Source organism: Apteryx mantelli, chromosome 3 (assembly GCF_036417845.1).
Source record: "Apteryx mantelli isolate bAptMan1 chromosome 3, bAptMan1.hap1, whole genome shotgun sequence".
Classification (NCBI taxonomy): Eukaryota; Metazoa; Chordata; class Aves; order Apterygiformes; family Apterygidae; genus Apteryx; species Apteryx mantelli.
Window position 1 is genome coordinate 73,570,095 of NC_089980.1, and position 119,871 is coordinate 73,689,965.

At 40.4% G+C, this 119,871-nt stretch overlaps 1 protein-coding gene and 1 non-coding gene across 2 annotated transcripts; one reads left to right on the top strand and one right to left on the bottom strand.

Moving 5' to 3' along the window:
• Positions 1 to 15,772: 15,772 nt before the first annotated feature.
• Positions 15,773 to 110,531, bottom strand: ARFGEF3 (ARFGEF family member 3). Its single transcript, XM_067294772.1, has 37 exons — positions 110,364 to 110,531; positions 109,323 to 109,374; positions 91,269 to 91,350; positions 87,740 to 87,871; positions 71,150 to 71,218; positions 68,451 to 68,582; positions 66,614 to 66,736; positions 65,001 to 65,043; positions 63,892 to 63,970; positions 60,379 to 60,483; positions 57,289 to 57,613; positions 55,766 to 55,878; positions 54,100 to 55,010; positions 50,270 to 50,353; positions 48,912 to 49,078; positions 47,477 to 47,642; positions 44,696 to 44,803; positions 44,274 to 44,489; positions 43,901 to 44,011; positions 42,328 to 42,478; positions 41,390 to 41,704; positions 39,702 to 39,835; positions 38,020 to 38,165; positions 36,300 to 36,479; positions 35,491 to 35,635; positions 34,202 to 34,324; positions 31,982 to 32,085; positions 30,591 to 30,735; positions 27,283 to 27,411; positions 26,545 to 26,721; positions 25,895 to 26,009; positions 24,520 to 24,622; positions 23,741 to 23,872; positions 21,926 to 22,056; positions 20,301 to 20,309; positions 17,077 to 18,307; positions 15,773 to 16,421 (listed from the first exon to the last, which is right to left on the bottom strand). The coding sequence occupies exons 1-37, from the start codon at positions 110,446 to 110,448 to the stop codon at positions 16,230 to 16,232; spliced, it is 6,765 nt and encodes a 2,254-aa protein (XP_067150873.1). The 5' UTR covers positions 110,449 to 110,531; the 3' UTR covers positions 15,773 to 16,229.
• LOC136991723 (U6 spliceosomal RNA) lies at positions 109,576 to 109,679 on the top strand. Its single transcript, XR_010883933.1, has one exon. It is a non-coding gene; the product is annotated as a U6 spliceosomal RNA (small nuclear RNA).
• Positions 110,532 to 119,871: the final 9,340 nt, after the last annotated feature.

The following is a 119,871-nucleotide window of genomic DNA, read 5'->3' on the forward strand; positions in this document are numbered from 1 at the left end:
AGATAGACCGCAAGAAGCTCGCTGGTATCATTTTGGATAACATCGAGGCACTGAAGTGCCCCCTTCCAATGAGCGAGCTATATGACTCGTTTCGGAGGAAGTGGGAAGAGGGATCCCCGTTTATTGGCTTGGGTGTCTTCCGGAGTGCTGGTGTGGCGGAAAATTCTGCATTCAAGAAGATGATCTCTCCAAAAGAGGTCTTGAAGAACATCGCGGAAATGAATAAGAACTCCGCTCCCGGACCAGACGGCCTGTCCCTGAGGGATGTTATTAAAAAGGACCCTCAGGGGAGCCAATTGGCTGAATTGTTCAATCTATGGCTGCTGGCTGGAAGGATCCCAGATGGGGTCAAAGAATGTAGAACGATTTTAATACCTAAATCCGCGGATCCGAAAAAGATCGAGGACATTAATAACTGGCGGCCCATTACCATCGGGTCGGTAATCTTAAGATTGTTCTCACGGATCCTGACAGCACGACTACGGCGAGCCTGCCCGATCAACAGCCGCCAACGAGGGTTTATTTCAGCCCCAGGCTGTGCGGAAAATCTGAAACTCCTGCAAGTGCTGATACGGCACGCGAAGAAAGATCATAAGACGCTGGCGGTCGTCTTTGTGGACCTGGCGAAAGCCTTTGATTCGGTCAGTCATCATCACATCCTCGAGGTCCTCCGACAGAAGGGCGTTGATGATCATATAATTGACATCATCGCCGATTCCTATAACAACTCTGCGACAAGGCTTGAGGTTGGGGAGTCCTGCTTGGAGAAGGTTAAGATCCTCACCGGGGTGAAGCAGGGAGATCCAATGTCCCCATTGTTGTTCAACCTAGCAGTAGATCCACTGCTATGTAGGTTGGAAGAGACCAAGGAAGGATTCAAATATGGTAACAGCCTGGTATCATCATTGGCGTTTGCGGATGATCTGGTTCTGCTGGGTGACTCATGGGAGGGCATGCAGAAGAGTTTGCAGGTGGTGGAGGAGTTTTGTCACGCTACAGGGCTGCGGGTGCAAGCTGGAAAATGCCATGGGTTCTTGATAAGGCCCACGAAAGACTCTTATACTGTCAACAATTGTGACCCATGGGAAATTGAAGGGGCTCAACTTCATCTAATTGAGCCCGGTAGCTCCGAGAAATATTTGGGCCTGGGAGTAGACCCTTGGGTCGGACTCTCGAAGCCGGAGCTGAAAGAAAAGCTTGACATATGGGTGAAGAACATCGGGGCAGACCCATTAAAGCCACTGCAGAAGGTAGAAATCTTGAAGAGGTATGCAGTCCCACGGGTGCTGTATGCAGCAGATCATGCGGGAGTAAACGCCTCATACCTCCAGGCCCTGGACCTTGCCATTAGATCGGCAGTGAAGAGCTGGCTTCACTTACCTCCCAGCACATGTGACGCCATCTTATATGCCAGCACAAGTGATGGCGGATTAGGAATTGCGCGGCTGGCGAGCCAGATTCCAAATATACAGGCTCGCCGGTTACACCGAGTTGCCCAGTCCTCCGATAACATCACGAGGACCATTGTTCTCGAAGAGGGGATCCAGATGGAATACAACAAGGTCTGGATCGCCGCTGGAGGAAGGGCGGATAAGATTCCATCCATCGGAGAAGAACTCCCGATGGCAATTCCGGCTGTATTGGGAGGCGGCGAGGCTTCATCCGAATGGGAAATGTCATCACCCAGGGCCATCTATCCGGTTCCTAGCAAGTGGAGGAAGAGAGAATTAGAAAATTGGGCCAATCTAAGATCACAAGGCCGTGGTATAAAAAATTTTGAAAATGATAACATCAGTAATGATTGGCTCGTTCATTACCGGGGTATTCCCCACAGGAAGTTATTAACAGCAATACAGCTGCGTGCCAATGTCTATCCCACAAGGGAGTATTTGGCGCGGGGGCTAGGAGAAGGGATTCCGAAGGGGTGCAGGCATTGTCCTGCAGAATGGGAAACTTGTTCTCATATTATCGGATACTGCCCGGCGGTTCAAGAAGCCCGAATTCGTAGGCATAACATCTTGTGTGGAATGCTGGCGGAAGAGGCTAAGAGACTGGGGTGGTTGGTGTATATGGAACCAAACCTCAGGGATAACAACAATGAACTCTTCAAGCCGGATTTAGTTGTAGTTAAGGAGAATCGGGCGAAAGTAGTGGATGTAACCGTTCGCTACGAAAGTGGTTTGTCATCTTTAGGTGACGCTGCGGCGGAGAAGGTCCGGAAGTATCAACATCTGGAAGAACAAGTGAAGGAGATGACGAATGTGGAAGAGGTGGAGTTTCTGGGTTTCCCGATTGGCACTAGAGGGAAGTGGTATAAGGGCAATGAGAGTTTCCTCGCCGACCTTGGACTCTCCACCAGCCGCTTGAAGAGGACAGCGAGGCTCTTTTCACAAAGGGCGCTCCTGTCCTCCGTGGATATTCTTCACATCTTTACCAGTAAAGGTAAGGATGTTTAAATTTTCTAATTGGCATATATATGTTGTGACTTTGTGTATACAAAGTCCTTCTTCGGAAGGCAATAGTAAAATTCTTCACACAGACGACATGGGGCTTGCTCTGTCTTCTGTACCATTGAATTTTGCTCTTGCCCGGCTCCCTTGTGGTTGAGCCTGGATAGTTGGGACATGGGATCTAGTCCCCAGATGACGCTTCACAAAATTTGACTCGGGCGGACGGGCCGCCTACCAAGCCCAACTCGGAAAAGGTGCCATGGAGTGTTCCATGGTTCAATAAAAGTAGGTGGGACAAAACAGTAGTAAATGTATTATAGAGCAAATTCTCCTCTGGGGCTCAGGAGGGTAGAATGGGTGACCCAAACAGTTCTCTGGCCTTTCATATGCACAGTCTGTCATGCCCTAAATCCAGAAGACTGATCATCATCATGTGAAAGGGCATTGCAGGGACCTTCTCCTGGATATTGCAGGAGTGAGAAGAACTGGCATTACTGTGCGTTCCAGTTCAGTCTGCATGTGTTCTGTTGGTGATACTATGCAAAATTTTGTTCTTGTGTGAAGCTCTATGGGAACAGATTTGTACAGTGGGGATGGTTTGGGTCCAGGCTGATTATATGTGGATTTTCTTTTTAAAGGATAATTAAATTTTGCTGTGGCCAGTGTTGCACAAACAGAATCAGCTGTGAACCAACCAGCTTAGGCAGTTATTTGATTTGATTTCTGCTACAATGTTGGGATCTTCTCATCTCATTTCCAGGGGTAGCCTCAATCTTTCAAGGTTGAGTCACTTGGTGTATTACAGCAGGAGGAACTGGGTGTCTGCTGTGGGGTAACGACGACGACTGCACAGGCAAGTTGCTGTAATGGGCCCAGGTTGTGGGAGCAGAACTAGGCCTGACTGATGAAAGGCATTTATTTGTGTTTTGCTGTTGCTGTTCAGATTTTCTTTTTCCTTTGTTTGGCTCTCAACAATGCTTTTCAAGCTGTGATGCCTTCTTGAAAAAGGATGCTTGCCCAGCCAAAACTGCTGATTTTGAAGGCTCGGGCTCAAGCATGATGTGATCTAAAAGAAAATGCTAAAAGTAGAGCTGAGTGACATAGTCTGGCATTCAGTATGTCCTGCTCTGTCCTCTTCTTTCTCACTCCGTCTTTTTAGCAGCCACTGCAGACCTGTCCTGTCTTCTAGGATGGTACAGCAGGGAGGGTTGGGAGATATTTTTCCTGTTTCAATACCCCTGCCACCCACTGAGGGACACTTAATGTTGGTCATCCTTCTTGTCCTACTCTCAGTACAGCTCTGCCTAAAAAATTCTGTGGCAAGCTGTTACACTGCAGTTCCTTTCCATTGGTCTTGCTGCTCCTGTTGTCCAAAAATGCAAGAGGAGATTTGATTGAGAACTTGTAAGAAAAAATTATGTGTAAACTAGATTTAAACCTATTTAAACCTTCACCACTTTTTTTTTTTTTTTTCATGGTTGGCTTTGCAAACTAATAATCTTTATTCTCTTGGGTTTGGGGCTGGTCACAAGAGCCTACATTGAGATATTCAATTATTTAGTGTCCTTTTTGAAAGAAAAGGTAATGTATGCAAGAGAGAGATAAGATCCACTCTGAACATCCCTGCAGCTGGGACTTTAAATTAACATTTTTATTGGAGCTCACAAACCTTCTTGCTCTTATAGTGCAACCATTGCAATTCTACCCAGAAGCTGATTCCCCTGTTTTCCCAAGGGAAGATTAATTCCTTTGTTGGTTTGAAACACTTACCTGCAAAAGAGCCTTGTCACCTTCCTCTCCTCTACGTGAGTTACTGTGATGTAAAACCATTTTTCATTTTCCCATTATGTTTGACATTCTTGTTTCTCAAGTGTGAAGATTTGTCCATTTTTGACCTCCTGGGCATATTTATAGGGTTAGTTTTCAATATAGCATCTTATCCAGTTTTATTTTGATCTGTTGAGTTTCTGGGACAAAGGAGAACTTGAAGAACAAAGCAATGTACCAGGAATGTAACATTGCATTTGAAAACACTGTAAAGAAAATAATGAAGAAATGCTATGCAGGAGAATAAGTTAAATTATTTTAATGTTAAGTCATTTTGTTAGATTGTGCTGAGGAATGAGGGTGATGAGAGAGACCCCCTGAAAAGTGGTCGTGCTAACCAGACCAAACAAAAATAAACAGTTTGGGCATACTTCCTTAGAGCTGGAAAACTAAAAGTATTGTCTCTGCTTTATGGTTGCAGATCTGGTAAATATAGGGTAGACAAAGGTGCAACTTATAAAAACCAATTAGATTTATAACCACAGATTTCTATCAGGAGTCAGAGATGTTTAAGCAACCAGACTAATGTTTTTTTTTTCAGTGTAAGATTAGGACTAAATTAGCAAATGCTTATATTTAACTTGATTTGGTTTATTGGGGACTCTGATCTGTTTTGAAACCTGCATGCTGAATGCGCTATTCTAGGACATTGTATCATGCATTCACTGAAGAGTTTAACTTGTGTTTGTTTACAGTGTTATTGGATGTAAGAGGTTTATCCTGATGCTGGCTTCTTTGCCACAAGCTCAGAAATTAGAGATCATCCTGTGTTTCACGTGGCTCAGCTGAACCCAAGCCTGATTCTGCCTTTTACTTGCACTTCTGTCATAGGCTCATCCAGTGGACCAAAAGAAAGGCTTCTCCACCTGTAAAATGTGGATAAAGCAACATCTGTCTTGAGAGAGCATGTTTTCAGTGAGATTGGTGAAAGTGTTTTCCCATTATTACCGTGGTGGTACTTTCCGAGTGTTTGGGTGTTTAGGTATGCTGGTGGCCTCCTATGCAACACTACAGTGTCTTAGCTGTTGCAGCCAAAGCCTGTTTCTGGAGTATCACTATTATGTAAGCAGTGCTGTACCTGGCTAGACTGCTTGGAGTATGTCTCCAGCCTTTCTCTTGAGGTTATAATTCACCCACTTCTTTGTTACCCCCCATCAACGTAAGATAATAGTCTCCGAAAAGTATTGTGATTTAAAAGGGCAGAATATCAGCCAAATTAGGAAACTCTGAATTTCCCTCAAGGGGGTTCAGGAGAGCAAAATGGTTAGTTTGACTTGCTATTATCCCTCCTATAAACTGTTTTTTTAATTGCTGGTTCCCCCCCCCCCCCCCCCACACTGGTCAAATTATCCTACAGGTCTACAGCCTTGGGATAAGTGTGGGGCCAGAGGATGCAGTGTAAATATTTCTGGCACTTTTGAGGTCAATGACAATTTTTTGGCTTGCTCAGTTTGTTGTCATCCCATGTGTAAAATGGGTGATACTAAGCCTTTGTGAGGCACAGTGAACTATGAAGATGAGCCATGTGCTGTACATGTTCCCTGGCTAAGTCAGAGAGCTTTCAGTTGAACCCAAGAGAGGATGCAGAGGGTCACAAACTTCTGTCCCACTCAGTCGGGGAAGGTTCAAGGTTTTGACTCTCATTTGCTTTATTCAGCTGCCCCTTCATGGTGAGAGGGAGTACTGACGGACATCACTCTCAAGACTGCTGGGCACTCTCTCAGCACCTTGTCAAAAGTTACCAATTAGGAAAGACAGTCTGGCTTGGTATTGGAGTAGCTTTTAACTCTTAGTTGACCACAGATGAGTACAGTACAGCCAGTGGTAAACCTACATCATAATAAATCTTCAGGTTCAGAATACTATTCACTATAAATAAATTTATATCATGGAGGGAGATTAGGGTAATTTGAGCTTCATACATCAATCTTTGACACTTCTTCCAACAGTTGTAATGGCAGAGAAAAGGAGAGCTTTACTGAGGCTGTTCAGAGAATCCGTGTGGGTTTGCGTGGCTTGGTAGTTATTTTTTTCCTCCTCTGAATCTCCTGAATGACTGTCTTTTGGTAGACTGTAGAGGGAGTTGAGCGAGCTGAGCTTCCTAGGCATGTGAATTAGACTTTATAAATTAAGCTGTGATCACTGTCTCCTGATAAACATGCTTGGTAACTTCTATGTGAAGTTTTCATCACTGATGGATTAATAAAAGTGTGTTATACATCTACAAAAGAATGTAGTCTTTGGAGTCTCCAGTTTTGTATCATCTCCTTCATATTCAGTGACTCTACTGAAGGGAGACAAGCTTGAGATTTAATGATTTGGCTTTCTTTTTTTTTGATGGCACCTATTTTCTTTGTCAAGTGTTCGTAGTTGAAACCAATAAATGGAAGAAGCGCAAACGTCCTCTGTAAACTACAATGAAATTTGACCACCACTGCCATCCTGTGTGGGCTTCTTCCTCTCACACTAGTGGCAGCAGAAGCCATGCTAGCCTCTGTTAAGTCAGAAGACAGTTGGGACCTTGTACATGTAAGGAATTATCACTGAAAACAGTGTATTTTCTGTATTTACCCGGTTGCTGTTTCATGCTAATCAATGCAGCTTTGGAGGAAATGAAAATCTTTCTAATGGAATCTAAATGAGAGTTGTAGAGCAGCAGAAGGTGGTTTCCTGCAATGGAAATAGATCTGACCACTGGGATTTAACACCCTCTGTTTTGCCAGAAGCACCATAAGATTATTAAAGCATCACAACCTCCTTTAGTTGCTTTGTAATCTGCTCTAATACATTTCTCTAAACCTTTGTGCTGATGAGGCTGTTGTGTAACAGACATTGAAGGCCAGACCTTGTGTTGCTTCAGTGCTTAAAACATTTTCTGGTGTCAACATGATGATGGGAATAGTCAAGGGAAATATCTTTTCAAAAGAATGAAGGTGAGGTGTTTGCATGAGCAGAGGTGCTCCTACTAGTTTTAATTTAGTTAGCATATCAGTTAGATATTTAGTTAGAATATCAGTAAAAACCTGGCAGTGCAGCTTGAAAGCCTGACTACCTGAGACTGTGCCCAGAGAGCCTGGTGAGCTTCTGCAGCCCGGATGGAAAGGCATTTTTCACTCCTGGGATTATGTAGAAAGCTTGCCTGAAGGAGCGTATGGCTGGCCAAGCTGCAGGCATAGCCATGAATGCATGGTGCCATGCCCTAAACGTTGCTGTATGCTGCTCTGTCTTGTTGCTGAAATAAACTCCTGCTTTCAGGGAGCGCTATAGCGTGAACACTTTAAAATACAAACAGAATTCAGATTTTTTTTTTTAAGTGTGTGCTAGTTGTGAGGGAGATGTTGACTATTTCCATGAAATGTTGAGTTTTTGCCCAACAGGAGAGATGATTGATCCAACTTTAATCAAAATGAGGGATTTTGCGGTGGGGTGCAGGGATCCCTTGCCTACCTTTTTAAAGGGATGAAACACTGCATCACCCTTGCTGTTTGCATGCATCTGTAGACTGGGAGTACTTTTTAGGTGCCAGCTAAACTCAGTGTGGTTGGCAAGTAAGGTTGAGGAATGCCTAGCTTAAAAACCCAACAAAAGTTTGGCCACAAAGTAGCCGGAACTCTGTGCTGGCTGCTTGGCTGCTTTTGTTTCTGGTGATGTTTACAAGCAGCTTGGATGCTGAGGAGCTGTGGGTGGGTGGTAGATAGATAGGCACTGGCTGGATTTCACTGACACTAAAGCAGGGTATTTCAGAGTGTAAGTGGAATTTTAGAATTCAATCCCTGAAGTTCCCTTTTAGGACAATTTTCAAAGTTATTTAGGTGACTGAATATAGGTGCCTTTCCTGCCATGGCATTTTCAAAAAAAATACAATCTCCAATGAAATCAAAGCCACAAGTATTTTGCTTATTTGGGGGAGGGGAAAGAAATGCTTTACCCGTTTAGATGCATCTGAAATTCTGCATACTCTGTTTGCACCTTTAGTCTTTTCAATAGCTTAATCCACCCCTCTCCCCTTCCAAAAAAAAAAAAAAAAAAAGCCCAAACTTGAGCTTGAAGTGATGTAGGGCTTATGCTTTTAAGCATTTTATTTCTGTTTCCACTGAAAAAAAAGCAGTTCAAGTGGCTAAACTCCACAGGTCATCTGTGGAAACTGTAGTCTGTGCTGGTACATAACAAGTATTTCAGACCACCTCAGTTCTGCTCCTTTGCTTACTCAATAACTGTGAAATAACTATCTTTAGACAAAACAAGAGCAAGATTTATTTTGCATTTGCCTCTTTATTCTACAACACAAGCAACATAAATAGTTTATAATTTTTTTGTTTTAAAATATTTCCATTTCAGAATTCAGTCTGAATAAAATATACACAAAATACAATTTGCAAGCCAGCTTACAGTGACTGCCTGAACAATGGACACCTAAGAACCAAACAAAGCTAGCAGCACAAAAAACCACAGCGGGTGTGGGAAGGTGCTTCTCTAAATAAGGACAGAAAGATGGAGGAAGTGAAAAAAACTGGGGAACTGCAGCTAGATATGAAATCTGTAGAAGGTAAACCCAGTGTATGAACTCTCTTGACAAAGGTTATTTACAGTCTTTCTTAAAAATATTAGTGGCTCCTCCTGAATATACAGCTATAGAGATGAAGTCCTGGGAATAATGTTTTGTAGTAAAATGCTTCTTATGGCAGCCTCATCATGGTAATACTGAAAATTTGATTTTCATTGGTCTTTGGCAAAATGGAGTGTCCACTCCCTTTGGCTCTTTTTTTTTTTCTTTCCCTTCAGCCAGAACTGAAAACTGAATCAGGGCCCAAGCAAGTATGTTTACAGTATCATAAATAATGACAAAATGGGGGGGAGGGAATGAGGAGAACTGAAGAAAGGTGCTTGCTGCTGTCATTGTATACTCTTAAATCTTTCACTCCCACCTGCTCCAGCAAATACTGTGCAGGTCATGGCTCTGGTACGACAGTGCTCTGCCCTTCCTGGCTGCTCTCCCTTTGGTATCGAATCCTGCTTTCCTCTGCAGAGCTGGGGTCTCAGGTGATTACAGAGGTGATTTGTCCCTTGCTGAACCTGTGTACCTGTGCCTTTCCCCTAGCTCAGCTCTCTCCTGTTTCAGCTTGCTTCTTGTGGAAGCACAGTTTCCTCATGCTGACACTCACAGCCCAGACTAACCAAATGTGAGAATAGGAAATTGGGCCCTAGTGCTTCATGGCATTTAGATGAAATTCATTGAAGTACATAACTACCTTTTGATGAGTGGGACCTTCGGGCAAAAAAAGTTGAAACAGATCCTATTATATTTTTTAACAAAAGGTGCTCTTTATAAGCTCAGTCCTGTGAATCAATGTGGCAGTGGAGAGTAAGCAAACCTCAACTTGTGAACTTGTCTAAAATAAAGAGGATTTGAGGAATCTGGCCCCACAGACAAGCTCATTATTGCACTAATCCAGGATCATACAGTGTAGCTCCACTGATATCCACAGAATTAGGGCATTTCCTCTTCCCTTTGCTTTTAGTTCTTAATTTGAACCTCTGAGCATTAAGTGAAAAGAATGATGCATATTTCTGCAGTGTTTTTATTTTCTTTTTAAATAACCAGCCCCACCATGTTTGGCTAAAGCTGCTTGTATAGTATGATATGATACAGTTAGGTTAAAGTGCATGTTTGGAGGGGGATTAATGGAAAAAAAAACAGAAAGAGGTGATATGACTTATTCCTTGCAGCTGTACAACTTCCTGGTATCCCAGGTGTGCTGCTGGTGAGGGCTGCTAATGGAGCCTTATGTTGTGTCCCTATAGAAGCATTACTCAAAACAGGGAGATTCAGAGAAGAGGGATCTCTAGCTGCGGGATGTTATATCTACATTGCATAAAATCCAACATTTGTGCTTCTGTGCTATGGTAACTTGGTCCTTTTATACGAAACAAGAAGACAAACTACTGTTTTTTTTAAAAGTTATGGTGTTGCATGATTTCTTCAAACTATTGTGGAATGATCAGAAATGGGAAAAAAAAAAACCAAACCCTACCTATTTCCTCTCACATGCCACAATCAGCACTATACATAGCTCTTCCCAGAAATGATTATAACCAGAATAATGATTAAATGGTTTGCTTAAGCATAATCTTATCATACCCACACAAAAATAAGGACTAGAGAAGAAAGGAATTTTCTTTTTAATTAAAAAGAATTAACCACTGAGTAATAGCATTTCTAGAATGCATTGCTAAAGGGGTAAACCATTAAACCACATGCTAAATTTTGGAAGAAGTTTCTACACAGAAGAGCTAGGTAGAAATAAATTACTTTGGCCTGCTATGGTCAGCCTCCTACACGTTAAAACTGGGCCTGTGCAAAAGTGAAGGTTCTAGTTTCAGGATAGTGGGATGCACAGGAATAAGTGCTGGTTCTTGTGGACTTTCAAGGGGGAGGTGTATAGGGGACAGCAACAGAGAGGGTGACATCAGGAACTGTATAGGACTCCCCCCTTCCTGAGAATTTGTGAACCTGTATATAGGGATTGAAGGATTCAAGGATTGTGTCCACAGAGTATTAAAGGTATCCAGGTACATAACTCTCATTGATTTCAACAGGCTTTGGCACTTTGAATGTGGGCCTAAGTTGCAGAGAGAGATACACACTGCAGGTAGTGTGCACAGCTGGATGTCGCTACTTGCTAGCTTCTCTGTTATTCAACTGCATACGGATCCTACGGATCCTGCACCTAGCTTCACAGTGGAGATAGATACCAACACGGAGATGCTACTGTATCAAGTGCAGATGGAGATTAGGGCTGTAGAAACACATGGCATTTACAGTTGTGCTAGTCTCCTTGGCAGGTGAGGACTTTCCAGTGAATTTTATGGTAGGGTTTAAGTTTTTAACCTTGACATGAAATTATATTGTGAGTCAGCTATACTCTAGAGGGCATGAATTTTTTAGCTGTGATGAGACACAGACTAAATGTGTTCCCTGTGTTTGGAGTTTTACAAAGAAAAAATTTACAAAGGGAAAACTTTCCCTAATAATTTTTTCGGTATATTGAAAAAAGTTAATTATGCTAAAGTGAGTGTTCATCTATCTCTGGGAGAGTACTGTATTTGTATCTTAATATCTCAGAAAAGTATACATGTTCACCAAAAAATGACATTGTTAATTCTACAGCTGCTGAATGCTCCTAAAAGACTACTGTAGTGAAGTTACCAGAAGAACTGTATTAACCATTGCTGATGTGATAAATATTCACAGAGAGCATGATAAACATATTACTAATGTAGATATCACTCTGTAAACATGCAGAGTGCTCAGAGTATGACAGTGACTGGAACCGCAGGAATCTACATATAAACAGATCAATCTTTTCATATATCTGCATATCATTGCACTACAAAATAACATGCAAACCTATATGCTGTACAAGCATACATGTATGTATGCTTTTTCTCTCTCTCTTTTTTTTTTTTAAGCTTTAATATTTTTATGGTAAAGAGCTATTTCATTTTTCATAAGAGTAAGGGTATGTGATTCTGGCATATAGCAATTTTCTGTCAGTGGCTGCCAGAAACATTTTTAAAAAGAAAGCATGTTGCATCTATTTTTGTAGTGACCCTCTGCCTGCAATGGCCTGATGGAGGCAGTGTGAAATAGTCCAAGGGCAGCATAGCTAAAATGCAGGCCTGTTACCTGAGTTTGATTCCTGATGGCCACTTTTTTTTTTTTTTAAGGCAGTAGCACTTAAAGCTTTAATGGGGACTTATGCATTTCTGATACCAGTTTACCATACCTAGGAATAGCCGCAATACATCTCTTCAAATTTCGTTTGTATAAATCAGCTTCTGTTAATGAACATATTATTAGTTTGGATGGGGTTATAGCCAGTGTCTAAATTATCACATTATAGGAATTGTTATACAATTACCAGTTTTACTGCTTAAGTTTTATTCTCTAATTTTAAAACCAGCATAATAAAACAAAGGTCAAAAATGATCATTTGATTTATTACATAATTTAGTGGCCTCTTATATAAACAGGTTATCTGGCTTGTATCCTTATTAAAGCAGAGGGTTTTGATTTATTTATCTAAAACTAATGGCCTACAAATCAAACTATTCTGAAACGTTAGAGTAAAAAGCTGCATTTGCAATTTCAAATTTGTTTCCCTAGCTAGAAAGGGCAGCAGAGAGAAAGAGGGATGCCAATTCCTCTATTTAAACAACAGGAGTAAATTTCAAAACTGACAAGGTAGAATTCCACAAACAAAATTCCAGTTAATAAATAATGCCCAAGAATGCTGTGCCAGTCCATCTTGGACTTAAAACACTACCTGTGCAATTTATAAAGAGTCCTCAAACAACAGAAGAGCGCAGGTGACACATTATAGCACAGGAGCAGTCCCTTTCACTGAAGATAAGAAGGAGAAAACATCTTAAAACTTACTGCAAAGTTATTTAGAAGGATTTGTAGAATCAGCAGAACTGGAACTGCTGTTAGTAAACTCTGTTTTCTGGCCAGTTACGTAAAAAACAAAACCAACTCATATAGAAGTTTGTGTGACACAAAGAAACAGAGGCGTGAGTAAAGAGAGACTGTAGCTATTAACCAGAGTGATGAGAAGAGCCAGGGCAAGCTCAGTCTATATTGCATAGACTGTGTTTTTCAAGGCTCAAACACATTTTTTAATTCAACAGTAGAGCTGTTAATATGCTGCTGGTACCTCATGCGTTACATTATACTGGGGCTGTAAGTAAGGAGTTGAATGGTTATGTGGGAAAGACTTACATGTGTGGAGACAAGGGCTACTTTGTGCTACTGTCTGAGGTACTCTCCACTCACAAGTGAGAAGCAGAAAGGCAGCTGTAGTGTGGTGCAGATAGACACGATCGGTGTGTGCAGAACTGGGGAGTCCCTTCTGCAAACTTGCGACTGGTTGGTGCAAGCACCCTCTCCTGGGACTATTTTGAGCAGGCTCCTTCTTTGGGCTAAAAGCTTGCTTTGTGAGACCTGAGCATAGCACATTGGCAGCCTTAAGCCAAGCAGGCCAAAGTATGCATGAAACAGATTGCACAGGTCTGAGATGGTGACTTCACTCATTTAGTATTTACCTGTTTGGGGCTCTCTGATGTTTATGGTTAAACTATCAAAAATGGGTGAGAATGTGACCAAGTCCATGTATTTTTAATTTCAGAAGTGTATCAGAAAAAATTCTGCATGTCAGATTAATGGGTCATGAAGTGGCCATGGCCTGCCCTCCCCATCTGCTTCCCATTATACATATAAAGAAAAGGAAGAGCAACATATACTAAACTGTGCTAGTTCAAAGATTCATTTTTCTCTTTTTCTCTCCTTTTACATGAGATTTCTGTAATTACTCAGAGTTACTCATGCTCTCTTATGGTTCTCTGGGGGAGGGATATTAATGAACAGAGGCACTGAGGGTGACAATGGGCACTTAGTGCATAATGTGGAGGGTTAAAATGCGGGCAAGAACAATACAGCAGATTTACTCCTAGTCGATTCCAGTGCGGGGGTTGTGGCATAAAAAGTGGAAATGAAGCATTATTTTGGGTAAAGAAGCTGGCTAAGCAAGTAGCATTAGGCTATGTTGTGTCCACGTCCATTTTTTTTGAGTATCGTCTCTCCTAGAGCTTTTCTTTCTGTAGCACTTTTGTATTGTAACTGCAATACATAACCATAGTGTTTCCTAGGTACTAGGCCTTCTTCTGGAATCTGATTGATTTTTATTGACACTGCTATAAATTTTCACTTCTCCAATACAATTCAAGGATTTACTTAAGTTTTAGATAAGCGCAGCCAGCATCTGAATCTAATCAATGCATGTATAATGAAAAACAGCAGAGTAGGATGTTTTGCATACAATTTGGTTATTCTGGTTTCTATTATTGCTCCTACTTAATCTACTGCTTTAAAAGCAGTTCTGTATATATGCCCAATAAAAACTTTCAGAACAAAAATATAATCATCCCTTTACTCTGCCTAAAGATGAGCAAGAAAGACACAGCAACAGAAATCAAACCACACCACTCTCCCACATACCAAGGGCTAATCTCACTTGTCCCCAAGGAATAAGTAAATCTATCAGGGAAATTTTATAATTGATACAATTGTTAAATTACTCATTTAAAAAGTCAAAATGGGTGGTGAGAAAGAGGTGTTTTTTAAGGAACAATTTGGCAATGGGAAGTTTTGAAAGAAAGGGAAACTGTGATTGACACTACAGAAAGTTATAGGACAAGGTATTCTTTGCACTAGTCTAGCAGTTGGCAAATGGGGAGTTGGGGATGGATGGAAGGGCAGAAATCTGGGCAGACTCTTAGTGGACACATCAACTAAGGTGATGGCTGTTCAGTGAATCCTCTTGGATTGACCCTCTTTCTCCAGTTTAAGATCCTAAAAACAGTTAGTTGTGCAGAGTCCAGGCCTGATATAATGAGATGCTATTTCTGAGGATGCTTTGGAGCAGGAACTGAAGCTGTATATTTAGTTGGTGTGCACATTTTAAAAAGCTTTGGGAGAACATCATTAAGGGGTCACCCAAGATTAAATTCAATTAGTAAATTGTTTAGTATGGGAGTATGAGATGGAATATCCTGGGGTTGGGGCTGTGACATAATTTGTGTGGCAAAGTAACCTTCACTCTATCTAGTGTGATTAGTGTCCCCTACATATTTGACAATATTAGTCAATCCTTCCCCTTCTCCCCCTCACATTTAAAAGCAGAGTGTCTACCAGCAAACTGTAGCAGCCCTCATCAAAGTGTTGCACAGAGGGAGATACACCTACATGACACCTACATGAGGATCCGCCCCCCTCTATTTACAGCAGCGGGCCAGAACTCAGAGAGAAACAGGAAAGATAGATACCTTCTTCTCAGACTGGTTTTAATCTTGACTCAGCTCAGTGTGGAGTGCTGGGCTAAGTTTAGTGTAGGTGATGAGGGGCCTCCTGGCTACAAAAGCCCTACATGGGCAAAAGTAAATGTTTCCAGTAAAAGCATAAGCCAACTTAGTGGTAGTGTTGCTTGAACTGGAACACTTAATTTCCCTTCTGTTTAGTTGAACTCTGGATATAGGCACGTGGCCTGGCTGTAGCTTTGCTCGCTGGTGTGCCTTTCCCTCAGCTTCACAGGGAACAGCAAAACAAAACTTCCCTGTTGCTCTCAGGTGGAATTATACACACATGGAAAGATGATCAGCTGTAAGCATAGCTGAACAGGCAGCCAGGGTAGTGTTGTAGAGAGGAAAGCTTGATAGTGCCATTTTTCTTCAAGCAATACTCCACAAGGGCAAAAAAAGGGTGAATAGCCTGTGCTTGGTTCACCAGTTTTAGACCTGGGATATTTCATTAGTAGCTCACTGGCCACCCTCTGTGTGACCAGACTTCAAAGGCTCTTCTCAGAGCAAAATGAATTTCCACTTTCTCTAGTGAGCAAGGCATATAGTTATTACAATAACCTTTATTTGGATTTCCTCTCTCATGCTAATTTCTGAGGGGAAAAATTTACCCTAGGCAAGTGTAATGTTTTTTACTTCTGCTATAGCCTCACCTTTATCTGGATGTCAAAAGGCAAGAAAACAGTTGCATCCACAGCTAAGTGCAAATGTGAAACTTCACCTGCAGTTTAATGTGGCTCCCACTATTACAAATTCAAATTAAAATGAAGGCTACTGAACTGTATTACATTAGGAACCAGCCTGTTTTACCTGCAGTTTCTGGGTTCTGGGGCCACCGCAAAACCCCATGAACAATCCTGCTTCACCTTCTGTGTTAGTGTGAGTGATGGACACAGTCTCACGTAGATAGAGGATATACGTTGACAAGCTCATTGTTTCATAATTTATCACCAACAACTAGGCAATTAATGAACCCCAGATACTTCTTTGCTGTATACTTTTGATGTCTTCTTCCCTTTGCAACAGAGCACAGCTAATTTAAATGATGATATCGTAAACCCGGCCCACTCTTCCCAGCCATTCCCGCACGGCCTGGCGGACGCGGATATCTGTCACATGGCAAGTCAGCTGACTGATACAGGGGAACACGGCTGGCTGGAGGGCTGTGAATGTTTGGTCTGGCAGGGCCTGAATCTGGTTGAGAACTGTCAACACCATGTTGGTCCATGCCTAAATAAAGATATTAAGACATCTTGTTGTTACAGACTCAGGACAGAGTAATGCTGGCATATTCATTTTATTTTTATTGCACCTTTCTAGTTCACATTCAGTACTTTAAGTCACTGTCTGACTTTATATTGCAGGTATCATGCTCATCTTCCTCTGTCTATTACTTATCCCACAGTGAACAAAGATTTCAAAGTTTGATGCTTTCACCGATTTGTTCACTTGGACATTCAAGTATCAAGTCTGTTTAGCAACAGAATCCAATATTTCTGCTATAGCATTAACAGAAAACTTAAATACAAGAGCATTGTGACAAGCACCCTCATGTTTTCAAAAGGCTTAAGTGGGATAGAGCCCTTAACAGTAAGCAATCAGTGTCACTGTAGGTTGTTAGTTCTTAGAAAAATGCAGCTTTGGCTCCAGTCACAGAAGCACTCTTCAAAGCTGTACTGGTATGTGCCTCATAACGCTTTGCTGAAGGCTGTTTTTTAATATGACAGACTTAGGCTTTTATCAGTGCCAGCTTCTGGAAATATTCAGTCTTGATCATGAGGGGAATGTTTTAACAAAGAGATTATAATCATTCTAATAAAAGAAATAGAAAAACATTTAGAAGTATCTTTTAAATTATTATTACTATTGTACAAGTGTGTCCTACCTGTATCTGGGCCTCAGCATCTCGAATAGATATATTCAGGGAACTGACTGTGGATCCAGAGCGTGGTCGCTTCTCTTGTCTCAGGATCTCTGGGCCAGCACTGAAGGAATGCCTCATTTGACCCTGGTCTATAAGATGTTGTGGCCGTTGGAGTATGGGTGAATCCTGCCCTCTTGAGCCCAGGAACTCCCCTTTCTTTTCCACTTTGCCCTCTTTGGTGAAGGATGTCATGGCCTGTTGCTGTTTTCTTTTCTTGTATTCAGTCATGAGCTTGGAGATAGTTTTGTCAGTGGCTATGGTGTAGATCTTGTTGCCAGCGCTTTCCCACCATTCTTTTTTCCTGGTTTGCTCTTTTTTCTCTGGTTTAGGACTTAGGGGTGGGGGTAGCAGCAGCATTTCTCCACTCCCTCTTCTGGGTGTCAGGATGTCTCCCAGCTGGTCCCTGATTTGACTCCTGTCATCTTCAGAGGGTGTGTCTTTCCCAGACTGCCCTCCTGTTGATGGGGTGGAGGCTTCTGAGTGAAAGGATGGTAAAATGAAGAAAGGGTCACCCTTGAACACTGGAGGCTCCTCTATATTATTCTCCAGATCCAGATGCATCTGGATGTAGTTGTTGCACAGTTCCACGCAGAGCTTATGAAGCCGCTTGATTAGCCAGCCCCAGTCCGCATTGCTGACAGGTTGTACACTCAGAGATGGTATTCGAGCCCTCCATTGTCTCTTCTCCTTCCCTCGGGGAGGACTAACTTGGGCAGTTTCTTCAAAAATGTCTTCATCTTCTGAAGAACACTGCTGTGAGGAGTCTGTGCTTCTCTCATCATCTTCAAACAGGATCTTCTTCACTTGGTCTGCAGTGATGTTCTCCTGATTCATCAGGATTGCACAAACCAAAGCATGGAAGTAGATGTTGAAGCTCATTGCTGACTGGCGATACAAGTTGGCAGCTCCACTAATGCCAGACACTTTTTTCAGCAAACATTTTAACCCAGGTCTGGTGTCAAACTCTCTGGCTGTTCGATATGAGTCCAGCAGTAAGTCAAAGATGACAGCCAAGTTTTGCATGGAGATGTACCTCAGAAAACCAGCCAACTTGTTTTCTGGTACTTGTATTGTCATTTTCTCCTCCAAGTGAGAGGGGCCTTTCGCAAATTCTTCCAGTAAGATGTCATATAAATTCTGGAGTAGTACTTGGTGGGACAGCAAGCTCACTACTATTGTTCTGAAAGGAATACTTGATAAACCAAGCATGGGAAGGAAAAAAAATGTTGTGATTATACCAGAAGTGTAAGAATACTTCATATTTTAGAATCTCACATGCAAGATAGCACAAGAAAGGCCCAATTTTTCCAGCCCTGTTTCAAAAAAGTAGAGGAAGACAAAGTCCTTGGGCTACTCCTTCAAATACTTTCCTATGTGGGAAGACACTTCTATGAGTTAAGAAAAGATAACTCTCCACAGCAAGCACACTAATGGAACTTGAGCAGAGGAGTTATGAAAACCAAGTTCTATAATAATTCTATTCCTCTTCTCCAGAGATGTCAGACATGGAGAGATTAAATATTCTTTCAGTTTCATGGCAGATGCATGCACTCTCAATATTTCAGACTGTTGTAATTGAGAAATTTGTTAACACACAAGTTATGCAGCACTTCTGCCATCGATCCCTGACTATATTTTCTTTTTTTGTTGCTAAACTTTGGCTGTGTTGAAACATCCCTGAAACTCCTCCAGTGCCTTTTCAGCAAACCTTAACCTTCCTATTGAGGTCTAAGCTGGTGTACCACTTGGTTTCCATTTCCAATAACATCAGTGGCATCTCTTAAAACTAAAATACAAAACTCCAATGAACCAACCAAATAAAATCCATGTACAAAAACACCAGCAATGCAATGGAGCATGCAAAGAAGCTAAAGTCTTGATGAAGGCATACTTCATTGTTTCTGTTGAGACTTGAGCTTGAAGACTGAGATCCTACTGTGGAAATACCTATTCCTAACACTGTTTCTCACATGTGATATTGGGTGATCTTAGCCCTGCTCCTGTTAAGAGATTTTTTGCTAATTGTTCTAGATCTCACTGACTTCTGATTTGTACACGGAACCCAGGAATGTCAAATTCCCCCAGCCAAGGTTTTAAGGCAATTCACTAGTAAGTAATATTGAGAGACTTACAGGCAGGGAGGCTAGGAAGGAGGAGTGGACAGGATTGTTATTAAAGCAAGACACTGGTATCTCATGGATTAAAAATTACAAACTGTGAAACTTATCTCTAGGCATTTAAAAAAAATCATAAAATTACAGTTGTGATAAGTGGAGCAGATGCTCTGGTACACATAGTAATACTTGTTTTGATTCTAGGGAACTATGATAGGTCACAGATTTTAATCAGCACTACTACCAAGTGAGGAAGAGACTTTTCAGCTTGCTTGCAATACTGAAGTTTTAGGTTTAAATGAAAGTAAACCTTCACGAACATGAGATGTTCAGTTGTAGGCATTTAATTTTTTTGTAGCAAAAATTCTACTTTTATTGAAAACACTTTTGAAAGTTGTTTAAAGTGCTAAAACAATGTTTAATTTTTTTTCTGGATTTCTTCTGAGAAATTCTGTTGAAAATCAATTTTGAGACTGCAACACTGATATTTACTAAAAAAAATCCAGAAGAAAAGGTATTTTTAGCTCACAATTTTGCCTTATGCTAACTGACTTCTAAAACCACACAAATGGTCCAGATTAAAAAAAAAAAAAAAAAAAAAGTCCTGCACTTATCTATGCCAGTTCACTTACCATGACACTAGCTGTCAGTGCCAATACATCAGTAAAACTTATAGTCTTAATTGCTGACAATGTTAAAAACTTGATGATTAATACTTATGCTGGAGCTTTTTACTGGGGATGTCTGATGTAAAAATCATTAGAGGCCGTGACTCAGAAAACCACTTAAGAGCATGCATAAAGTTAAATGAGTGCTTGCATTGATTTTAAGAGACTAATCCTGTTCCAAAAGCAGGATCACAATGGGTGAGATCTGCTTTCCTTGTAATAGCCATAAAGGCAATTTACAAAAACAGTTTAAAGTACTGCTCAATTCCAAAAGAAACTAGCAAGGAACTATAGGTGAAAATGCATGATGCTAGTGCTGGTTAAGGATAGTATTTTCTTATTTTGCCTGTAGTTTGAAACTGAAAATATGATTATGTTGTAGGAAGAAGAAAAGCTTCCTTACCCCAGCTTCCTGTGAAACGATGCAGCATTAAGGAAACAAAAGCAAAAAGGGAAAAGTGAAACACCACTAGCGTTAAAGCAAGCCCCTTTTAAAGGCTACAGTTATTAGCATGCAAGCCTGGCATGCAGTGCTGCACTGCTGTAGCAAATAATATTAAAAACAGTTGCACAGTCAAATTCTGAGCCTTGTTTCTGTAAAATATGAATGTTGTTGGGGAAACATTTCCCTATCAGCAAGTACACTTTTTTCAGTTGTTTAGACAAAGAGCAAGAACAGCACTGTTAGAGCATTCAGAGTTTCTATTAATTGCAAGCACGCTTTCTTCATTTGTTTAAAGAAAAACATGACCCATGCTACCTTTATAAATGCAGCCTGTTCAACTTCATGGCATATGTGCCATGGAGGAGAGTATTCCAGTCTTTTGCTTTGCATTCATTATAACAAAGGAGATCTGTGAACCTTTAGGACAGAGCAGATTTTTTCCCACCAAGAAGGAAAGGATGACACTGGGATCCCAGCCTTTCCTAGCCCCTGTTCAGGAGCCTGTTCTCTGAAAGCAGGACAACAGAGCACTTGCTCTTGGGGGAAACTTCTGCACAGCTGTATAAGAAGTGAGACTTCTTGCATGGTTTTTCTTCCTGTCCATCCAAAAAGGACCACAAAATTCTGGCTCCTTCTTGCATGCAATATTTAACTTTGAATGAGGAGACCTAAAGTGGTACAGAAGCAGGTTTGGTATCTAATAAAAGATCATTTAATGCCCTGTATTACATACCTTGCAATACAAAAACAAGCCCTGAATGCAGAACTCCAATTCTTGGCTCTGTTCATGTTGTTATCGTAGTTGGTCAAACAACCAAGTGTAAGCAAAAAGAAATGTCCTTTGACAGGATCAGATTAAGTGTCATGCAAACACATGGGCTTCTGAGGTGGTAACACAGAGAAGGATTTCCATAAAAATAAATAAATATCAAGCAAAAAGAAAGTTCCCTAGGTCAGTATCTTGACGATTTTATAGCTTTGGATGTGGCCTCTTCAATTTATACTGCTCTGTTTTACCTTTTAACTTTTCCTACCTTCTTAGTAATACCGAATTTAAAACACCATTATTGAAGCAGACATTATTTCATTTGCCAGATATCATTCCAAACGTAACAGTACTTCCAAAGCTTTCTTTAAAATGATATTTGTACTATACTTCTTAAAGAAAAGAATATCAATATTGGAAAGATTTTCCTGATATTTCCTATGAAAAATTGTTTTCTTAATTTCATCTGTATTTCCTTTACTCAAAGGCTTTGTGTGACCCTATGTATCCTTCAGGTATTTGTCCACATTATGGACCATGACACAGATAACAGTGTGTAGAAATGGCCTGTCTGTAACTGGAATAGCTCTTGAACATGCCTGTTCACCAGTGCATGATCATGGGAACATCTGGACAGCAGAGGGTAGGTAAACTGATGTCTCCTATGTCACAATTTTATTTGATCTGTATATTCCATTTTTATGGTGAAACCTGTAGAGAGACATGGTTTGCCATGCTCTGTTCGCATCTATGTCAGCCTAACAGTGTTTTTATCTTGCTTTTAACTACACAGCATTTTCCTGGGAAGATATTTTACCTTCTCTGGGTATGACCATTTGGTTTCTTATCTGGCGGCAGGTCAATGATGAGCACACAAGACTGGGCATGTTCAAACCCTTCCTTGTTGCTAGGAGTCTTTGGGGAGCACTGGGTTTCCAACATGAAGACCTGGAAAACATCACAGCACAGAGAACAATCAGGTTAGCACTTGCACCGAATCCTAAGCAGGGCCCAACAATAGGATTTCTGTGGAAAATCTGTTACGATGGCTTAATTTACAGTGCCAGAGGGAATTAAGGTATCTCCAGGCAAACCTTCCTGGGAGCATGCTGCTTTGGTAAACAGCCTCAGCACTCTGGACTACCTCCAGACACCCAATAGAACACAGCGGGAAGGACAGACATCTCTTTCTTTGAACTTGTATAAGTCATAATATCAAATGTCAAAACAAGCTTTCTGATGACTTTATGCTACTATCTGAAAATATCATGTATAGTGGAGACAAGGAGCTGTTAGCGTAGTTAGCCTGTTCTACCTAGAAAGGTTGGTTGTTGGAAGGATTATTTTCAGCCACAAAGAGACAGCAGATACCTAACTTGCAATTATTTGAGAGGCAAATGGGGAAACAACTCTCCGTTGCTACGGCTTTTTTTTTTTCTAACTTAGTAGTTGTGTCAAATCCCCACTGAGAAGGATTTCACTGAGGTGTTCACAAATCCTGGTTTGTATCTCTGGGATTTTCGAGCAGCATCAGGGTACGATTAATCAAGTCAGAAACTGACATCAAACATTTATTGGCTCTTTTAATCCAACCACTTTCCCATGCTGAAATGGTCACATAGTATTCACAGTTTTAAGGTATGCTGTGGGTCATCAGACTTGCTGGATTTCAAGGAATTTGTTTTATATAACCATTTTCATAAACTGACCAACCTCCACTGCAGTTCATAATACAGTGTCAAAAGAACCCTGAGAAAGTCATCTCAGGGCTTGCTTTGCTGATTAGGAGTTAGTGGTCAGTTTTATATCAGTTGTTCAATGCCAAGATTATCTTCTAGTTTTCAGTAACTCTTTTCCTTCTCTGCCATCTATACCCAAGTATTTACATAAGACTGCATTTCCCCTCAAACCCTGCTTTGATAGGCTGAGCAAACCTAGTCTTTCTAGTTTCCTACCAGTCTCTGTTCTAGTGCATTTTTTGCCCTTCAAATTTACCTTTCTTGAATAATCAGAAACGTATGATATTCTAGATGAGGACTCACAGTGACACTAATACTTCCCTTTCTCTATCAGAAATATCTCTGCTGATGTATGCTAGTGTTGCCTATTTCTTTTTAAGCTATATTACTCAATGGGCTTAAAATCAGTCTGATCAGGTAACACATTCGTATTTTCCCCCTCCCCCAGTCAGGCCTAATTCCAACTTTACAGGGTGGCACTTTTAAAGATTTTTCTAGTTTATTACTTTTTCTTACTACTACCATTAGACAAAAAAATGTTAGTCTGGTGACGAGGAAATCTGCTCAGACTTGCACATAGGGTTTGTGAGGAAGGCTGTGGGCAAGATGTACAGGTGTTGCCTTGTCAGCTAGAGGGCAAGGTACAAAAAAATATCAACCAGAAAGTGCTACTTTTTATTGAGCTGCACAAGGCCTCCATGGGGAAGTGGCAGGGGAGCAGTTTTCTTAGCTGCCAGTAACAATGTTGCTGTGGAAGGACACTTTCTTCAGACCCCTTATTTGTTATTCCCAAGAACTTTCATAAGGAGAAGCCCAAAGTTTGTTTAGCTCCTTGTATACAGTACTAACAAGGAGGGAAGCTGCTCTGGCCTTCCCCGAAAAGCAGTCAGTACCTGCTGTGCCATGGCTCTGATTCTCCAGTATTCAGCTTCAGCACTTGGTGAGAGGGAGGGGGCTGCCACCTTCACTTCACAGGCATCTCCACTAAAGCTTTCAGAACCACTGTGGAAATAGCCCAACAGGTTCTATAGAGAGACACAACATCAGACTTTCACTGTGCGTTAAATTAAGTCAGCAACTGTAGAGTTGTCCATCCTGTTCACATGTATTACAAGATTCAAAATGATCTGTCTCATTATCATCAGCCTGCCTCCAGCTATTTAGCATTTGATGCAAGTGCATTACAACTCTTAGATAGTCCAGCCTGTGATGAATTAACAGGATTTTTTATTATGAGAAAGATATGAGAAGAGTTGAGAGATAATCTATATAGAATATGCAGTAACATGATCAAGTAAGCAGCTGTTGATTTTCCATCTAGCTTTAGTCAATCCAGAGGGAGAACTGGATCAAAAGCTAAGTTTTCACCTACTTAACTCTCCTGATTTCATGCTGACAGGACAACTTGAAAGTCTGGACTGTTAGTGACTAGTGCTGTCTGTACATGTTTAGAAAAACAGATTTCAGTCTCTGTTGTTGATGCAACACCTTTCGTTGTAAGTGAATTGACAAAATAATAAAAAATACCACATATTCCTTAAGCTCTTTTTCCTGGCTGTGTAAACAAAGCTTGTCTTAAAAAAAAAAAAAAAAAAAAAGAGGCAACTTGTCAAATGTTAGTGAGTCTAATCAATGTGGTTACATTTTGAATCTCAGCAGAAAGGCAATTTACCTTTACTGGCTCCAGAGTGGCAGAGAATGCATCCTGCAAGGCACAACATGCAAGCCTCCACATCTCTTCAGTAAAAACAGGTCCTGCTGTCACTAACACATACCTGCAAGCAAGGATACAGAAAAACATTATCACATTCAAGAAAGAGCTAGACAGTTCTCATTTGTAATGGGAGAAGGTTGAAAACAGAAGAAGAAGAGGCCACTCAGTACCTATCTCCTGTCTCCTCAGATTTGCCAGTTGTTACTCTGACCCCTTTTCTGTAATTACACTATTTTTTGACAGATTTTTTTTCTTTTTCTAAGTATCATCTCTCCAGGAAAAGAGCCAAACATTGTAGAAGTATAATGCAGTACTTATTTTGACTGTGACTGTAAAAACAACCTGAAGACTGTGTGTGACGGAACGCAACTACCCCCCGCGCGCGCGCACACACACACACACATCTCAGGCCCAAAGTGTGGCAGAGTGCAACTACCCTCCCCATCTCAGGCCCAAAGTGTCGTGAAGCACAACTATCCCCCCCCCACACAAACACCTTATCTCAGGCCCCAGCTGACCGCAAATAACTGACTGTGTCCAGGGCTGACCAGGACGAACTAGGTGATACTGGTTGCAACTGGTGAGGCCAGAAATGGGCATGAGATCAGCAAAAAGGTATATTTTCCCCAACACAACATGAGATCAGCAAAAAGGGTATATCTCCACACCAAATATTATAGGACCATGAGTCAAACTCCGTGCCCATAAATAGCGCTGCAGCCTAGAGCCCATTGAGCTCTCCTGCACAGCAGCAGGCTGCGCGGTGGTGAATCTCCCCTTGAGCTGGGATGCCTCTCAAGGTTACTCCCCTGGAGTTAAGAGAACCTCTGACAAGAAACCGTTGGAGTGGTAAGAAACCGAGACTCGGGCACTAACAAATGGGCAGTAAGATTTGCTTGCTATGACTACACTGTATGACCATCTTCAATAAATCTGTTAACTAATAACCAATAACCTTCTCTCCCCCCACTTCACCCCCGTGACACTGTGAAAGGGATTAATTACAACTAAACACCTATGAATTCCAACAGAAAGCTCCTTGCTTATTTTTCCTAAGGATTAATTATTTGCTAACTGTATATAGGTAATGTACAAATGCTTTTTATGGGAATGATACACAGAGGAGTTCCTAAAATTACAGCTTCTAAAGCTGACAGAAAACAGCGAGAAAAGGCTGGTAAGTCTAAAATTCAGCATTCAAATAACAAGAGGCAGATATATTGCAGACTTCTTTTGAAATGTTAGACAACTTAATCAGTCCACAAGTTCTTCAAAGATTTGAGATGTAAAGACATCTGCTTTGAATATGCTAACAGAGTAAAGAGATTGTTACCTGATACAAGAGCAGCCAACTCTGGAAATTATTTCTGTTGGTTCTGCTACACAGGCCACCAGCAACTTGAAAAGATCTTTTAGCATAGTATTGATCATATTTTCATAACCAATATCTATAAGGAAAAGACAAGGACTGGTTTTAACATTATTGCCTTTGCATTAATATTTAGAGACAAACATTCTTGCTACACTTATTGCTATCCAGAGACTTTGCTAAAACAACTCTTTTTATGCAGCTATCGCTATGGGTCAGTTTTGAAATGTACATCAAACTGAAATGAGAACAGTCCTTTTGAGGTTAACATTATAAAATGTTTGCTCTTAAATGATACTGGAGAAGTTCTGTTCATTTCTGTTTCTGACTACTCTAGTTCTTTACCATCAAAGTCCTACTAACATTCTTTTGGAAAGTATAATATATATGAATAGGAGAATGGACTAAAAAACATTCATAGATCCTTTCCAAGCTACATTTTTTCATGATTTTAAACCCCTCTAAACCCAGTAAAAAAAGCACCAAATGAAAATTCTCAACCCTCCTCTTCAAATGCTTGAGCAACCAAAAAGCAGTGAAACCATCTCCCCTAGTAGCTATTCAGTAACATGCCACTGATGACTGTCATTAGAAGTGATAGTGAGATGACATACCTGAGTGTATGAAACTTTGAATGTGCTCCACTACTAGTTCACAGGAAAGGCCAATGGCATGCTTGAAATTAGCAGATGCCACATCCCAGTAAGAATGGTCACCATGACTGCGATGGAGCCAAAGGGACATTGTAGGAAGAAGAAGATGTACAACTGCATAAATGCCAAATCCTGGGCCTTAAAAAAAACAAAACAAAACAAAAAAACACAGTGAAGGTTGCATATCTTTGCCTATAAAGTCTACATGCAAAGTAAATTTGATAAGTTGTTCCAGGCTTGAGGCCAGGGGTATGTGATGCTAAAGAAAGCAGGTTTTGAGACTCTTTTTGCAGGATGAGAGAGGAGCAGTAGTTTTGGATTTACTTGATTATGAGCTAGTATATGAACATTTACCTAACTGTTTACCTGCTGTGTTGCCTAGGGGGACTACAGGACTATATCACTTTCTTTTAGGATTTCCTGGATACCATACAAACATTTTACGTGGCTAGGGCATTGATAGAGTACTGCACTTCTTTATTTGTGCATATAGGACTCCAACATACAAGGTGTCTTCTGTCAACATAAAAGAATGGGCTAACTGTAACCACAGACCACGCTCTGAGAGGATCTGTTTCTATCTGAGGATGTCTCTGTGCAGCTCCAGCATGGGTAATGCAGTTTACAGAAATGATTTTGGATTCTAAGAGGGTTGATCAGAGCTCTGCTAGCTCACATTTTATCAAGTCCTTTCATTACCAGGTGTCTTGGCAACATCCCTCAGCAATTCAAAGAGCAGATCCAGAGTGGGAGGCTGGTGCTGGCGGGGACAGTTGGATATAGCAGTTGTTAATTCTTCTAGCAGAATAATCCAGACATTGATAAGGCCTACAAGGAAGGAAACAAAGATTAAAAGGCACAGATGAGAATATTGCATTGACAACAGGTGGAACTTACCCTCAGAAAATGAGTGAGGCTAAGAAATTAATTGATTAAAGATCATGGGTTCTTGCTCTTAATTCATCCACATTCATTATTGCTGTGTAATGGTGGAGAGCAATACTAATTTTTGAAAGGATGGTCTCTTTTCTCTTTCCTAGTTTTCCAGTTGCATTAGTCCAGTCTGTTTAACCTTGCATGTCTGCCCTCTCTCTTTTTTTTTTTTTTTTTAAATGGGCATATTACGCATCTCACTAGTATTGCAAATTTTGCCCAGAATGGTTTGTACCTGCTTTGGTCATGCTCTTAGACAGCGATTTTAAGGTGACTAGCCATAATTCAACTGGCCATATTCAGCACCTAGAACTGAACAGTATTAATGACTCACAAGGTGGTCACAGAAAGAAGAGTGTTAAATATTAATACTGGCAGAGATGGACAACTATCAGAACAGCAATTTGGATAGAGGTGGTATTGAGAGTTTATAAATACATTAGCAACCCCCTAGAAGATTATGAGATACAGCTAATTTTCAAGACAATTTTGAAAGTAATTAGGAACTGCTGCCATCTGATTTTTTACAGATCACTACGCACTTGCTAGTTTCCCATGATATCATCAATGACTTACGACGATCTTGCATATTAAACTTGCAATACTCCTGCAATATATAGTGGTGTTCTTGAGATAAGTCTCCTTAGAAGGCTATGGGTAATAGACCCATATTAGGCTAAAAAGGATTTTACTTCAGTTCACTAATAAGGCCATTTTCTCTACCACTTGTAGGCATGCTAATGTAGTTTGTGTCTGCATGATGCTTGATGGTTAATTATGTTCCAAGAGCAATAAAAAAAGCTGTGAGGCAGCTTTGTTTAAGATGTACTGAGAGATAGAATTTGTCATCTGCAAGAGTCTTCCTGGAAACCACAGAAAACAGAGTGACTCACTGACTGGGTCGATGATTTCTTTATTCACACCACTTCCACAGGGTGTGCTCAGTAGGTATTGTACCATTGTTTAGAGCTATATAGACTTCAATTATCCTTTTAAATAAGGAAAAAATATTACCTACTCAGCACTAAATCTGGATATCTTCAAATCTGGAAGAACTGATTATCTTTTAGAAACATCTGTATGAATGGTGTGGCATGGAACCAAATACACTATGAAAATACACTGCACGCTGCATGGCAAAGTAGGGTAAAACATTTTGTCCCATCTTGATAGTGACTTTCAAGACTGGAGCGCCAGGGGAAACACTGTGTTTTGTCTCTGTAAAGTTAGTTTACCTAGCACTATTTTGTCATCTTTATCAGCTAAATAAGAATGGGGGGAAGTTTCAGTGGTTAGTTCTGATAAGAATCAGATCAGGAAAGTTTCTTTGCTGCAGGGTGGCATCTGTAGTTGCAACCAGAAACAGGCTGATAGAGCCACTCCAGAGCAGTAGGTGAGCAGAGCTCACCTCAAGTGAGGAGACCTTAGATCAAGTATCAAGCCTGATTCAAAGCAGAGACTTCAAGTCACTTGGGTCTCCCACATGCCAGACGAACATCCTAAAACTTCCAGACAGAGAAAAACAAACAAACAAAAACAAACAAACAAACAAAAAACAAAAAAAAAATCAAAAAAAGAAGAAAGTCAAACTTTGTTTTAAATTTTGTGAAACTGGCTAGTCCTAAAATGGGCTGAGAGGAAATGTGGTAGTCTGAAGATGATCAAGGTTACGTATCCAACATGTAAACATATTGTGACATATATATGTGTATAGGTATATATATTTGTGTGTGTGTGTGTGTGTGTGTGTGTGTTTATATAACAGACAGCTTAAAATATACAGCTTATCTTAAACTGTGGTGTAATACAGGGCTAGATGGTTACATTTTAATAAGCCAAAGGTAGTTTACTACTGGAATGTTTAATAGTGACAGTAACTTCATTTCTTGTAGTCTGGGGGAAGCAGTGGCAGGTATAATACTTCAGAGGCTCTGAGTAGATATTCAGCTTTTCAACTCTGCATATCATGTAGGATCCTTTTGAAAATAAAATGGAAAGTCTTCATATCAAAATGGTGTTCTCAAGCCCTGGCAGAGCAGAATAAATCTGAGGGTCCTAGGACCTGTAGTTTGCTTTTTTCAGAGAGCAGCTTTTACCTCCCTTATCTGGGGTAGCAGGATAATCAAGGTGATGGAAAAGCCTCGATGAAAGAGGTACCAAGAATTATGCTGGTGAGGCATCTGAATGACTCTGCATGGAGTCAGCCTGGTTTCTGTATAGTTGGAGCTGGTACTTCACAGAGGCAGCTGGGTCTAAACAGCTCAATAGTTCAGATGCTGTTCAAAAGCAACTGTACCACTTCCAAAAGCCATCATAGTCAAGAAGTAAGTAAGTCTGCATTCTTGCACTGGTTGGCTCCATGCAGAGCTAGTTCTGGGGTCCATCAAAGGCCTGTTTAATCCACAACCTGTATATGCCACACAAACAATTAGAAGACAAGTGCTGCTTGTTTTTCTGGAGGTTGTAGTGCTTTTGATGGACTTTGGAAATACAGCACCATTTAGCCCAATAAACCACAGGACATAAATTTAGAAACTTCCTTAAACAAACATTCAACACCGTACAACTCAACACTTTTTTTTTCTGTTAAATACAGGTCTGCCCATACCAAACTTAAAAGTTTTTCACTCCTTTAATGCTGCCATGGTCCAGAAAGTATTTTTGTGCTAGCTCTCAGAAATATATGCTGTTTATATTATGAAGGTCAGGATAATTAAAATATTATTACCTTTTCCCAAGAAAAGGGCTGTATTTTTCTCATATATGAGCTCCATCTTTCAACATAAAGGAGGTGAAATGACCTGAACACACATGCTCATATACTGCTAACTGGTTTATTTAAAGTTAGGCTGCAAACACTGTAACTGCTGCTGAGACAGGAAACACCTTACTATACCTAGCTTCCAAGCTGTGTATATTTGTAGAAAACAGAGACAATAAACTATAAAAAGTTTTTCCCCTCTTTGTTTGCTTTCAGTAACTGTCAAAATTTACAGTGACGTGTGGAAAAAGCAATTGATTAATTCCTCTGTGTCATCACATGTAGTCACAGTTACTGCTTTCAGTTCACTTACCAGTGTCATCATCAAAGTCAGAAAGGATGCACTCAATACCATCCTCACTGCTGGCTGATTGTTCCTGCACTCTTCGGGGCAAGTTAGCCAGCCGGCCACTGAGGAAGATGGGTTTCAAGGGCATTTTATAGATTTTGGCTAACAACTGAAAAAAAAGAGAAAAAAATGTGGGGAAAGTGTGCAAAGGCTGTAACATCCTACACAGATACATAAAATTAAATTAAATTAAAATAAAAGCTATGAAAGTAATATTACAGTCCTCATAGATTTTGGGAAAGGAGCAGTGCTCCCTCTGTCATTTGGGAAAGACAAATGCTACAAATAGAGATGAGCTCAGTACTTTATTTCTTAGGCAGGCCTTTTTAAAATAAACCATGTATTTGCCATATACAGATAAGATTTCTTTTTAAGTCATCTCTTTTCTTCTTCTACAGATAAATTAAAACATATAACAAGATAAAAATGGCTTCTTTTAGAAAGGAGAACATGTTCTCTTCCACTGGGTTTGTAAGGATGAGGAAGGGTAATGTAATACACATAGTGTATACATAGAATATACATCGTATATTCACTAAATGCTTTAAGGTGAGGATAGCAAGTACAGTGTGTTATGTCTTCTGTTTATTTTGCTGAGTGATACTGCCTTATTCTTTTCTTCTTTCCCAGTCCGTGTACCAAATCCACCTGTTATCTCTGTTTGAGATGGTAAGTCTTTCTGCTATGGGAACATCCTTGTTATGCATTTGTATAGTACCTAGAAAAAACATGGCCTGGATCCAACACAAAGACCTGCAGATACTGCAGAAATACAAAAAACATTATCATATAAGTCAGACAAAAAATGTCCTAATAACCCTGGATAATAATCTGTGCTGCGAGCATGGAGATTACAGGAAACATGTCAGCATTCTAATTGTCAGAGATTTGCCCTGTGCTTCAGATATATTTTTGTGGTACAGATAACTGCTGCTGTGTTTCAGAGGGTGTAACCCATTGCTCTCCTTAAAAAAAAAGAGAATTCTCAACCCTTTTTCTCTTTTCCTTCCAGAATTCCCAGCACTGTTTACAGCAACTGTTTAAGTAAGAATTAATTTAACTCTGAATCTGTAAGTATCAGGTTTTGAACATTTACATTCTTTATGGTCTGCTTTTCCCACATGCTCCTCAGGTCTGAGTGCTTTTATTTCCTGAGTTTTCCTACTGTTAGCTTGCCTGGAGAGTATGACAGTCCCTCAGACTGCCACTTTCCATCTGGCAGTGCAGGATATTACCATTAGGCTTACTGCACATTTGCTGTGATCACACAACTATCTAATCATCGATGCAAAGCCTGAAAGGTCAGCACTGTTTTCTAGGCCACGTTAGTATCTGTATGATATCATTCAGCGTACCTGAGAACATCTCCTGAGGTAATCAAGCGCGGGAAGGCACAAGTCTGTAGATGTGGATCCTGATCCTGGCACACAGTCACCCATCTCCTTACAATCTGCTTCCCCTGGGGATGGGAAAGGCAGCATCAGGAGGGACAGAAGAAAAGCAACACACACAGAATTAATAGCTCTTTTACATTCAGTTATGCCCTAATATCTGGACAGAGAGACCAGAAAACATCCTTTGTCTGATCTTATTAGATGGTAACTAGATGATGCTCATAAAAATGATACATTAATATGGGTCACAGTTTATATCCAGGCTTTTCTACTCATTTGCACTCCACTACCCTGGAAATTTATTCTAGCAGAAGTTCTTCCTTTTACTCCTTAAATATATGACTTTGTATTTTGTACTACAAAATCTCCTTTCGCTGTTTTTAATCCAGGCTTGGATCCATTTCGAGGATCACAGTTTCAACTGTAAGATACATCCTCAGGATTTAGTGTGTCAATACCATAGGTACTTCTAACCCTGTGGCATCAGCAAACTCCTACTTTTAGGTCAGCTTCAGTAGGCATATTAAATAAGCGGATCAGTTCCAAGACCTCCTGTTGCAGACCTCCTCCCTGGATAACTCCATTCACTCCGGTATTTTCCCCTTCAGCACAATCTGCTTTCCTCCCCTCTCAGCCAATGTTTTGCCCAACTGAGAATTCTTGGCTCATACCCATTTATCCAAGTTTAACCACATACTTCCCATTTAGTGCCAAATCTGAAGCTTTACTAAATGTCTTCATGCATTAAGATTTTACTGCCTCAATAATCTACTCTTCTCACAAGAAAAACAAGATTAATATGATCCACTGCTATTAAATCCCACTTTATTCTTCTTTTACTCCATTTCTTTGCATTTTCCATACCCTTAATTATTCCCTCCATAATGTATTTTATAGTCTTCTCTACTATTGAGATTGGCCAAATCAGCCACTATAGTTTGAATCCTTTTGTTTTTCCTTAAAATGCATGTAAACGGTAGTACATTTGCTATGTTTCAGTACTAAAGTCCTACAGTCCTAATACCTTTAACACAAAAAAGTCCTTGCTGTTGGACTTGTAACCACAAAGGGGACAGACTTATCTCATGAATAAGAAACCTAAACAAGAATAAGACTGGCTTTTAAGTCCCGTGAAGGGACATGAGTTCCCTCTACTGGTTCTGCACATGCAATTTTATTTCTTTCATTAAAGTAGTAATAATTACAATTCTGGTCTGTCATCACAAGTTGAATTCTGCCCCTGTTGAAATTAATGGTGAAATAATGTAATGGGACAGGATTAATGATAATGATCAAATCCCACTGCAGTTAGGTACTTCATTTAAATTAAAGGAAGTTGCTTGCAAATCTAAATATCTCTGTGGATCTTCAGCCTACGTTGTAATAATATACACACAAGGAAAAAAAAGTCTCATTTTACTGCCCATTAGAAATTTTGCAATTTACATAAACTGTGGCATCAATTTTCTCCTTAAGAAAAAGTGTCAAATTCCAATGATCAAGGCAGGCAAGGGAATGTGAACAAGGGGCAGAAAGACCCAACAGCATTCGCCTTTGTTCTGAAGTTTGGCGAAGCACCACAATTCCTTTTGCCGGGTCACCTTGACTTGACACTCCTGATCTCTACTGCCCTCAGTAAGACGATGGAAAGATTAATCATGGCGATAGACTGTTGTTATCTGCGATGCTCATGATCTCACTGAAGGTTCAGCAGGTTTTTGGCACTGCCTGTACCAAACACTACTGCTGCTGAAGTGGGTAAGAGCAGGAAGGAGCCATGTGGCTTTGATCATTGAACGCAAAACAGTCTCTGTTCTGTTGCAGACAATCTATGCTGCTAACGCACAACTCTGGACCCTTTCTGCAACATTCTGCAGTTTTGTGGGTTTTTTTTTTAAATGAATATAATCAAGTCCTGGTGCAAGTAAGACCAAATGAAGCAGATGTTTAATAATGAGATGAATCTTTGCTGATATGGCAACTTGAAAACTTGATAGCATTAGAAGTGTTTCTGAAATAATCCCTTGATCTTGATTTTTTTAAAGCATTCTGGGCTCAAAGTCTTCACAGTCTCTCCTCCCTGCTGTGCTCTGTACTATGTAGCAGGATTCTTTTCTTCTGTAGAATCAAGTTTGACATACCATAGCTTAACAGAATAAAAGGAAAAATAAAAATATTTACCCAGTCCTTTGACAAACTTCATAAGGCACATAATGTAACTGGTGGCAGCATTGGCAAAGACCTGGATGCTGTCTGTATTTAAAAATGCTTCAAAGACATCAAACACCGGAGCCTGGCGTTTCCCTGTGGAAATAACAAGGTGAGAATTTTTCTCCATTCCCAACAGATATGGTTTTCCCACAGTTTCTCAACAATTTAACTGAATCTATAGGATCTCTTCTATTCTGGGCAAACAGAGACAGAAATGTTCTAATGATCTCAGCAGCAAAGCCTAATATGCTTTCTCTCTTAGCTTCTGAAGGAACTCATGTAACCCTTCATAGGAAGTATGTATTACAGACTGCCTTCTTTGCCTCATCTATGCAAAGTATCAGCTTATCCCCACCCAAACGGTAACAGTTGGCTTGGGCTCTTGAACTCAGGTCATTAGCTGTTACACTTCTGGTAAGGTTTATGGTTTAGTTCTTGAGAACTGTCAAGATGACAGCAGTCTCATGGAAAACCCTGACTCTTCTGACACAGTGGCAAAATAGCCTTATTTTTCCTAAGTAGATTATCAGTCTTTAAAAGCTGTATACACTTGCATTTTGCCACCAAACGTAAGAGATCTGATGGACAAACTTTTAGGAGGCAAACCATATCTCTCATATATGACTTCAAACATTTAAAAAAAAACATTCAACTGTGGCAAATGAACAACCATACAAACAACCATCTCTTTCTGGGAGAGATGTAGAATTGTTCATATGGCAAACACAATTTGTATGAGCAATAGCAATTTGACTCCTCATGACTAAGGGCCTGGACAAGCACCTGCCTGGACTATCACACTAACTCACCTTAATGTATAAGACTAATATGTTTCACATAATGAGAAAATATACAGGAGAGTCCCTATTAGAAGTGGCAGCCATATGCAGCATGCTTTGTTTTCTCAAGCAGGGCAATGCTGATGGCCCAGCCAACCCCAGTGCTTCTGCACTACTGTTTTGCTCAAAAATACTCATATAAGTTTGAAGGATTTCTGTCTCATTCTACTCATCTGCCAGGGTCTAGAGGACAAAATGTCAGAACATTACCTCTGCTCTCCCCCGGCCCCAACCAATAAACTAGCTACTTCAGTACAATCCTAGAATATTGCAGTGCCACTGCAAGTTGTGAGTTGTACTGTTTCAGAGCAACTGTTCAGGTAGGGTATTTAAAATGTATTGAGTTATTTTCTATGTCCCAAAGAAATGGGACAGGGAAACAAATGCACATATGAAACAGAGAGTGCAGTAAGTCCTTACCCATGGAGTATTCTCCTACAAGGTACTCTTTAACCTCTGACTTGCTGCTGCTGTGCACTGTTTCCAGGGCGCTGAACAGGGGTCTCCATCCTGATTGGATCTGGGTAGAACACATTTCCACCAACTCTCCTATAGAGGTGATGACCTGCAGACAACATAGGAAAGCTTAAAAAAACAACCCCCAAAAAACAGACCTCACACCTTGCTGGACCACAGAAGGAATGAGGATGGCTCTGAACACATTTCTAGATTTCAATCCGTTTTATCTAGATTTTTAAAATCTAAATTAATTTTTTTTTAACATAGCTAACACAAAAGTTTTATTAAATTACTTTAAGAGCAGGTCTAAAGAAGAGCAGGTAAATGATCAGGGAGAGGGTTCTGAAAGCATGATGCTTCCGCAACTGGATGTTATCAGCTCTTTGAAGGTATGGTTCTAATGCCTGGTACATTAGAACCTAAAAAAAGAAATAATTCAGTAGGTAAAAATATCACTTTTGGGTATGTTTCTGAGGAAAGACCTAACAAAAGAACAGGGTCACTTATGCACCATTCAGTCATTCTACATAACAGAAAATCCATCAGGTTACACTGCACTGGAACAATGTGTCTGCACTCTTTTGCATTAGACACAGACAACTGCTTACCACAGCCTGTGTTGCTCACTTTGGCAGAAAGAGGCCTCCTGATTCCTTGAAGATGATTAAGAGGCACCATTTGAAGGGAACTAGTGAAACACTCAAGTGACTAAGTACACTCTGGAGATCATCCTTCTTATGGTACAGACCCCCTAATCAGGGTTGACTTGCCTGGTCTTGGACATCCTCATCACACAGCTCTAGCTGCATGATACGCTCAAAGGGGCGGAACAGCGCCTCGTTAAAGTGAAAATGAGAAGGTTCGTTCCAGTCTGTCAGCACTTCGGTGAGGATGTCATGGATGAAGGAGACAGCCTTCCGAGACACATGCCTCTCCTTATGACAGGCGGCCTGCAGGGAGAGGAGGAGCATGAGAGTTTGCCCAAGCAAAAAAATTGCTTTTTACTGAGACAATTTTAAGGGCAGCAGGCACTTGATGGTGCTGAACCCTAAAAATTGCTTCATCAGTAATGTGACTAAGGACCCCATTACAACAAAAAGGGGAGACTACTGGTATGGAAATGGGTCACTGAGACTCTGAGCTGCCTGGAGTCCCAGAGCTGCATGAAGGTTTACTGAAAATTCAAAAAGCATGGAGCTAAAAATAAATTTAACGATAGATCCCACAGAACAGATCTCATGGGAGGTGTTTATTACTGTCTTTGTTTTTACTGTGTGACCATTTTTCCCTTGAAAAGGGTAGTTTCTGCATATATACAACATACTTGATATTTGCATGACCAAATTTGCTTTTCATTTGGCTTTTTACAGAATTGAAAAGTGATGAGTATCTGTTTATTCTGGAAGAGCTATTTAAAAGAAATGCCAGTGCATCTGGATATAAAGTTACCCTGTTTTGAGCAACTATGTAGGTTATGCTGAATTCAGTCCTTTCCCTGATGTTGCTCCTTCCCAGTAATGCCCTCATCTGCACTGAAGTCAATCAAAAAGTCAGACCAGTCTGTCATTCTAAAAACACGGAAAGGATTCGAGGAGTCCAAACTGGCTTGTGATCTTAAAAGGTTTAAAAGTATTCAAAAAATGAAAGATATTTAAAGTGGTCTCAAGCTGGCATCCAAAACCAAATAAGACTTCAGTTTTCAAGATAAAAGGCTGTTAAAACATACAAATAAACTATCCTCTGTTATTTTTACTTCACTTAATGGTTTTCCACTGAGCCTTCCCAACAGCTGAACTCTGTTTTAAGGTATTTCAGACATTTTCATAAGTCAGTGAAACAAACTGCTGTGGCAATTTACTTAATTACTCATTTTAAACTGCAGAGAAACATGTTCCCAGTACACCTGGGCACATGACACCACATACCTCACTAGCAGAAAGAAAGCAAGTACTATACATTTACTCATACAAATGATACAAATCAAAAAGCTGTGAGAAGTCAAGACACCAGCATTTCACCAGACAACCTTTTCTCAGCCAAACTTCCTGTCTGATTTCATATGATCTATCTGTCACGTTATGTGGCTATCACTGGTATGCCACTGACTACGGTTCACAAGGAAGAAGGAATGGGAAAAAATGTTACCGTCTTCCCAGTCATGCTGGTTTTGTGTGGGAAAATGAAGTCTGTACCCTTTCATCAGAAAACTTGCTGCACAGACACAGAACTTCTTGACTGGGAAAGTGGATAGATGACGGAGTTACTTGTATCATAGATGGTTTCAGTTATTTAATGGTGCACTTCTCAGTGGCAGTACCACAATATGAGACACTGCACACAGTGTGTACAATACCCAAACAGGAGACTGCTTGTGACCAAATCTGACTGAGTATGGAAGACTGACATATATTTTAAGAGCCATCAAGTCTTCTCCAGTCATTCAGCTTCCCCATCTCTTGCCGACGTTCCTGTCTTCTCCCCATCTCCTACCTCTACGAGGTGAGGTGCCACCAGGCTCCAGCAGCGCATGAGGTGGAGCAACGGGCGCGATTTACTCCGAACAATTCTGAGCATGGCATCACCAAGTCGGAACAAATGAAGTGCACTTCTCCTGTCCTGCGTAGATTTTACTTCACCTACAAAAAAATAAAAGAAAATACATGGAAGCTAAGCAACAACAGCTCCTCCATCTCTAGATGTCTAAATTAAATCAGGTTAGAAATTATTGGTACGAATCCAGGAAGAAATCAGTGTAAGACAGTCTGCTTTTGGAGGCAAAAGAAGAGGAGATGGCTCTGAGTTTTAAGAAGAACTTATTAAATGCATTTCATTTTGATTTAAGTGATCCATTTTTTCAAACATTTTTATGACAAAAAACTTGGGGAAAATAACACATTATAATTCAGTTATGATATCCAGTACAGATAAGTGCAGGCAAGTAAAGCAAAGAGTTACGATAATTCACACTGAGAACCAAAGAGGTAGCTGCAAAAACCTTTGGTGGCATCTACAGGAAAGGATATGAATTGCAGATTATTTCATTCTGGTCTGTCCTGTATTTTTTTACCAAGGCAAAAGACGCAAAGCAGAGAATTTGGGAAAATGATCTTCTGCTCCCCATCCAGTAATATTTTTAATTTCCCATTGAAAAGAATTCATCTTCCTTTGCTCTTACAACGTTTGGAATTCCACTTCACTGACTCATTTAAAATATACTGGTGCTTTTATCTCTAATGAAAGACCTAATCAGCGAGCATACTACTTTTAATATAAAAATATCTATGCAATTATTTGCTCTATGCTAATTTTAATATTATTACTAACCACTGTTGATTGACTATTATATACAAAAAACATTTATTAAAAATGAAGTGATGAATGTTGAGACCTAGAGACACAGTCAGCAGGGGGAAAAAAGCAACAAACTGAAGTGTCACATTGAGAAAATGACAAGTAGCACTTCATGGAAGGGGAAAACCCATTAAATTTGAGACATACACCAGATAAAATTCACCTCTGCTACAGAACAGCATTAAACCTGTGCAGTTGAAATAACTGCTAAAGGCACAGTTCAAATTTAAGTGGAATATCTTCCTTTGGGTCTGGTCCTTCTGCTTTGTTTGAGACTGTCATGGAAACTACATTTCATGGGCTTTGTATTGTACAGGATATGTTCTACTTTGCTGGGGAAGAGCATGCAGGTCAGATCCCACTGCTTTATTTTACATTCTTCAGTTGTATGCTTTGTTTGCTACTGCTCGCTCAGTGAACACTTTTGAGGTTTTTTCCACTTTTCAAATGTCTAAACTAAATTCTACTATCTTAGGTCAACATTCAACCTGAGTTTCCTTACCAGATCAGACTCCAAAATGAAGCTGTAATTAAGTATCTGTGGATAACTAACACCTCCAAAGTCCAAGAATCAAATGAATACCCACTGATGTGTTTCATGACAGATGTGGATGTGGTTCCTGTCCAAAAAATCTTTCAACCTTTTCTAAAGGCTTTGAATTTTTCCTACAGAGAGTTCTTATTAGAGTAAATGTGTTTTACTGATATCCTTGAGACTTTCATTGGAAAAATTAAAACTATATGAATACAAAGCAAATTCTCTAAGCAATACAGTTGCATATGAAACACAGAACTTTGTAATAGATCTTCAGGTGATTTACCTGGCATTGCTAGGGAGTAATCAACTGTATCTGTGACTGAATGGAAAAGCTGGGATTGAGAAGCCTTCTTGAGCTGGTAAAGGAAGCCTGCCAGGGCCATCAAGTTTAACTTGTCAGTAGCATCTTCAAAGAGCCTGTAAGCAAAACAGCAGAGTCTAACTGAAAAATTCATGATATGGTAGCTTAAATATGTATGTAGGAGGAGAAGCCTTAGCTGTATACAGCTGATACGTGTTGCCTTTGGCAACAAACTGGTTTATTGAAGACTTTTTCATTTATATAGTGCTATAGAAGACTTTGATCCAGCAGCTTTATTATTTGGAAGGTGGGAAGCAGTGTTCAACAGCCAGCCAGAGCTCTTCCAAGATTCAAATGTAGCACCAAAGCAAAAAGTAATTTTTTCAATGAACCACGCCTTCACATTTACAGTACCTTAACGCCACAAGCAGTTCCTGAACTTGTAATGCAAAAAACAGTGAGGATATGTTCAGTCCTCATGATATAGATCATCATGGCTTCACTGACTTTACAGTTACAGCAGTTTGCCCCATCTGAAGTTTGAGCAAAATGAAATTTACTTGTACAAGGAATTAACTTAAATCTCAGACCTTAAGTTTTTGCACCTGAATTGCTATTCAGGAATATAAAGAAGAGGTGTTATTTTCAGCTGCAATGAGGCCTTAAAATGTAGAAGTTAAGATCTGTACCCTTAAAGCAGTAAATTCATGCTTATGTAAAGAGTAGATTTCCACAGAGACCATGATGAAATTTCACATGGTGTAGTCACAAGTTGACACAACTACAACTTCCTGGCATTCTGATTCATGAACAACTTTCTATTGTCCTGAACAATTGGTGATTGAGTCCTAACGAAGTCCATACTGAAGTAACACTGCAGAAGTCAAACCTGCATCCCTAAAACTACAGTACCATTATTATTCTTTAATGCTCAGAACTGTGCTGTATCACGAGCTTACTGAATAAACGTACTGTTCAAGCATAGAATCACACTCTTATAAACAGAGTCAGTATGCACTACTTTTTCTGCTGAATTTTATTTATAAATCCCTCCTATGGGCAGAGCGCAAGATGTCAGGTTGAGAAAAAAGGTATTAGAAGGATGCAAAACCAGGAAGTTTTCAACTGTAGCCTGGACTGCCAAATAAATAGCACAAATAGTGAGAAAGTCTGTGACACATCAGTCTGCAGACTGTGCTGTAGGGATGTTCAGCCCAGCCAGTGACTGTGCCTGGTAGCCCTTCCTCCTCCAGACACCTTGGGGCAGGCTGAGAGCAGCTGCTTTCTAACTGACACTGGCCTTGTCACTCAGTCCCCTCCTGTCAGGACATGACACCCACTTATTTTGCCTGCCTTAATGAACAAACACAATAGTTAAATTATGTTAATTTATGTGTGAGCAGGACACATGTCATTTAGTTGGCATATGCACGGTTGTACATAGACACAAAGAGCCCAGTGCTTCCAAAAAGCAGGGCAGGCACTGCAGAGGTGCAAAAACCCACCTCTTTTAGGAACCACTGTTTGTGTTGTACATGTAGCTCTCTTGTGAAACTCAACTGAAGCAAGTGGCTGCAACAGCCATAAAGATCAAGCCCCACCGCACAGGAGAAAGGTCAATTAGAGGTTTTGGGAACAGGGACTCTGCTTCCAGACAGCACTGCTCCTACCTGTCAGCTTGTGTGGAGAGTGTGAGAACAGCCTTAGCAGCACTGGTTCCACACAGCAGGCTGCCTCCACGGAAGTCAAAAGCTCTGCCCTTGCTGCCCTCCTTGATGAGTTCCTGGATGGAAACCGGCTGAATGACAGGATTGCTGCTGAGGGTAGTCTCCTGCTCAGGGGTCAGTTCCTGGGGAGAGTCCCCAGGCTCAGAGTCCAGGTGCAGGCCACTGGGGGCCTGCTGGGACTGGGTGATGGTCAGAGGGGGCTGGGAAGTGCCATCGCTGAAGTGAGTGTGCTCCAGCGTGCTGATGTACTCACACACCCTGAGAACAAACAGGAGAAGCAAAAGATGAGAAAAAAAAACCAAAAAAAAACCAACCCACAAACAACTCCTCCTCCCCTGAATCACAGGGCTTGCTAAAAAAATGCTTGGGTCTGTACTCCACACTCTTACTTAGGGACGAGTCAGAAGCACAGTGTAAGTAAAACTCTCAGCTACTTCAAAGTTACATCACTGTAAGAAGCCAGGTTACGTGGAAAGCCACTGTCAATTCACAGACGCCATTTTCTACATCTGAACCAGATACAACACACGACATTTTTTTCAGACTGCAGAACAGATGATCTCTGACTTTCAGACTGCATACAAATAATCTGTGTTCTTACATCCTTCGGCCTCCCATGTGCCTAGATAGCAAATATTTTAGGCACCAGCCCAGCAGCCTGAAAGACCCATCTAGGTTCCTGGTTCTGCCACAGTCTTCTGGTAACTTTGAGGTAACAGTGGTAACAGCACTGTCTTTTCTCTTATAGATACTGACAGTTTATTCACTCTGCTACTTTTTATACAGCATGCTCCCAGAGTACATAAAGCCCTTAGTCTCAGTCTGTCCCTTTCAGGCAACAGGGTATAAATTCTTTTCTGTTTTGGGAAAACCGCAAGTACCTGAACACGTGAGGCCAACAGTCCTGATTGTGGCTCCCCATCTCCAGGCCCACATTGAGGACTGCATCCATACACAAAACATGAGCGGTGTGTAGGCAGACTCCTTGCACTTTCCCTATCTGCTCCAGTTTCTGCTCGACTCTCTGTTTCACTGCAGCATGAAAAATAAAAAGAACATTACCTTCTCGAGCTTTTAAACAAACATTTTTTTGGTATATATTGTTGTAGCAAAGGTGTACAGTCTGAAAGACAGCTATAAAGGAATGGGGATTTTAGTCAAAAAACAAAACAAAACAAAAAAAAAAACCAGAGAACCCCATTTCTTCCTCATAAAGTTGTTGAAAAATAAAAATCCCTTCTGCTTAATTAGATGTGCATAAATAAATCAATGTCAGATTGACACCCCCCCCCCCCCAGATTCATATCTTGTTGCCCACAGAACAGACACAGCATTCCCAGTGATATTACAAGCTTCTCTCTGGAGCTGGCTAGATTTTTTTTTTTTTTAAACAAAATCTTCTTTGCTAAGAAGAAAAGGTTTTGTGGGTTTCATATCTATTTCAATAAAAAGATTCATCAAAAAACTTTTGATAATAGATACTTTTGTCAAAGCAAAACTAATCCTGATCTTAACTACAAGCATTTGGACATCGTTCTTTTTCATAAGAATCTCTGAAAAGCTTCATTTTCATGCTGTGTTAGAATGGAAACAAATCCTGAAGCTTTGCAAGCTTTCATAAAACAGACCTGTTGGCCTCTGGCCACCACTACTACCTCCTCTTTGCCTCAGCGTGGCCTGGCCAACATGCTTCAGTCATATGTAGCAGAATGGTCAAAAGCTAGCTCATGCTTAGGCCTGTTCAGTTTTGTTTTCTCTATAGAGACACTGAATAAAAGTACCAAGGAGGGCCATTTGTGAAACGCTATGTTTTGTTATGGGTTTCTTCCTATTAGAAACCAGATGTTATCAGCCTTACTTTACGTACATCTCCAACTAGCCATCAGAGATGACAACAGATTTTACTGACTTCCACAGGGTTTGAAGTAGTGTTACAGAGAAGTAGAACTTTTTGGCTGATACACAGGTAACTTTTTTTTTTTAAATATTCCAGCTTCATTTAGCACAGTTCAGAAACAGTTTTAAGTATCTGATGATGACAAAAGACAACCAAGGATGCATACACAAGCCACGAATAGGGACAGAAGCGCAGTTTATAATATTGTCACACAAAACATATTTAAAAAAGTATTATTTCTCTGATGCTCTCTGGTTGCATTACCAGATGCAACCAGATGCAAAAAATGCACATTTTGAAAATGCAGTTGGCCTTATCTGTTGTTCAACTGATTTCAGTTCCATATAGAATATAATTACAGTGTGACATAATGCTAAGAACTGAGGACAGCAGGACCTGTACTGAAGCCTCTAGACATACACCCCATATGCCTACAAGTGAGTGATACACAGAAGTGACATTTCCCTCCCTCCTTCTCCTGTGTGTGGCTAGATACCTTCCAGTCGCACCTCTGCTGGCATGATGAGATAAGGCAGACCATTTAACCACACAATTACCTTGAGCTATAGCATCACTGGGGTCTTGGATTTCTTTTTCCTCTTTCTCTTCTTGGACGCAGGAGGCAGCAGCCATTTGGGCAAGAGCAGATGCACAGTTGGCAGCAACCCCTGTGAAGCAGCAACACAACTACTGTTTAACCAGCATTTCTTCCCGAACCTCATGCAATCTCAGCAATAGGTGGTGTCAAGTGAAAGATGGCTGGATGCGTCTATGCTGTGGGGTAGGTGTGCTCCATGGGAAGTCCTGCCATCCTGGTTCTTTGATCACCCAGGACCAGCCCAGGATGCTTTTTTTCTTTCGCAAATTCCCTCAAGGAAAGTTACCACTGTATCCTATGAGCCTGCCATGACATCCCATGTGCAGCAGTACCTAGAGCGCAGCTCAATCGGGCTGCCTTCCTCAGTCCATCCAGGCTCAGGCAGATGGAGTCCTTCTCCTTCTGGTTCTGCTCCTTGGCTCCTTCTGCTCCCAGGATGAATGCCAGCCCCTTGGAGCTGCCTGCCATGCGGCCAGTCAGCGGTGTGGACAAGGTGTCAATCATGTTTTTCCAACAGCCAATTAAAAGGTATCGGGCAAAAGCAACTCCTGCATTGAGAAATGTGTTACTACTTCTGGAAAATGACACAACAGCAACTTTATCATCAGTGGAAAAAAAACAAGTCCTTTTCATCCTCTGCATGCTGGACCATCCGATTCATGCATAGAATGCACTGACATATTCCCTCAACCCTTAAATTGCTGTTCTAAAACCCAATCTATCTAAATATATTTACGGTATATAACTGCAATACCTGCAACAACAGAATCATCTGTCTTCCGGTTTTGGGAAAGAGGGGATTGTGCTGAAGCAGACGCCATCAATTGGCCACCAATTGCACTGCTTCCCAAGCCATCAATGTCTGTCGGAACAAACCCCCCCCCCAAAAAACAGCAGATTACTATTCAACATACAGCATAAGGAAAGTGTCTCCTACTGGCTCCTTGTTTAAGTTCTAGTGCTCCTGACTTCTCTGGTACACTTTTTAGTTATCTTTTCTGGCAGCCTTGGGAAACCTTGGTACAGACATGAGCTGTGGCATCACATGCTTTGCCCAGTATAACCAACTTTTCTTGAAGAGGGAAAAAGCCCACTCCCCCATACCCTTGAACTTGCACAGTCAGCAGAACTCTTGGCAAAGATTTCCTGGTATTTCTTACAGTTCAGGACTTTCTGCACCTTCGAATCTCCAGGTTTCTGAGTACAGCCTTTCATATCTTGCCAAATCCTGTATCTGGATGTTCCCAGATCTCAGTCTGAGTCCCCCAGATGCAACAGCATCTTATGTCCAAACTGCAATTTTTTAGTAAGCCTATGTGGGTTCAGCCTCAACAAAAGAAATGCAACCTTTTCTCCAACACAAAAGATTCTCATGTAGGTCTTTTGTTACTGGTAAGACTTAAATAGCCCTAGCTTCTCACAGACATTTTAATGTTGGCAACACCAGGTTGATTTCTGCAGCTACTTTCTAGCAGCTGCTGTCAGTCTCTCTCTTCTCCAAATACTTCAGGGCTGTTGTTTTTTCAAAGTTTTTCTCTCAGCTTCCCAACTGACTATTTATCACTCCATCACTAAGAGCAACACTGAGCTCAACACAATCAGCAAAAAAATTTCAGAACAGTGCCTTTTGATTACCAGTTAATGCCTTAGCTGCAGCTAGTGTTCTCCATGCATACACTGCTTTAATTACCTCCTTGTAATCATACAGTATATGACATTCGGGCAGGCAGACCATTTCGAATCAATATAATACCACAGGCATCCATCTGCCTTTCAGCAGATCCCATCTGATTTCTCCCTAAAAGGAAGGTAAGGATTGTTTCAAAGCATTTCTCAGGGATGCTCCAGGCTTTCAGGTTTTCACTAGCACTGTTTGGCATATCCTGTGCATAGCACAAATCTGAACCAAGGGGAATCCAATCAGTGGAAGGTTTCCAGGATCAGCCTCCACTATTTATATTTGTATTGCACCACAGGCATAGTGAAATGGTTTTGCTATGATATCAAGAAAGCAGCAGCTTAACCACTGTCACTAACAGATACCACATTTGCTAGAACTGAAGCTGAGAGAATTAAATGATGTTTTGGTTCAGTGACCAAAAGCACTCCTCCCTCCCACCACCCAGGCCCTCAGAGAGGAAAAAAAAAATCTGTATTTTTTTTTTTAATCTTACCGCTCCTTTACCAATGGTATCATGTCAGATATTCATGTGAAAGAAATCTCTTGCCAAATTGAAAAAGGAAAAAAATCTACTTCATGTTATATGAAACATTTTGTTTTGAAGTATTTTTTCCCTGTTGTAAATAAGTTACGTTGTAGGTACACCTCTCAAGTGTCAATTTGAAACAGAGGTCAAAGCTTTATTTTTTTTATTTCAGACAATTTGCTGGTCAACACAATACTGTGAGCATTACTGATCTATGCCAAACCACATTTTTCAAAAGAATACATTATTTAAATGAAGAATTTTATCTGATCTACTGGAATGCACTTCCCTCTTCAAAATATGCTCCCCAACAGGCATGCGGTGACAAAAAACTGATGAAAGAACCATGCTTTTAGAAGTCAAACAAATACTGGCCAGCTTTCTTCTGTAGTCATCTGACCAGAATATGTAAAATTCCCCTGCACACATACATTTTAATATACTTCTGGGCAGCTTTTAAAAATTGCATCTTTCTGAAAGATAGCAGCACCGCTGAGGGCATGCTGTGGAACTCAAAAGCTGCAGACCACATCTTCATTTTGTGTAAACTGCAATAGTTCAGCTGAGTTCAGTGAGTCACTTAACATATAGATGACTGGAGAGGGAAGCACTGGCCTAGCAGCAGTGCGCTTCAACCATATCCATTATGTATTCCCTATAAACATCAGGGTCCTACATTGCAAATCATTTAAAATACAGTGTGTCTAAAGGCAACTAAAATTTGTATTTTTACAGATAGGCTTTTAGGAGTAGAGATAAGTTAATGCATCCAAAAGCATCAGAGGAGGTATATTTCTTCCTGAAACGCCTGAAGTCCATCTGTACCTTCCAAGGTTTGGGGCAGCAGCCTCTCTGATTTAGTGACAGAGCTATTTTGGCCATACCCTGATCATTCACCTCAATTAGCAAGCATTCCTCCATGGGGGATAAGGAGGGAGTTCCACTCATTTGGACCCTGATAATAATTGTGACTTTAGGACTCTGCCATAACACAGATACAAACATATGCATCATGCAAACAGAATATTCCAGTCTATTCAGCTTTTGGCCACATTGGCCATAGAGAATCAAGACTACTATTAAGTTTCAGGGATTTTGTCTGTTGTTAAATCCAGGCTTCAAAAGGTTTCTGTCTGATCCAGAACAAACACTTAAATACCTGCCACAGTTAAGTCTGATTCCTTCTTCACTGGTACTTTAGTGAAACACCACACATAGCATGATGTCATGCTTTTCTGTATGTAATGGAGTCAAGCAGCATGTTATCATAGCTTGTTTTAGATGCGTGCCTTTGGAAGTTAGCCTTGCCACTACAACGTGGTACTGACCAGTCAGCATGGTTATAAGTGGAAGGCTGTGCTCTTCAGGGCTTCCCCAGTATCCAGCTTCCCCCAGCATGTTTCTTTCCAGTACCTGGTGGTACAGTTCTTCAACCCAGGTCTGGGAAAATACCATCAACACTCCACTGGACTGGACCTGCTTCATGAACTCCTTCTGCAGAGAAGCATAAAAGCCAGATATAAGACGACAGTAAGTCCTACAGCATAAGCCTCGGCCACCAGATCCACTCCTGAGCCTAAGGGAGAGCAACAGTGCAAATGAAGCAAGAACAAGAATTAGCTTAGGATCACAATGTGCCTATATGGTGGAGAATGACATGAACAAAGGAGCTTTCCCTTCTCTTTTCAGAGCTCATGCAAGATGCTAATCTTAATGGCAGTTTTTGCACAGTGACAATGGGACATGCTGATCTCTATTTCCAGAAGCTGGGGGTAGGATCTCAGCTCCAATAAAAAGATGTGGTGGCACCTAACTGTTTCCTGTTTGGCAATTAAGCCCTCTGCACAGAACGGTCACCACAGATGAACTGGGATCCAGTGAAATATCTGAACTATTTTCAGCTATAGTTAGTTTGCTCAGACCTGTTCTTCACACACCCTTAGAGAAGATTTTAAGTTACAGATTTGCTCTTACAGCTGCTAAGGAGCATGCTGGAACTGATGATGATGTTAAAAACCAGTTGTTTTTGGTATCTTCTAGAAACTGAATTCTTTTATATGAGAAGCTCAGCAGTGATGATACATTTTGACAGACTTTTTTCTTATGTTTCTGATTTTTTTGTTCCACGGTGTATCACCAATTTTTTATTTCTAGGAAAACTTTGAAATTACTCATCTTGGGCAACTTAGTTGATGAGCACAGCTTCAATTTTTGTAACTCCTGTAGCCTTCAAAAAACTCTTTTAAAAGCCCAAGAAGTTGAGAAATCTTAGGTGCTACAAAATTCATCAGTTCATATGACTAAATCTTAATTATTTTTCATTCAGATTCTACGCAAACTTCACATGTCTTCATCTGTATAAAGAGAAACCGAGTATTAAGCAAGGAATTTGTCATTATGCTCCAAAGTCATTGCAAGATGAAGGTATGTCGCTTTGGTAACATGTGCCCTAAGAATACTTCCTGCATCAACTGATGCTAATGAAGATTTGTTCTGAAGATGCAGTACCCATCTAAATGACTATTACCTTACTGATAATCAGTAAGCAGCATTCATTCCTCCCTGAACTACAGGAGAGCTATGTAATTCAGATGCATGACATTATTATGCAAGATTCATAAGCAGCTTGGAGAATGCTTCATTTGCAATTATTATTTCTCCACTTAACAAGGAGCATGAAGAACATACACGTGTGGGCTGTTTTATGCGAAAGGAAGCAAAACAATTTTTTTAAAAACAGTTTTCCTGTATTCCCCATCTCACCAGCAACACAGGGGCTTGGGCAGGCTTCTTTCTGTAGTAATCCGAGTTAGACAATTTTAGGTTGAGCAGCAGAGTGCAATGTGAGACCATGTAGAGACTGTCTGCATTCATCAGAGTCTGGAAGCTGAAATTTGGGTTTCCCTCAAATCCTGGTGAGTGCATCATACCTAACAAAAACACAGTGTGAGCTTTCACATTTTACACAGATATCGCCTGAAAAAAAAAAAACAACAGAAACTAACCCTAGCATTTCAGCAGCAACAGATTGCTAGAATGGTTAACATATCGTTAGTCGAAGTGACTTTATTAAAGTTATTGGAATAGAGAGTAGAAAAATAAATAGTCCATCTAGAATGCAGTGCTGCCAGGCAGAATGAACACTCCATCCACAGTCCAGCAAAACAACATGATTAATTTTAAATACACATGGAGTCGCAGGATTCAGTGGGATGACTGCCAGGCTTAAAGCAATGGGCAGGATACATCTGTGATGCTAACTGGGAAGGTGAGAATAGGCAGAGGCAAAGCCTGTGTACTTATGTGAAGCAGAGCATATAGTGCACCAGATGGTGCTAAAGAGGGACACAGGCCTTTTAACCTCCCAGTAAATCTGTTCCAGCTGAGTGAATTGCTGGATAGGGACCGGAGGGCTCAGCAACTTGCAGGATCAGGCTCTGACCACCATTAGGTGATGGCCTAGAGTTATGTGGATGAATATTTGGGGTCAAACTGCCTGGAACTTTTTACAAGTTCAAGCCCTGTTTAGTTCATGCAAGACCTGCTTTGTAGATACGCTGAGCACTCGCAGCTATGGCAGACCCATATTGCCATCTGTAAGTGCTCAGTACTCCTAAAAACAGTTTCTATGAAACTACCCCCTGTAGCCATGCTCAGTGGCATGGTCCCTTCTTCCCAGGTGGACTGAACTGCACATACAATTCTCCTCTGAGTTAGCTGACCTACTGGTAGAAACACACAAATCAAGTAGGAGCAATATTGAATCCCTGTAGTTTGAGCCATAAAAAAATAGAAAAACCCAGAAATATTCGAAAACCCCCATGACCCACAATATTTCAGGGTTGTCACATCAATTGTGAAATAAATTTATAGAACACCAATTAAGGAAGAATAAGGAGTAAGATTTATCCTAGAGGAACATTTGAAATAAACAAAAAACAGCTTCTAAGATTAGTTACATGATAAAGTAAAGCTGTGTCAATTGTTAACTGCTGAAGTGGTTTCTTGCGAATATATTCCTCCCACCATAAAGCTCATGCCTGTTCTTAGACAAAATACAGCAAACCATTAACATTAAAAAAAAAAGCCACACACAGAAAAAAAACAAATGTTTTTCTTGCCTCGTGAGGGTTTGAAAGCTCTGGGCTGCTGCCTTCTCGGACTTTCCACTGACGTCACTTTGGGGGCGTGGATAAGGTGAACAACTGTTTGAGGGTGGATTTAGAAAGAGAATAACTGTTCCAGGGTGGGTCTAAAAAATGCATAACTGTTCAAGGGAGCTACCTGTGTGGAAGAGGGGTGATAGGGCTGGCCACACACTATATCCACACGGATTTCCATGTGTTTGTGGTAGATTTTCTTGTGGTGAATGGTAGCAGAAAATCTTCACCTAGTTTTAAAACCATAACTATGTGCTTAAATGTAAGCCTATGAGTACATCTAGTGACTCCTTCATCACTGAAGGTAAAGACATAACATTTTGCTGTATGGAGATCATGACACTGAGAATATCTGATATCTAGAACATACTGATTTGAGGCCTGATATCTCTTAAATAAGTACCTCAGGAACTAGAATGGGCTAGAGGAATAAAAAATCCAGGGCAGAGAGATATTTAAGGAAATATGGACCAATTGCTTAAAAAAAAAAAGCAAAGCACTTAGTTTTGCATTTAAAACATAAGAAAATTGTGCAACACCCTGTACAATACTATTGCAATTAAAAAGAAAGTCTTACAATTGCATGTAATAGTGGCTACTAGCATATGCAAATTGAGTATGCATTTGAACACTCAAAAGTGTTTGGAAAAACCTGGTCCCTAATTTCCTCTAAAATATGGGGAAAAAACAATTTCCTCCAAGTACATTTGACAGATGCTCAGCTCTCAAAAAGCAGAAGAGTAGCTGATGTATAAACTTGCATTAATGCTTAACAACATAAAAGCCTTAACAACACAGCCACCAAAGGCTAAGGAGAAAAAACTGAAAAGATGTACTAAAAATGTTTGCTTTGACTATTCACACAAAGGCAGGCAATTGTTAGAATTAACTCCTTGGTACTGTAATTCATGAGAATAGCTATGCCTGCATTAAGTGAATACTGGTTACCAACTTTAATTATAAAAATCTGTCAACTGTAATGAAAAATGAGGTTAGCACACTGTCTTAATGGAGACAACAGTTCATTTAAATTGGCAAGGTCAAAGGAGATGTACGTAAACTGCAAACAATGTTTGGTACAAGTCAAGATAAAATTGAGAATTTTTAGATAACTCAATAATTTTTAGATAAAACATCACATTCCAGTGTCACTAAGGATTTTTTTGGCATTGTTTTTATCTAGCAACAAGTAAGGAGGAACTTTCTGAGGAAAAAATGAAACTTTAGTTAGGAAGATTTTTTTTTTTTTTTAATCAACTGACTGCAAAATCTTACTTTCCTGTAACTCTAGGTAGCTGACTTTGCTTTTTTTTTTTCTCTCCAAATTTCATCTGAGAACCATGCTGATATTCTTGTGCCAGGGCCTCAAATTCCTGCCTCCTTTCACTGTTTTTCAATCCTATGAATACATAATAGTATTACAACACTATTTAAGGAACTTTATAAGGAAGATTGTAGGAAAGACTATGAAATTGTATGCTAATGCATTTCCGCCCCAAAAAAATGCAAGAAAAATTGTCAAAACAAAGCAGTTACATGAGGAATCTCAGCAGAAACACAAAAATACTGTTTCTATATTGGCTAGTCTCAGAACTCCACTTGTTTCTTTTCTTAACTTGGTTCTTAACTGATATTCATATTTCCAAATGTATTTTTCAGGAATGATGCATGAATAGATGTTATAGATACTAGGAGTAGGCCCAGTTCCTTTAAAATAGTCATCTAATTTGTATCCTGAATTTCTGGTGTTAATGAAGCAGTCCTGAAGTAAGCACTCAATGTTCCCTACACCAGCAAAACATACCGGTGTCTCAGAAGGTCTCCAGGGAAAGTTCCTACCCTCAGACACATGTATTTCAACTTTATCAAGTGTCTCTCTACAAGTCTTCAGACTCAGCCGTCTCTCACCTATGCAGGAACACAAGTTCTTACCTCAGGAGGACTCATGAACTTTTGTTTAAGATCTGAGGTACAAGTTAAGTGACAGTTTTGGCTGGACTGGGTCCCATCGCAGGTGCCCAGATCTTGGGAGGATACAAAATCACATCTCTGTAAGAGCCACATCTCTAGGAAAATACCAGGACACATCCTCCAGACTATTGTAATACAGTAAGTTGCTACCATATTTTTGCATGATTTCTTACTGATGGACATTTTCTAAAAATATTTGATCAAATCAGACTGGAAACATAGCGTATTTTCTCAAGTACAGAGCTAACCACAGAAATGGCTTTCTTAGGAATGTAAAGGCTCCTCCTCAACTCAGCAGTTTAAGTCCAAGACTGTGTGCTTTTTAAAAAGAGATGTAAAATCAGAAATTATGTACTTGTGGAGAAATTGAGTGATATACTTCCATCTTTCTCACTGTATTAGTCATATTGAATTATCATAACAGCCACTTTTAGCCTTAAGATCTAGAAGCCCAACACTTTAAAACATGCTAAGGAGACGTGACAGGCAAAAGGCTAAGATAGAAGAAGTGGTATGTTTATTTACGTATGAGGGAACAGGCACATAAAAATTAGACCTAGAATTCTAGTCCTAGTCTTTTGCCACAACCTCAAGATCATTCATTCTTTTTCAGGAAAAAGAAATCCTCTGTGAGAGGTAGGATGCTTTTGAGCACCTAATTTAGGAATGTAATTAATATTAATATCCCCTTTAAGATATGTCCTTTCTGTGATATAGAAAGGCCACTATGTTTCTTAAGAACACCATCTAACATTTTCCTGAATTAGGGCTTATTTGGGCAGCATTTAACTACAAATATTAGAAGAACCAGCTTATTTGTGTGGTGTTAATAAGACATTCACCCCACTTCATATCTAAATTATGCTGTATGATGACAGGAGGCATCCCTTCTGACTCTGTATGAGTTTAATATGTGTGACGAGAGAGCACAAATGAATGAAGCAATGAAAAGGAGCGATGGGAAAGGCAATTGTGGTGAATTAAGTTAAAGAAACAGAGAAATATATTTCAATGAGCATTTTCACGTTGGACATTGTCAGGAAAACAAAGCCCTTCTATAAATATATATATATACTTGTACACATTTTAAATATGCTATCAACAGGACAAACTAGCCTTCAAATAGCCAATTTTTTGCTCAGCTGACCAAGTCAAGATCCCAAAGATTCTCACCCTGAGAGAACTGCAAGTATTTAATCTCTTAAAAATGTGGGATCATTAACTATTTTTCACTTGGTCTGAGTCTTGAACTTGAGATTTCCTGTCATGATTGCTGGCAATATAGAAATGAATGAAAAGGAGGGGAGTCCCTCCTCTTTTTTTTTATCCTTTCAAGAGTTTACAGCTGTGGGATTCTTTTTTGTCATCTTTGCAAGGCTTGGCATTACTAATAGTAATGCACTAAGCTACTTGAATCTCTTTTAAAACTGGTGATGCCAACCACTCCCCAATCTTCATGCTAGGAGGTGACCCCAACCTCTCCTTAATGACAGGACATGCAAAACTTCTCAAAAGATCTTCACAAACCTGTGAAGAGGTACCTCACTACAGAAAATTTGCCTTCTCTCTCCAGGACATGTCTCTGAGGACATAATCCAGAGTCTGAGTCAATGGATTGACATCCCTTTGGATGAGGGCCTGCATGTTCATTTTGCTTCATCCGAAACAAAATGGGTACTGCTGTAGTGGAACGTGCTTTGTAGAGCACAAAACTCCTTATCCTGGATGTGTTCTCTGAGGATTAACTCCTACAAGAGAGGCTGTGTACAGTGCTACTACAGTGTGCATTTTGGTTAGACAGTAAATATCTGCTTGCAAACCTGAGCAGAAGGTTGAAGAGAAGCTCTGCAGTGCTTCATCCACCTCCTCTATGCTGGGGAGAGCTATAAGCCGAGGAAGAAGAGCTTCAAGTGACTGAATAAACAGCTGTGCACTGTGCTGATCTGCTTCCTGGTTTTTCAGCAATTTCAGAGAGAGAGCAGCAGTGCGTAAGGACCTGTGACCTGGACAGTCCCGTGGTGTCTGCTCCTCATCAGCCAAAGAACAATTGTCAGAGCCTATGTCTGAGACATCTGATCTGCCAGAGTCTTTCTCTGCTGCCATGGAATATTGGTCACATGAATCAAACTCAGTCCTAGAGAGGTCCTGGTCATCTACACTGAAGTTACTTTCACTGTATCTGGATCCATAGGACCGGGTCTTGCAGTCAACTGATAAGAAGTTTGTTATGTCCGGATAGACTATGGTGTGGCTTCTCTGAACAACATCTGGCTGGTCAATGGTTTCTGACTCTGCTTCTCTGTAATGAATCTCTTTGCTTTCATGTCCAGCTGGAGATGGCAGCGAGTTTTTTTGACTTTCCAGATTATCCTCTGGAGTTGTCTGTCCCATATCCCCCTCTAAAGTGGTCTGACCGGTGTCTGTGGTAACACTAATGCTAATATCAGGACTCTTCTCATTTCCTGATTCCCAGGCAGGATGTTCTGAGGACAGGATGCGCCTCTGCCACCTGAAGTCAGCATCGTTGATCTCCATAGAATCCCTGCTCGTCTCAGTCCCATCCTTCAATTCTTCCAGGCGCCAGAGCAGCAGGTGTATCTGCTCCTCACTAAGACCCCTCCCTCGGCTTAGCTCATCTAATGCTCCAAGCAGGGCAAAGACGCAGGACACTGAAGCATAACATGCTTCAATACCACCTTTTATGCAAGCTTCTGTCATCCCATCCATGATACTACAATTAAAACAAACAGTTTATTCTAAGTTATGCAGCCTCTTCCAACAGTGAGCCCATGTGGCTATCATCCAACACCATCCCTCCATAACCAAGAAAAAAAAAAAACAGAAGAGAAATTATCCAGTAAGAGTACTCCTGAGAAAAACAACTAGAATTAGAACAAAGGATTACACCTCCCATGTGGATGTGGCCATTCTGTAAGGGGAGTGGCAACCAGGGAAGTAGCCACCATGCATTTGTAACAGCATATACCACATCTCCCTCTATAGAGGAGCACTTGCACTGAAAAAAACAGCAACTCTGAAGCTAAAGTTAAAGCCCTCTGTGTCCCGAAAATCATCTTACCTATTAGATCTGAAATTTTTAAGAACTAAAAATACTACTTGTCCAATCTGTCAATGTTTACGTTCTGGAGTAGCTCCTTTGACTTCATCTGGGAAACGTATCTCCAAATAAGTACACAGTTACCTGGTTGCAAGGTTAGGACCCAAAAGCAAGAATTTGCAGCTATAAACTAACACATTTGGGTATTTTGGTAAACTTCACTAGGCGGTTATCTACATCTTTAAAAACAAGCCCAGACTGACTACAAACCAGTAACAGCTTTTACCCCTCTTCCATTTTCACAGCTTATTTAACCAGGTAGGTACCCTGGCTCTTAATTTGGGTATGGTTCTGAAGGTACAGCTGTTTAAGTGTCATGTGGGCACTGGTTTAAGTGAGAAAAGGCTAAAGGAGAAAACAAAGCGTACAGTTTGAGAAGATCTAGATGGGATTTCCTTTTAGAAATTGACCTCTTCCTGGATTCTGACTCAGAGGAGCAGGGCCCTGCCAAATCACAAAGCCTCTGAGGACTTCCAAGTATCTGAAAGAAAAGGAAACAGAAGTTCAGCTGGAGAGTGATCTAAGCATTGTTCAAACACATTAAATGAGTCATAGGTTTGTCAAGTCCTGGAACCTGAGGTACCAGCATGGTAAATTCTCACAGGAAAGGAAAACAGTACACTAATGATCTACGCAATGCATTAAAGCTATCTTACCTCTTTTTAAAAGCAGAAAGGAAGACAGAAAGAAACCCCTGCATATACAACATAAATTACATGCAGAATGTTCTCTACTTTCTCCAACATTTTTGACTGAAATGTGTTTCAACTGATCCTACATGCAAGACAATCTTAGTGCCTGAATATAGGGCAAGTATTTTGCATTACATTATATACCAAAGGGGGTCCTTCTGTTGAGTCACCCAGCTACAAAATGCTAGAATTGGACACAGAGATGCAAAGTGATTCCTTCCAACTCAGCCTGCTGGGTGGCAAGTCCTGTTAACGCCCAGCAGGAAATACAAGGAGAAAGAAGAGGGTTAATGAGCAGAAGGCAACAGATACATCCTGCAGGAAACAACCTTAGTCTGAACTTTGCCTAAAACTTAAACTGTTACAAAGGTTGTCATCTTGCTACTGTTTAAAATCAGAGAAAGGTAAGCCGTAAGATGACTGTGAGTTCAGGCAGCAACCCAGTGAGTGGCTGTGTGCTGTTAAGAGAGATCTTCAGACATTCAACAACCTGTGCATGTACAAGATAAAACAAAAATCCTCTAAAAGAGACCACTGTTCCTACAAACAATGTGAACTGCCTTGCATTACACAACATGAGAATAAAGCTGCACACGTGAAACGGAAGACTCCATGATGTCAGCTGCTGCTCAGAGAAGTCCCACAGTTCTAGTGCTGTCACTGGGACTGGGCAAGAGGCCAGAGCAGACTGGACTTGGCTGTTCAAGACATTGGCACCTTCCTTGTGGCTATTCTAATAAACCTTAAGGAAACTGTATTTCAAAAACCTGGCACACAATCAAAGCATATATTGAGCTTAATGTCCAGAATACTACACTGTGAAGATGAGTGACTCCTTCTAGCAAGAGCAGGGAGTAGGGAAAGACGCCAAAGTAGTTGAGAACAGGATCACTATACTGTATGTCACCCAAAAAAGCAGTCATGACCTAGTGGTAAGATCTGCTCCATGCAGTACCACTGCATGAACACTAACAGAGTTGCCATAGCAGCTGGCATGATGGAGACAAATATAGCTATTATGACTTTGTAAAACTATTTGTCAGAGTGGCTTTGATGTAACAGCTGTGCTCAGAAAGGGGGATTTCAACATCCCTAGTGCTAAGGTACATAAATGGACTGCTATGCACATCTCAGCAACATTTACTGTTAAGTGAACATTTTGCTTTACTTGCGTAGATTTGCACCTGTGATTATCCTACCTCTTTCATAATCTTGATGGCTTCTACTCGGTGCTGAGGTGGTGGATAAAGCAGTATCCGGTGATAGAGAGACTGCAGCACAGGCTTCATGGATTCCACTGACCCCACCAGTCGAACCAGTTCTGCTGCAATGTAATATATGGTCCGTGCAACGGGCCCACTAAGGGCAGGTGCTGTGGATGAACACCCAGAACCCCGGCCATGATCAGAGACCCCCAAGGAAGGTGAATCAGCCTCAAGACAGACGCTGCTGTGGGCAGAAGTGATAGTTTTGTCATGGATTGGATTTCCCAAGATTACTACTAGGGCTGGACACAGTTGCTTCCTGAGAAAAAGAGAAAAAGGAGCAGATGGTAACTGGAAAGAAACATCTCACAGGAACAGCTTGAAAATAGCCCGCAGTTAAATGAGATACAAGCTTCTTGTTTTAATGATCAGTCAACAGCAGTAGCTATATAGAGCAACACACTATGCCAGGCTTTTTCAAACTCCCAAGCATCAGCATACTAGTATGTATGGCAATACTTTTGGAAGCTTTTTAAACATGGTACTGATACGCAAGCACTGTGCTGCCCTCTACTCTACAGGATAGCATGTCTACTTCTTTCATTGGCTGCAAGCTATCACAAAGTAGAAACTCTGGGTTTACTGCCAGGTGTTTCTTCTTCTATCCAACTTGTGAGTTTTAAAGAAATGATCAAATAAAAGACAATCTCTACTGACTAGAAGGCCTGATGTTCCATCATTCAACTGCACATAGCATATATTTCAGTAAGCACCCTTGGTTGTGAGCCTCAGTTTTGCTGGCTTTCGAGAACATAATTAAAGCCCTTGACAGTAACTCAAAGTGTGTAGTGTAACTCCTCATACGCCACTGTGCACTAAACACACTGTGCTTTCTTAAACTGTCATTGAACAGGAGCATTCCAGTTAAATGATTCCACTCCAGCTCCTCACTCCTCCTCCTCACCAGTATGGTGCAAGCAGAGCCAAAACCAACTCAGCACTTTGCTCCATTAGCTGTTATTTCATCTTTGCCCTCTGGTACTTGCCATCTTATTTTAGCCCACAAGACTCTAATTTAAAAAGCCAAGTGCTGCATGGTAATGCAATCCCAACTTTGATCCTCACCCATATGTCTCAGACTTTCAGTTGGCACCTAGAGCAAGCGCCCAAAGACAAATAATGCCTCAGTAGAAAAAGCAACGCATCCTCATAGGTAAGCACCTCTTATTTTCTCAAGATTTTCATGTCAACCCAGAATTTTCATTGTTTCTTTTAAAGTGCTTGCCAAAACAGGTAGGCATCCTGAAGTCACATTAAGTAAGACAGCTTCTAATCTGACATCAGATAATGACTGAGTCTGTTTATTTCCCCAGTCAGGTACATTTGAAAACATATGAATTCGCTTCTTAAGAAAGGTGCCTGCCTGGTTACACTGAAATCGAGGGTTTTTATCAGAACAGGCATAAACACAGGTTGCAACAACACATTCCCCACGCACCTTCGTCCCATCAAAATGCCTCAGTACCCAACTAGGGAGAACACACAGCCAGAAAACACAGAGCTGATTTTCTCTGTCTGCTCCCTTCTTTATCTTCTGCTGAGGACTGACTACAGAGTTGTGTGCATGTAGGCAACAGCCCCTTAAAGAACAAAGACGATTATCAGTCTGTTTTACAACATCATCAGACAGCTAATAGATTAGTGTGTACTTATACATGCTATAAACTAAAAATGTAATTTTGAATGTAAGCTGTTTCATGTCTTCCTTGTGGTTTTTCACCTTCATCTTATGCATGTAGCTTGAGGAAGTACATTCTTTGGCAGCCACGCTTGTTTAAGCCTGCCTCTAATGGCTTGCCCCCATGATACACTTGTACCAGTACAAACATCTGTAGATTTACAGCGTAAGCTGAACCATCAAACTAATGCGAACTTAAAATAAAACAGAAAGGATTTTCTTTTAACCCAGACCATTTCAGTGACTTTGCTTACAGGCTGGCCCCATAAACAGTCACATAAGCACAAAGTGGTGGATGAAATTCAAGGGCAGAAACTTTAGAAAAGGGTTTGCCATGAAGGAGAGAATTCTGTGACTATGCTTCTATATTAGAGCTCCCAGAGGCCTCAGCACAGGGTCCCCGTGCAACGCCGACAAGTGTTATTAACCTGGGGGACCTCTTACTGCTGCTGCCAGCGAGTATCAACTTCTCTGATTTTCTCAGAATGGCAAGGGAAGCAACAGCTACCCCTGCATCTTCCATCCTCAGAAATGGGCCTGAGTCAAACACTTCTATTTCAAAATCACAGGGTAAAAGCACAATAAACACATTTGCAGTTAACAGGCACATATACCTTTTCTTAACACAATTGTCCACCAAGGTCATGGGATGGACATCCTCACTTTGCATGTACTGCAAGGAGCTGTATGTTAATTACATTTTTGCTTTATCACTATGAGCCAACTATCCATATGCTACAAAAAAATCACTACTGCAAATAGAAAGAGGGATAAGGATTATTTCAGCTGCTCTGAGGTGATGGCAAGCAAACAGTCTAGAGGTAGAAGCAAACACTAAAGAAGTGAAGTTCTCCTGGTGAAGTGTATTAAAAAGAGTATTTCTTGATAAAGTGGAAGCACTATTAAGACTGCATAGCCTGAGCCCTTATATAACGCAGGTCATAAGCATTTCTGGTCTCCAGCACATTTTTTTACAGTAATCCAGCTTATCATCCTGTATTACTGCATTAAACCAGTAAGGATCTCAACAGCACTCTCCTAAAATAAGCAGAATATTTACGTGTTTAACACCACACACAATTTGGAACTATTGCAGAAAGTATAAGAGATTATCTGTAAGACCCTGTTCTGACTACATACATTAGACTCCATGACAGTGATAACTTACTATAGGATTTAACGTGCCAGCTGAACACGAGGTCTTAACCAATCTTACACAAAGCATGGGATGAATTGATAGTAGGTAAACCATGAGTTCCCCTCATATTGGTGATTTACTACAGCTTTGTTTGCATGGGAGGCAGGGAAAGTCCTGAATACTTCTGTCAGTCTTCAGATGTACTCACCATATGAGATCAGTGAATCCTTTGTGCTGGTTCATGCTGGGAGAGGAGCTACTTAACATGGAGAGGATGCACTCCAAGTAAAGAAGCTGAAGTTGTCGATTGTCACTGGCAAAGAGAAAAAACACTGTTTATGTCACATTGAAACAAAGATTATTTAATTTTTTAAAAGAACTACATTAATTCACTTGAAAATTATACTGCAATTTATAGCACTGACTTATTTTGCATCTGCCTATGGATTTCCGATGGTGTGATCATATGTGTCATCCCGTTTATTTCATACTGATCGCATGCAGTGATCTACTACTATTTAAATGTAATAAAAATAGATTTAGTTCATCAAATTTAAAAGTGGGGAATAAGAAGAGAAATATATGTGAAAGAAGAGGAAGAAGAAAATAGAGATAATTATTCAAATTCAACCTGAAAACTTGGGGAAGAAGGAACCCTTAGGCAGAGGAAAAGGAGACACCAGAGGATTTGGGGATATAAGATAGCTTCCTCGTCCCTTCAGGCAAACTGAAGGGCATTAGGACACTCTTTTCTGATTATCTTTTCTGCTTTCTTGATGACAGTCAAAACAGCCAAAAGTCAATGTCTACAGGCAGAAAGTTGCGTGATCACATGGCTACCTTTGGGGACTTGTCAGTTATTCTGTCAAAATCATGAACAACAAAGTGAGCTTCCAGAGAAAGAACATGAAAGATAGTGTGGACACTTGGAATCAGTGTACTTGTTCACATACAATGTACTTGTACTGATTTTCAGAATTAGCTGCAGGATTCAGGTGACAAGCCTGAATCTGCCTTATGGCAGTAGCTCCCCATCCCAATAGCACTCACATTCTATTTTTCACTTCTAAAAAGACAAGGATTTTTCCATTCTTTTTTGGTCCCAGATGAGGGCTGGAAGAATATTTTGCTGACATACGATGGTAGGTAAAGAAAACCAAAAAGAACAGATTTATCTTAGCTGAAACTAAGGAATGAGAAATCTCTGCTTTTCTGATTGCCTTTTGTTCACGTAGCTGAATTTTCCTCTGAGTAGAACAGTGTCTGTTTCACATGCCACATGGAAAACTATGAATCCTGAGGCTCTGAGGTTACGTTCCTAGTTCTATGATATGGAGGGTTTAAGAGTGCTGACCTATATCTTTTTTAAAGGTGATAGCTTTTTCCTCACAACTATCCATATCTATCTGAAAAGAGATGCACACATTCCAGATACAATTGCCTTCTTTTCTGACAGCTTTTCATATATGTCTTAAAGTGTATTATCAACATGTTGCAGCTGATATCTGCACAAGGATACACAGGGCATCCTGCACTCATAGATTGCTTTGATCCCACTTACCACCAAACCATTTTCCTGCAGGTAAGAAATTCATGTATACTGGACTAATACGTTTCCCTCCTGCACACCTCAGTGTAGCTGCTCTGTTCACATCACTACTATCACAAATTCCAGAGTCACCAGGATTCCTGCAGTCCTGAGACAAAATGCATCTCCCTGCACTCTTCCTCATCACTCATAGCTGTGCCTCTCTCAAAACAAAATTCCAGTAAGCCTGAAATTTAGAAGATGAAGTTAAAGTAACCTTCAAACTAAGAGATCAGAACAGGCAGTATAACATATCAAAACCTCACTTCATTGACCCAGGGGGGGTTAATGAAATAAAGGCTCTTCATTCCTTCCTTCCCTTGGAAACTCAGGGATTTAAGTTCTTCAGCAAGCCATTCTAATTAAATTTATTTTCCTCAGATTCAATTAGAATCCTTCACTATGTTTTGCTGTTAATTAGAGACCCAAACAATCTAGGTGCATAATTACAAGCATGCAGTAAACCATGGTTTGTGAGTATTTTCAAGTTCTATGAATATCTTATTGTGCTTTACCTACAGCATGCTTCAATCTGTTCTAATTCAGTACAGTTTCATGGGGAACTGGGATTGCAGATAATTTTTTAAAGCCTTTGAAGTGATTTTGAGAGATCCTGTCAGGTAGTTTAGTTTTGGTATTTCGTATCCAGTAATTCAAAATGGTTATCATTTTGTGGACAATACTTATCAGAGGATGGCTGTCTACAGCTTCATACATGAGCAAAATTCCAGTTTGATACAAAGAATGAATGTTTCATCTCTTCCCCACTTGCTATTTTTAGACATACACTTTTGCAGATCTCTTACTATTACCCTGTAACTTTGTACACAGTTCCAAAAACACTCCTTTAGAAGATTCAGACACATGCTTTTGTTATTCCCAAACACTATTGATCTTAATGAGTTTGGCTATTGATTAAGCAATGCTCTAATTAGGGACGCTCATGGGACAAAAATCTACCAAGGAATCGCACACAAAGATGCAAGTGCAATCTTTGGGTCTGGTAGTTCTTAAGCCACAGTTTTCCTGAATATGGTAGAACATATAAAAGGAAGTATCAGTGTATGTGTGTTCTCTATTTCTCCCCTTTCCCTGAATCCATGATAGGCTACTGTCAGAGACATTCCTGAGTCTGTCATAGGTCTGTCACATAGGCTACTACCACAGATGTACTGAGCCTGGTGGTCCAACCAAAGAGACAATCTTCCACTACAAATAAAACAGTTTCAGATTGCCTTTTTCACTACCATTCAGGTGATACTCTTTGCAACTGGCAATAGTAGCAAGTTATATCTTAATTTACTGATACAGAAGTAATGTTGTCAAGTTGGAACTTGTTTTTCCCTTAAAGTCTTCCAATTATTTCTAGCTTGCTATAATTATACTTCTGAAATAATATTTTATATTGCTTTTGGTCAGTTTCTCTCCTCTCTGCCACTTAGGGTTTTTTCTTTCTCATTTCTTAATAGACCATTAGTAGAGCTATGCTAAAACGTCACAGGGAATAATTCTTAAACTTACAAGTAGCTACTGTTAGAGTATTGGCCAACAAGAGACTGTAGCATTCTGATGCAATTTAATACCTTATTACTAGATATAATAATGGCAATTTAAAAGTTAGGCTCATGCATTTGCAAGTAGTTAGAGTATATGATGTTCCTAAATTTAAGGAATGCTTTGGTAATGCAAATTATTTCAATCTGATAAATGCTGCCTTTCTAAGAAGGACATATTAATTCATTCTGCATATTAAGTATTTCTATTATACTTTCCCATGTCTCTTGTAATTATTCTTCCCTCTACAATGATGGCTTTCATGACATCTAGCAAGACAGAAAAGATAACTCCTTTTACAAGTATTTTGCTGCTGTATGGAAGTTACCTACAGTTTAGGGTCACTGTGATTTACTGGAGGCTCTTTAAAGCTAAACAGTGCACAGAGAAAGCAAATTTGTTTTTCATCTTAAGTGGGGATTAAATTAATGCATCATGAACAATGCTTTCTTTGATAAGCACTTCATATGAGGACAGTTTTGCTCCACAATCCCAGAACCAGTACAGTACAATCGCATATGTCAGTGAAACTCCCAATTTCCAGATAACAAACTCACATTATAAACTGAAGTAACTCACTTTATGACAGCCTGGAGCTTCTCACAGAGCACAGTGAGGACAGATACAACATCATCACTAAGAGACTCGGCTGAAGTACCTCCAAAAGGACAAAGATCAGTGGCATTACATATGTGCAGCTGAATTACACCCCCACGTTACCGCACAGACTTTCAGAATTCCCCTTGACCCAGTGACACAGATCCATGCTTCTTAATGATGAGGAGGGGCTGCCAAAATTCACAGATGCAGCAGAAAAGGTTCTAGACTGGAAAGTGATTTCTGCACAATGAAGAAACAGTAGTATTAAATCTGGAGAGTGCGCTGACTGCTTACATGCATTTACAGAAGGTTAGGTGAAATTGGATTCAGATAAGAAGAAGGGGAGGAAAAAAAAGAAAAGAGAGAGACTGGCTCAAGCACTTATGTGGCAGCTAGAGTCTCCATGGCTGTCCCCACAGGTTCTCTCTGCTACATGTTCTGATGTCTGGTCAGGCCCTGATCTTAATAGGGAATGCTTGTGTACTTCAAAGATTTTAGGCCCCAACCACACAAGTCCTCCTGCAGAAATCCAGTGAGAAAATAAAAAGCAGGGATTGTTTTTAACTATCAGGCAAGACAGTGGAAGTTAAGCCAGAAGGGAAGAAGAAAAAATGTCTCTTGTAAAACAATAGTGTGAGGAGCGTGAACATAGTGATGCACTTCAAAAGCCTGTCATTATATAAACTGCATTTCTCGCCTAAAATACAATAATACAGTCTTCTCCAGACTCCACATCCTACTCTATGAATAAATTTCAATTTTAGGAAGTAAATCCACTTCATTAAAACTTTGTCCTGGGCACTGAAACTCATTAAATATAGGAGTAGCACCTTGAAATAATCACCTATTACTATGCTGGGTGTAATGCTGTTAATGTGATTCAGATGAAGACACAACTGAAAATATCAGGAGCTAACAGGGCTGTCTCAGTTCTTACCACATGTACCACAGATAGCATCGAGCTATGGAGAGGGTAAGAAAAGCTGAAGATGCAATTCCTGTGACATCAGCAGTAGTAGTTGATGAAAGGAATGTGAAGAATAAAAAAATTGGATTAGAAGGAGTCACTAAAAAAGTGGTACAGATACCTTGACTCTTGAATTTTTGCAGGGCATCATGGTTCTCAATTGTCTGTTGAAGAAAGACAAATGTGGTATAATCAGTGCAAGTGGTAGAAAAACACCGTAAAAGCAAAACTTTAAGAGCAAAGCTTTCTTCCTCAACAAATTCACGCCCTCTATCTGTTCTTTTTCGTTGTTTTGTTGTTTTTTGTTTTTTAAGTGAGGCTTCTGCAAAATGTTTTCAAAAATACTAAGACCTGTTTTAAACAGTCATTTAGATTGGAGGCATTTGCTTCTCACTGAGTTGAACTAGAATTCTCAAATCCTTAAAGAAATTCATATGCCTGAGAGAACTCAATAACAACTAGGCATGCAGGTCTCATTGAAATGAACTGAGTTGAAAGTGTAGTCTAGATTTCACAAAGTGCTTAGAAACTAGAGTCATTTGAGTATTAGTTTATCACATCATCATCATTAATGTTACAGAGCCAACACAATTAATGGCAGGAAATGGAAATGACCTCTTAGGCCAGTTAGTTCAGCTGCAGGATAGGCCTCTTCCGATCAGTGCACAAAGCACACACAAGATCAAGCTGAATTCTCTTCTCAAGCATCAACAACATACTAAGCTAAATGCAGCTCCGATATACTCTCACCTACTTGGCAGATTAAGAACAGAATTAACAAAATTCAATTTTTAGACCCAAAGTGAAATTTAAAAACTGCCACTTTCCTTTTTCCAAATGTTCTGGCTAGTAAAACGAAGCCACTTGGCACAGAGAGAGGATGAGCATGCGTAAACCTATGAATTCTGTTTTGTAGTTGCTCATAAGGATAAAAATTATACTGTTTTATTAAATAACCCAAAATTGAAGTGGTCCTCTTAACCCAAAACAGACATAAGGAAAAAGATTTGCATAACTGCAATCTTTAAAACACCAATTAAACAGCAAATGGACCTTACAAATCATATTTTTTGATAATATGACAATATGCAAAGCAGCATGAACAAATATAAGAAGCCAAAGTCATTTCACATTTGCCCAGAGCATTTACAGTTTCACTGACAAAGTGCTGAAACTTACCACAAACAGCTTTCATGGATTCTAACAGTGCAATAAAGGCAATAAACAAAATTTATTTTTGCTAATAACTAAGCAGACAAAGAATTCTATGGGCCTAGTTGCTTCAATTGTTTAAATTATCTTTTTTTTTTAAAAAAAAAACAACACCTCAGTTACACTTTCAGTAGTAGAGAATGTTTTTGGTTTATGTAAATATTTGTCATGCAAAACATTTTGGCAAAAGGATTTCAATAAACCTTAGGAAAACAAGTAAACAAAATAAATGGGGAAGAAAAAGGCCAAGGCAGTCTGACATCAGAACAAAGCCTCTTTTGTTTATGGAAGGAGAAAAAAATCAGCGAAGTATAGTTGACAATTCATGAGCTGTGTTTCTGATAGACTGCTCTGAGGCAGGCACTGAGTCAGAGCCCCAAAAAGCTTTTAAACAGGATTAATTGTGGAAGTCTCAAATAAAAGCCATTGGCACAATAAGCGAGTACAATACACTGCATTCAGAGAAACAAAAAGGCACACAGTCATGGATGTGGAACCATTTGTTGATGCCAGAAGGCTCACCATATTTTCTTGCTTTTGCCGTAACTGTAAAGTCAAGTCACTCAACATTTGGCTGAGGGTTGCCCGCACAGCGGTGTTAATGCTCCGCTGGTGACAGCTAGATATATATGTCTCAATGCAAACCTGATGAGGAAACAAGATAGCAGTACGCAGATATGAGCTGTAACTTACCAGTAACACATTTTAGGAGGATACCAAAGTCTCTTTTACACAGATAGTCAGCCTTCCCTATTGCTCCACAGTGTTTTATTAGCACATAAAAAATTTTCAATGATATGGATAACTGAGTAAGTAGCATCTAGAAGCAGCATTCAGTTCATCAGTTAATAAGTCTCACAGCTGCTGGAATGGTAGGCAAAATTGGCAAATTCTTCCCCTGTTGTCAAATCCAAGTGAACTACTCTAGCTCCTAGTAGCCACTGTAATTACCGCACAGTAACTACTGTGTAGATAATAGTCTTGACGCAGCTTAGTGGGTTTCGGACAGAACTGCGAAATACAATCTTCTCAAACTGTGATCTGAAGAAGCAGTTTTGGTCCCTTTGGCCTACACTAAGCTTTTTGATTGGCAATGACTGTGAAGCTGTTCATATACAATTCAGTCTTTGTACTTTCACTCTGCCATCGTTCAGATGTATTTCTAGCAAGAACAACCATGACTATAGATTAAACTATCTGTGAAATATATATAGTGTATCAATGATATGCAGGAGGAGTATGAGTAAATGTAAGTGTCTGGTGTACAGACATTCTTGAGTGAGAAGGATATTACACAGTGTAAAGTCATTTTTACAGTTCCCTAATGAGGATGAGGTTTTAAGAGGGGAACATGAAAGTGGTCTATTATATAGGCTAATCCTTACCAGCACAGGCATGGGCAAGACTCTTGATTGTTTCCAACTCCTACTAAAAGGAAACAAAGCTAGTCCATTGACTAAGAGAGAGGGGCTGGGGGTTCAAGGCTATAAAGTTCAAGATGGACATGCTGCTGGCACACCTCTGTCTTTGTTAGAGCAGAGTGAAAAACAATTAAGATTCTTTTGACCTCTTTATTTTGGGACACCTGACATTTCAGCATCACAATGAAGCCACAAGCACAAGAAAGCATGACTGAGTTTCTTGGATATAATTATATTTTAAGTGAGTTAGCTAAATTATGACTCTTGCCTTATTTTCCCTTAAAGTAGCCAATTATATCTAGAGATCGCATTCTACAGCTATTAAGTGTATGTATATATCACATTATCTCATGTTAGAAGCACTATGCAAAAGATGTAAACAGAGACTGAATATCTCTTTTGACAATACACTAGAGCAGATTACAGTTGTATTCATCTGCAGCACACAAGGGTCAGAATCTACAGTGTGTCGTCTTCTTGCTGCCCTTTTTCAAGATTTCAATCCCCCAATTAAATAAGGGATTTTATTTAGCCTGAGATCAATCAATTAGTGTGTGTAGATGATTTTGGAAGTTAAAAGAAGGCCCTTAGCAATTGTTCCCGTCTTTCAGTTATCACCTGAAGTCCAGTGGACAGAAAATCCTGTAGCTCGGTGACCACATATAGCCTTCGCCTCACACCTGGCAGAGACAAACCATTCCAGTGCTGCGGAGCCCGCTGCAAAGGTTGCATGATCGTATTCTTGAGCTGTAAGTCTCTTTCTAGAGTTATTGAATTAATTGATGAAATATCATTCTTAGAGGCAAGCTGACTTTCTGGAAAGAGCATGGTTGATACCTCCTTTTTCTCTCCCCTTCCCATGCCCACCAATGAGCACCAGTACTGTCCATTTGAGCTCTGATCTTACGGAAGGCCTGTGTTCAATAACACCAAGGTACCTTTCGAAAAGCCATTGATGAAGAAGCACCAGTAAAAATACGAGAGCACAGGACTCTGAAGAGGTATGCAATGGACATTTTGATCATTTCATGCATTCGGGGACTTCCAGCTCTATGGCATGCAAAACACAACTAAGAGCAAAACACAGAAGGGTTAGCAAATACAATACAAAGGAGTCACACAAAACAAACTCCCAAGAAGTAGATGGGAATAACAAATATGCACATAAAAATAAACAACAGTCAGAGCATGAATTACACTTTCTTGCAGGGGTCCAGACAAGCGTGAGAAGTTGCACACAAAGATTTATTCTCTTTTCAATACTAGTAATATTCAAGCCACTAAATATAGTACTCATGTTGAGTACTTCATTAATATGAAGTCAAAAATATCCAGAAAGATTTTGTATCCACAAACTGAGAATATGCAAAACAGCCAGACTGTAGCTGTGTCTGTCAGGAAGAGTCCTCAGAAAGATAGTCCTACCAATATGCAGGCAGCAGCTTTCTCATTCTGCAGTGGCTCCAATTTGCTGTGTAGGGCAGGCTAGAGAAAGTAAGTGGCTTACTTGGAAAGAGATACTGAGTAGTAGGGGCACAGCAGCTAGAGAGCTCCTCTCTGCCACCTCGCCATTAGAGCAAGGCAGAACAATAAATGCTGAAGTCAAGAAAGTGCTGGACTCGGAAATCATTTTCTGTTCCCTACTGCTTACATGTGGCAGAATTCAGATGCAAAGGAGAATTAAGTGCAATTGTTAAAGTCTTTGCCTTATCCAAAACCTAGCCAGGAGGTACCTGAAGAAGCAGGTATGTGCCTAGTGGGATTTGCAAAACAGGAGGAGCTAGGCATTCACTAAGGCAGAATTTTCTTAAGGACTGTGGGGAAAAACAGCTATACCTGCAAACATTCCCAGTGGAAACACACTTGCTCTATATTGTTATTGCTTATTCCAATTTCTTGAAGGAAATAAAAGTTTTATTTGTTTTGCTGGTGCATTTTGTCAATATTACTGTATCTGCATTGGGGGTCTTGCTCCTTTTAAAGAGATAGGACAACCTATCATTGCACTAACTGATGTTACTTTACTAGCAGAGATTTTTAAGAGCGAGCCTGGCCTTTTGGGAATCAAAGTGGTGCAACTACCAACAGCAGGATTTAATTCCTACTGTGAAACAAAACTGCCAATTTTAAGGATGCTTTAAATGAATAACAGGCATGTTGTTATCCATGTTCACAGACGGAACAGAAATTATGATTTCTGTCACAGTTTATGGCAGAAGAGGGTGGCTGGTTGACCACTTTTCCCCAGTTTTAGGTAGTGCTTTGAAAGACTGAAGTCTGAAGGGTTTAGAGCTATGCTTTTCCCAGGTTGTATTTTGTATGCCTCTTTGCCTATGGTACATAGAGAGGCACTAAGCTGGTTTCACCAACTTTTGCCTTCCATATTAGAAAGTCTGCTGAGTAAAACCACAGCAGGAGAAATTATCCATATTTTCTCCAGTTTCAGATTTAGCACAACCAAAAAACAGTGGTTTGCTCTAAATGCTAATACAGTTCATCCTTGCTGCAGCCTCTATTGATGGGGCTTATAAGGACCTCCAAAAAAGTCACCCACCATGAATTTGAGAGCCTCACATAGCACAAGAGGAAAAAAGTTCAAAGTTGTGCAGGACATCTGAAATGAATACCACTTTTCACCCTGCATACATTATACACAAACCATTTATGTTGCATTCCTGCCTTTTAAAGCCAGTTTCTTGGCAATCAATTAGAACAGTAGTCAACTAGTTTTGTTAGGTTTACTTTTATCCCCGCACCCCGTTTTCAGCTTGCAATGGCACAATACAAGGTCTATTTTATTCCTAAACTTAGAAAATACTGTAACTTCCTGGTAAAACTAGCTATATGCACATTATTTTTAAAAGAACATAATATACGTTGGGGGTAAAGGGATGGTGTATGAAAGGTCAATAGGATTTTTATACAACCTTTACATTGTTCCATAGGCATTAGCTCTCCCCTTTACCATGTTAACAATATAATCTCTCACCTGGATAAACAGCCCAGTAATTTGCAACACACTGTACTGAAGATATCACCTTTCTGCAAATGCTCACTTAATAGACCTGCCCTTAGCAGATATATTCTTCTACAGCAAAAGCTCCTTTAAAATCTAATTCAGGCTAAAATCTAATGGGAAAAAAGAGTGACGAATGGCACCAGGACGTCATCGTATATCTAGAGGTGTAATAAATCCTTTCCTTGGAAGCATTAGGAAAGAGATACACGTTAATAAGGCATATTATGGCCTACACACCTCTCTTGATGAAACTATGTCAGTTTTAGCATTGCACCAGGTAAGGAATCAACACAGTGCTATGTTATAAAGAACCCAAAGAGGACATTTTTCCTACTGTGAAAGGCAAAGTAAAATAAACATGAGGAGTAGTAAACATGCAACAGTACAGCATACAGTTGTCACTCAATTTCCAAAAGTGTGCCTTCCAATGTAAGCCATCAGCTCTGTCCAATTTACAGCTATTTCATCATACTAGACATGAGTAACAAAGTAGTATCAGTCCTTAAGAAAGTAATTGTGATTTGGAGTAGTTCAATTTCAGTATACGTATGGAAGACACACTCTAGCTAGTGGTGACACATTAAGTAACACAAGCAATGTTAGAATGGAGGCACTCACCTCAGCAATCTTCAACACTGAACTCCCATTCAGCTCAAATGTAGAGGTATATGTTATACAGAGCAAGACCTTGAACCAAAGAGAGGGAGGAAAGACATAAAATTTAAATTCCATCTGTTATTGCCTCAGCTTCCTTCCCCACCCATGTGCTTTAGCCACAGCTTCTTCCATTCTTAGAGCAGACATCAGATGCTTTCTAACATCACATGTTACTGGCATTAAGGAGATGGCACCGTCAAGGAGTGAGTTGCTTCCTCCTGAAAAGTTGTAACTGTTAGCCCCAAAAGTGCAACCCAATGGATTATTTATTGCTGTCTCTTACAACTGGTCAAGAAAAGAAAGACAGTCCAGAGACCAACTCTAGCCATGGATTTGGCAGCCAAAATCAATTCATATTTTATCCATGAGCTTTGCACAATTCATTATCAGTTCTTCCATTCCTTTCTATTAGCCTAACAAATGAAGGAGGAAAAAAATGCATAAAATACAAATTACTCCTCACATGACACAGGCACATACATATCATGTGAAACTAACCATGACTCACTGCTCAACATGGACTGAATTTCTAAGTCTAGGATGTTTCCAGTGTTTTACAGTCACTTGATAAAGAGCATCTAAAAACCAGTTCTTCAAACCCAATCCATGAGGGAAGGTTTGACCCATCTTGAACCCAGCAGTAGGAATAAGGACTAAAAGCTCTGCCCAATGTTTTACTTTGAAGAGAAGGGGAGTGAGAATGTGCTGTGATCTAAGGGTGGGTAGTGTGGACGGTGAGCAGGGTAGCGTGGTGACTGGTGCCATGGGGCAATACTGCCAGTGTCTGGAGATGTCCTCCCTCCAGCATCATGGTCCCCCCTTCTATGTCCTCCAGCCCCATGGGAGACTGACAGAGTCTGAGCTACTGTCCCCTCCACTTCAAAGAATAAAATTCTCCCAGTGTTGGAATTTATGCTTTGCCTGAAATAGCCTGAGTTTCTTGGGATAAGTGTACCAGGAAAATATCAAATCACACTAATAATAATGTATAGGTCCCTATAACTTCCTCAGCCCCCAGAACCTCCAGTTCTCTGCTTCACAAGGAAATCTGAGGCATCAGCTTAGTTGGTGTTACTGACTGTTAATCATTTCTCTTATTTAGTACAGGCTACTCAGTGGTACTAGGCTTTTATATTATGGGTAGGGTCCCTGATGGCTACTTATGCATGACACCCTGGGTAATCTCCTTAGCCTAGAAAGGAGAACAAATAAACAAGTCTGTCAGATCAGAAGCTGCAAATTAAACAAACAAACAAACGGTGAAGGGATGTATGTTTGGGAAGATTATTGCCCGCAGGTCTCTTTAAAGAATGATTTGTTCTGACCTTTTATTGTGTTGTGCAGTTTGCATATTACAGTGAAATGGTAAAAAATTATAATGTAACAACTTGAAGCAGCAGACTAGATCATGTCTCCCGTACCAGCTGGATCATCTTACTCGGTAGTGATCATTTCCAGAACTGTATTAGAGCCTTCATGAGGAAAAAAAGAAAAGCTGATTTGTGGGTTAAGAGAAACAGGCAATTCCTTAGTATAGTACTGCTTAGCATGCTGCAGCCAGTGAGCACTGATCATTACCATGGTGTCTGTTTCTGGGAGAATGACTCCTCTGCGCAGTTCTTTTGCTCCAGAGAGGGGGGGAAAAATCCATTACAGGGAAGCAAGCATTCAGTAACTGTAAGGGAGTTTGAACTCTCGGTACAAGAGAAGCTTTGGGCATTGGCTACTCGTTCTTACAGTACAGATGAAAGAGCCTGTCCATAGAAGAATATGTCACTTTGTGAAGGAAAAATATTTATATGCTTCTCCAGTATTTTGACAGTCAGTCTGAAAAGTTTCTATGCACTGAAATGCACTGCATCTTTACAAATGTTTTTCTCAGCAGAACTGCATTTCACTATAAGCTGTCACATCTTACTCCAAGGTTTTATGGTTGTTGCTTTTATTAAAAAAAAAAAAAAAAAAAAAAAAACACACACACACAAAAAGCAAAAAAAAACCCCACACACTTCAGTCAGGACTGTGATCCCATTCTTCAGGAAAATGGTTTTGGTGTAAGAGATATTCCCAGACAACCATTATGTAACGACAACTTTAAATTTGTCTTCATATTTTATCTTACAAAGGACTCTCAGTCCTTTGTAAACAGAAGCTGAGTAATTTGGATAAATGATAAAGGTAATGAGAATAGAAAAGGACAGGCTACTCTTCTGAAGAACATCAGTCCTGGACTATAATCTGATTTTTGGATATTTAGCATTTAGCATTAGAGCAAAGCAAAGTCTGAGTTTCTTCTTCATAGTTTCCTTTTTCTGTGAAATGCCAAAATGGATTTTCTCATCTTAAAGTGTTACAGAGCCTATCTCCCTATTACAAGGAAAGATACAAGTACTTGAGCACTAACTCCTGAACCTGTCAGAGAAGGAAATCCTTTTCTCATTTTAAATGATTAAGAGTGCTACAATTTGTGTTTCTTGATATAAACTCTGCAAATTTCTCTGGAATTTTGAATGCTGGGACATGGATGAATGCCAACAGAGAGGAAAAATGATACCTTTTCTCCTACCCACAGAACAAATCCTACAGAACAGCTGGGAAATAAACAGCTGGTTATAAAAAGCTCAGTAATCTCATTTGGTTAATAAGTATGTAAGTTAAGAGGGTTATTTTTACCTACTGCTCAGTCCATACCTGCAAAATTAAAACCTTGAAAAATGAGCAATTTTATTTGGCAAAGAGTGACTTCTAAGCTACCGCCAGCCTTGCATCCAACTATTGGGCCTGGCTACTAGGGAAGACTACTCTCATATTTTATTGACATTACTAATAGCTGTGAGAGCTCAGCACCTGGCTAAAAGAAAACAAACAAACAAAAAAGTATTTAAGGACAGACTCTGATTTGCATTCTACTTAACGCTGTTTTGTAAAACACAGGCATAGCATGAAACTCATGAACCCAGAGACAGACAACTATTATCACCTCCCCCTGATGAATATTGTGCTGTCATGCTAAAAGACAAGATGGACAGCCAGGCCCTTGACTAACCTAATTCAGCAGTTTGCACATCCTGATTTTCCCCACTGGGCAACGCTTGTTTGCTTCATGTGACTTTCTGCTCTCTTATACAATCTCTGCTTTGTATAGCTTGTTAATGCTTAACGTTTTCCACAGATCAAAAATTTGAAGCCATATACTATGGTACAGGGGAGTACACACCAGTATAGGCATTCTTATAAGGCCTTGCTTTCAAAGTGACAATCTCTATCTATTTTCCCCTCGCTTTGCAAATAAATAAAAAAACTCCTACCTTTACGGAACTGGAGCACAAGCAGTTAGCACATACACACAATCTTTTCTGTCACATGTACCAATAACCTGTTTGTAACAGGTGAATGACAGAAAAGTCTTGCATCATGTACAAGACAAAGGCAATAAGCAAGTGACAGTGAAAAATCTTACTTTGAAGCAACAGGGAAATTCAGCAAAAAGACTGCTAAGTTCTGACTGCTACTGTTTGTCTAAGAGGAGAGCAGGGAACCTGCTATCTACAGAAAGGACATATGCTCTGACCCAATCACATCACAAGTCATCAGTCAGACTCCCTGCATATTCTTGGCTTACTCCAACAGCCAAACAATGCAAGCTGACTTAAATCTCAGAGAAGGGGTGTGTGTGGGGGAGTCTCCCTTCACAAATCGTTTCTAAGACCAAAAAGATGGTCCTTGACCAATGCACAAGACTGCTCTCAGCTGTGCTTTTCATCAGGACTGCTGCAGAGTTCATTTACAGTTTTGGCCAGGTTCCAGACATTTTAACTCATGTGTCTCCACATTTATATAGAACAAACAGGGAGAAGGCAGCCTTCTCTCAGTCTTCTGTTTGAGATTACTGGATGAAAGGTGGGATAGAAAAACAAACTTAATCGTTTAAATCTATTAAAAACACTGAGTCTCTAGACAGTACAATTCATAGGCTGCTTAAGTACACAGCAACTCAAGCAGTCTATACTGGGGCTGGGGGGAGATATGTTTTTGGTAACCACTGATAGCAGAAGCAGGAAAAAAAAGTTACAAAGCAATTCCTAGTAACATCTTTGGTACAAAACACAATTGAAAATCAACTTTCCCCATGTGTTACTGTGATGAGATCTTCGTTGGTATGGAGTCTAAAACAAACTGGTTTCTTAAGGATGGACTTATATGACAGTAGAGATCGCTTCAAAGTCATACAACCTAATTGGCTTGTGCTATCTTGTACGCATGGATGAGATCAGATTTCCATAAATGACTTATCCATAATGAAAACATTTATTTTAGTTACTGGTGAAACTCTGCCTATCATGGAACAAAAAATACGATTTTTACTCCCTGGAGTCCTAGGATACCAATAGTAGTATAAGACTGCATGCACAGATACTTTCCACAGTGAGCAAAATGAAAAAAAAAAATTTTTTTTTGATAATATACTGTAAGTCAGTTGACATCAAACGATTGCACGGTATTTGAACTTCAATGGAATTTAATTGACATTACAATGCCTACCCCATAATTTAAAAAACTCTGTCAATGAGAGAACCTTTCTAGGTTATAAGAGTGCTATGTGTTGTCAGCCAAGTGCTTAGTACCTATTTGAAGTAAAAGGCCATTCACATATTGAAGAGCTTATGGTGGGGTCACATCAGATAAACATGGTATTTAAGAAAGTAAGTAGTATTCCCCCCAAACTGAGAAGGAGGGATAAGGTATAATACTTTTAAAAGCAATTGTGATCTATAATCACCTGAGGATGCTTCAGAATTTCAGTGCATTTAAATGCCCAAGTCCAACATCCATACACTACTGCCATTCCGCATCTAGTCCAGCACTCAGAGTCCCATTGGCAAAATCCTATGAGCATCTGTTTTTCTCCTAGTTGGGATGCACACAGCCACTTCAGTTCTGAGAGTGCTTAGTGACTTATTTTACTTGTGGGCTAGTACACTTGTGGGATGTGTGCTCAGATGACCCCTCTCAAATTCCCCCTCCTTGTTCCCCAGAAAAAAAGAAAACACAGCCAGGAGGGACAGCAGGACTACCCTTAAAGCAAGCATTCAGTGTTTCTGCAAAATAATTTGAACAGGAGATGTTCTCACAGTTAGCAGAATACCTAGTAACCTGGTGATACTGCATCCCTTGGCCTAAAAAGGAAAAAAAAGGACAAAACAAATGAAGTGAATTAATGAACTTAGATATATTGCACCATCGTGTATCATTGTACAAAGCACAGAAGATTTTAATTATGGGGAGAAAGGAGACAGTGTCTCCTATGAATCAGTGAACCCAAAAAGGCCTTGCTATCACAGGCAACTGGTGCTCAGCATTATGAATGCACCAGAGCTTCAAACAAAAGAATCGTATCTGGTATGGAAGAATCTCACAAATTATCAGTGGTGACGTGCTGAACGTTCCCAGAAGATCATACTCATTAATTCACCAGACTAAAACAGAACTACTGCTGAACACTATTTATGGTGGTATGAAACCAAGCGAAACTTCTGCTTATGTAGTACAGTTGTAGGAGGGAAAGAAATGATTTAAGGCAGTTGCTTAATAGATATTTAACAGATTTGCTCAATGGCTCTGGCAGTGGCTTTTGTCTTTAGAATAATAATAATACTTAAAAGCAGGGAAGATTAAAAAACACTGTCCAGCAAAGCTGGGATCAAGTTTCTCACCTCACAGATCACAGCATATTTGGGCATATCACATTACTCTATGAATTAGAAGACAGTTAAACTATAAGCAGAACAAAACTGAAACAGAAGAAATACAAAATTTAAAAAGAAAAAAAACAATATAAAGTGTAAAAAACATTAAAGCTCTAATGTTCCTTTTCTTGTTAAGGAAGAATATTACTTTAAAGAGATATTCATATAAATCAGTCATGAAATAAAGTGCTATTCAGTTTGTTCAGGGTGCTTGGAACCTCCCCTAAAACTGGAGCAGAGAGCATTAATAATAATGTGTGAGGTAAAGAAAGGAAAATGCAAAGAAGAGAAAGACTATCACCATAAAAAATTTTAATTAGGAGAGCAGTAAAACCCAACAGAAAGAAAATTACAGAAAAAAACTTTAAGTGGAGAATCTTTAACAAACAAACAAACAAACAAACCTCAAAACACCCCAAAAAACTACTTAATGAACATATGAAAGAAAAAAAGAGAGGGTTTTTTTGTTTGTTTAAGGCAACCATTTCAGATACAGGTAAGCATAAGCAACTGGTTTTTCCTCATTGTTTCCATGGCACAAATTATGTTGGTTTAAAAAAGTGACAAGATAATAGAGAAGAAAAGAAATTATAAGAGAGGGAAAAGGCCAAGTAAAGAAGGAAATTAGTGCCCACCCATTCATAGAGACTAACACAGGCTGCATGTGTTCATGATATGAATTTTGCTATTTTTGACACATGCTGAAGCTTTCCCTTCTGTATTAGTTTGTTCAATCACTCAGCAAATTATACCAAGATTCCTAAGTGTTGCTCAGCTAACAAAAAGAAATATATCAAAGCTCCTCTTTCTCCACTGCAGCCCCCTCCCTTTGAACTAGCTTCTCAAATGAAAATAAAGTTACATGCATCCACTGTCAAAATGATCAGAAAGGAAAATGACACACAGATCTGTAAGTAGAAGCAGAGCTGACATGGAAACAAGAGCCAGTGTATTCCCTCACCCTCCCTCCAACAATCCTTTTGTCTCCAGGGAAGGCCAAATGCCCAGTTTGTCCCCATGCTCCCAGCCCTCTGTATCTGTCTTCCTCAGCTCCCTTAAGCCTGCTCTACCCCTCTGCAGCATCTATTGCCATCTAGCTGGGAAAAGGGATCCTGGATACTGAAAGGAAAGTGGCTGGTACTGGAGAGTCCGCAGATGCTTTGCTTGAAATGGTTCTCTGGGGTCCTGGGAGAAAACAACTACATTTAGAATTACTCTCCAAGATGTCAACAGATTATCTGAACTATAAAATCTATAAACATCTCAAAAGTGTATCCCCAAATCATAAGTCATGTTACTATCAGACATACAGAGATAACATGTTCATTATCTGGCTTAGGAGAAAAAGTAACATTGTTAAAACAAGCACTTATTACTGCTCAGTATTTTATTCTTTAGTTTCTCAGTTAGAGATAACACACACAGAAATTCTTATAGATAAAATGCGCTTTAAGAAGTGTTTAAAACACAGGTCATTTTTGAGAGATACAGCTTTTCAGTACTTTATCTCTGGATACAAAATGCTGCCATTTACTCTTGACATGTGAATTTGTTGGGTAGAGGAGAGGGAAGGGAACTTCCTTACTCTCAAATACACACAAGGTTGCACCAAAAGTACATTAAGGAAACTTCTTGTGTAGCAACATACTTTTGGACAACCAAATTAAGACTACCTTTTCAAGTCACCAGTTTAATTGGCAAGAAGATAGACTGGAGATGATCTAAGAAACTGTGTCCCACAGGCTGTCCAGCTGGAGCATTTCAGCCTGCCCCTGGCTATCTCCTGACCTGCATCCAGAAAACTGACACAAAGTTCCCAGTTTTTTTGCCCTCTGTGAGGGGGGCACGTGAGGAGTCCCAGAGAAGAGCACCTCCATGAGATGGCATCAGCACAGCTCATTTGGGCAAGAGCTCACTCCTCAGCTGCCCCAGCACAGGGGTGCCCAGGCCCAAGCTATGATAATGGCTACAGTGGCAGCGGCCCTCACCCAGGAGCCTCTGTCCCTTGAGAAGCTCATCAGCAGAGAAGGACTAAGCTGTGTGCGTGTGGTCTATGGCACATCTGCAGTGCAGGTACTGCATAAAAGCTATGGGAAGTGACCCTTCCCTGCCACTGTACTGAGTTACATGGCCCACTTGGCTGGCCTAACTTGGCACTGTTGCCACCAGTAAGAAATAATGTCTTGCAGCAGGGAAAAGATGAAATGAGGTTTTATGAAAGTTAAAGAGTTTTTATATCTGTTTTTGTCCCCATACAATGTCTTTCCAGTTTAATTTCTTAATCATTAAGTGATCTCCAGGTTCCTGGTATATGTCTATGACTAAAGAAAATGCATAAGAACACCTGCTTCCCCTTCACACCAGGCAGGCATTACATTACATTTCTCAGAGCCAGCAACTTGCCACTTTCGATATGGCATATGAAAATCTGGAGGTACAGCCCCATGACTCATTGCTTGCACATGCTGCACAGCACAGAACAGCTCACAGATAAGAGTCCTGCATTGCTCTAGTTTCTTCATTTCTCTTTTTTGAGCTAGAGTTTTTCTGCATGAAAATTTGCACTGTTACAAGAACAATGCTGGTTGTGAGCACTCAAAAATAACAACAGAAAAACTCTACACGAACATAAAAATCTGGGTAGTATTACCTCTATCTCTGAGCACATATACTATAATGTAATATTTGATCACAGTGGATTAAGAGCAATGAAAAAAAAAAAAAAGTCCTCACAGACCATTCGTTCATCAGAAAGAAACCCACTGCTGAGTTAGCCTGGAGCAAAGAACATTTCTCTCATTGAGGCTAGAGACTGCAAGAGCAATGACTCTAAAGGACCAAGGACAGGAATCCCACCCTCTTACTTGTCCCACAATTCCCAGGGTAGATCATTCCTCTAATTCCTGCTTTTTTTTCCTGATCCCAATGATTTTGATTATACTACACAAAGTGGAACAGTTCCAACACTAGACAGAATTAGCATGTTCTCCAACCTAAAACAGCTTTATAATCTCACAGATGAGGCAATTTCGGGAAAGCTAAAAGTTGTGGGTAAGAATTTCTTCAGGCAAGGGAGAAATAAGCTTACTTTTTAACAGCTGCAAATGTTTTAAAAGACAGGACCAACTCCCTGTTCAGATTTTTTTTTTTTTTTCAGTTCCAGAAAGTGGCTGGCTTTCGGAGATATCAAACTGATTATTTTAGGCAGCTCCCATCCAGGCTGTTACCACGTTCATTCTTTTGTACCCATTCCAGGGAGGAAGCTCAGGTATTTAATTCAAGACTGTGGATTCTGCTATGATAGCCAGGCACCTAAGAAACAGGCACTGTAATACCAAGCTTATTTGGGGAGTTTCCTTCTGATTACGTAGGAATATCACAGTCTTAGTTATGGGAACCAGACATATATCATGGTCCTAATTGATTTAGGAAAGGATGTCCTTATCTTGAAGCACACAAGGTGACTCAATCCACTGGAATTAACCTGGTTAAAGCTACATACACAAATAAAATGGCCTAGTCTCCAATTCAAGACAAATGCTTCCATTTAAGAACCTGCAAAAAAAAAGATAAAAGTAAACTCAAGAATCTGGATTTGTAGTTGGCCTACATTGCAACAATTAAACTTACTGAAAGGTCAAGCTGAGGAGCCATTAAGAACTCTAGATAGCATTCCTAGGTAGGACTGATCTCAGAAAAGAATGCTATTTGCATTACGTTGTGCAAGTCTTTACAGACTCTCCTCTTTGAGAGTGCAAATACATCTCTGAATTACAGACCGGTTAGAAATCATTTATTACTTATCACAGATCATATCAGGCACCATCATTACAAGATAAAATGAATACATTCAAGTGAAACTTTCATCTACAAATTCAGAGCTTTTTTCTATTAAATATTCACCATTAGTATGAATTTTAAACCAATTCTGCATTAAAGCATGCAAATAAGGCTGAATATTGAATTTTTATATATTACTTTATTTGAAACAGGTCCTTCTCTGTTAAGAAAGAGACTTGCTCTTGCTGGAATGCACTTAATGTTGCAAGTGACTTTGGGAAAAGTCTGCAATAATGAATTGCACTAAAGGAAAAATTGAGCAATCTCTTTTTCATAACTGATCTTCAATGCAAGAAGGATAATTCCTCTTTCCAAAATACAAGTGGCCCATCCATGTGTTTCTGTATTACATTCTATTTACATCTGGAATTGAGGATTGGTTTTGTTTTGGCTTTTTCCTTAAAATATAATATTTCTATGTTGAGAGGAAAAAGTGATTATCCCAAAATTATATATTAATTAAAATGTGTATATTAACAGCAAATGTCAGTAATTGCATTGCTGATCCTCATCTTGCTAACTGGGACTTTCTCACAGCTCCTCTCTTCTCTATCTCTGCCTATCAGTTACATTTTTACTGTTGCACAAATGAATTCTTATTTCTGATGGGCAGTGAAATCACTCTTTTTACTGCTGTAATAAAACTGTTATAGATTCTGTATCTCAAAGAGGCATCATAGAGAATAACATAGTTTACAAATACTTTTAAATCCAAGTTGTTTCAATCCAACCTCCTCTTCATTTTTATTTTACGGTTCAAGGCAAAGCAAAACAGCTGCAAGGACATCCTATTAAGCGTAAGCAAGTTGTATGTGTTAGGAAGACACACTTCATAAACGCTAACCTTAAAACAATGGGAAGATGCACACTTGCAAGAGTTTATTATGTTGACCAGCTCATTTACCAATATATAAGAAGGTGCAGAATTTAATCTTCCACAGAGGCTGAGATTTTACAGCTGTATTCTGTCAAAATTTCAGATTAAACAGTTTAGATTGTGTATTTGAAAAATAGTTATAATTTGTTCGCTGCCATAGAGGACAAAACCAAAAAAAAATTTGACTAGTCCCTCATCAAACCCTCCAAGTCTTGAAAAACAACTGTTTTAAAGAAAATAATTTAAAAAAAAGTCTTCTTATTTAACAGTGACAAAGTTCCTGCCAAGTTTGCTGAAAAAGCTAACAGTAAGTTTTGCTCCACTGCTCAAACACAATCCACCTCAGTTCAACATTGCATTAGACCAGGACAACCTCCCTGAATCTGTAACCACATGTTTGGATTTAACCAAAAATAGGTCAGCTATGATTGTTAAAACAATAAAACAACAACAAAAAAAACCCTAAGAAAAAAAAAAGAATGACTCCAAACTTCTTACTACTTCTTATGCATCTTCAACAGGGATCTTCTCAAGGACTAATTTGACTGCACTATCAGGGCTTTGTCAATGAAATTAGTCATTACAGATAAAAGACTAATGAAAAAGGACTAGAAGATAGCTCTTGTCATTCAAAGTTTCACACAGCATTTTTTTAGAGCATTATGATAGCAATCTTAGGACAGTTATGAATACCTGACCTAAAGACAGTATCTCATAGGCAGAGTTATTGGCTCCATTCTGCCTGTCATTACAGAAGCCAATTTTTACCACAGAGCTCTAATTCATACTTTATTTCTTATATGGATATAGCCAGAATGAAAACTGAAATCACAAAAAAGGCTGCCTGGTATTATTGCTGGAGAGTTCCCAAATGCTGTATTAATGGATCAGTGAAGAGATACAGACAAAAGATTTCCTTAACATACCGGATTTAGTAAGGGTTCATTAAACTTCATTCACAGATAAATAGAGTTCCAGCTGACTCCTCACTGAAAGCCTACAGAACAGAGCAGGAAAATTTATGCCCATCAGGAAGCAGTACACCTAATCTAACAAACTCAAGTGGCAGTCTCTGGGAATAAATTAACCTTTTCTAAATGAAACAGCTGGTCACCATGGGCAACAAGCAAATATGGGGATTAGTAGAGTCTTTTCTTTCTCAAATCACTTTGGAAGAATATCTTTTCACTCCAGACAAAACTCAAACCTGTTTCAAAATACAGCACAGTAGAGCAGCCAAATACCATGTAAATAAATCTTCTCAGAGACTATGAGAAAAAAAGGCAGAAAGCCCCACTGACAGAATTGTAAAACATATTCCTATCATATGCCCAGCATATCATAACACTATTAATTAAAATAGTGAAATAAAGACCAAATATTAAAAAGCTCACCAAACAAGACAACTGAGTTTCCTTCAGAAATGGTCATTATTCTCATTTTGCTTGGAAATGTCTGTCTCTAACTTTAAATTTCCATTTCACCTTCTGTTTCTGTGTATCTAACTTCCCACCGAAGTTCTTGGAAAATCTGGGCACACACTGAACTGACATGCATCGGATTACGTGACATGATTTTGTCTGTAACTAAAGAGAACAAAAGGATACAGGAGAAAGGCAAATTGTAAATGCTAATTATGCCTTTCTAATAAAGGGTGGTTTACTGTCAATGACAGTTACATTCATTAGTGTATCCAGCTTATCTGAAGAGCTGATTTCTGAGTGAGGACTCATCTACTAATTTGAGATTGCTCATTAAACTCATTTTTTATTTGTGTTATTTGAGAATAATGCTACCACAGACAGATAAAAAGACAGAAAGAGGTACTGCATTATTAAGAAGGCTGTCAATTTATAAATGAAAGTCACCATAACATTGGTAAGAAGAGAAGAAAAAAAAAGAAAAAAAAAAGTCCTTGCAATTTTGGATTCTTTCCACCCTACCCACTTCCTTCATATTTGGTTTCACTTGCTTTGGCACCAGAGCTATGTTCAAAGCTAAATTCTAGTTCCTCCAGGAAAGACAGTCAGGGTTGCAGTTTAGAAATTACCAAAATCAAAGAGAGAAAACAAAATGCTTAGTTATAGGTGAGCTTCCTTTCCCACTCCTGATCCGACCGTATCTGATAGTGCTTTTGTCAACACCGTATGTGCTCTTGCAAGCAAAGAGGTCTGATTACATGAAGCAAAAAAATTTCAGCCATTTTAAAAGTATCTGAAGCAAGAATTTAAAAGCATCAGATCAGGAAAGGAATCAAAAAACTAAAGAAAACCCACCCCAAAACAAAACCAAACCCATAATGATCATCTTCAACCAATGAAGAGCTTGTCCAGTATCCCTGTCTGCTTCAGGCTATCCATCTGTTTGCTCTTTTTGCCAACAAAAAAGTCCCTACTCCACAGCACAAGATACACCTTTGCTTTACACTCAATTTTAACTTGATCCCATGTCACACAAAAAAATTCTGTGTAGATTTAAGTTAAATGCTGAATGAAGCTCCCCCCCCCCCTTTACTTTTTCTATAAATCTGCAGCTGTATAAATAGAGCATTGGGTCATTTTAGTGCATCACTGATAAAATATGGAATTTGATTAGTGATCAATATATCGCTTCCTTCCCAATTTAAATGGATATTGTGATGTAAGTGTACAAATAGAAATATTTAGATTATTCCATTTGAAACTGCAATTAAGCTACTGATGTATTATAGGGAGATCAACAAGTCACTGAATGATTGTGTGATTTTCCATTCCCTTGATGCAGCCAGCTGAGCATAAAAGCACAAACTGATATTACATATATTAGAAGGCTTTTCAGCGTGATAAAGTATCATGGCAACAGCAAGGTAAATGCTAAGGTGGCCTTGCATCAGATACGCTGCTCCCTCTGCTTACAGTTTCTGGATTACGTGGTTTCTCAGTATCCTTTTACATGAGTAAAAGCACCTAAGTAACCCCAGTTTAGGCTCCAATGTGAAAATACTAACAAATCTCTGTCATGAAATGTATTAGAGGTACAGAGATCACATAGCTGGCATTAAGATATTCTGAAGAAATACTAAAATAGTAATTAAATAACATGCAAATCTGAGTATAAAATTTATTAAAGAAAAGGCGCTGCAGTGTATATGTGGGAAATCAAATGCAGCTAGTACACTTGTGTTTGTGGGTAGGTGCTCATTCATGTCACAGAGAATTCATAGGCTTTTTCACTTCCTCATAGGCTTTTTCCACTTCCTCACTGGAAAGATCAGAGTCTCCACTCAGGCAACCAACTGCTGTTCACATAAGAATTACCCAGTGCTTTGTAACACTGACATCATGGGGTCTCTTGCAGAAAGATAAACAAGGACTTCAGCATATCACTTCTCTGGAAGCGTAAGTGGGACATTTAAGTTTACAGAAAGGGTAAGAGGTACCTCACCTATCGCAGAGGACAGAGATATTTTGAGAGATGAAGGCTTTGAGTTCCTCTTGACAGCTGGATTTGGGCAGCACAAAGCTTCTCTGGCTGTCCAGGATGCATTCCAGCACCAGCCTCAGCCCTAGCGCTTAAGTCTGAACATGAAAGTGCTGTTTTTGTGATCCTCCAGTCTGGAAATCTAAGGAGTATGCCATGGCTCTTGCCCTTAAAAATAAGAAGTATTAGGTACCTGGCCACTTTCACAAAAGTGGCCCCAACTGCTCCGTTTCTTCAGTGAAGTGCCAAAAGAGATCCAGCTAGCACTCCTCTCCATTCATTTACAGCAACTGTTGCAGTACTTGTACTCCATTTCTGTCTAACGTTGCCCCTTTATAATATTTGACTGTTTCCGAAAGCACATCAAACAATGCAACTAGCTGTACTCATGTCTTACTCCCTCATTCCTTCTTTCAATACTAATCCCAGCTTGCAGTCACCTGAATGTAAAAAGCTTTGCCCTCAGCTAATCAAATCTCTTCACACTCACATCTGCAATACAGGTGGATGACAAAGAACCACTAAAATAAACATTCAAACCATTTGCTTTGAATAAATTGTGAAGTGTGAACTTCTGGTAGACGCTTGCTGGAATTTCTCGTAGATGCTTGTTGGGAACAACAGGAGATATTTTGGATAGGATTTTCAAAAAAGCATGTAACTGATTTAGGAGCTTACGTGCCAGCAACTCTCAGTGAAGACTGTACTCCTGCACCCTCTGTTTTTCACACCTATTTTGCATAACTAAAAGCTTTTGTGGAACCTTTGATAACTTCATTCCTAACACCTGCGAGATTGGTGCAACTGTGCAGCAGTACCATTGCTGATACAGTTCGCACAAATTTGCTAACACTCAGGAATGTCTAATATCTGTATTGGATAAAGATGTATTTAACCTCCTCTGGATGGAATAACCAAATCTAGTTCACAATCGTATGCTGCCTTGAGGCCACACTTTTGCAGACACAGGGAAGTGAATGCACTGCTGAGCTGCTTGAAAACCCCCCAGAGGCTTTAACACCACTCAGCCAGACTCAAGTTATCTGCAACATTTTCAAGTGTTGCAATCGCATCTGTAACCTTCAGGTTACAATGTAAGAAGATCCCTGCTTTAATGGGTTTTTAGGCAAGGCTCAGATTTAATGCCTCTTGAGTTTTAACTGCCCTGTTTATGATGTGTTTTGGTTCTCTGACCAGCTTCAAATATTCAAATCAAAATAGAAGTTTTGCATGTTCTCAGAATGTAAAGATAAAGCCTGAATTCTATCCTACGCCAAAAGAATGGCAAACATTCTTTTAACCAGAACCTTAAAAAAGCATTTCTAAATCAAAGTTTTACTCAGTGCATTGACAAGAATGTTCCCTTTACATTTTGCCCTAAATTGGAGTTGAACTGAACATGTTAAAAAAATCTAGTATAAGTCAAATTTTAGTTTTGGGGTTCACTTTTATGCTTTTTTTATTTCCTACATATCAAAACAACTAAAGATAAGATGTTCACTGATAATCCTGGTGAAATATAGCACTCATTTTCTTCTTGGACAGTGTCGGGACCAATTTGTTACAAATGCATGTCACAGTTTTCAAAGAAAACTGGCATGTGCAGATTCTGAATCCGGAATACTTGGGAGGCTGAAAAAGACTAGCAAAGAATTCCTCTGGACCAAGAGAGCCTGCTGGTTTAGCAGTGCTCATTTTTAGCTCTGCGCATGTCTCCTCTCACTGCGCAGACAAAAGAGGCAGGAAAGAGGCATGCTGGGTTGGTGCTGCAGATCTGTGTCTCCAGTAACACCTATATACAGGCAAATGCCTGCTCCCATAAATTGGGGATCAGTTCACACACAAATGCTCATCTCTTCTGCCTGTTGCTGCGCTCAATATTTTGATTGTTCTGGTGCAAAATGTGTCCTCCACCCAAGCAATGTCAGCAGTAGGGCAAAGAGGCTTTTTTTGGCTTTGAGCCAAAAATCAGAAACGGAAACAATTCATACCTGTGATGAATACAGAGGAGTTTCAGAGTGGGCAACATATATTCATCAAGACAAGGATGCCAGGCACAAGAAGGAAGGAAAATTTCTGATCTACACAGTTAGAAGCAAAGGACATTCAAGTAAGTAAGCCCAAACACATAGTACAAGGTATAGCGAACATGGAGAAAAGATTACTAGGTTTGTTTCAAATGAGTTTCCACCAGTGATCAGCTACAGCACAACACACCCTCAAGCACAAAGTTTACACCCAAACATCTATGTGCACACTTATGCACACATAATTCAAGGTTGTATAACCTAATTCATGAGAGCTCATGCTCAATACCAAACACAAACTTCCCAACCTACAAGTTACTCATCTGTGCGCCCCAGTGGAGTGAATGGTTTGTCCTATTTCAGTTTGCTAAAACTGGGACCACCAGGGTACTGACTCTCTATATAAACTATCTCCTATTTAACCTCAGGAAATACAAGACAAGTAACAAAGAAAACAACTGACATCTGCTAACAGGAAGGAGAGAATCAAATACTGTCCTAAGCTGAAGATTTCTAAGGCAACGGCTAATTTGTTTGCAAAATCCCAGCTATTTAGTCAAACAACCTCTATTGCAAGCACTGACGTGCGTGAAACACTAACCTTCATCACTTCAACCTGCAGGTCTTCGTTGAGTGAAGGAGTCACTTTGACGGCATTCAGCATCTGATTTAGCAACTGCTTCTCATCAGAGTCTGTTTCCACGGATACAAACCTCTCATCAGACAGCAGCTTCTGCAGAGACAATGGAAATGGACGGGTTGAGACAAAACTGCCTCTGCCTAACTGTGTTGTAAAATACCACACCTAAAGCTATTAGTGTTTGGTAGCACGCTGGCCAGATGCTATGTAGGAATTTCAGAGTGATCCAGTAATATACAATAAGAAATTACAGAAAAAACTGGGGAATTTGTGCCCTGATAAAGAGACAGTTAAAATCTTCTGAATCATCTGCCATTCTGCCATTCTCTTTTCTCACCCCAACCTCTCATTTATTCCAGCATCCAGAAGAAAGCAGTCTTTGGAAACCAATGTGAGAGATTGCAAACTACTCCAAATAATGTCCTCAGCAAAACCTCACATTATTTTAGAAGTGTGTGTCAGGGGGGAAATCCCAAAACCTCAGGCTACAGTCCTGACCTCAAGCTAGTGCTAGCAGATACCCTGCCTGGCAGGTATCTGGAGGTGGCATTTTTGATCACTGGCAGGAAGCAGTCTTGTGTCACTCAGAAGCTGACTAATCGTGGGTGTCATCAAGTCCTCAGAAGGATGAGTACTGTTAATGAGTGACTGACACGAGGACCACAAACATATCTGGGAGGGTACCCAGGGGTGGGCTTAATACAGACTGAACTTAGACTGAATTTTTTAGACTGATCAGATTCCCTTTGCCTGGAAAAAGCCAATATCACATATATCTCTCAACAAGTGGAGGTATGATAGACTGAAGATTAACTTGAGGAATTGGCATGAAAGTATTAGTTGAATCTAAGAGACTGTCACTAGGTTTTTATTGGGGTCTATTTTCACTCTTGAATACATAATTGATGGACAGCATCTCTTATCACAGCTCACCATGTCATGTTCTCACCTCCCTGAGCTGACCAGGTAGCATTTCAAGATTGCAGTCATTTTTCCACACTTCTCCCACAAAGAACAACACTTTTCTAAAAAACTTCCTCTAACATTCCAGCCTCAATTTATTTACAGCCAGTTCATACCCACAAACTCTTTCATCAATTATGATCCACCAATACAAAACACTACTTACTACTTTTCCTGAGCGTTTCCTCCATAGTTTACCTGCAAGTTTCTTTTCCCCCAAAAGAATAGTCACGCCTCTTGCTTTTATTCACTGAGCTGAACAAGCCATGGTCTATTAGTGTTCTCTGGCAGGGCAGACACTCTGTCTCAAAACACCTTAATAATTCTTTTCCACACTATTTTCAGTGTGCAGTTACAGAAGAATAAAGAATTAAATCAGAATCATGTATAGATGACACTCTCACAGGGCCATGTCCACTGGCACTATTTCCTCATGGTTCTACAACCACATTCACGGCTTCATGGCTGCATGTTATTATTAGTGGTAGTCATCCTACAGTAGATATACCCACCCAAGTCTTTCTACAGCTCCAGCTATCTTAGAAACTCCCACCATAGAGCAAAATCATCTCGTCTTAGTTCCCAGGAACATGACCTTGCCCTCTCCCAGGACTTTGAGCAGTCCACTTCACCCTGTACATTCTGCAACATTTTTGTACTGACGCTGCTTCGCAACTTGCAGCATGTGGCACATTTCGTTGGCTCGTTCTTACTTCCTGTTTTCTTAAGTTTTAAAGAATTTCTCACATAGCATTATCTGAAGTGTTTTATTAGTGTCCAGCCTGATGACATTTAACTCACTTTACATGGAAAACGTTATTCTATATAAAAGAGAATCTCTTTAGTCTGGTATGACCTACTTTTGGTAAATCCAAGTTATATTTCATCTCACTTTTGTCTTTTATCCTATTTTTAACCTATCCCCATAGTATCAGTTGTTTGTTTTTTCTTAAATTCTTCATAAAACCTCACAGATCATAAACGTAGATGAAAGACTCTATTGTTGCCTGGTTTTCTTTTTTATGCTTCTAGATAGCAGGTAATGCCATTATTTAAGGTACCATGCTGCAAGTCTGCAACTTTGCAATTCCAGTTCTTACAAAACTGAAGCATATGCGTAGCAAATTAGAAGAGTAAAAAGGTAGCAAATTTTATCTTGACTGAGTGTTCCCAAGGAAGTCATGCTACAATGGACAGTGGTTGACTCGTAATTCCTCCACTACGCCTGGTTGATCATCAGTCTATAATATTGTTCTATTGTTCTTGCATTGGTGCAAGAGCAGACATATGTTCCAAGTCCCACTGGCCTGCTGTTACTTTTACTTAAAATAAACAAACAAACAAATCCAGAAAACCCACACACCCCACACCACACTCTTGAAATCAGCTTCTCGCCCTAAAATGCAGAAAGTGAGCTCTGGTCTAATGACCAAAGAAGTCAGAAATATCAATTCTTCTGCTCGAGATTTCCATCCAATTTACTCCCCATGACGAAGCCCTTGTGACTCACATATTTGAAACATAATGCCCTGAATTCATTGCTGTTCTGGGACAGAAGCCCTCAGAAGCTACATTTTTTCCCCTAGCTAGAGCCTCCTGCCACTGCCTCTCCCCCATACAGTGCCCCAATATGGGGCACTCTTTCCAGACAAATGCCTGACATCTCATGTGCTAAGTTAAGCGACTTTGAATGATCCACTTATGGCCTTATGTTCCCCCAAAAACCTCACACCTGCCCTTTGAGGGAGACATTTCTTTTTGGAAAAGAGAAAATTCCAAAAATTTTTGGAAGAAAGTTTTTCTTTTTGGCACGCAATGAACACATCAGCAGCATACTGCCTTTTTTGTAACTAACATCCCCCTAGTGATAGGTATTTACCGATAAATATTCATTTGCCCCATTAAAAGAAAGGTAAATGTTTTTTGGTTTTCTACTGTCAAGCAAAAGAGAGCCTTTTCTTCACCGTCTGTGTTGCACAGCTGCTTTCTTTTGCAATTTCATAAGCTTTCTAATCAGATGGTGCTCCTATTTTCTGTATGCAAAAAACCCCCCTGGAAAGTACCCACACATGCAGAATGCAGCTCCCAGACCCTCTATTAACCATCTTTCAAGCACTGCAGCCCTCCCATCTAATCAAAGAAATTGGCAAGACTTCACTGAGTTTAGTTTCTAGGAAGTTTAGCAGAAGGCTTACTGAGAGAAATATATTCCCCCATCATGAGCACAGGGCCACATGAGGAAGAGTACCTCTCTACCTCCATCACAATATGCAAAGCCAGGAACGCCACCTGTTTTCAGAACATTTTTAGCTTCTGCAAAATCACCAGCCTCTACTTGTACTCTAACTCCTGAACGATACCGCAGAAACATGAACACTATTGTTAGGTCCACCAGTGAGGGCCAGAGGCTTTTTCTGCAGTATTTTTCAAAAGAAAAGCCTAGATTTCCTTGACAAGACAAAGGTACAAGAGCTTTCTACCATGCCACCTGCTACCTATTAACATATACCCCACTCTCAAGCCATACCTGCATCCCCGCTAGAGCCTGCTGGGCCAGCTTCATGCTCTTCGATTCCAGAGCCAGTTGGAGAGGAAGGAGACACTTCTCCCTGAAGAAAGATGGAAAAAGGGGGGGGGGGGGAGGAGAGAGAGAGAGGGAGAGAGAGAGAGAGAGAAAGAAACGGCACTAAAAATCACCATTAACAAGAATAAAGTTCCAGAAAGGCTATATCATGTTCAGCAAGATCATGCTTGCATACTGTAATCAAGGAAAATTTGACAACGCTAAGAGGCACTTTTGCCCTCTTAAGAAAGCCGGTATAATTCTTTACATTTTAAGAACGGTCTTTTAATTGAGAAGATTTTCACAAAATACTTGTCCAACTGTTAGCTCTCTGTGTGTGCACAAATGTGCACAGCATAATGACAGGATCTGCAGATCACTAGTGGTCCTTCAACTCAGTCTTGTAAGCATTGTACTTCAGTCATTTTTCTTCTTTTTAATATTCAGGCTGCCAGAAAAGCGGTTACATATTCCATTTTCTGGTGGCCAAGTTTTGCTCTACGGCCTCTTCTACAATGTAGTCTGTCCTCTCATGTCAGCTCCCCCCAGCTATAAGTGGTGCAGACAAAGGCAAATGTACACTAATGAATATGGTTTGTAGCCGAATTAGCATGTCCTAGCACTATGACTAAGTTGTACTTTGATCACAAAATAACATAAGTTTTTGCATATTAAAATAACTGATCAGTATTTTTAGACACTTTAGACTCAGTGCTCAGGCCCAGAATTTTTTCTTTGTCGACTGAACCAAACAATGCCTGGACCTGTGACCTCTCATTACTCCTTCCTCCTTATAGAGAAGGGTTGCAGCATCCAGAGAACACCTGGCAACAACAAAACCTTTAAGCAAACCTTGCTAGTTGGCAGGACACTCTTTCCTGATCAAAGATACTCAGGCCTAGGTCCAATTGCAGTCTCCTGGGGGGTCATCTATGCATACTACTTATGTTGCGTTTCCAGCATCTGTTAGATTCGCTCAGTATCAGGCAAGTTATGAGGTTAGCACATCTATTCTAAAAAAGCAAACAGTAAGAGTTTTGATTACAGAGTCAGAACTGAGTTACCTAAATAGCATAAGACAGCATCAGGTATTATCAGACGTTGTACTGAGTTTTCTTCTTAGCTGTCACGGAGACATAAATGGTTATAATAGCCAAGAATGTAGCTTAGGTAGCAGAATTCCATGTGAATGTTACTTCAAAGTAGTAACTTTGCTAATACTTTAGGCAGTAAATAACTTTGCTAGTAACATTTTAGTTACTACCTAACATAGTATCTAAAATTATTTCAGGGACAGAAGCTTTCAGCACACTCCTACCCGTGCTCCCAGAAGCAACCTTCTCTATCATTTTCCTCTCCATCTCCCATTTTGTTCCAGACAGACTCTGCCCTAATCCTATCTGACTTTATACAAGACTTCTTCCTGGTTCTGTCATTCAAGAGGTGTGAATCTTTTGCATTCATACTAAACACCTGCAATAAACCAACACCATTCCAGTACTTTTGCCTTCTGTAACCCAATAAAAAGAGAGTTTAGTTTTGGGGCCTGTCCGAGCTGACAATCTTATTGCATTTCTCTATTTAAGCTAAAAGGAACAAGCAAAGTGGTCTTCCCACTGGTTATATAGTTTCCAAGACATTTGCAGTATTTTATTAGGTCACCTATCATAACAGGCACTCACTTGTACAAGCAGAGTCCATTTTGTATTTGTACAGACATCCTTCCTGAAGGCAAACCATTCTGTGCCAGACCTTAAGAGTCTTAGCTCTCCAGCTGTCTGGATGGCACCACCAGGAATCACCTGCATGAATTCCCTCCCCATAGGAACAAGTGTACAGGAGGTAAAAATGAACGGAGAGACAACTAGTTGAGTCTTTTCTTACCTAACTAGAAACCAAAAAGCACTGACATGTTCCATTTGGAGTATTTTTCTTTGTTAAGTCTCAAAGCATTCAGACAAACAAACACCCCAAACTCTTTCTTTTCAAAGCAGTCAAAAATGTTTAAAATTCTAAAAATATTGAAATGAATCCTCTTTTGATATTACTTCTGTGAGCTGAATTTGATCTGAATTCACTTAGTTTTGGTTGACTCAATGACAAATTGTTTATTTACTGAAAAGTGTATGAAAAAATATAAGCTTTGACTAGCTCTGCTACATGCTTAACTCTGAAGGCTTGAATTTAGGTTCTGACACAAATGAAAGCAAGGGCAGTAGACCAGCCTGCTCCTCTCACAAATCCTCCCTTCGTAACTAGCTGAGGAGAAGCCCTACCTTGGAACAGTAGTGGCTATTGCAGTTTGTGGTTCAGACCTATTGCCAAAGCTACCTGAAGTCATGCTTTGCCACAGGCTGCCCATAATCTGATGGCCTCCTTCCAAAACTGGCAGTCTATAACCTGAAATTTGTTTTCAAAAAGATAAAGCTGAGATTACCGAACCAGTTACTGTGGTCACCTTGACTTTGTGGAGCCCAGCTTGAAACTCCTTCAGTGGATCCTACTTGCAGAGGGGACTCAATGTCCACTCTGTGAAAAATCAGCTCTTTTTCAGGTGTGCTCAGTTGGTATTCCTTCCTGTCCACCCACCCCTCCCTAACAGGACACACAAATCACAAGCTATCCTGAAGGGGCACACAACCAATAATTGCTCTTCAAAATGCAACTCCTTTCTTTAATGACAAATTTAGGACTTTGAAGTCACAAGCATGGCATGAAGCAATCTAGTAAGCTTCTATATCTAGTAAGCTTCTCTACTTGGCAAAGATCCCTTGAGAATCTGCAGGTTTTTTCATATTTGTACCTTCTTCCCAAGTTATGGGAATGTGTAAAAGGCCATTTGGTATAACAGCGCAAGCAACTTTTTTAGAAATTTTGAATTATATTTTTAAAGAAAGCTGAAACAGACTAAATGTGTTTCTAAAAATAGGTTTCTAACTAAAAGCTAACCATTTGCTTTATTTAGGATATTCTGAGAAACAGGCAGGCACAAAGTCCATTTTTTTCAGAAGCTCCTTTCTTGAATGTTTCTGGAATAGATTCAACTAGTTAAAAGCCGTGAGTTTCATATCCAAAACAGCTTGAACTATGGAACATCTGGGAAATATTTCCTCAGAATGCGCTATCATCCTTATCTACAGAAACTCTCAAAACATCTATGCCAGTGTTCAGACAATAAGCCTTTAGCCAGTACAGAACAGGCTACCTTTTGTGTATCTACTGCCAGCTTTGCCCACACCTGGAACACATATATTATGCAGGTAAATTGTGATAAGACAGAGAAGAAGTTTAGAAAAGTGGCAGAGAAATACATCTCTAGCACTTAAAGGCACTTTGTGTGTTAACTTTTACATTGAGACTTTTACATTGGACATATTCTCTCATTAAACAAAAAACCCACACACAACAAAAAAACCACACACCACACACCCAATCACTCTCTGTGGGTGAACTCAATGTTTGAAACTAGGAGACCAACAGATGCCAAAGTAAGGTCCCTGTGCATTAACTGGTATTCAGCCAGCCACAGACATGGGGAGGAGTGGTGGGGACGCGTCACAGTAACGTATAGTACTAACTGCAGATATGCTAAAGAGTCCCAGTTATTTAGATCTGCACCTCTTCAGGGCAGAACACCATGTTTCCTTTAGACTTTCCATTGTTCACTGCAACAACGCACAAAGATTTGAGACATTACTAACACACAGTAGACTTATTCTTGTATTAAAATGGACAAAGTTTGGGAGGAGTATGGAAAGGGAAGGCAGCCATGAGTCACTGGAGTGCATCCAGTTCAGATTCATTTTAATGAAGACAGGTGGGAGCTCCTATGGCTTCCGTGTAGCTACCCTGCACATCAGCATGTTGCCTGCCATCTGTAGTCACATACTGTAATCAGCAGAGAAGAATGAGAGCTGTTTCTTGAGATATCTCCCAAAATGAAGAGCAAAAATGACAAACAGGAGGATGGAAATTAGAACAGATTCAACTAGCTGAACTTCCCATCCTTGCTAAAAATGTTTAACTGAAAAACTAATTAAGGTTGCTGCAGCCTCTGTTCCCACTGTATTCTCTGAGAAAATGAATTGCCATTGTGTCATTTCCTGTTCTTGTTACACACACAGTCAATTAAATCTTTATCATCTCCATGCTACAGCTAAAAAGCACCTGCAGAGATACCTCACAATGTTTGATTAGCTTGAGCATCTCCCACACTTCAGTTCAGATCTGCCATTTAAATGTATCATCTACTAGTATGAGTACACAGAAAGACACAGCAGACAATCCTTAGGCAGAATGGGAGAGGATGATGTAAATTAACACAGTCGGTCATTATTAAAGTCTACCACTTTCAAGAACTGGGTTCAATAAGGCTGCACGGGAGATATTGTAGATCAGAATCTGGCCTCGAAATACAATTAAAAAAGGGATTGAGGTTTCCTCTTATACCTTACAGACCTTTCACAATTCCACCCTGTCTTGAGTGGTCCCACATCGTGGGATCTCATTGCTTACTCCTTGTCTGCACTCTTATACTGTCAAGCGACCATTCAAGTTCAGTGCTCTCTCTCGTAGTGTTACACACATAAGACACATTTTACATATGTGGAGTATTCAGAATACGCTAGTGCACACTGATACTTCACTGATACATGCATAACAGTGTTTCCATTTACATTACTGTACAGAAATTAGTTTCACACTGGAACTTCTTAGCTTCCATTTCCATATATTCATGTGTGTGCATACAGAGACATACAGTTTTAGGCACAAAGATCATCTAAACCCTGAATGAGATGAGTCAGGTACAACCCAGAGGGATCACTAAAAGAAAGGACCACCTTTGACTTGGAGGAGGGGAAGCTACCAAAAGATTCAGGATAAGGTGTCCTGGACATAGACAGATAGAACCAAGGAATGGAAACGGAAGCTAGAGGGAAGAGAGAAGTTGAGAGGGTGTAAAGAAGGAATGCTGGGGAAGAAAAAGGATGTGCTCAGATACAGGTGGTTTACCTATGCTGAAATCCACACTGCTTTCCGGAAAACATTGCATATGTCCACCCAGCAGTGCCCTCAAAAAGAGCTCAGTTAGAGAAAAGACCAGCGACAAGACCAGCGACAAGACCAGCGACAAGACCAGCGACAAGACCAGCGACAAGACCAGCGACAAGACCAGCGACAAGACCAGCGACAAGACCAGCGACAAGACCAGCGACAAGACCAGCGACAAGACCAGCGACAAGACCAGCGACAGAGCTTGGCTGTAGTGTTCTTTCCCTGACAGAGAAAGAGAAGATAGGATCACTCTCTATTTGCTAGTGTTGTGGGAGGTATAAGGTCACCTGTGCAAAGGTGAGAGTCTCTGTGACGAGAATCTCTGCAGAACAAGGGTTTGGAAGAATGGTGTTACAACACAGAACACAGGAAGTACTTGCAGAGACATGCAACAGCTTTCCTAATCACGGTGTTCCTATTCAAATCTGGTATAACACTACTGCACTGAACAGATGAGCACAATATGCTGGCAGCCCCATTCCTTCAAAATGAAAAATGCAAACCACCCTCCTCCCCAAACTCTGAACAGTGAAGACCAATTGAAAAACATAATGATTAAAAATATATACATACATACACACACACACATATATCGATGCATAAGGTCACTAAAAACCAGCAACCATTTACACTCACAGGAACTCTTTATGAGAGAAAAGAGCATCTGATATGTGTGGACCTTGTTATGTGCAAAACAGAATAAGCAGAGAAAGCCAAGGATGACAATTCAGTCCTGTTCCTACTGAGGCCATCTGGAGTTTTGTCACTAGACCTCCATGGTATCTGGAATGAATCACAAGCAACTTTCCCAGGGTCAAGCAGAAAGGCTAGCGTTAGAACCAAGGGCATAATTCAGGACCAATATTTTCAGGAACACAGGTTGCCCTTCCTGAGCTACCCCATTCCACTGTTTTCAGCTTTGCCAACTGCAGAATAAGTCATGAGAATGTAAATAGCTTTTATATTCAGCACGCTGGGTTACAACGACCTTTCTAACAGTCTGTGTTTGCCACAGCTCATCAGCCTACCTCTTTCCCTGCAGGTCTGTCACAGAATCACAGAATCGCTGAGGTTGGAAGGGACCTCTGGAGATCATCTAGTCCAACCCCTCTGCTCAAGCAGGGTCACCTAGAGCACGTTGCACAGGATCGCGTCCAGGTGGGTTTTGAATATCTCCAGAGAAGGAGACTCCACAACCTCTCTGGGCAACCTGTTCCAGTGCTCTGTCACAAAGGATGCTATGACAGGCCAGTCAAAACAGACTGCCAGAAAGGTCAAAACAAGACAGATGACTACTGTAAGTAAGAGATCATAAAAACCTTTCTTTCCTCATTGTAGTGGAAAAAGCCTTTAGTGAGAAGAGAATAATGGCTCATTAATTCAATCTCATGATGAAAATTGTAATGAAGATAGGAAACGGCACAATCTTAATTCTTTCTTGTTAGCGCCTAGAACACAATCTCATTGCCCACCTTCAACTCCACCATACTGCCGAGGGAAAGGGGCACTATAAACAAAGTACTTGTCACTGCCATTTCCCTTCATGCAAATGGTGATAACTAAATTAGTTTTCAGAAACTGGATTAAAAAGATATTAAAAATAAGGCATCTCTCTGCATTACCTTCCCCCTGAAAATTACACAGAAGCAAAATTCTGAACCTCAGCGCTTTTATCAGCATACGATTTGCATTCCATAGCATAATCCACAGCCCAGTCAAAGAACAGATAAGAGAATTTGATTCATGGCTATTGCCATTTTCTGATAAGCTGTTTGTAGATAGGAAAATAGTCAAAGAGAGTGTGACATTTTTCAGTCAGAGTAACACTGACAGTTGTGCAGAGCTTCTCAGCCTTGGCTGTTTAAAAGAAACAAACTATCAAGCATGTAACTCCATTAGCTTCACTTACTCAAGCAGAAAATTTGGCCCACCATGAGAAAACAGGTACTAAAGATGAACTCTCAAAATTCTGGATATACTCCCAGCTGCTACCATTAAATAAACTCAACAGAAGCTAACACTGTCCCTACCCAAAGGGGAAGATTTAATCTGTGTAAAACAAATTCCAGCAGTGTAAATATGAACACATGTGCATATAAAAGTAGAAATATCCATAACACTTCTTTTCCTATGACAGTTTAGAAAACACTGACAAACTCCACTAACAGCTTTACGATTGAAAATCAAAGTTCAGAAAAACGGGAGAGGAAGGGGAAACAAACACAGCCTTTTTCAAGCAACAACTCTTCAAGAAGAAAGGAGATTTTTAATCCTTGTTCACATAAATGATTAATTTTGTCTAGAGCTTAAATATGAATCTCCCGCTTATCAATGGCATTACAGTCTAGCTCAGATGGAAGTTTGTAGTTTGCAGCATAAGAATATAAGGCAAGTTCTCAAGCCTCTGCAATGCAGGAAGTCAGACCAGAGGACTACAACAGACCGCTGCCACCCCCCACCCAGCACTAAAATTTATATCTCCATGCAAATAAGAGTTTGCAGATAATATGTACAGAATTCTTGGAGCAACAGGACAAAAGACAAGAGCTGAAGCCTTCCAGTGAAACCTATCCTTTTTAAGGAAAAAAAGTTTACAGTGCATTATCTTTATGCTGCTATATCTTTGCGTGATGATCATGAAACAACCTCAGTGTTACAGCACTACAAGAAATAATGGACAAACACCCAACATTGCAGTTTATAGCTTCTTACAAACAAACAAACAAACATGAAAAAAAACCCCACACAGTTGCAGTCCTGCTGTTGTACTGAACTTGATATAAATTCTGACTAGCTTGAACAGGGCCAGGATTTTGCCCCAAATACTCACACAAGTGTACTGTCACTTGGGAGCATGTTTCCCCCGCCAAGAGATATGCCTCTCACATAACCAGTTGTAGTTCTACTTCTACTAAAAGGTTAGTGATTTTTGGCTGAAGCAGTTTCATTTTTCTTCCTCATCACTTGCAGTTTCTTCTCTTTTTATCTCATTCCTTTCCACCCCATACACTGCAAAATTCTCTCTACTTTTATCCACTTATCTAGACATGTAAAGGGTTCTTTCATCTGACAAGAGGTTTAACGCTCCCTTTCTTTCCATGTCTGATTTTCTCTCTCACCTCTGCTGCTGCTGTCAGCTCTCCCCTGGAGTTCTCCCTGTGTCTCTCTCCTCCAGCTCAGTATTTCATTTTTCCTTCCTCCTTGCTTCATGTATCTCCTCTCCTCTTGAATCCTTTTGCTTTACAAACCAAGTCACATAGTAATCACTTCATCCAACACTAAAATGTATCTGCCTCTGGAGGAAAGCATATGACTAAAATTTCCTATGAGGAAATTTTATGACAGTGGGGACAGGAATAACATCTAAATGTAACTTCATACAGTTTGTTAGCTAGAACTTTAACAACTATTTAACCTGAAATTTTGCTGAATGACATGGCAAATAATGACCAGTTGGTATTAAAAAAAGTGACAGTGGCATTTCTATTCTTCTGTGATTTAGGTACCTTCCAAGAGAAATGGATCTGCCATAACAGCAGAACTCTACTTATGGGAAGGGCAGACATGAACTGCTTCATCTTCCATCCAGTCCAAAGCAGCAGAGACAACTGAATTCATGTAGGCTATCATAACTAAATAGCTCAGGATGGTCACTCAGCTTGAGAGCACTTCTAAGGTCATTTGTTTCCCTGCTATACTTTCTAATAACATCTGGATTTCAATACAAACACAGTTTCCAGATAGTAGCCTGATACTATTGTCAAGATTAAAAACAAAAACAAAAAACCCAAACACACACACACACACACAAAGTCCCCAAAACACAAGCACACTATATACTTTTGTTGAAGAGGAGAGGGAGAGAGATAACAAAAAGCTACTAAACAATATTAAAGTGGACAAGGCCAAAATAATAATCAGGATGTTTTCAGTCTCCAAAGCTTTAGTGCAAATCTCTTTGTGATCATAACCATCACCCTCCCTAAAACGTCCACCCTAATATTTGTTCTGTAAGCATAAGGTATGACAGCCTCTTGATTACATGTGTTATCAAATTCCTTAAGAGCAGAGTTAACCCCAGCAGGTCTTCATTACAAAGCAATCTGTATCCTTTGATCTTTTGGGTGACTTTATTGCTTAACATTTGCAACTATTCAACAGCCCCAGTGATTTAAAAAAACAAAACAAAAAAAGCAGAGCAGCAACATTCGAGGGATTATTTGAAGCACAGCATGAAGATGAGGTGAGGTTCAGGGTACCCATCATAGTGTACACAACCTGGCCTTAGGCAGAGCACACACTGGACTTACTAAGCTTTGAAAGCCTAACAACTTAATCCATACTAATTGAGAGCACTGCTTTTAGCTAGGGCTATTCCATGACACCTCTCTTTTCTATGCTTGGTGAACCTGGAAGGGAAGTTGAGGATCTTCCAGTGAAACTATTTTTGTTTGAAAATTTCAGTACCCTGAAAACAACAAATAAAGCACCTTATTAGAGCTAAATTTCCTGTCAGGAAAGATTGCACAAGGCTGGGAGAAGGTAGAAGGGACAGGGGCGACAGAGAAGAGAGACACAAATGTACTATAGCATAGACATCTTGCCGATTACCTTATTTTGTCCATTATAGCTGGATGGCCTGGAGTTATTTAGAGAATGACTTGATGAAGAAATAGAGGATGAGGTATATTTCTGGTTATTACTACTATGCCTAAAGGGTAATGCTGCAATCACATTCAACTTTCAAAGCAGAGCAATCTTAAATCCTCACAGATCTAAGGGATGCTTGTTAAAAATACCGCCACATTTGCAGTGCACTGTGCATTTTATACTAGCTGCTCCTTAGTATACTCAATTTCTTAAACAAACAAGCATTCAAAAAAACCAAACACATAGCACATTTCCTGCTGCTTGGTTGCCTTTTACAAAATATAAATAAAAATGGTGAGAAGACAGTTTCATTATTCCCACCTGCTCCTTCATTTTTTAAACAAAGAAATGCCATGACTTGCATAGCATTACAAAAAGATCACAACAGATTCAAGCAGCATTTAATAGGCAAACAGTTCACACAGTCTCAGTGCCACTCTTCTTCCATCCACTTGCTTCCCCACCTCCCCATATTTCATTCTCTAAGGCAATCATCAATAGCCTCCTGACTATCTCATTTTCTTCTCCTTTGCAGCAGTAAAAGCGCCCAGATATATAAAACAAACAAACACTCACTGCTGATACGCCATTATCATCCTCTCTGGGGGTCAGTATTTCAGTTGCATTTGTTGCTAGAAACTAGACGAATACTCGAAAACCGTATGACTGCTCTAATCTTTTATTGGTGATATTCCTAAACTGAATGAATTACAGTCCCACTGTAAATGTACACTCAAGTTACAAATCTAGAAAAGACTTCCAGAAACACACACAGAAGGCACAAAGAAAAAAAAAGAAAAAAAGAAAAAAAAAGCAATGGTGAATTTTAAGGCTCACTACAAAAAGAATGTTGGTGAGGGCAGAAAATTAGTTGATGAAACAGCTGGCCCTGTCCCCTTTAAAAACCCCACAACTAAGAATAACAGAAAGAATCTTCTTTTAGAAATGGTCAAGCTTTTCCCATGACAATGCCAAACCTTCTTTGATATCTTCGAGAGCCATAACCTGGCCTGACTGGTTTTTAGGGACTCCAAGACCAAAAAGTCTTTGACATTTCTAGAATCCTATGTAGACAGTATGAACTCAGGTATGCACACTGCTGGTTGACCCTATACACCCCTTTCCTCTCTAACACCATCGTCTTTTGTGATCCCAGAACAGACACAGAGCCCTGCTTAGAAAAAAAAAAACCTGCCCTTCAGATAACAAATTGGGCCAGTTACACATCTCAGATAAAACACACAGATCCAAACACTACATCAGACAGTGCTGTACTGCCTTGCTCGCCACTGATTCCCACTCCCTGCCAAACATTAGGATTAGGAATGCAACATTTTAATCAAGACCAGTGCAGCTGCCATTCAAGTACACCAAATGGGACACACAAATGCCCCCGAAAGTCTGGATTCAGCCTGCACACTGACAACATAGGGCACGCTACCTGGCAATTCCACACCACCACTAGAATCTCAGCATTGCCAGATGCCTCCCAGGCAACTCATCAATCACTTGCTTTAATGCCAGAGAGTGACCAGGTAATGGCTGAGCGGCATGAGTCACATATCCAGCAGTCAAGTTCAGGAGGAAAGCACAAGAGCACTTAATACCAGGTGGCTGTGGCAGCAAGAGCAGGAAGCAAACTGTTTTAATAGTATCTTTGCAAAGTGTGGAAGAGACAGAGAGGGGTACGCTCAAAACACCTCCAGAAACACTCAGATACAGTCATCCCTTCCTCCCTGTTCCTTCCTTTTGGTGCAGGGGAACTGCTACTTTCATAAAACACTTCTGAACAATAGAAAATTTAGTCTACTGTTGTCTGCGGTTTTACAATATTCCACAGAGGCACCAGACTACAGCGGAGGTGGGGTGAGGAACAGGACAGCACTGGGACACAAACAGGAGAAACAGAACTGGAAATAACCTGGTTAGTTATGCCAAACATGGTATTTTGATGAATGTGATTCAACATGCTTAGTTCTGCTTCTCAATAACAAATGGGTACACAGCATTATTACACAGCCTCATTCCATTTCATAAAATTCATGCCTGCTCAGTTTTTACTTTTAAAGCCCTCTTCATCTTGGAAGAAGTTTCCAAAACAAGATCTACTTTAGCATTTATCACTACAAACCTGGCCACCCCACCTAGCAATGAAGAAATCAAAATAAAATAAACTGAAATCTTGGAGAAAATACCCTACAGAGCAATCACAAGATTCTTTTGTGGAGGCAAGCTGGTAAAACAAAACTTTCCAAACAAATGAGGGGGGAAAAAAAAAGAAATTAAATGCAGATAATTTTTTCAGGTCTCTTCTTCCAATACGCCTACAAAATTCCCCTTCTTCTATAGGGTAGATTTGATAAATGGGATATGGCAAGTTTTCAAGCTTATTCTAAAGACTGCTCTCCAAAATGAGTCTTGTCAATTCTCAGAATATTGCATACGTTCAGTGGACAACTAAATACAATTTGAACTGACCACAACATGAAACAAAATAAGTCCAAGAGAAATCAGCCAGGTGAACAGGGAAATTAGTAGTCTATTTTCTGGAAAGCGCTTAAAAGAACTTCAGTTTTAGTTTTGCTGGGCTAACATGAAAATATGAAGGTTCTCTTTAAATACACATATGCATAGGCACTACGGAAGGAGAAGTTATTTCAGGTATTTTAGCAGAGAACGAATGATGTAACCTCACCATTAATACATTTAGGCTCAAAGTAGTAGATTCTAACAACAGGATAGTAAAGTTCTGGAACAACTTTTCAGAAAAGACAGAGTGAAAAAACAGTGCAACTAGTTTAAGATGCATCTTGATGAGTTTATGAATTGGTTTGCATGACACAGATTCCCCATCAAGCAGGGACCTAGACTCAGCGACTCAGAAATCCCTTCCAGGATTATGTCTTCTAATTCTTTATTATAAGCAGGTGAAATAAAACGTGCTATCACTAAAACTTTATTTTTCTTACTTAATAATAATAACAGACATCTGTTTTTACTGTGTTATAATTCACGCAGTTGTCCTCAGTGAGTTTAGGACTTCCAGGCCTCCTATTAGGAACAGTATCTGTAATCTCATGATTAGAAACAGGGATTAAGACTTTTAATTTCCCAATTCTAATCCTCCAAAATACTGGCTAGTTTTGAGAAGCCAATATGAAATACCAGAGGCACGTAAGCTTCTGTAGTAATGAATGTTAGTAACCATTGCTGACAGAAACAAGACTTGTAAATGCTCAGCACTTCTGAAAGCTACCAAAACTGACAGGTACCTTTGAAAGCTTGAGCCTGTACCTCTAATTTTGTTTCAATTACTTTCTACAACTTTTAGATACAGAGATATGCAGCATACAGCCATGTTGCAGAGATAAGCAAGCATTGGGTAAGCATTTCAGGTTCTTTCCTGAAGAAGGAATGCAAACTACGTTAGTTGTTATGCCAACATGACTCACCCATCAACATGTCTCACAGCCACTACTGTAAAGTCCACAAGTGAATCTAAGCTGGTGCGAACAGCAATTCATACCATTGAAAATCTTGCTTCTGCATCATTTTCGGCACTCAATCACATTTCTCTAGGAGTAAACAGACATAAGCTCCACAGAACAGCTCAAAGTCAAGTCTGCAGTGATGTTTCTACTACACCAACAAAGGGGCAAAAAATTTATTTTGCCATTCTTCTGGTCAGAAGATAACAAATGTGATGACAGGGTAGTAATAAGACCTGGAGTTGCAGAAAACATCTCAGAACTATGAAAAAGGCCCTTAGGACTATCAAAAACCATCTCCCAACAAAAAACAGCATAGACATGGTAAGAAATTCTGTATGTAAGAGACCAGATTCCAGTGAGGACTGCAACACCAACACTTAACAGCTGAACTACCCAACAAGCCACAGACTCTCTCAAAAGTCCCAATCAACCTCCTCTTTGCAGCACAGCATCCACACTGATTGAAAGCCACTAAGTTTTATACAGCCTGTAAAGCACAACTTAGTTACATAGAGCATTCCAACAAAAACTCAGATAACCGAGTCTTTACAAGGTAGTGTATGACTGGTAAACGCCGTCTAGCCTCTGATTTTAGTCTCTAATATATAATCCTCATTCTCTTACTGTCTTGTATCTGAAATATGGTCTGTGAGATGTAACTGAACAATGTCCAAAATCACATTGGACAAACTGGCCAGGAATCAGCCAAAAAAAGACCGGCTCAGTGTAAATGATTGGCATTAAACAGAACTTTTCATCTTGAAAATACTGTGGCCCAACTTAGTAGCAAACAAGAGCCAGCGCAATTGCCCAATGGCAGACTACATGAAATTCTCTTAAGCTATTTTCCATTCGATCAATTCACCAATCAAAACATCAGCACATCAATTCCTTTTACCTAATTCATTATTTAGAAGGCATCCATCCAGTCTCCTGAAGCACTTACTATATATTTAATCTTCACAACACCTGTTCATCAGAGATGCAGACATCATCTTACTATGCTGGCAGCAATGACCCAGGTGGGTTACGTGATGTTCCTCTCTCAAGATCTCAGAGGCAGTCTATGACAAAGCCTTGAACTGACTTATGGTCATTTTCATCCTTGGTCACTTTAATCTTCTTTATTATTTAGTACCATAGCTCAATACTCTGATCACAGAGTTAAAGTACTGAAAAAGCACACACATACTCCTGTCTCAAGGCAGAGCTGGCAGGACTCTGTGGGGAAATCTGCATTTGTTGCAGAGATTTTTATTTCTCTAGTAAGTGAGACATTTAAATAATGTCCCTCACTAGAATTAATATTCAAGGTCATTAACTAGGATTTGGATAAGTCCAATTAACATCAAAGGAAGCTGAACACCAAAATAGCCCCATTTAGCTTTCTGAAGCTATACCCAACAGTTCTCTATTAAACTAATTAAAGAAGGACATTACAGCCTGAATGTCCAATCACTGCTGGCCCTCAGGGCAAAAGTATCCCAGGTGCTCCCAAATGTAGTAGGCATGTGCTATCTAAACTGCTACCAGACAAATGCTGGAAACAGTCACCATACAAATGCTACAGCTGAACCCCCTAATTGCATAGGCTTCAGGAAACCATATCACCTTGCCTGCCATGTGTTCATTAATAAAGGCATAATGTAAGAGAGAAAGCTATGGATAGGTCAAGAGCAAGCTAGAACATAGTAATAATCTAACCTAACAGTATGGTGTACAAAAATGTCACTGATAGAATACATGCAAAAAAAAATAAACTCAACTAGTCGTAGTCTGAGGGAATAGAAAGAAATACCTTGTCCTCCCTATTCTCACACCAGGACCTTAAAAGAGAGCATTAGGAAGGGCCTCTGCTCACCTACAACTATGGCTTCAAAAGCATCAAGTGGCCTAAAAACAGTTGGCCAGTAAATGGCCAGTAAGCAGTTGACATCTTCTCCTTTTCAGGAGCAAACCTTATTCTTCAGTTCCAGAAGGAAAAGAAGGACTTAAGTAAGGGCATGGCTGTCCTGTTAAATGGCACTAACACCAGCATAACTTGCTAGTGGAAGCCAGGTGCTGCCTTCTGAAGAAACAGAAACAACACTGACATACAGGTGGGATACTTACTAGATTTGCTATTTCTGAACTGAGCCAATATCCATCCCAACTGGATGTGACAGCTCATGAATCTCTCTGTCCCACATTCTTATGCAGTATAAATGTGCCCTAGATTGTGAACTTGCCAAAATATAACGTAGAGAAGTGCTGAAGTATTTTCCTTGTATTCAATGTATTCTAAGGACACACCAAATTTTCCTAGTGAACAAACAAGAACATTCTCCTTTCACATATAGTACTCAAAATACTCCTTTAGCTGCTGCTCTTGGAGGAGACTGCACAAATGTATTTTTTTCACTGAACTATCTGCCACACTGCCTTTAACACTATCAATATGTTGGCATTTCAGATCTGAGCTGGACTAACATCACTTGATGGAAAGAAGATCCATAATTAACTTGAGTACCATGGAATATTCCAGACCATATCCCCAGGCTCTGCTACTATACCCAACCATAATATAGCAGAAAGGGTGAATAGCAGCTTTGAAGTGGATCAGCAGCCAGGGTCTGATCTGCGTTAAATCAGATGCAATCTGCTTCTGTTCAGATGAAAGCAGGAAAGGGGCATGTTCAGAATCTCTCTGTGCTGCACCTATCTCAGGCTGCTTCTGGTCATTGCCATCACATTGTTTCCAAGGCTATTCTTCTACAGCATCAGGAACCAACTCTCACAGTGCTGCTCTTGAACAAATAACAAGCCAAGATGAGCTTTCCTCTAATTTGCACTGATACATCATGCAGGCGAACTCCAGGCCAAGATGTGGCCCCCTCTGCAGCTCTGGAGTTTGGCAGTAGTTTATTAGCAGAGAAAGAAGAGTAACCTTAGAGTAAAGACGACTGGTGAAAGCAACATCTCCTAGACACTGCTCGTCCGAGATTCAGTATGGCTGTGTTTACACCACACCAAGGATCCCACAACCAAAGCTTTCATTCAAACTCTCTCATGCACCCTTCATTTTGTAAAAAATAGTAATATTGAGTGCATTGTTACTGACAAATCTAACATTACAGTTTACTTCATCATAGCTGCATCTGTCAAGCTATTAGATTTATTTCAAAAAATCAGGATTTACAGCGGAAGAAGCCAACACAACAAATACAACATTAACAACATAGGGGGAGGAAAAGAAAAAGGAGGGCATATCTTTAAAGAGACAGTAGGCAAAAAGGTAGAAATGTGGTAACAGCTAGTTCACTACTTCATAGGGAATGAGAATAGTGCTTAAAAGCAAAGAAAGAAAGCATCCACTGTATTAAAAATGAAGGTTGATAAATGGGAAGATAAAGAGTCCAGTTCTCTACAATCACAGTGCAAAGCAAGCATAATCTAAATCTGATGGAGCTATTGGGAATTACCCATGCAGCTGTTCTCAGCTGCTCAACCTGGGCTAGAAATGCATGTATCTGGGATTGGTCATGTCATGCCATTCCCTACTGATATGAGGTCCCTTGTGGACTGTAACTGACAGGAGTTTAGAGCAGCAACGAAACTGCTCTTATTCCCTTCCCATTTGGTGGCTGCTCTGGAGTGACTAGATCTCAGATTCCCTAATTTTCCTTGCACAAAGCTGCACCAAACATATCCAAGAGGAGCAGTGGAGAGTAACGAGGTGGTAAAAATACTCCCAGAAAAGTACTATGGTACTACAGAAGTAGGGAGAAAAAAAAAAGTTGTCTCCATCAGCAGCTCACAGTGGATATCTAGGAAGACTACAGGACAGGACAGGACAAATTCATAGCAATACTCCTGCAAGTTCTCTTATAGCCCCCAATGACCTCTGACTCAGAGACTTCTGAATAAGAAGAGGTACCTTTGTATCCAGTAGACCTCAACCAATTTCTTCCATGATTTGTTGAGCTGCTTTTGAATCCATGCAAACTTTTAGCACCCACAACATTCTCTAACAAAGGAAGTCTAAGCATTTAATATCTTAACTATAAGCTGCGTGAAGTAGTATCCTCTTGCTTTGAACTTTGCACATGCTAGTTTCTTTTGATGTTTCCTAGTGCTTCTGCCAGAAGGGACAGTGAACAATTTTACCTATTTACTCTCTCTCCACAGTAATCAGAATTTCCAAAACGAGATCTTAAATAGCTTTACAAATGGGGGTAGTGTCATCTTCCCTATTTTACAGATGGCTAAATGGAGGCAGGAAGAAGTAACGAGGCTTACTCATTAATAATCCAGCAGGCTAAAGACTTTACTACTCTATTTCCCACACAGCATTCTGGCTATATGATGATATAACCTTACAGTTTCTAGAATATTTATTTCCAGTAAACAAAAACTGATCTAGATTTAAAGGTAAATATATGCACTGAGAAGACTAAGAAGCATCATCTGTTACATTTTGAAGGCTGTAATTTAGAAGGCAAACTCTACCAGACCATAAAACAAAGTTCCTTTCTAACCAAATATCAGCATTATACTCCTGTCTAATTTTATGCTGTTCTTTAGATTTCATTCGTGGATGGAGACTGAGAGCACATCAGCAAATTATGCATTTACTGTCAGTATGCATGTATGTGTGTGTGTGTGTATATAAACATACATACATATATATATATGTGTGTGTGTGTGTGTATACATAAAAACTAATGAAAATATATACACATTCAGCCCTTTCCTCTGTCTACCTCACTTGTAAGTGAAATTCTGAATTTGATTTTATAAATACTCACAGCTCCACAGGACTCAAATCACCACATGTTCTTACCTTAGCTGATATGGAGGTATCTTGGTAGCAGCATCAGGAGAATCCAAGGCTTCTGTATAACCAAAGGAAACAGTAAGACCTTTTAAGGTAACTTTGAGTTCAGCCACAGTAATACACCTGCCTGCAATCTCTGAATCAATGATCCTAAAGTTTATATCCAGACAACTGCTCCAAGTCTCTAAAGATTTGCATGAATCTATGAGGGCACTGGGTACCATCTTTTCCTCAGTGAACTCCCTCTCCCATCCAGTCAGTACTTCAATAGCATGTACACATAAGACTGGAACAATACAGTGGAGATGAGCATGGCCACTATGCAAGGATAACACACATATTTATGAAGTGATCCACAGAACAACAAACTGAAAAGCCAGAATTGTGACAGCAACAGGTATTAACTACAACAGACTCTGCTGTAACCTTGTAAGAATACATATGGATTCCAAAAATTTGCAGTTGCTCAAAAAACTGAAATAATTTTAAGTATTACAGTTATTTTGACATAAATTAAGGGTCATGTTTAGTACTACCTTTGATAGTTTGTGCCAAAAGCATCTCAAGCCACAGCCATTCTCTGAAAATAGGTGGACGCTGCAATTTACCTAAGCTCATATTCAATTAAAACACAAACTCATTTTATCAATTATTAATTCCATTACGCGGCGAGGCTAAAAGAGCTCATGGAATAAATAAATAAATAAATAAATAAATATATCTTTTAAAGTAGACACCCCAACAACATAACCGGCAGTGAAGTCACGACACGAAAACGGCACTAAATATATAGCGTTGATTTACGGTGATTTAGGGAAGGGGGGGGGGGGGAGCTTCTTGAGACATGTTCACGCACAAGGTGGCGGCGCAGGTGCAGGTCTGGGTAAGCAGGGGAGCCCCGAAGCGGCCCCCGGGCATCGGGGCGGGGGCCGCCCCTGCCCGCAGCGCCGAGCACCGCGGCGCTTTAACCCGCGTTTGCCGAGGCCCCCCCGGCCCTCGCCGCGCACCCGCACGGCCGGGCACCCGCAGCCTCCCGGGGCCACTCACCGATGGCCCCGGTGCAGCTCTCCTTGATGGCCCGGTGCTTGCTCCCCGACGCCTCCTTCTGCAGCTTTCGCAGGATTTCTTCCATCTTGCCTCCCCCCGGGGCTGCCGCCGCCGCCGAGCCTACGCGGGGACGGTGCGCAGCAGCCCGCGGCCGCCCCGCCGCCGCTGATGAATCACGCTCAGCTCCATGGCGGGGACACGTCAGTTGCTGCCGCTGCTGAGTCCCTCCTCCTCCTCCGTTCCCACCCCGGGCAGGCCCCCGCGGCGCGGCCAGGCCTGCGGCCGCGCTGACCCCGCCCGCCGCCGGCACAGCGCGGCCGCCGCGGGCTGCCCCTCGCCGCCGGGGCGCGGGGAGGCAGGGCCGGGGCAGGCAGGGCCGGGGGAGCGGCGCCGCTGCCGGCGGCGCGGGGAGGCAGGGCCGGGGCAGGCAGGGCCGGGGGAGCGGCGCCGCCGCCGGTGCGCGGGGAGGCAGGGCCGGGGCAGGCAGGGCCGGGGGAGCGGCGCCGCTGCCGGCGGCGCGGGGAGGCAGGGCCGGGGCAGGCAGGGCCGGGGGAGCGGCGCCGCTGCCGGCGGCGCGGCCGGCGGGGCCTGGGCCGTCGCCATGGCGACTGCGGCGCGGCCTGCGGGCGGGCGGGCAAGGAGGCGCCGGGGCCGGGGCCGGCAGCCCCCGCCTGGCTGAGCCCGGGGTGCGGGGCCTGGGGGGATTTGCCTGCGGGGTTTACTCAGCAGCTCCTGCTGCTGGGCTGCTGGGTTTGGTGGCGTGCGTTGCCCCGCGCACTGCCTGCCGGGCACCCCGGCCCCGCTCGCGTGGCGCCCGCGGGGTGCGGGTGGGCGCCTGGCTCCCCGCTGCCGCCTCCGCTGCGGCCCTGGTCTCCCACAGAGTTACCTGCCGAGGGGGCATGACAATCCAGGGGCATGTCCGCAGGGCTGTGCCTCCATCAGCGGGAGATAAGCAGCTACGTCCTGTGCAGCACCCAGGCCTTCCTTCCCAGCTGGAACATGCTGAAGGTCAAGGCGACCTGCTCCCCTTGACCTGTGCCTTGAGAAGCATGCATACCCCTCTGTGCACCCCCCAAAAAGCCAGCCCCCGGGAGAGGTAACAATCCCTCAGCTAGCTCAGGGCTTCCCCCATCTCACACCACCGGATCCTTATGCTGTCTGTCCACCGAAACTCCTGCCTCCTTCAGTTTGTTGTTTCCTCGCCTTATCACTAGGAAATGCTACTTGCCCTTTTTGTGACTGTATCAGTTAATGTTAATTGACTGTATTAATGCCGTTGTCTTGTCGTGGAATATACGTTATCTCTGGAAAAGTAAGGGAGGGCAAACGGGACAGGGCCAGAAAGGCAACAGATAAGAAAGGCAGCCCAGGTGGCAGCTGGCTGTGTTAGAGGTAATGTCTGCTATTGCTCATTGGAAGAGTACCAACTGTGAGGTACCAGACAGAATATTGGCACCTAGTGAATCAGCCAAAGCATTTCCCATAGGGTTTGGGGCTTTCAAAGGCAGTCCCTTGTCCAAATACTTAAAAGGGCTGATCCTGCTTGCGTTTCGGAAATACAATGAATTCATAGTCTATAGCTGTGTTTTAAAGCTAGAGTGTAAAACTCATCTCTGAAGACAACAATTTGGCATGATGCCAGAATGCTCTGGAGATGGATGGGAAATGTCTAAAGTCACAATAATATGGATTAGAGCAAATGCTCTAACAGAAAGACCATTAAGGTTCAGATTCCAGGGTATAAACCAACTTCTAAGACCCTGGAAATCCCACAGTTTATTTCTGGTCATGCCCATCCAACTTCTTTGGAATGAGCTGCTACTGGCAGTAGCTAGAAACAGTGTCCTGGGCCAGGGGGTCAGTGCACTATGATGCTGTAATTCAAGGCTCAAATTGCAGTGATGATGAATTATTCCCCATCTGTCCGTTTCCTCTTTATTCTGCGATATACTTAGTGGAATAAGCACAGGGAACAATTTCTGTCTTCTCTGGTCTTTTCATGTTTTTCCTGGGGGGTAAGCAACAACTAGGACTAATGATGTTTCAGGTATTTTTAATGCAGAAACTATCCCTGCTCTCCTAAACCAGCAGACTTACACATTGATAGAGGCTACCTCGGACTCATCTCAGCTGATGGCTTGCACCAGCTCAAGCCTTGTCCAGCTGGGAGTTTAAAGGATCCTATGCAGACCTGGTATCTGCAAGATGCAGTGGGCGTATGTCCACTAATTCAGTGGCAGATATGCATGGTGTTTTGGGGACTCTCACCTAGCAGTGCTGCTGATCTTTTGCAGATTATATCCCAGAATATCTCCACAGTTCTGAACACAGCCTATCCCTGTGTGTAAGCAAAGCCAAGTTACTCAAGGAACCCAATTCTCGATGTAGGCTAGGAAACAGAGTTAAAGAGCAGTATATGCTGGCCTTCAGGGATCTCCTTGCTATGGCTCTGCTCCTTTCAGTACCCAAGCAAGGCTATTTGGTGCCAGCTCAAATGTCTTCCTATGGCATATAGTCATATTCTCCACCCACATGCCTCTCCTGTCACTGTAGTTTTTGAGATCCTAAAAAAGAAACAAATGTGCGGTGGAGAAGTATGAAAGAGAGGCATGTTATACTGCGAGGTAATCTCATATATTTGCTGTTTGTCATTACCATTAATGTATTACCTGTGTTCTGGCCATGCTAACAATGTGCTTGGTCAGGATCTCATTGTATATTGTTGACACTGGACAGTGTAGATTGGAGAGATGGGCTGTGTCCTGAAGAACTTCCAGTCTAGAAAACAGAAAATATTAAGAAATGCCATTCAGTGACAGGGAAAATGCCTGGTTCCAGGATTCAAAAAGGGTGCAGAGCCAAAATTTTCAAAATTGCTTTTCTCCCAGAAGCCCCTCCTGCAAGTGGACTGACCGTATTTGCAAAAGAAGCCTAGACTCAGTTTGCCTCAGAAAACTCTCTTACATTTGGCTCCCCTTATGTAGGACAAACTGCTCAGAAAACATGAAGCGAAAGGGGCCATAGCTGGGACATGGACTCACCAGCACCTTTTCTGATACCTGATACCAGAGCCCTTTCCCTTCCTCTCCCAGAAGGCAGCAAGACTTTGGCGAGTAAGACCTTTCGTAGGGTTTGTTTTCAGTTTTGGTTTTCTAGGTTATAACCACTACTGGTGATAGGGTGGCATCTGTCATTTTTTGCTTGTTTACACAGCGAGTTACCAGAGACTAGCTGGACACCCAGTAACATTGTTCCTGAGCAGGTGCTGCTTTCCGCACCCTCCACAGCATGACCTTGCTAAACAAAGGCAAAGCATTGCAAAGCTCAGTGGCAAAGAGTGGTGCTGAGAGCAGGGATTGCAGACTTGGGGAGAGAAACCCTCTGGGATGGGAGCTGCAAATATAACTAGCATATATTCAGCACAGTCTGCTCAACATAACCTTAGTTCTTTTGCTCTGTAAAGAACACTTGAAGCAAAAGTAAAGTCATAACATCCATGCCAGGATAGAAATAAGAGACAAGATCCTCTGGCCGTGCTGAGACATACTTTCTGCAAAGCCAAAGAGAGATGAAAAGCAAAAATCCCCTTAGCTGCCTTGAATCTACCATAATATTTCCATTGCCCTGAGAAACTGCAAAGACAATCAAAGAGGATATGAGGAACCCAGAGAAACTATTCTGGGTCAGAACAGGTCCTTTTTGCCCAATAGCTTTTTTCTGACAAAGGTTGGTTGGGGATTCTTAAAGATAAAAAGAAAGTATATAATGCCCCTTCCTCTGGTAAACTCTCCCAGTTTCTATTAATATGCAGTCTCAGTAATTCCTGAGCCAGCGGTATATCTTTCTGTATTCAGTAATACCTGGCAGATTTTTCTTCCATGAATTTATCTTATTCCTTTTGAACCTTTTTATATTTTTGACTTCCACAACCATCCTGTGGCAGGAATTTCCACAGCTTAGTTACACACTTACTAGCTCTTGTACTGCGAGAAGCAGGGCTCAAGCATTCCCCATTCACATTCTCCATGCCATTCATGATTCTGTGTGCGTTCAGCATGTCCTCCCTCAGCTGCCTTTGTTCCAGTCTAGAGATGACTGGTATATTTAACTTTTCTTTGTACATGATCTTTGGTCATACTGGTTGCCCTTCTGAGTACCATTTGCAGTTCTTTTCTACCCTGACATAAGAGAGTTTGGAAAGAAGAGCGAAAAAGGCAGCATGAAGATTTGAACTATGAAAGCTCTCTTTCTTTGGTCAGACTCTACTGCGAAGGCTTCAAGGGGAAGGGAAATTAGAAGTAACTAAGGAGTTAGACTTAATGTTGCAAGAGCTCCAAGTTGGCCAGAGTTAAACTTCGGAGGACTCATAGCCCACTTTTCTCCCTGTAATGATTGGGCATATGAGAACTCCTGAACAACAAAGTTGCATAGCTCTCAAAGCCTGTCTTTGACTACCTTTGGGACAAGGTGAATGATGATAAAAAGCTTGATCTCCTTTCTCCCAGTGAAATCTTTTAGTCTGCTTCAAAAATTAAGGTCAACGGGGAGCAAAAGAGTCAGCATGTCTGCCTCCCTCTAAAGATGCAGTTGCCTTTTTTATACAGTTGGCTTTTTTGTTTGATTTTATTATTGGTGTCTTTCTCACATAGGTTTACCTCATTCATATGATTTTTGCTACATAGATATAAATCAATATAATGAAAACATAGGGTTTATTTCTGCTCTGGGCCGCATATCCAGAGGATTTCCGTAGACTTAATTTATGCAAAGAGAGTTAAAAACTGTAACAGCAGTATTGCTGTTAATTTCAAGGGCTGAATGCGAAAGTAAGGACTGTACCATCTGGCCCTGATATATTAGGAATACTAAAAATGGGCAAAACCAAACTGTCTGAAGCTGAATCTAGAAAGAGACTGAACTGAGAACCTCTCATATTGCTGTATAAAATTTAGGTCATTCAAAGTTACAAATGCATAATACATCATTTGCAGGGCCATATACTGCTTTGAAATCTGTTGTGGCCTTTGACTGAGAAAAAGATGTCTCTCATAATGAAGAAACAAGGACATCGTGGCATCTGCAGCTGTCAGATACTAGTGAAGCACAGTCAAGAAAAGGTCAGCAAGTCCCAACTAAATACATCTCTGCCAGCCAGGAAATGGATTGTGATTTAAATATCCAGTTTGGTGTTAAGCATATAAATAAATGGGTTGAAATACTAGAAATATTTCCAGAAAAACTGAAATTGTGTTAGGTTTCAACCTAATACGTTCTTATTAAAATAGATTTTCACACCAGTCTTTCAAATTTTAATGCATGACTCCTCTGTGACAGATGCCCAAATTTGTTAAGTATAGTGAAAAGTAAGCAGAAATACAAGGAGACAGGTTAACTGGAAGTTTATTTAATAGTGTTGATTTGCAGGTCCCGATCTGCCAGACAGATCAATCTGAAATGACTCTCCTAGCTTTAGGGGAAAGTTGTCAGTTTTACAGTGCAAGTGACAAAATTCAAATCCAAGCCTCCTTTTTATGCATCCATATAATATTCACAAATAAAGATCAAACATTAGAAAACTTCTCTTTTTTCTTCTCTGTGCTACCCCCAGAATTCTCTGAGATATGGTATGACTCTGCTAATCAGTGGTGCTTATTTTGCCAATGTAAAAGACTAACTTAGAAAACTTGAAAGAGAAAATGTTCTGAATTAAGAGACCAAATTAGCTCCAGAACATACTTGGGTTCCTATTTAGTATGTTTTTACTTCACAATAATAAGTAGAAACTTATTTCAAGAAAGGTAAGTCCTGAATTCGTAAAGCTCTTCCAAAGGCTGTAAGGATCTATCATACCCCCTGTGCTCTTGTCCAGGCACTAGCTCTCATTATCTCAAAGGTAAAGCATATTCAATGCTTCTAACATGAGTTAGGAGATTATCAGTTGCATATATATCTGCCTCGCCATCTGACTGGGCACAGGACTGAATTCCTAAGTTCGACACCTTAAATCTGCAAATTAACAGTAAAGCCTCATTGTTAGCTGACCTGTGATAAGGTTGCATGCTTGGTGCATTCTTCTCCAAGAGAGCACTGCTGTGAACTGACCAATGAACCTGCACATTGAGTGATGCCCTTTTATATTCCACTACTAGTATTAATCAATGTGAAATCAATGCTCAGATTATTATTGGCATATCCTTTCTGGAGAAATAATCAGGGGCAATATAGCATTCAGCTTCCAACTTGCTAAGAGTAGACAGTAATTGCCTTTAAGTCATAGTCTGCAAATCCAATGCTAAGTGGATATTGAACCACACTAAAGCTCTTATTACAGCAATAGGAGTTTGCTGTAATCATCTTTTGCCAAGCACACAGCTTTGTAGGGTAGAAGGAGAGCAATGATATTCAAACTTATATTTTTAAAGGCCTCGTTTGGAAGCTGTTCTCATTTTAAGTGGGAAATCTAGCAGAAAGACACAGTGTTTCCCAATATCTATTTTGAAAAGAGAATTCAAAGAACAGCATTGCAGAGTTCTGTGTTTGAATCTCACTAGCTTCCAGATCAAATATACTTGGTCTATAAATGAAAAACCATGTGGGGGAAAGGATCTCATAATCAAGGCTGCAGATTCATCCGGTTTCTAATAGTCAAACTGGATTCCTTGCTGTCTGTGGGTTTCTATACAGCCCCATTTTGTCTCCTGGGCTTGTAAGGGATAGGGATATAGGAATAATAGGAAGCCAGACCTGCTGGACTGAAAAGGATTGTTCTTTTATTGTGTACAATTTAAACACGAATGTATGTTCAGACATGTGGAGTAATATTTGAGGTTTAGCTTGAATAAACAATCTTCTGGATTAATAACGCCATGATTTCCTGACAGCTAGTTTACAAGAGGTGATAGCTCTGTCCTCTTTTCTTTTTTTGTCTATCTTTGCTATTCTGTCTGCCTAGTTCGTGTTCTAGTATTTAGTTTTAGCATATACACACAAAAGCACTATTATTAAAAGAACATTGAGATTCACCTTGTGCATATATGTTATGGTAAAGTCAAGATACTCATCCAGTCTCTTCCCTCCACAGAGTCCCAGCCTCCTTGTTCACTTGACCCAGTTCTACCTCAGCTCCTCTGTGCTTCTCCTCTCTTTCTGCAAGTTCTTTCAGCTAATTTGACTGGCTTCCTGTGCCAGACCTGTTGCTATAGTCCCTGTTGTACTAGCACTGGTCTTCCTTGTCACCTGCCAATGCCTAACCTCAGTCAGTCCTTCTGTCTATGACTTTTTTCTTTAAAAAAAAAAAAATCTGTCCCTTCACAGATCTTTAATGTTAGATGATATGCGGGACAGTTCTACTCTGAATTAGATTAGAATAACTTGAGCTGAGCTACATGTTGCTACAGCACTCTCCTTTTAGGACACAAGTAACCAATTTACATCTAAGCTGGGCATTGCTAAGTTTCACACATCATTACAGTACAAGTACAAATACAATACAAGTACAGTACAATATGAATACAGGAAAACTTATTCTCAGCTCCTTACAGCTAGAGCATTAGCATATGATTATAAAGACACTCTTCAGAGATTTTAGCTGATAAAATTTAGTGGCCCTACTGATCATATGTAGATTGATTTTCTGACATTTAGCCAGATTTAGACAAGTTTTCAGAAATGCAGCAAAAAGCATAACCCTGATACACAAGCCACTTATACACTTTATTTTAATTCTCCACGCCAAGAAGCAGGGACAGTACAGCTTATCAAAGGTTATCAGATTGTGTGAACAATGGCAAAAAATTATCTTTACTCTTTTGTCTGAAAACAGTGAAACTAATCAGATTGAAATGTAAAGCAATCACCCCTGCTCCCATCCAGATGGAAGATGTCAGCCCCAGTTAATATTTGGCAAAGCAAATGAAAATGAGATTGTACTGTGGCAGTTGCCAGGTAATCTTAAAACAGTTCCACCTATAATGCCAGCCAACCTTATAAATTGCAAGTATATCACAGATATAATGATTATTTTATATAGTCAAAACATCACATTAGTGATCAAAATCTTGTTCTTTTCATTTACTGTGCCTTTTCTGATTTGCCTGAGAGATTAAAACATTATCTTATTAAATAACAAGTGTCTAACTTGAATGATTTCTTCATCCAGGAACAAATTAGTCCAATAGCTGCCCATGTCAAAGGTAAGGTTGATCTTCATGGTGCAGAAGAGCAGACCATCATTGACGCATGAATGAATAACAATGCAGATATCAAAATAAGAGGATTTAGTCATGTTGCTTAAGCATATATAAATACAAAGTATATGAAATATAAATAATCTTTTTTTTGAAAACTTAAGCTCCCCAGTTCTGCTTGTTCCCATTCAGCCTGGTGCAAAATGTTGTAAACTCATTAACTGTTATTGGCCATCTCTCCACCTCCGATAACTATCGGCACCTAGTGCTATGGATCCCTGGAAGTAGCTATGGAAATCCACAGGCCTCGAGGCCTCTTGAGATCAAGAGGCATCGCTGCATAGCGAGAGGGATCGATAGCTAGGGATGTGGTGCCCTAGCGATAGGTAGGGAAATCGAAACTCCTCAAGGCCCGTCGGGATGAAAAATGGTCAATGTCGATAGTCAGCAGTGCCTACTGAGAGCAACATGGGCCCCAGAGCAAAAGTGATGCACGCCTGCAGAGAACGAGCGAATTTGGAGCCTATCGATAGGCTTCGATATTGATATCGAAGCCTATCGATAGGTCTGGAATTGGACAGGCATCGATGCCGCTCGAGATTGAGAGCAATCGCTGTCGATCCCCTTCCATGGCTCCCAAGAGCCAAATCGGCCCAAGAGCGAAAGCCACAGGTGCCTGTGGAGAGCAAGCGGTATCGACAGCTATCGGCAGGGATCGTGAATCCAGACAGACCTTTCTGCAGCAAAAACCAATCACTATTATAGGATTTCTCTTCAGGAGTGGAAATGATTTCTGTAGTTATCACAACCCTCTCCAATAATGTGAGTTAACATATCTCACATATTTCATGCAGTTGCCAGATCTTTCAATGTATGTACATTCCCTCTGTGAGGAGGGCAGCTATAATTCCTGTATTCTCTGTTGCCGTTCTCAAAGACTACCGTCACAAATAGAGGTAGCCACTGAATGTGTTTTCAAGACTGTTGGTGTATATTTTGTATGTGCCTTGTCATCAATTAATATGCAGCTCTGAGAAAGACATTCAAGGCATATCACAGAACTGTATCATGAGCAAGCAATTCCTTGGATGCTGTGAGCTGACACAGGTCCAGACAGAAAATGGTCCAGTAGTTACACCATCAGAAGAGGGAGGCATGTATTTGCTATGCTGAAGCATATCTAAACCACAATTTAAATTCTCTATTTTCATAATCTGGTCAAAGAGAAAAGCAAATGTCTTTTGTTACTAGTATTTGTTAATTTAATTAAGTTAAAGAGAAATACAAGGAATAAATATGCTCCTTATTAAACTTTCGATGAA

What these genes read in the sequence shown, in the direction of transcription:
- ARFGEF3 (XM_067294772.1), bottom strand. Translation starts at nt 110,448, where the DNA reads ATGGAAGAAATCCTGCGAAAGCTGCAGAAGGAGGCGTCGGGGAGCAAG. An exon ending in CCCAAGCCCCTGTGTTGCTG is followed by an intron (nt 47,643 to 48,911) that starts GTGAGATGGGGA and finishes GCTTCTCTGCAG; the next exon opens with AAGGAGTTCATGAAGCAGGT. An exon ending in GGATGTTGCCAAGACACCTG is followed by an intron (nt 26,722 to 27,282) that starts GTAATGAAAGGA and finishes GTTTTTTTTAAG; the next exon opens with GCCCAGGATTTGGCATTTAT.